The sequence below is a fragment of the Botrytis sinoallii genome (assembly GCF_014898435.1).
Source record: "Botrytis sinoallii strain Bc 23 chromosome Unknown BSIN_003, whole genome shotgun sequence".
Taxonomy (NCBI): Eukaryota; Fungi; Ascomycota; class Leotiomycetes; order Helotiales; family Sclerotiniaceae; genus Botrytis; species Botrytis sinoallii.
Genome location: NW_024066030.1, coordinates 3,177,658 through 3,321,836, shown reverse-complemented (window position 1 = coordinate 3,321,836; position 144,179 = coordinate 3,177,658). Strand labels below are relative to the sequence as shown.

Sequence of the window (144,179 nt, the reverse complement as noted above, 5' to 3'; positions counted from 1 at the left end):
CAAAGGATATCGATTCTTGACCGAAAGGTTATTCAAAACACGGTAATCTATACAAAACCGGAGACCTTCATTAGCCTTCTTGATAAATAGAATAGGGGAAACAGTAGGGAAAGAGTTCAGCCGAATAAACCCTTTTCTAAGATTCTCTTCCAGCTACTCTTTCAGAACTTCTAATTCGAAGTGGGATATAGAGTACAAGGCGCCGAAGAAAGAAACAGCTTCTTTTTTAAAACAAATCTCATAATCGTATAATCGATAAAGAAATAGCTTCTCTACATTCTTTAAGGAAAAGATATCTTTCCAATTTCGGAATTCAAGTAATAGATCTTTGGGATCAAATACCTTCTTCTTCTTATTTAGAATATCATCGATTTGTTCAATCGATATCTAGAACATTTCATATTTCCGGTAGGCATAAACTGAACAGGCTTTTAGGGAGATTGCAGCTATATCCTTATTCTTTAATCTTTCAGGGCGGGTAGACAAATATACAAATCAGGCTTTTGGAGAAACATCTGGTAGAACTTTTATGTAGGACGGGCAGAACAGAGTGTTACAAAATTCATAGCAAAACAAGCTATCGAATTGAAACGAGTTTGTTGCGAAGTCGACACGGGGGTTGTATTTCTTAAACCAAGCTATCCCCAGTACAATAGGATAATAGACTAGCTCGGTTATATACAAAACGATCTTCTTCTCAATATAATCGTTGATTCTGAGTTCTATTCGGATATAGAAGGTAACTCGATTATCGGGTAAAATGTTTCTATCGAATCCTATAACTTCGAATACTGTAGACAATTAATATACTAGTATTTTCTGAAAAGACATCTAGTTTCGATCTGCAAAGGCAATTCCTTCACATCCACTATCGATTATAGCATATATCGGGAGGATGTCTTTTTCTAAAAGCAAAGTAACGGGTAGAATTATCAAATCCGTATGATTGTTTAGTTCATCTTCCAAAGGAAAACTATGAGTAGCAATAGTAGATAAGCGGAGGGTATACGGAGGATTGTTCTGATTGCGGTTTAGGTTAGGTGTATCCCGTTTCCCGAATTGACTGAGCTGGTTGGCGAGCGGGGAGGAAAGCGAGGTGGGGAACGGATAGGGACTCAGCCTCTTGAAGGATTGTTTGATATAGGGCTGGTTCTTGTAGGGCTAGTTGTAGTAGTGGTAACTCGAAATTGAATAAGACAGGTATCGGAGTGTGGGCAGTCTCGTATCAGGTGGCTGGTAGAGCCGCAGCGATAGCATTCGCCGCATTCCCGCTGCGAACCCAGGTTCCTAGCGGTGTATTCCTTTTTCCCTAAGCTCAGATCTATTGGGTCTCCAGGAGTAGACTTCGGGCTAGCGAGTTGTAGAGGTGGAGTAGCGATTATTCTCTGGGATGAAGTTTCGAAAGCAATAGAACGAATATGGTAGATTTGTTGTTAGTATTGACGGAATCGGTTATCGAATTGTTATAGATGGTTAGTATATTAACAAAATTTACAGGTCGGAGTAGGGTTATACAACAACATGTCTTATAGTTCGCAAGAGATTCCTTGAAATAGAAGCAGGATTAGAGTATTATCAGGCATTTCTCCTTCTAAAACGAGTCTCTAGAATTCCACAAAGAAGATACTAAAATCGAGGTGTCTTTGCTTCAATATATATAATTTATTTTATACATTTTGTATTCGATCAGGATTCCCAAAGACGTTTTCGAGATATTCGAGAAGTGCGGTATAGTTGGTGAACTAAGGAATCCTATGGGAGATTTTAGGTAGTATAAGCTCGTATGCCTTTCCAGTAAGTCTTCCAGCAATATAAGTCAAGCGGGCAGAAGTTGTCAGAAATCTATCATTATTCGCATTCAATTTTCCATATATTTGTTAAACAAATCTACACAGATCAGAGCGGGTGCCATCAAACTCTTTCGGATCGGGGATACGCTTACTCAATCGAGTAATTGAAGCAGGTATAATAGGTTCGGGAACAAAGTCAGCAGAAGTTTCGGGAAATACGGTTTCCAAACAAACAGGTATAATAGACATAGATTCAGCAAGGCAATTGAGTAGACAGACGTTTTGAATAGCAATCTGCTTGTGCAGAGTGGCTTGAATACATTCGCAAACTAGGGATTCAGAAATTTCACATTCGAGCGATTTGTTGATCTCCTCCAGCTCGGTATAATACGCAAATGCCAACTAGAGGTATTGATACCAAACCTGGGGGTCCTCCAATACAGAAGTGCCAAATTCTGAGAAGTCCCCAAACCAACCAAACGGGTACAAAACAGTCATCACGAAAGCGATATTTTAATGGGTAGGAGCTACATAATATCACAGAGCAGGCAGGCAGGATAGGGTTCTAATAACTTTACTCTAATCTGACAAAGTTATACTGATTCGGGTAATAGATTCAGATTGAGGATTAAGACATAGCTCAAAGAACTACAATACAGGATCTTCTGAGTTGAAGATATACGGAATTTTCACAGCGAGCTAGCCCGATCGGGCCCTAGCTCGCTTGCGCTCCGGTGCGAGCGCTCCTTTCGGTCCTCTCCGATAGGACCAGCATATCACGTGAGCTCACACCGTGACAATTTATAATGTATTTAAAGAAATGATATAATTCCTTAACATTGCCGCATAAGTAATCCAGTTTGTTGTTTTAATAACTAAATCGCTAATAATAAGTGGCATAATCATTATAGCCTGTTTTCATAGCTATCAGTTAATATAAGACTGCTCTTAATAAAGTTAGTTTCTTTAACTCCTTTATACTATATCTAGGAGACCATTCTTTATAGTCAGCGGAAAGAAAGGAGTTTATCTCTTCTTATCAGATAGATTCTGTATATAAGCATTTCTAACAAACAATTATTCGAACCCCACTGATTGTTAGTAGCTTATCGATTGCCTGGTTTATGGGTCCAATTACATCTACATTTGCTAAGCAATCTGCTTCCTCATTATCTTCGATTTCTATATGTCCAGATAACCACTTTATTCTGATATCGAGTTGTTTTATTGCTTTGTAATACTTATAAAAAACCTATTACATTATAGGCGGTACATTTCCGTATATACCCCAAATAACCGATATACTGTCAATACACATCCAGATCCGACTGTTCAAGGGATTTTCAAGTATAGTAATTAAATACTCCAATCCGCGTTATACTCCTATCACTTCTGTATCGAATACATATGAGTTGCTTTGGATCTACTTAAATCTAAAGGCTATTTGAGTATTATTGTGATATATTGTATATCCATAATTAATATAATATTTACGATCAATAGTTTATTCTGATCTATTAGAGAAAATCGTGTAATCTTCAAAAAAAAGTTATCGCTATTACTCTTTAAAGGCTTAAACTACTTCTTCTTTAGTTAATCCTTTCATTAGATCCGTTTTACAGCTAATCGATTGATTGATTGATTGATTGATTGATTGAATTTACGTCCACCTTCAGTCTAAGACTATATAGGACAACTAGGCCTTAAGGGCCTAATAGATAACTTTTTATTTTACAATAATAGAAATAAACAATTTGGGGAAATACAAACGAACATTGGAAACCTAAGCCTATTTACTATATGTATAATATATAGTAAGATAATAAGGAAATCTATTTTGTAGAGTATTTTTTTTTTCTTTTTTTTTCTTTAATCTCTCTCTCTTTTTCTCTTTCTTCTTCTATTTGAGTCCTTAATAAATGCTAGGCTCTTATAGCAATTTTAATTGTATTGATGAATTTGATAATTAATTCGATTCCTATTTTCATATAAAATAGAAATTATAAAGTAATTTTAGAAAGTAATATATTCTAGAATATCTCTTTTCTTTCTGCTTTGTATACTGAACAATTAATCAAAAGGTATTAAGGTACCTCAATATTACCACATATACATCTATTATTGAAATGATTAAAACAATATAAGTATGATTTAATATAACCATAACCTAATTTCAATTGAAAGAAAGCGCTAGCTGTATTTCACCTTATTTCAATTAATAGCTTGATTTTCAATCCAATTTTTTATAGAAATAGCTTCGAATAGATTAATGCTGTTTGGTTTGATCTGAGTTTATATTGATTGAGAGTCGAGCTTTATTGATCAAAGAAGGATTCTTTGATTATTGTTTCTAATAATCCAAAACTAGTTTTATCCAAAATAAATCATATTGTAATTACTTCCTTTACTAACTTATCTACTAGCTCATTTCCCTTTACTGAAGTATATCCTGATACCCAATTCAAGAATATTTCCGCTCCTTTAGTTATAATAACTTTGGCTACTTTGATTACTCGAATTTGATAGGCTTGATCAGGGTGATCCGAGAGTGTTTTTAGTCGTAGTAGGCCTGCTTGATTGTCTAAATAAACCTTGAATTTCTTTCCACTATTAGTAATTGAGTTAGTATATTCAATAGCTCGAATAACTCTATATAACTCTTTATTATAAACCAGTTGATTACTTCCAATATTCATTTGTTTTTGATATAAAACTTAATTATTCGATTATATTATTACTATCCCTACACCAATGCCTATTCCTTTTTCTATAGAAAAAGCATCTGTATAGATATAGATAATATTTTAATCTTTATATTTGAAAATAATATTATAAAGTATTGCTGTATTTTCTTTTGAAACCTTATTAATATTGATTTTGAAAGGGATTTCCTTTTTCTATAATAGAAAGTAGAAATGAATAATCTTTTCGAAAGAGAACAAATCGAATTTTTTATTAATTGATTCTTTATTTTATCAAGTTGGATTAGTTTATATAGCTTTTTTTGAGAAGTATTGATTGATTTTCGATTAGCGTATTAATATACTAGAATAGCTTTTTCGATGTTGATTGAATATTTGAATAAGAGTTTTGTTAATCGAAAGACATATTGCTTGATATTTGAATTTAATCGAATATTTGCTGGTTTTAATCTTGCTTTGATTTCCATTAGGAGAATTAGAGTGGTTTTGAAAACTCCTAATATCTTTCGAAGAGTTAGGTTTTGAAGAGCTTGCATTTTATTTTTGAAGTGGGTTTATCCTTTTTATCAAATCACTGATTTGTAATCTGCTATATTAATTATATAGGCTATATATAGCTGTTGAAGGGTTTTCGGGCTTAGGTCTTTTTCTGTATTGGCTAGTCGAGTTATTCAATAAAAGGCTCCTTTTGCTTGTGTGATTTGAATATTGATATATTGATTGAATTTGAGATTTGGATCAAACTATATATCTAGTTATCTGATTAGGGATTGGGGTATAATGATATCGGAATTAGGTAGTTTGATTAAGTAATCTTTAGTTAACTTGGAAGCTGAGAAGTATATTAATTCCGTTTTTACTAAATCGAATTGAATAGTGTTTTTTGAGCTAAATTTGTAAATTTGCTTTATAGTTTTCTCAAGAGATATAATATTCTTTTTTCAAAAAGATAAATTTGTAATCAAAGTAATATCATCAATATAAGAAAGGAATTTGATTGATTTTGAAAGGAATAAATCTTTAATATATATTAGAAATAGGATTAAAGAAATAGAGCTGCCTTGTAATATTCCAATCGAAATAGACTTGAAAGATTCGATTTGATTATTGAAGAACAATTTGAGTTATCTTTGTTAAAGGAATAAGGCTATCCAAGCAATCAGATTTATTAATAGTTTTAGCTTTTTACAAATTTCCAATAATCGATTTCTTGAAACATAATCGAAGGCTCTCTTTATATTTATAAATAAAACTGAAGTCTTTTTGTGAATTTGCTTGTTTCTTTCGATTTCCGTAATTAGAAGAAAAGCTGTATCAATTGCTGATTTCTTTTGTTAGCCTTTAATTTGACTTTTGTATAATAGACTAATAGTTTCTACTAAATAGTCTAATCTTTAAACTAATATCCTTTTGCTTATCTTTTTAAGGTAGTTTAGAAATGTAATGACTCTATATGCTTTCAGAACAGAATAATCAGGTTTTGAGGCTTTCTTCAAAATCGCTCCAGTGGCTTGTTTTCAGTATTATGGATAGTATCTGAGATTGATTAGATTGCTGAATAAATTGAAGAAAATCTGTGGAATTGCTTTATATACTTTCGTAATAATCTCCTGAGTGATTTTATCTAGACTAGGGATCTTTTTTTGGATTTTGGTTGAACAGGTATTATTTAATTCGATTTATAAAAGGTTAGGCTATTCCCATTTCTTGGATTGCTTGTATCCTTTTTATTGTGGTTTTAAAATAACTAGAAAGGATAGAAATAAAGTCAATCTGAAAGTAGAGCATTTTCCTTCAAAAGAATTTTTGGTTGAAATATCCGGTATTCTTTAATCTTGATAATCTTTTGTATAGACTATTGCTTTGAATATTATCTATATATCCTCCTTTTCTAGGAATTTATTTCAATAATTCTTCTTTGCTATTTTAATAGCCTGAAAATATTTGTTTCTAGCAATTCAATATTCCTTTTTGAAATTTAAATTCTCCAAATCGAATTCGATTAGTTGTTTTGCTTTTCCTAATACTTTTCAAAGTTCTTTTAGTTCGGGTATTCATTATAATTTTCCCTTTTTTTCCGAATTGACTTTAGGTATAGATTTTTTAATAGCTTTTGAATAATTCTTATAAATTCGCTTGCTACTTGATCCAGATTAAAATAATCATTTCTTTTTTTCAGATTATTAAACAAATCCTCTTTAAATAAAATTGTTAATATTAAAGCATACAAATAAGGGACGATTCATATATACTCCTTATTTATTTCCCTTGCCCCGGTAGGCTTAATCCTATCAAACCTTGTAACCACAGGAGGCTCCTATCACGCTGATAGCAATGTATGCCCTTAGCGCGCCGAGCGGTTTCTCAATCCAGAGGGCGCTTCCCCCCCAAACAGTTATTAATACCTTAGGGGCTGGTATATAGCTCTTACCAATTATAAGATTGCCTACAGATTCTATTCTTAATACAATCAAAAAATGATTCGAAAGGATTGATAAGATAAAGGGGGAAAGACAGAAGGTGATCGAAGTATTCGTAATGCTAACAAATAAGTTTATACAAGGGTTTCAAGGCTAACAATATAAACTCGCCATGAAGTTTAAGAGTACAATCATTTCTGCTCTACTAGGAGTAATAGAGACTACTTTTGATTAAAGAAGAAAGTCCGCAACGGAGTAATTATAGCCAGAAAGCAATATGCAGAAAACCTATATTAATATACTGAAAACTCAGATGAAGCCTGAGACAGTAAGCCCTACTACAGGCTTTATTAATATAATGCGCTTTGCTTTTAGTGGAAGTACAAATATTGATTGCTTGGGAGCATGCAGACTTAAAAGGGAGAATGATCGGATCGAGAAAACAATCCTTATAATAGCTAGTGGGGAAGCTTTGTTTTTAGAGATTAGTTTATTTTTGTTAAAACTTAGAATAAAAGAGGCAATTGCTGGGATCACATTAGTAGAGATTCCTTTTCTTTAGAGGAATAATACAGGCTGAATATTAAGGTATAGTTCTAGTATTAATTGGGAGGAGATTATAAAAACAGAAAATGTCGAGCGAATATTTAAAACCCTTTATATAATAAATATATATAGATTAGAAAAATAGTTTATATATATAGTCCTACAAATACTATACGATTTTTATTATATCGAAGGTGCTTCTACTCTTATATTCATTAAGCTTATCAAAAAGGAAATCATAGCTCAAACCGGCAAGTAGTTAATCAATTATAGATTGATATATAGCAGGGTCAACCCAATCATTAAAAAAGTCATCTAGATCATTGACTTTAATATTACAATACTACGGTTTTGATTATTCAATAACAACTCCTACTCGGTTCTTTTAGATAAATCCTAGGAAATTTAATTTCATAGTATTAACTGTCTAGAGTACTATAACCCCTTTACCTATAATAAAACTTTAAGATACTCGATATATAGTAAACTAAATATTGAGTATGAGAGTGTACTTGTACATCAGCAATATACTAGAATAACTCAATACGCTAATTGTTATGGGCCCTTCTATACTGGCCATTTCAATTACCTAATTGTTCCTAGGGTCTACGCTAAATAATGAATCATTCTGATTGTAAAGGAACTAGCTACAATTAAAGCTGTTAGCAGAAAAGACTATAAAATGCTACACAGAGCAAATACAGATAAAGCGGATTATACTCCTGAACCATCTCTGCCTTCTAGAATAACAATCACAGAAACCCTGATTACTCCAAGAGTGAGGATTATAGTATATAAGAATGAATGCCTCAGCAAATACCTATACAGGTTTAATACAAATCTACCGATTACATTAACTATACTACATATACACCTAGCTTATAGCCAAAGCCAGTAAAATTTTAATATAAAAGCCTTAGCAGAAAAAGCCTTTACTCTAATAAATCTGAAAATAAACAATACAGAAACCTCTATAATAATAGACACTATATCTAGATCCTTTCTATAAATAATATAATTGACAAATACACTCAAAGAAATAAAGATCTTACTATCGCTTAGACAAATATAGATTAGGAATATACAAATTATATTACAATATTATAACTAACAGCTGAAGCTTAGCTGAATATGATTTGTTTATAGGAGCCAAGATTATACTGAAATTCAATTATACAAAATCATAATATATATAATCGATATTAGCCAATCGATAATTAGAATCTTTAGGGAGATTTGAAGGAAAACGAATAAGGCCCTCGGGTTATAATATATATACAAAAAAATATATACTTGAAAATAAAATAAATAGGTTGATTTGAAAATAGAGATTTACTTTGAATATAAGTCAATGGATATTCGATTCTGAATATCTATAGAGCTTTGTATATTTTGGATATTATTAATTATATTATACACTTGATTCCAAATAAATGTACAATTATAGAAGGGGATTTTAATACAAAGTATGAGTTATAGAAACCAGAGGTGATTGTAATTAATTAAGGGGTGTAGTTTGTAATATAGGCAAACGAGTAGAGTATGGAGTTTATAGGTATTCCAGGTATATCTATTTATACAAAAGGGTATATGCTAAACCTAACCTTCTTCAATATACTATTCACTTATACAAAGATACTGAAAAAACTCCACTATAGATCTGATTATACTACTCAGATTACCAATCTAGCAAACTGTGGAACAACAGAATAGGATTAATACTACTACTAAATAAAGGAGACGGATCTGCTGAGATTGAATGAACTAATAATCAATCAGCTAGCCCATTTCAGTAATATAGATATCCAGACTATAATCAAGATCGAGATTTATATTAATGAGCTTGTAAAAGTGTTAGACAAGTCAATTCGAGTGGTTAGCAAGATTGATTGAAAGGTAGGGAAAGTTTTGCTATAATAAACAAATAAGTGTAGAGAAGCTTATCGAGCACATATAGAAGTATGAAGGGGAATAGATTTGGAAAGGAAAATTCATACTATATATTTTTTACAAAAAGTAGTATAATAAGCTAAAAGATTTTATTGGGTTATATATCTAGATAGGGTTAAGGACAATAAAGAACTTTATTGAATTATAGGATAATATAAGTTGATTCCCAAAAGTAATGCGAAATTTCCTTTCCTAATAATCAATAAGCAGGAGATCTGCAATATAAGAGAGAAAGCGGATATTCTATTTATAGTGATTCTGGATTGATTCAAGGTGAACAATAATCTTCCAAATAATCTATTATATAATCAAATATATAAAAAAACTTTTCTTTAGAAAAGAATGATTTTAGCTGAAAAGATAGAAAAGCATATCATAAAAGTCTTATATACTGTACCAAAAATGGATTGAGTTACTGTACATTTCCTTAAGGTATGCTGATTAAATGTTAAGTCACTAATCCGAAAGATATTTATATCATACCTAACTCTAAACTATTATCTAAAAGGATAGAAACTAGCAAAGGTAATAATGATTCTTAAGGTAGATAAGAAAGACAAAACGTTACCGTAATCGTAGCGACTAATAGCCCTGATCTCCTACATCGGAAAGGGTCTCGAATAATATATAGCTAACTAAATATTTTGGATAGCTTTAAAATATAAAATAATCAGTTTATAATACTGCAGAGTACTTCCCAGAAGATTAGGGATAAATCTAGTAGCTGCTTTTATTCACAATATAGAGCTTGTATTAGTAATTGGCAATGTAGTTTCGATTATTATTATAAATATACAAAAAGCTTTTAATATTCTTTTGAAGTATCAACTCTTGAATTGAATAATCAAACAAAAGTAATCAATTTTGCTATTCAAATTGATAAACTTATTCTTTACAAACAGAAAAGTCAGAGTGAGATTTGAAGGTATTACAACTAAGGAATATCTAATAGTATATAGTATCTCTCAAGGGTTCCCATTATTATCTATACTCTATATGCTCTATTTTGCTAAGCTCCTCAATCGAGATACGAAATTCCATTTCAACTATACAAATAACATTGCGATTTACTACTCTTCCAAGTATCTCTCTACAAATACTAAGATTCTGTAACAACAAGTACAGCAGATTATCAGATAAAATAAAGAGAACAGAATCCTATTCGCCCCTAAAAAGTTCGAATTACTTTATATTACCAAATAATATGATATTATTAATCCACTATTGGTAGTGAATCCAGATCTGATAATCATTCTAGTACCGATTACAACAAATGGAAACACTTAGCCTACTCTAAGATGGCTGGGTATCTTTTTCGATCGCTGGCTCTTGTTCTTACAATACATCAAAACACATACAGCAAAAGCTATAAAAGTAACCTTGCATATCAGATCGATCGCTTGCATTATACATAGACCGCCAGTTTCCTTTCTAAGAAAAGCAGTGATCACCTGTATTCTCCCAATAGCACTATTCAGTACAGAAATATAGTACACTAGTAAATATAAGCCTAGCCTAAGCCAAAGCGATTTAAATATAAATATAGATATAAAAGATTATCTTTATTGTATTAATAGAGTGATTAATACTATTATAAGAAAAGCAATTCCAGTATATAAAACTATACCAATCACAGCTTTTATCAAAAAAGCAGGCTTGCTATCGGGGATAGTTGTATTAAAACATGCCAAGCTGCAATTCGCATTTTGGTTAAAAACAATCGACAATCAATACTTGCTAGTAAATTGTTTGAAGTTAGTAATACAAAAACACGGACGAGGAGTAGATACAGCAAGAGGGCCTCTTACAAGAATCCAGCGGTTCAGCCATCTTATCCCAGAGATGCAACACTTGAAGCTACTCTATCTGTATTTTTTGAATAGCTGTAGAACGGATTCAACAAAAGGATTAATTAAAAAAGAAGTAGCTTAAACCTTTAAAGAATAATAGCAACAACTCCTACCCAAAAATTATACAATCTTTTCTAACGGATCAGAATAAATCATTGATTGTAAATATTATATTAACTACAGATATACAATATATCACAATAACACTCAAATAGCTTTTGGATTTAAACAGATCCGAAGCGATTCATATGTATTCGATGTAGAAGCAATAGGAGCATGGTGCGGATTGGAGTATCTAATTATTATGCTTGAAGATCCTTTGAATAGTCGGATCTGGATGTGTATTGATAGTATATTGGTTATTTGAGGTATATACAGAAACGCACTGCTTATAATACAATGGGTCTTCTACAAGTATTACAAAGCAATGAAACAACTCGATGTTAGGATAAAGTGGTTATCTGGACATATGGAGATTGAAGGCAATGAGGAAGCAGATCGCTTAGCAAATGTAGGTGTAATTGGATCTATGGATCAGGCAATCGACAAGTTATTAACAATCAGTGGGATTCGAATGATTGTTTATCAGAAGTGTCTATATACAGAATCTACCTGATAAAAAGAGATAAACTCTTCTTTTTCCATTAACTACAAAGAATAATCTCCTAGATATAGTATAAAGAAATTAAAGGAACTAATTCTATCAAAAACAGTCTTATATCAATTAATAGTTATAAAAACAGGCTATGGCGATTACACTGCTTACTATCAATGATTTGATTATCAAAACAACAAGCTGGATTGCTTATGCAGCAGTGTTAAGGAACTATATTACTTTTTTAAATGTATTATAAACAATCTAAAGCGTTCAGATTGGCCCCTTGCTCTTATAGAAATGTAATTTAACAAGCAGGCGATTATATATATCAAGAAACTCTTATATATATCTAGCAAGCTTACTCAACTAATTACCGATTCAGAATTCTATATTCAGATTTATTCTAATTATTAAAGGACTTTTAGAAAGTAATAATCTTTTTAATAAAGCTTATTGCTTATCTTTTATAAACTTATTACTCAATTGATTACTCAAATACATTATACCTTAAAAACCGCAAACCCAATATATAATATAAGAATCCTACTGCTTGGCTAAACAAATAGCAATTCACTTTTGCTTCTTCTTCTTTATCATAGGGATCGAAGCCTATAACAAATCTATCCACCCGAGAATCAAGCTTTGCCTCAATAACAATCTGGATCAGATATTCTCTTTTAGAAATAGAAGTGGATTGCATCTACAGAAAAGCGAATAGCCTCTAGCATTGAAGTTAAATTGCTAAATTCGGTTATAACAATCATGCCGCTCAAATAGTTCTTTATCTTAGCACGTTTAAATACTCTTAGGGAGGTTCAAAATAGATGTTAATTAATATAAATAAATAAATAAAATAAAATTAATATCAAAGTAGAAAAAGTAGAAGAAAATAAGATTTCTGATTTCAATATCGATTTGAATTTATTTCAATTGGCTAACTTGATATTATATCTAACTAGCGATATTGTATTATAGGGATTTGATTCTTCTTTTCCTTTGAATTCAAATAGTATTTTTATATAATCGGATTCTGTATTTGATAATATTTGCCAATTTTGGATTTGAAAAACAATTTCTTCTAAAGCTAATATGAAATCGATAATACTTAGATTGAAGAGATTATTGCAATAAAAGATACTAAGACCAGGCTTATTTAGAAAAGTGAGATTCTGATCTTTCAGTTATTCGGTTAATTGATTAGTATTTCCATTCTTCTTCGAAAAAGGATCCTATTATAAATGATGGGAGTTGAAGTTGTCTACAAGAATGGTTTTTTGTGTGATTGATAAATTATATAAATATTTTTCAAATGTAAAACCCTTTTCTTTAGTTTAATCAGTTTCATTATAAATATTAACAATTTGAAAGGCTTTATTTTCATTTTGATAATCGAAGATCTGAATATCAGGATTTCTTAAAAAACCAGGAAAAAGGTTGATTGTAAATTGAAGGATTTTTGAGGTGTATAATAATATTCATAATCGATATTTGGAATCGAATCTTAAAAGTATTTGTATAAAATTAAAGTATATAATCAATCTAGCATTTGAATAATCATTTTCGTTTTTGATAATCCAAGGCTCTTAAATAATAATGAAATCGATATTGAATTCTATTGTAATCTATAGAATGTTTTTTATAGCTTGTGAACTCTGATTAAGATTTATTTGAAGAATTCGAATATTGGTATGATTCATTAAAGAGTATTATTCGATTTTTGTTGAATAGCCTGATAGATTTCATATGTTTTCGAATTTGCTATATGATTCCCTTGATAATTCGAGTATTTCACTACTAAATGTTGATAGAATTTTTCTCTAATATTGTATACCATATACAAGTATACTAATATAATATACTTACCTCCACATAAACTACAAGAAGGGTTTCTTTTATAATAAGCATCCTGATATCTAAACCCTTGATACTTCTGGTACTATATAATTGGTTTTGATTTGTAGAACTTTTCTATTCTCATATTACTTCCAGTAATATATAACTACTTTCAAATAGCTAATTTCACTTTTAATTTGATAACAAAAGCAATAACTACAGCTCCCTCTTGTTGATAAGCTCTTTTCGAAGTAGGAATAAGCCAGAAAGGGATTCCTATAGACTTGAAATCAGAATTGAAGATCTTGATTTTATCTAAGATAAAATCCATTCCCTTTGCTTCTAAGAATTCTTTAATAGAGACTCTATAAATAATGACTTTATACCATTCTTGATCCTTTTGAATCTTTTCGAATTTAATAATATTACTCCAAATAGCTTTCTTTTTTATTAAGAATTATAATGTAAAAAGATTGTTTGTTGTAATAATAATATTATTATTGAAAGATAAAGTAGTTACTACAATAACTAATCCTTTAATTCCAGTCTTTTGAAAAGCTTCATTTATTTTGTTTCGAATAGTTAAAGAGGAGAAGAAAATAGGGTTTGAGATTTCTGGTTTGATTAGAATAAGTTGTTTTTGGATTGAATTTATCTTTTCCTTTATAAGAATTGATTTGATGCTTTTTTTGAAGACTAGATTTCATTCTCCTTCTGAAACTTTTACATATATTGATTTTGATATTGGAATAATAATAAATATAGGAGTTGTATTTAGGGCTTTAGCTTGAGATTCGATTTTTCGAGTAACTGATTCGAAATAAGTAATTTGAGAAATAATGATTTTGAAGACTATAGTAAGATTTCCCTTTTCAATATACTCTCTAAAGATTTCTAGAAGATCTAGAAGCTTGGATTGTTTGTTGTGTGATTGAGTAAATGTTGAAGCTAGTACTATGAGATCTCTTACTTTCAGGATAGCTTCTTTTGAAGAAGAGGGATTGTCTTGGACTCTGGGTTATTTGTTTTGATTGCTGAAAGGTATTGTGGGGTTGCGTTTCTTGTTTTGATTAAAGATATAAATAATATTATTTGTATTTTGAATGAAAAAGGGATTACTAGATAAATTGATTTCTTTATTTCTTCTTTCAAAGTTAATTAGTAGAGTTAAGCTGAAGATTTCGAATATAAAGGTTTTAGATGGTAGATGGGGATTTGATACAGGAGTACCTAATATGATTGTAGGATAGATATTAGATATAATAGAGATTTCGGGAGAAGCTTTTATTATATTAATATTCTTCAATATATTTGAGGAATTTATTTTGGGGATTATATTTCTGTTCTGGAGATCAGAATGAAAAGTTTTCTATGCGAATTTTTGTATATATTTTGTGTTTTGGGATATCAATAACAATATTACAACAACTACTGATTCGAATCAATTGGGAGGAATTACAATGGATTTGGTTTAGTAACTATGATCTATAGCGATCGCGAAACGGTCGTATTTCGAAGAAAAAGTTTCCTTCGAAATTTGTTGTATATTGAAGTTTTATTATAAATAAAGGAATTATAGTATTCTAGACAGTTAATACTGTAAAATTGAATTTCTTAGGATTTATCTAAAAAAACCAAATAGGAGCTATTATTGAATAATCGGAATTGCAATACTGCAATATTAAAGTCAATAATCTAGATAACTCTTTTAGTAATCAAATTGATCTTGCTACATACCAATCTATAATTGATTAGCTGTTTGTTGATTTGAACTGTAATCTCCTTCTTGATAAGCTTAATAGGTATAGAAGCAGGAGCATCTTTGATATAATAGAAATCATATGATATTTATAGAACTATATATATAAACTATTTTTCTAATCTATATATACTTATTATATAAAGAGTTTTAAATACTCGCTCAATATTTTCTATTTTCATAATCTCCTCCCAACTAGTATCAAAACTACACCTTAATGTTCAGCCTGTATTATTCCTTTAAAGAAAGGGAATCTCTACTAATATAATCCCAGCAACTACCTCTTTTATTCTAAATCTTAACAAAAAAGAACTAGTCTCTGAGAGCAAAGCTTCCTCGTTAATTATTATAAGAATCGTTTTCTCAATTCGATCATTCTCTCTTTTAAGTCTATATACTCCCGAATATTCAATATTCGTACTTCCACTAAAAGCAGAGTGCATTATATTAGTAAAGTCTGTAATAAGACTTGCTGCCTCAAGCCTTATCTGAGTTTTCAATATATCAATATAGGTTTTCTGTATTTATTTATTTATTTATTTATATTAATTAACGTCTGTTTTGGATCTCCCTAAGGGTATTTAGATATACTAAAATAAGGAACTATTTGAGCAACGTGATCGTTACAACCAAATTTAGCAATTTAATTTTAATGCCAGGGGTTATTTATTTCTTTATAAGTGCAATCCGCTTTTATTTCTAAAAGGGAATATCTGATTTAGATTATTATTGAGATAAAGCTTAATTTTCAAATAGATAGGCTCATTATAAGCTTTAATCCCTATGGTAAAAGAAAAAAAACAAGAGTAGATTATTATTTGTTTAGCCGAATAGCAGGGCTCTTATGTTATATATTGGGTTTGCGGTTTTTAGGGTATAGTATATTTGAGTGATTAATTAAATGATGAGTTTATAAGAAATAAGCAACAAGCTTTATTAAAAAGATTATTGCTTTTTAAAAGTCCTTTAATAATTAGGATAGATCTGAGTGTAGAATTCTGAGTCAGTAATTAGTTGAATGAGCTTACTAGATATGTATAAGAGTTTCTTGATATATATAATTGCCTGTTTATTAGATTACATTTCTACAAAGGCAAAAGGTCAGTCTGAATACTTTAGGTTGTTTATAGTGCATTTAAAGAAATGATATGGTTCCTTAACACTGTTGCATAAGCAATCCAACTTGTTATTTTGATAACCAAATCGCTAATAGTAAGCAGCATAGTTGTTATAACCTGTTTTCATAACTATCAATCAATATAAAACTACTCTTAATAGAATTAGTTCCTTTGGCTCCTTTATACTATATCTAGGAGACCACTCCTTGTAGCCAGCAGAGAGAGAGGAATTCATCTCTTCCCACCAAATAGATTCTGCATATAGGCATTTCTAACAAACAATCATTCAAACCCCACTAATTGTTGATAATTTATCGATTGCCTGGTCCATAGATCTAATTGTGCCTGCATTTGCTAAGCGATCTGCTTCCTCATTACCTTCAATCTCTATATATCCAAATGATCACTTTATCCTAATATCGAATTGTTTCATTACTTTGTAATATTTATAAAAGGCCTATTGTATTGTAAACAATGCATTTCCATATATACCCCAAATAATCAATATACTATCAATACACATCCAGATTCAATTGTTCAAAGAATCTTCAAGCATAATAATTAAATACTCCAATCCACACCATACTCCTATCGCTTTTATATCGAATATATATAAATCGCTTTGGATCTACTTAAATCCGAAGACTATTTGAGTATCATTACGATATATTATATATCCATAGTCAATATAATATTTGTGATTAATAATTTGTTCTAATCCATTAAAGAAAATCATATAATCTTTAAATGGGAGTTGTTACTATTACTTTTTAAAGACTTGAGTTACTTCTTCTTTGATTAATCCTTTTATTGGATTTATTCTACAGCTATTTGAAAAATACAAACAGAATAACTTTAAGTATTGTATTTCTGGGATAAGACGACTGAGCCACTGGATTTTTGTAAAAGGCCTTCTTACTATGCCTATTCCTCGTTCACATTTTCATATTATTAGCTTTAAACGATTTACTAGCAAGTATTGATTATCGATTGTTTTTAATCAAAATGTGAATCACAGCTTGGTATATTCTAACACAATTATCCCCAATGGCAAACCCACTTCTTTGATAAGAACTACAATTGATATAGTCTTATATATTAAAATCACTCTTTTTGCAGCAGTATTGATTATTCTATTGATACAATAGAAATAACCTTTTATATCTATACTTATACTTGAATTGCTTTAGTCTAGGCTAGGCTTATATTTACCAGCGTACCATACTTCCGTACCGAATAGTGCTACTAGGAGAACACAAGTAATTATTACTTTTCTTAAAAAGGAAGCTGGCGGTCCATATATAATGCAAACAATCAATCTAATATACAAAGCTACTTTCATAGCTTTTGCTATACGTATTTTGATATATTATAAGAATGAAAGCTGGCGATTGAAGAAGATGCCCAGTCATCTCAAAGTAGACTGAACGCTTTCACTCATTACAATCAGTACTGAAATGATTATCAGATCTAAATTCACTACCAATAATAAATTAATAATATCATATTATCTGGTAATATAAAATAATTCGAACTTCTCAGGGGTGAATAGGATTTTGTTCTCCTTACCCCATCTAATGATCTGCTATACTTATCGTTACAGGATTTTAGTATTTGTAAAGAGATACTTGAAAGAATAATAGATTACAATATTATTTGTATAGCCGAAATGGAATTTCATATCTCGATTGAGGAGCTTAGCAAGATAAAGCATATAGAGTATAGATAATAGTGGGGATTCCTAAGGGGTATTGTATACTACTAAATACTTCTTAATTGTAATGTTTTCGAGTTTTATTCTGATTTTTCTGTTTGTAAGGAATAAGTCTATCAGCTTGAGCAATGAAGTTGGCCATTCTTGTTTGATTATTCGGCTTAAGAGTCAATGTTTCAAGAAAGTATTAAAAGCTCCCTGTATATCTATAGTAACAATCGAAACTATATTGCTAGTTGCTAATACGAGTTTCGCGTTATAAGTAAAGGTAGCTGCTAGATTTGTTTCTGATTTTCTGGGGAGTGCTTTGTAGTGTTGTGGGTTGATTATTTTATGTCTCAAAGCTGTTTAAGATATTTGACTGGCTATATACTGTTCGAAACCCTTTTCGATATAGGAGATTAGGGTTATTGGTCGCTATGATCATGATAACGTTTTGTTTTTCTTGCCTACCTTGGGAATCATTATTATCTTCGCTAGCTTCTATCCTTTTGGGTAGTAGTTTAAAACTAGGTATAATGCAAATATCTCCCGGATCAGTAACTTAACACTCAGCCAGTATATCTTAAGAAAACATATAGTAACTCAATCCACTCCTGATGCAATATACAAGGCTTTTATAATATACTTTTCTATCTTTTCAGCCAAGATCGTTTTTTTTCAGGGAAAGGTCCCCTTGTATATTTGATTGCATAATGGATTATTTGGAAAATTATTGTCCGCCTTAAATCGATTCAGAACCGCTATAAATAGAGCGTTCGCTTTTTTTTTTGTATTACAGATTTCTCATTCACCAATTATTAGAAAAAGGGATTTCGCATTACTTTCGGGGGTTAACTTATATCATCCCATAATTCGATAGAGTTCTTTATTATCCTTAACTCTATCTAAACACATAGTTTAATAGAATTTTTTGGTTTGTTGCATTACTTTTTGTAAAAAGTATATAATATAAATCTTCCTTTTCAAGTTCGTTTCCCTTTGTATTTCTATATATACTTGATAAACTTCTCTACACTTATCCATTCATTATAACAAAACTTTCCCTACCTTTCGATTGATTTTACCAACCACTCGAATCGATTTGTCTAGCGCTTTTGCAAGCTTACTAATATAAATCTCGATTTTAGTTATAATCTGAATATCTATATTATTGAGATGGGCTAGCTGATTAACCATTAGTCCATCCAATCTCGGCAGATCCGTTTTCTTTATTCGGTAGTGGTATTGATCCTATTCTATTGTTTCGCGGTTTGCTAGGTTAGTAATCTGAATAGTATAATCAGATCTATAGTGGAGTTTTTCCAGTATCTCTATATAAGCGAATGGTATATTAGAAAAGATTAGGTCTAGTATATGCCCTTTTGTGTAAATAGATATGCCTGGAATACCTATAAACTCTATGCCTTGTTTGTTTGCTCATATTACAAGCTGTGTCTCTTGATTAGCTGTGATTATTTCTGGTTCCTATAGTTTGTACTTTATATTAAAATCCCCTTCTATAATCATATGTTTATTTGAGATCAAGTATATAATATAATTAATAATATTCAAAGTGTATAAAGCTTTGTAAATATTCAGGATCGAATATTCATTGATTTATATCCAAAATAGATCTCTATTTTCGAGTTGATCTATTTGCTCTACTTTCAAGTATATATCTTTTCATATATATATTATAATCTGAGGGTCTTATTTGTTTTCTTTCAAGTTTTCCTGAAGGTTCTAATTATTGATCGGTTGATATCGATTGTATATATTGTGATTTTGTATGGTTGAATTCTAGTATAGTCTTGGCTCCTATAAATAGATCATATTCAGCTGAGCTTTAGTTGCTAGCTGTAATAGTATAATATAATTCGCATATCCTTAGCCTATATTTGTTTAAGTAATAATAAGACTTTTATTTCTTTAAGTGTGCTTATCAATTATATTATTTATAAAAAGGATCTAGATATAATATTTACTATTATAAAGATCTCTATATTGTTTATCTCCAGATCTATTAGAATAAAGGCTTTTTTTACTAAGGCTTTTATATTAAGATTCTGTTGGCTTTAATTATAAACTGGGTATATATATAGTATAGTTAATGTGATCGGCAGATTTATATTAAATCTGTACGGGCATTTGCTAAGGTATTTATTTTTATATACTATAATCCTCGCCTCCAGAGTGACCAGGGTTTCTGCGATTGTTATTCTAGAAAGCAGAGGTGGTTTAGGAATATAATCCATTTTGTTTGTATCTGCTCTGTACAACGTTTTATAATCTTTTCTGCTAACAGCTTTAACTGCAATCAGTTTCTTTACAATTAGAACAATCTGTTATTTAGTATAAACCCTAGGAGCAATTAGGCAATTGGAATAATCAGTGCAAAAAGGCTTATAACAATTAGCATATTGAACTGCTCTAATACATTACTGATATACAAATATATTCTTATGCTCAATATTTAATTTACTGTATATCGAGTATCTTAAGGCTTTATTATAGATGAAGGGGTTACAATACTCTAGGTAGCTAATATTATAAAATTGAATTTTCCAGAGTTTATTTAGGAGAACCGAATAGGAGTTATTATTGAATAATCGAAACTGTAGTATTATAATATTGAAGCCAATGATTCAAATAACTCTTTTAGTAATCGGGTTGATCTTACTATATACCAATCTGTAGTTGATTGGCTACTTGCCGATTTGAGTTGTGATTTTCTTCTTGATAAGCTCAGTAGATATAGAAGCAGGAGCACCTTTAATGTAATAGAAATCGTATGGTATTTATGGGACTATATACATAAACTATTTTTCTAATCTATACATACTTATTACATAAAGGGTTTTAAATACCTACTCGACATTTTCTGTTTTCATAATCTTCTTCTAACTAGTATTAAAGCTACACCTTAATATCCAGCCTGTATTGTTCCTCTAAAGAAAAGGGATCTCTACTAATATAATTCTAGCAACTGCCTCTTTTATTCTGAGTCTTAATAGGAATAGACTAGTCTCTGAAAGCAAAGCTTCCCCACCAGTTATTATAAGGATCGTTTTCTTGATCCGATTATTCTCCCTTTTGAGTCTGTATACTCCCAAGCAATCAGTATTTGTATTTTCATTAGGAGTAGAGTGTATTGTATTAATAAAGCCTGTAATGAGGCTTGCTGCTTCAGGCCTCATTTGAGTTTTCAGTATATCAGTATAGGTTTTCTGTGTATTGCTTTCTAACTGTAATTACTTTATTGTGGGCTTTCTCCCTTAATCAAGGATAGTCTCTATTACTTCTAGCAAAGCAAAAATAATTATACTCTTAAACTTCACAGCGAGTTTGTATTGTTAGTCTTGAAACTCTTATACAAGTTTATCTACTAGCACCGCGAATACCTCAATCACTTTCTGTTTCTTTCCCTTTATCTTATCAATTCTTTTGAATTGTTTTTTAATTATACTAAGAACAAAGCCTGTAGGCGATCTTATAATTAGTAAGGGCTATATACCAGCCCCTGAGATATTAGTGACTGCTTGGGGAGGGAGCGCCCTCTAGATTGAGGAACCACTCAGCGCACCAGGGGCGTGTATCGCTATCGATATGATGGGAGCCTCCTATGGTTACAAGGTTTGATAAAATTCAGCCTGCCGGGGCAGGGGAAATAAATAAGGAGTATATGTGAATCGTCCCTTGTTTATTGCCTCCTTGTTCCAGCTGCTTATAGTAATGTAATGTTAGCTAATCAGGAACTTGTTGCCTTTGGTATTCCCCTGCTCAGTACTGCTCATGGCGATCCTGCAGCTGTTCTATCTAAGGGTTTGTGGTTCTATTTCAGAGGGCCTTGTTTTGTATGCTATCCGGGTGTAGGTTTTCTGTATATTGCTTTCTAATTGTAATTACTTCATTACAAACTTTCTCCTTTAATCAAGAATAATCTTCATTATTTCTAACAAAACAAAAATGATTATACTCTTAAACTTTACAGCGAGTTTGCATTATTAGCCTTAAACCCCTTATACAAACTTATCTGCTAACATTACAAATACCTCAATCACCTCCCATCTCTCCCCCTCTATCTTATCGATCCTTTCGAATCGTTCCTTGATTACACTAAGAGTAAAGCCTGTAAGCAATCTTATAATTAATAAAGGCTGTATATCAGCCCCTGAAATATTAGTGACTACTTAAAGGGGGAGCGCCCCCTAGATTGAAAAACCGCTCAACACACCAGAAACGCGCATCGTTATTGACGTAATAGAAGCCTCCTGTAAATACAAGGTTTAATAAGATTAAGCCTGCCGGGGCAGGGGAAATAAATAAGGAGTATATGTTAATATGATATGAGCTCGTGTTAATAACTATACTAATCTCTGAAATGATCTTTAATTTGAGTATATGAGGATTTTTCTTATATACTATTATGAACTATAGTATTAGATCTAAGGATTTGAAAACGAATTGCCTGGTTTTTGTATTTTAATAAATATAAAATAGATGTTTTAGGTAATAATTAATTGTGTCCGAAATAATCCTAATTGGGAAACTAGATTAACTAACCTTCACCAATACTTAGGGTTAATTTGAATCAACCATAACTTCACTTAATATTGGTTTCTGATTTTGAAATTAAGGTCGATAGTACTTCTTTACAGCTAGATATTAGATATCAGGTTTCTATATTTTTAATACATACAGAATAAGTATTATAAGTAATAATTGATTATATCCGAAATAATCCTAATCGGGAAGGTAAGGCAACTAACCTTCACCAATACTTAAGATTAACTTAAATCGACTACAACTTTATTTATTATTAGTTTCTGGTTTTGTAATTAAAAGTATTAATATTTCTATATAATTAGATACTAGATATCAGGTTTTTATATTTTTAATATATACAAAATGGATGTTTTGAATGATAATTGATTGTGTCCGAAATAATCCTAATTAGAAAACTAGGTCAGCTGACCTTCACCAATACTTGAGGTTAATTTGAATTAACTATAACTTCATTTAATATTGATTTCTGATTTTTGTGACGATTGCATCATTTAGAATACTAAGGTGAAGAGCTAGAAGAGCTCTTCGGAAGGAAGTGGTAATATACAGGATTGTGGATCACGTGAGGACCTAGCCGATCCACTAATTTATTTATTTATATATTTTTTTATTTATATTAATTAACATCTGTTTTGAACCTCCCTAAGGGTATTTAGACATACTAAAATAAAGAACTATTTAAGCAACATAATTGTCGCAATCGAATTTAGCAATTTAACTTCAATGCCAGGAGCTATTCGCTCCTCTGCAAATGCAATCCGCTTCTATTTCTAGAAAGAAATATCTGATCCGAATTATTGTTAAGATAAAGCTCGATTCTCAGATAAATAGACTTATTGTAGACTTCGATCCTTATAGTGAAGGAAAAAAAGCAAAAGTAAATTACTATTTGTTTAACCAAGCAGCAGGGCTCTTGTATTATATATTAGGTTTGTAGTTTTTAAAAATATAATATATTCGAATAATTAATTGAATAATAAGTTTATAAAAGATAAGCAATAAGCTTTATTGAAAAGATTATTGCTTTCTAAAGATCCTTTAATAATTAAAACAAATCTAAATATAGAACTTTGAATCAGTGATTAGCTAAATAAGCTTATTAGATATATATAATCACCTACTTGTTAGATTATATTTCTATAAAAACAAGGGGCCAATCTGAATACTTTAAATTATTTATAATATATTTAAAGAAATAATATAATTCCTTAACACTACCGCATAAGCAATCCAGCTTGTTGTTTTGATAACCAAATCGCTAATAGTAAATAACATAATCACTATAATCTGTTTTCATAACTATCAATCGATATAAACTGCTCTTGATAAAGTTAATTCCTTTAGCTCCTTTGTACTATATCTAGAAGACCACTTCTTATAGCTAACAGAAAGAAAGGAGTTCATCTCTTCCCATCAGATATTCTCTGCAAATAGGCATTTTTAATACACAATTGTTTATATTCCACTGATTATTGATAGCTTATCGATTACCTAGTTCATAAGCCCAATTGTATTTGCATTTGCTAAGCGATCTGCTTCCTCATTACCTTCGATCTCCATATATTCAAATAACCACTTTATTCTGATATCGAATTGTTTGATTGCTTTATAACACTTATAAAAGGCCTATTGCATTGTGGATAATATATTTCTGCATATACCCCAGATAACCGATATGCTATCAATATATATCCAGATCTAGCTATTCAGGGGATCTTTAAGTATAATAATTAGGTACTCCAATCTGCGTTATGCTTTTATCGCCTTTATATCGAATATATATAAATCACTACACAGATCTCGACGATTCACATATACTCCTTATCTATTTCCCCTGCCCCGGCAGGCTTAATCCTATCAAACCTTGTAACCACAGGAGGCTTCTATTACGCCGATGGCGATGTGCGCCCCTGGCGCGCCGAGCGGTTCCTCAACCTAGGGGGCGCTCCCCCCCCAAGTAGTCATTAATACTTTAGGGGCTGGTATACAGCCCCCATCAATCATAAGATTGCCTACAGGCTCTGCCCTTGGTGCAATCAAGGAACGATTCGAAAGGATTGATAAGATAGAGGGGGAGAGACAGGAAGTGATCGAGGCATTCGTGGTATTAGCAGATAAGCTTGTATAAGGGTTCCAAGACTAACAATGCAAACTTGCTATGAAGTTTAAGAGCATAATCATCTTTGTTTTGCTAGGAGTAATGGAGACTACTTTTGATTAAGGGAGAAAGCCTGCAACGGAGTAATTATAGTTAGAAAGCAATATGCAGAAAACCTATATTGATACACTGAAAACTCAGATAAAGCCTGAGACAGCAAGCCCCACTACAGGTTCCACTAATACAATGCGCTCTACTCCTAGTAAAAGCACAAACACTGATTGCTCGAAAGTATGCAGACTTAAAAGGGAGAATGATCGGATTGAGAAAACGATCCTTATAATAGCTGGCGGGGAAGTTTTGTTTTCAGAGATTAGCCCATTTCTGTTAAGATTCAGAATAAAAGAGGCAGTTGCTGGGATCACACTAGTAGAGATCCCCTTTCTTCAGAGGAACAATATAGGCTGGACATTAAGGTGTAGCTCTAGTGCTAGTCGAAAGGAGATTATGAAAACAGAAAATGTTGAGCGGGTACTTAAAACCCTTTATGCAACAAGTATGCGTAGATTAGAAAAATGGTTCATGTATATAGTCCTATAAGTACTATACGATTTCTATTACATTGAAGGTGCTTCTGCTCTTATACCTATTGAGCTTATCAAGGAGGAGATCACAGCTCAAACTGGTAAGCAGTTAATCAACTACAGATTGGCACGTAGCGGGGTCAACCCGATCACTAAAAGAACCACCTGGATTATTGGCTTCAATACTGCAGTACCGCGGTTTCGATTATTCAATAACAGCTCCTACTCGGTTCTCCTAGACAAACCCCGGGAAATTCAACTTCACAGTACTGGCTGCCTAGGGTACTGTAATCCTTTCACCTGCAATAGAGCCCCAAGATGCTCGACATGCAATAAACTAAATACTGAGCATGAGGGTGCACTTATATATCAGCAATGTACTAGAGCAGCTCAATACACTAATTGTCATGGGCCCTTCCGCGTTGGCCATTCCAACTGCCCAGCTGCTCCTAGGGTCTACGCTAAACGACGGATCGTTCTGACCGCAAAGGAACTGGCCGCAGTCAGAGCTGTTGGCAGAAAAGATTATAAAACGCTGCACAGAGCAGATGCAGACGAAGCGGATCATACCCCTGAACCACCTCTGCCTCCTAGAGTAACAATCGCAGAAACCCCGGTTACTCTGGGGGCGAGGATTATAGTATATGAGAATGAATGCCTCAGCAAATGCCCGCGCAGGCTTAGTACAAGTCTGCCGATCGCACCAACCATGCTACGCATACGCCCAGCTCGTAGCCAAAGCCAGCGGAATCTCAATATAGAAGCCTTAGCAGAAAAAGCCTTCACTTTAATAGATTTAGAGATGAACGATGCAGAGACCTCTATAACGGTAGATATTGTATCTAGATCCTTTTTATGAGTAGCACAATCGACGAGCACACTCAGAGGAATAAAGGTCTCACTATTGCTTGGGCGAATGTAGGCCGGGGACATGCGAATCATATCACATTATTACAGCTAGCAGTTGAAGCTCAGCTGGATGTGATCTGTTTATAGGAGCCAAGACTATACTGGAATTCAATCATGCAAAATCACAATACATACGATCGATATCAGTCGATCGATAACTGGAACCTCCAGGGAGACTTGGAGGAGAACGAATAAGGCCCTCGGGTTATGACATATATACGAAAAGGTGCGCACTTGAAAGTAGAGCAAATGGGTCGACTCGAAAACAGAGATCTACTCTGGATACAAGTCAATGGATACTCGATCCTGAATATCTACAGAGCTTCGTGCACTTTGGATATTATTAATTATATCACACACTTGATCCCAAATGAGCGTACAATCATAGAAAGGGACTTTAATACAAAGCACAAGCTGTGGGAATCGGGGGTGATCACAGCTAATCAAGGGGCGCAGCTCACAACATAGGCAAACAAGCAGGGCATAGAGTTTATAGGTACTCCAGGCATACCCACCCATGCAAGAGGGCATGTGCTAGACCTAACCTTTTCCAATGTACCATTTGCTTACACAGAGGTGTTGGAAGAACTCCACTGTGGATCTGATCATACTACTCAGGTTACCAACCTAGCGAACCACAAAACAACAGAGTGGGATCAGTATCATTACCGGATAAAGGAGGCGGATCTGCCGAGATTGGATGGACTAATGGCCAATCAGCTAGCCCACCTCAATAATATAGATATCCAGACCATAACCGAAATCGAGATCTACATTAGTAAGCTTGCAAAAACACTAAACAAATCGATCCAAATAATTAGCAAGATCAATCGAAAGGCAGAGAAAGCCTCGCCATGGTGGACGGATGAGTGCAGAGAAGTTTATCGAGCATATATAGAAGCACGGAGGGGAACGGACTTGGAAAGGAAGACTCATGCTATACACTTTTTACAAAAAGTAGTGTGACAAGTTAAGAGATTCTATTGGGTTATGTGTCTAGATGGGATCAAGAACGATAAAGAACTCTATCGAATTATGGGATGGCATAAATTAACCCCCGAAAGTAATACGAAATCCCCCTCCCTAATAATCGGTAAACAAGAGATCTGTGATACAAAAAAGAAAGCGAACGCCCTATTTATAGCGATTCTAAATCGATTCAAGGCGGACAATGATCTTCCAAACAATCCACTATACAATCAAACACACAAAGGGACCCTCCCCTAAAAAAGAACAATCTCGGCTGAAGAGGTAGAAAAGTACGTCATAGAAGCCTCGTATACTGCACCAGGAGTGGATCGAGCCACTATACACTTTCTTAAGGCATGCTAGCCGAGCGTCAAATTACTGATCCGGGAGATATTTGCATTATACCTAGTTCTAAACTACTACCCAAAAGGATGGAAGCTAGTGGAGATAGTAATGATTCCCAAGATAAACAAGAAAAACAAAACGTCACCACGGTCATAGCAACCAATAGCCCTGATCTCCTGCATCGGAAAGGGTCTCAAACAGTATATAGCCAGCCAAATATCTTGAACAGCTCTGAGATATAAAGTAATCAGCCCACAACACTGCGGAACACTCCCCAGAAGATCAGGGACAGATCTAGCAGTTACCTTCACTCACGATGTGGAGTTCACATTAGCAACTAGCAATATAATTTCGATTATTACTATGGATGTATAAAAAGCTTTTAATGCTCTCTTGAAGCATCGACTCTTGAACCGAATAATCAAACAAGAATAACCAACTTCGCTACTTAAGTTAATAGACTCATTCCTTACAAATAGAAAAGTCAAAGTAAGACTTGAAGGTATTACAACTGAGAAGTATCTAATAACATACAATACCCCTCAGAGATCCCCACTATCACCTATACTCTATATACTCTATCTTGCTGAGCTCCTCAATCGAGATACGAAATTCCATTTCGGCTATGCAAATGATATTGCGATCTACCACTCTTCCAAGTATCTCTCTACAAATGCTAGAATCCTGCAATGACAAGTACGGCAGATCATCAAATGGGGTAAGGAGAACAGAATCCTATTCGCTTTTGAGAAGTTCGAACTATTTCATATTACCAAACAACATGATATCACTAATCTATTATTGGTAGTGAATCCAGATCTGATAATCACTTCAGTACCGATTGCAACGAATGGAAGCGCTCAGCCTACTCTGAGATGGCTGGGCATCTTCTTCGATCGCCGGCTTTTGTTTTTATAATACATCAAAACACATACAGCGAAAGCTATAAAAATAGCCTCGCATATCAGATCGATCGCCCGCACTATACATAGGCCGCCAGCTTCCTCTCTAAAAAAAGCAGTGATCACCTGCGTTCTTTCAATAGCACTATTCGGCACGGAAGTATGGTACGCTGGTAAACATAAGCCTAGTCTAGGCCAAAGCAATCCAAGTATAAATACAGGCATAAAAAGTCATCTCCGTTACATCAATAGAGTGATCAATACTGCTACAAAAGGAGCGATCCCAGTATACAAGACTACACCAATCACAGCTTTTATCAAAGAAGCGGGCCTGCTATTGGGGATAGTTGTGCTAGAATATGTCAAGCTGTGATTTGTATTCCATTTAAAAACAATCAATAATCAATACTTACTAGTAAATCGTTTAAAGCCAGTAATACAAAAATACAAACAAGAAGCAAACACAGCAAGAGGGCCTCTTACAAGAATCCAGCAACTCAGCCGTTTCATCCCAGAAATGCAACGCTTGAAGCTACTTCGCCTGTACTTCTCGAATAGCTACAAAACGGATCCAACGAAAAGATTAATCAAAGAAAAAGTAGCTTAAGCCTTTAAAGAATAATAGCGACAATTCCTATCCGAAAACTACACAATCTTCTCTAACAAATCAGAATAAACTATTGATTGTAAATATTATGTTAGCTACGGATATACAATATATCACAATAACACTCAAATAGCCTCTGGATTTAAGCAGATCCGAAGCGACTTATATATATTCGATACAGAAGCGATAGGAGTATGACACGGATTGGAGTATCTAATCACTATGCTTGAAGATCCCTTGAACAGCCGGATCTGGATGTGTATTGACAGTATATCGGTTATCTGAAGTATATGCAAAAACGCACTGCCCATAATACAATGGGCTTTTTACAAGTATTATAAAGCAATAAAACAACTCGACATCAGAATAAAGTGGTCACCTGGATATATGGAGATTGAAAGCAATGAGGAAGCAGATCGCTTAGTAAACGCAGGTGCAATTGGGCCTATGGACCAGGTAATCGATAAGCTACCAACAATCAGTGGGGTCCGAACGATCGTTTGTCAGAAACGCCTACACGCAGAATCTACCTGGTGGGAAGAAATGAACTCCTTTCTCTCCGCTGGCTACAAAGAATGATCTCCTAGATACAATACAAAGAAGCCAAAGGAACTAATTCTATCAAGAGTAGTCTTACATCGATTGATAGCTATGAAAACAGACCATGGCGACTACGCCACTTACCATCAGTGATTTGGTTATTAAAATAATAAGTTGGATTGCTTATACAACAGCGCTAAGGAATTATATCATTTTTTTAAATGCACTATAAACAATCTAAAGCGTTCAGACTGGCCCCTTGCCCCTATAGAAATGCAATCTAACAAGCAGGCGATCATATATATCAAGAAACTCTTATACACACCTAACAAGCTTATTTAGCTGATTACCAACTCAGAGTTCTACATTCAGATCTATCCTAACTACTAAAGGACCCTTAGAAAGCAATAATCTTTTCAATAAAGCTTGCTGTTTATTCCTTATAAACTTATCACTCAACTGATCATTCGAATATACTATACCCTAAAAACCGCAAACCCAATATATAATACAAGAGCCCTGCTGCTTGGCTAAACAAATAGCAACCCACTCTCGTTTCTTTTCCTTTACTATAGGAATCGAAGCCCACAACAAGTCTATCCATCCGGGAATTAAGCTCTGCCTTAACAACAATCCGGATTAAATATTTCCTTCTGGAAACAGAAGCGAATCGCATTTGTAGAGGAGCGAATAGCCTCTGGCATTGAAGTTAAATTGCTAAATTCGGTTGCGACGATCACGCTGCTCAAATAGTTCCTTATCTTAGTACGTCTAAATACCCTTAGGGAGGTCCAAAACAGATGTTAATTAATATAAATAAATAAATAAATAAAATATATAAATCACTTCGAATCTGTTTGGATCTAGAGGCTATTTGAGTGTTATTGTGATATATTGTATATTTGTAACTAATACAATATTTACAATCAATGATTTGTTCTGATTCATTGGAGAAGATCGTGTAGTCCTTGAGTAGGAGTTGCTGTTATTACTCTTTGAAAGCTTGAGCTGCTTCTTCTTTTGTTAAGCCTTCTATTGAATTCATTCTACAGCCTATCGAGAAATACAAGCAAAATAGTTTTGGCCATTAGGTCTCTGAAATGAGAAAGCCGAACCACTGGATTCTTGTAAAAGGTTCTCTAGCTGTGCCTGCTCCATACCCACATTTTTGTATTACCAGCTTCAAACAGCTCACTAGCAAATACTAATTATCAATCGTTTTTAAACAAAATGCAAATCGCAGCTTAGCATATTCTAATGCAACTATCCCCAATAGCAAACCAGCTTTCTTGATAAGAGCTGCGATCAATATAATTTTATATACCAGGATCGCTCCTCTTACAGCAGCATTAATCACTCTATCGATACAATAAAGATAACCTTTGATACCTATACTTGTGATTGTTTGAGTCAATTCAGGTTTATATTTGTTAGTATACCATACTTCAGTACCAAATAGTACTACTGGGAGGACACAGGTAATCACTACTTTCCTGAGATAAAAAGCTGGTAGTCTATGCAAAATGCAGGCGATCGATTTAATATGCAAGGCTACTTTCATAGCTTTCGCTGTGCGCGTTTTAATGTATTATAGAAACGAGAGCTGGCGATCGAAGAAGACTCCCAGCCATCTCAGAGTTGGTTAAGCACTCCTGTTTATTACAATTGGTACTGGTATAATAATCAGATCCGGGTTTACTACTAATAGTGGATTGGTGGTATTATGTTGCCTAGTTATATATAATAATTCAAACTTCTCAGGAGCAAATAGAATTTTATTCTCCTTGCCCCATCTAATAATCTGTTATACTTATTATTACAGAATTCTAGCATTTGTGGAGAGATGCTTGAAGAAGTAATAGATCACGATATTGTTTGTATAGTTAAAGCGGTATTTGGTATTTCGATTGAGAAGCTCAGCAAGATAGAGTATGTAGAAGATGGGTGATAATAGGGATCCCTGAGGAGTGCTGCACGCCACTAAGTATTCCTTTATTATAACGCCTTCAAGCCTTACCTTGACTTTTCTATTCATAAGGAATGAGTCTATCAGTCTGAGCAGCGGAATCGGCCATCCTTATTTGATCATTCGGCTCAAGCAGAAATGAATTATATTATAACTACTTTCTAGAATATATTATAATACAAAGTAGATTCACTATACCTACAAACACTTTCCCGGCTCATTTGTGATAAAATCACTAGTACTAAACTTCTATAGAATCTTCTAACTACATTAAACTATTTATTATATGATTACCTTCAGAAGTTCTGGCTAGAACTAAAACCATTCCTTTATGTTTTTATTTCTATTTGCTTCTTAAGCCTATCTAATATTTCCATTATGCTCTCTACCCTATAATATCCGATTATAGATCAACATATATATCCGTTCTCTTAACCTATATAGATAGTATTACTATTGCTATTATTATATACTACGCCTTGCGGCTAATAGTCATTTCGTATTATCTTATTGGATCTCTTTTATATAACAAAACCGATTATATCTCATAAGCTTGTTATTTCAGATTTTTAATCAGATAGTCTTTTTATAGTGTTTTCAATCCACTAATCAAAGCTCTGTTTGTAAAATCTATTCCCCTAATGTATAGTTTATAATCGAAAGTAGAGTGCTAAGAATATATTGTATATGTATATTGTAGGATTGGCCTTTGCCTGAGATTCTTTATCATTATAATATCAATCGAGTATTATCGAGTGTGACTTACTAAAAGTATATTTTCTATATTGGAGCTTCTCTGCTATTATATTGCTTCTGCATATTCGAAAATAAAATGCTAAAAACATCCCTTCTCCTATTTTATATATACTTCTGCTGGCCCTAGTAGACATTGTTCTAGCCTTTATATACTTCCTATTACTTCTCTTACTATTTATAAATATCCGATTTAGTATACCTGCAGATTATATATATTATTGGATTATAAAAACTCTACACGCTAGCACCCCAAAAATATTCTGTCGATTTTCGTTCAAGTTAAGAATATCAGTCCTGCTTTTAATATAAACTTCAATCAGACTCAGCTATATTATAGAAGCTTCATTATTTACTATTTCAAGAACTAATTCCGCTTCACAAATGCTCTATTACAATATACTCTGGTTCTGCTTCTCACACAGATTCGTAAAGGCACGATTCCACATCAATCCCACTCTCATCTCCCTTCCACCATCGAATAATTTTCATTTTCGTTTTACTAGTAGTCCTTTATTCCAAGTATTTTCGTAATTACTCTCTAGTAATCAACTATATATACCTTCACTCCCAATATAGCCTCCGATTAGTATACAACCACCACCCAGCTCCAATTAACTCTATTTAGCTCTCCGATCGCACGATCGAAGGTTCGTAGGATACACCACATATAGGTGAGAGTCATCGTATCCCAGCCGATCCACTAATATGGCAGGATCGTCACAATTTTGTAATTAAGGATAGTAGTTGTTCTATATAATTAGATACTAGATATCAGGTTTCTATATTTTTAATATATATAAAATAAGTATTTTGAGTGATGTGATATTGAGAACGAAAATAATCCTAATCGGGAAAGGCGATATATCAATCGGCAATATCTGACTTTTTACCGAATCGGGATTACAATACTACGAATCCTACCTTTGATCAAGTATAACTTTTACTACAACATTCTGACGAAAGAATAATTACTATCATTGTAATCCTCAAGTCAAGACAAATCGAATGGTATCAAAAAAATCAAAACAATTTTCCCACCTTAGGCTAACCTTTACCCTATATTCAGTCTTCATAACGTCGGCGCGCTGTATTTGGTGACATAGTGGTGTTCATCCAAAAAGACACGTTACAGTCTCGATGATCTAGCCGTTTGAGATGGGTTTGGTATCAACCTTTAGATGTCACCTGCATATGATTGGTTTGGCATATGGAGGTGACAAGAATCATTGTGGCTTCTAAAGCGCTTGCAGATCTAGCGGCATGAATATCAATATTATTACTATATTCTAGAACTAACCTCCAAGAATTATAAATCATTCTGATAAGAAACATAATTATATAATATAATAATATAATGAAATTATAACGTGGTTTAACAGTGGCTCGGCCATATCAGTAAGTCGGCCACCATTTTTACATACAAAATACGTCTGTGCACAACCGTGCACTTTCTTTATTTATTGATATAATTTTCTAAAAATCTAATATTAAATATTTGATTATATATAGATTATAAAAATCTAATTAGTTTCAATAAATTAGAATTTTTAAAATAGTTATTATAAAAAAAAGCTTTTTTGTAACGAAAATCATGACAATTTTGATTTTTTTTGAAATCGAAAAGAATTATTTGAAAAAAAAATTATTACTTTGAATAACTGATTTTTATTATTATTTAATATTCTTTTCTTTTTCAAAAATAATGATTGATAATTAAAATATGAATATTGAAAAAGGCTGATTTTATATGTATTTTAAAGTGGCCGACCCACTGATATGGCCGAGCCACTGTTAAACCACGTTATTAACCGATTTCCCTACTACGTGCACGTCCCTGCTATATGCACGATCTCGATCACCCTTTTTGAATAACTTTAAAAATTAATAACAATTCCAATTTATAAGATAAAGAGCTAGCAATTTAATTGATAAATGATAAGATACAATACTATCTAAAAACATAATAAAATCTTCAGATTTTGAATTTCGATGGAACTCGTAGTGCTCGCCCTCTACTAGATCGCAATATGACCTCCTCCTCCTTCCCCTTCGAATTATTAGCCTCTACAGCATCAGAGAGCTCTATAGTCTTTGTCGATGTTAGATCTATAGTAGAAGAAGCTTTGGGGAACTTTTTATCTCTTTTGATTGGAGATTTTGTTGATTTTAGAGTCTTTTTAACCTCCTCTTTCGCATCACGTGCAATCTGACGATCAACCTCCCTCTGCAATACCCTCTCTTTCGTCTCAATCTCCTTCCATTCCTTTTCAGCTTTCTTTTCAGCTTTTATCTGAAGCTTAGCTTCCTTCTCTTGCTCCTCTTTAAGTGCTTTATCTTCTTGATACGCTCTAGTTTTAATAATAGCAGAAGGTAACCATAAAAACACACCATTCCCCTCCTCTCCAATGAGATTTAAACGCTTTGAACGAGCTCTTTTCCTTTTTTCAAGCTTTAGAGCCTCTTCTAAACCTTTAGATCTATGCCCCTGTATAGAAGCTTCAGCTCCTAATGTAGTTGCAGCCTTAAAAAGCTTTAAAGTGATCTCATGGGTGGGAGCGCGACGAAATTCTAATTTCATTCTACACATCGCTTTTGACGTATACGGTGTAGCAAGAGCATCCCTGCGAGTTTTAAATGATGTAGGTGGCGTAAGAGGAGCTTCCGGAGCAATACAGTCGATCGTAAGACTCCTATTCATAGGATATATGCCCGTTTTTTCGAAGGATCGTAAGATATTATGCCTCGTACAAGTGAGCTCCCAAGCCTTTTTAAATATGCCCCAAAACATGCGCTTTGTTATACCAACAATCCCCCTGCTATTGTGCATCAAATCATTCAATAATGTACTGTAATTCGTCGAAAGGGCACCGAAGGTTCCAATGTCGAGAGGCTGTAGTCGATATGTAGAATGAGGGGGGAGAATTAAAACAATAATCTTTAATTCATCGCATTTTGAAAGGAATTCCATATTGACATAACTAGAATGACCATCGACAATAAGTAGACGATATCTTCCACCTGCTTTTCGACGTGTAGCAGGGTCGAATACGTTTATAAACCAATATAGGCCAAAAGCATTCGACGACCACCCATTGCTTGAGGCTCCAAAATAGGCTTTATCCTTCTCCCCTACATCCTGAACCCATATATCTTATAGATCCCCTGAGTCTCCTTTATAAATAAGAGCAGAAGGGAGAGCTATCCCATCAGCACATATAGCTGCCAATAGGATGATAAACTCTCTTGATCCATCTTGCCTAGCTTTTGTCACTCTGCCTCTATTATAGGCGCTAGCACTCATTATCCTCTTCATAGTCCTCCCCATACCGATCATAAAGCCCTTCTCGTCCCAATTGTATATATCTCTCGGCCGTATATCGTATTTTATGGTCACTTTTATCAACTAAATTAAAAAAAGAGGGGCATTAGCAAGAGCGTTTTAGGTAATAAAGATCAACAACAATAGAAAATAGCTCAAACCAGATCATAAAAGTAATCAAATATAGCAACATTATCGGCTTTCACACGCAAATTATCAATGCAACGGAGATACCGACTTTTAAGACGTGTTGAATGCCTTTTGACAAAATTGCTAGTCTAGTTCTTTCCCACCTCTCTGCCTAGGATCTCTTCTGCAAGGTTTCTGACTATGCGGCTTGTAGGAGGGATAGATCTCTGTGTCAGCTTGTTGATTTGATCAACTAAAACCTCCTCCTGATTGCTAGAAAGCGCTTGTTTCGTATTGGAGAGGAACTGTTTTCTCGAGGTGGTTTTACCTCTATGCTGCCGGGAGAGCGTGGATCGATCAATTTTAAAGAAATTAGCTGTCTGGGTGTATTTAGGAGCTTGAACCCCTTTCAAATGATCTAATGCAAGCTCTATACGAGCCTCTAAAGGCATATCATCGATGTTTGAAGCCATAATGTTGATATTTTCAAAGTCGTGCACGTAGTAGGGACGTGCACATAGTGGGGAAATCGGTTATTTATATATTATATAATTATAATAGAGCTTGTTAATAAGATATTAGTAATTGATTTACTATACCTATTATAGAATTTCACACCCTCAAACCCTCAAGTGAGATGATTTCTTCCCGCAAAGTTTCGAGGGAAGTTTTGGTGACTGGGGTCAAGCTCCAGATGGTTCTCATGAAGTCGAAATTCAAGATGGGAAAGTGAAGGAACAGGATCCAGCCGGGGGTTTCGCCCTTGCCTTGTCCGTCCTGGGAATATAATCGCTGGCGCCATGATAGGCTTCCTTCCCGCAAACATATCCCAATTTCCCCATACTCCGTCAGTCTGCTTTTGCAAGCGCGATACAACTAAACATCAAATCTCCGCCACCGGCTTCTTCTTCCATCCTCATCACTCTGCCTATACCCTTTGCTATCGCAATCTCGCTCAACACATCCTCGTCGTCGGCCAACAAGCCTCGATCGAGCGGCCCTTTTCTGCTGCCTTCCAACTCCCACAAATGACCATCGTCCCCTTTCACAAATGCCACAAAATGCTGTCCTAATCTGTCCCCCTCTGAAGCACTGGGTGCCGCTGTGTCGCCCATTTCTGCAACACTCTGATGCGCATCCTCGAACTCCTTATCATCGTACAGTATCCTCGCCCGTTCTTCCAGCTTTAGTGGAAGAGCCTGCTCCCTTAGTCGAAACAAAGTTGTATCTGGTAGAATGAATTCTTTCGTAGGCCCGTTAACAAGACAGTGAAGAAGCCCGATAGAACCGCATGCGTGTCCAATCGTTTGCTTGAACCAGATTACGGCCTCGTCGCGGCCAGACCCCTCGTAGACAGATAGTGGGGTGTCTTCAGCTAGACGAGATGTTTTCCAGGAATGAGTGAGCGGGAGGATGACTAGGAGGGCATGGACTGGACGGGGGATTATGGACAAAAGACTTGGGTCGCTGAGAGAGTAGACATCGTAGAATGCGAGATCGGGGGAAAGACCAAGCTTCTTAGCTAGCGCATTCATGACTTCGGGATTATTTTCTACAATGGACGAATAAGCAAGTGAGTTTTGTGGTTCGTAAGATGCGATTCAGTCTTACCTAGAACCGTGAACGTCTTCTTGCCATTATGGAAGGTGGCAGGTATAGGCATGATGGTAGTGACAAGGCGGAATTAAGATTTGATGGATCGAAAGTGGATGTTTTATTCAAATTAGATTTTTGAATCATCTTCGTCTTAACCTTCATACTATGAAACAGACATACTTTCTTTGCAAAGAATCGTCATCTTGATGCCTAATGGCAGTTTACTAAGATATGCACGGGCACTGTTTCGCTCCGTTGCAGGGATTACTAAGCAGCTCAGAAAGCAGGAACCCCGCGAACCCCGCACTTCAGTAGTTTCACTCCGCCATCGCATTAAAGTTGTAAGTTTACACAAGTGTTACTCTAGTATACGAGAGCTTGACATAACATACGGGTGCGTTTTGCTGATACACACAACACAGGCCTCCTGCAAAGGAAATAAAGGCGGAATTTTTGGAATTGCTGATCAAGTAAAAAGTCATCGAAAGAAGGCCAATAATTTTCCAGTGAAAAGTGAGACACACACTTTACCTCCGCCTAAAAGCCCTTTCATACTTCTCAAAACACCTCTCCTCATACCTCGGAAGAGGCAAAAAAACAACGATTTGAATGCTTGATAACAAAAATATGTAAATCTGCTGTTCTTCTCGTTGAGAATGGTCTGTGAAGAGGTTACCACATTTCTGCACAAATGTTAACGCCGCCGTCAGTAGTACCCCGTTTGTTCATTGAAGGGGCTAGTTTTTGGTGTTGATAATTAGATAGGTAATCCTAAAGTTCATGAGATATTGTTTAAATCGTCTATTCTTAAATCTTCGGATTCTTTCGTCAAAACTTGCATCGCTACAGATCATCCAGGAATTATGATCGACGACTGTGATCTACAGCGTGAGAGCACTAACATCGATGCCTGTTGAAATTCGTAGAGCCATCTACGCTTCTGTCATCGACGACCGCGATCGCAATTCGGAAAATATCTCATGGACTGAATGGGCCCGTCTTCAGCGATCTTCATGGGGGCCACACTGCGAATTGTAATCAACTTTACCACCTTCTTTTCCTGGACAATTGTAGTCAATCTATTGATATAGCAGATCTACCAACTAATCACGTTATGCTATATCAATATTGATATAAGTCTCGATCTAAATGAATCTTTATGTTCTGTCTATAATTGAATAACTACACGATGATTTTATTGTTAATGACATCAGAACCGATGTAAAATATCAAGAAGCATATCCATAGATATCTGCGGACTTTCGGAGGGTCGGCTCGGCTACCGAAAGACAGAAGACATAATGCACAAACGTTTCCGGAGAGTAACGAGGGATGAAAGAGGTGACACAAGTGGAAAAGAAAAAGGGTATGGATGTGACTACCTAGAGAGATAAATTGTAATATTTATGTTACGATAGACTGAGACAATCTTTTGAATTGTCACCATTAAAACTGTTCATTCTGTGAATATTGCCCAACTTACAAAGTATGATACCTGCTTAATTACTACATTGTCGCTAAAATATCTATCACATCCATATAAAAGCTCAAATCTCACATCATGGTCAGAGTGGCAGTCGCAGGCGGAACTGGTGGAGTTGGTTACGCTATCGTTGACGCTCTCAAAGCACAAACAGAACACGAATTCATTGTTTTGAGTAGAACAGTAATTTATCCCAAATTCTCTCCGGAATATTGATTGAATGAACAAAAAATAACGTTTGAGCATAGGAATCACCCGAATATGCAGCAAAAAACAACGTAAAGGTTGTTTCGATTGATTATTCCGATGTCTCACAAATCTCAAAGATATTCGATGAACATAATATTCATACGGTTATTTCGGCTTTGTGTATTGTTTCAAAAGAGCACAGCGACTCACAGTTGAACCTTGTACGAGGTGCTGCTGGTTCCCAGTCTGTGAAGCGATTTGTGCCTAGTGAGTATGGAAGTGCTTATGAAGAAAAGTGAGTGAGATCCGATGTATCCCATTCAGTTCCATGTCTGGATCTTCGTCCTTACGGACTTGACAAATCGACGCATCTAACCATTTCATTAGACATGCGCTCGCTCGCCCAAGCACTGGCCTCAAAGCAGTTGCCGTGAAAGAGCTTGCCAAAACTCACCTCGAATATACTTCATTCGTCAATGGTCTCTTCTTAGATTATTTGTGCATGCCCGCGGTGCCAAGTCATCTTGCAGCTGGAATAAGATTCTTCGACATTCCCAGCAGAACCTCGGTAGGTATTGGATCAGGGACAGTACCTTTGGTTATGACCCATACAAGAGACGTGGGCCGCTTTGTCGTTGCTAGTCTTTCCTTACCGAAGTGGGAGAATAGAAGTTTTATTGTTGGGGATCGACAGTCCTGGCATGATGTGATAGATATAGCAGGGAAAATTACTGGTATGATTACGATTTTACATGCCTTCGAACCTTCCCAACATCTAATGTTGAACTGAAGCATTGCTAACTTGAGTCTGCATGTACAGGTGATAAATGGACAATCACTGATGAACCCTCTAAAATTCTTAGTGGGCAGGTCATCGAAGCACCGGCTCATAGGGCTGCATACTCGGCCTCGCTGAAAGAGCATGGAGACTGGTTTGAATCAGGAACATTTAGTTTCGACCCTAAAGCTCCGGATTCCGTGTATCTTAACGAATTGTTCCCAGAAATAATCCCTCTTACGGTAGAAGATGGCCTCAAGACTTTGATTAGTGCTTCCTCTAGCTAGAGCTAATGTCAAGACGGGAACTTAGAGTCAGAATTATGGAGCTAGCCAAGAAATATTCTCTCTTACGGTTAATCTACAATAATCCGCTCCGCGAGTTCTCCCCAAGGAACATTACCCGCCGCGGGTATCGATTGTGCAGTCTAGACATAGTAGTCAGGTAGTTTTTGAATCAAAATGACAAGGGTATGATCATGTGATGATCCCAGCTTTCGGTCTCGTAATCGTTCCCACGGAATATATTCTCGGCATCCGAAGTACACGGACCGTGTGAAGACCCCAGTCTGATACTACAGGAAACTCGATATGTATATGCTAAAGCAAATATGGGTTTGTGTTATCATTTATTCTATTCAAAGTCGAAATGTCAAACGAAAAAATGCCAATCGAGACTGTACAAGCAGATGAACATCGATTTGCCATTATTCTTGGAGCAGGTGCTGCAGGAATTATTCAAGGTTGTACATTCATACGTGAAAAAACGCTTCCTCTTGAAGAATTTCAGATATTAGAAAGACAAAGTGCGTTTGGGGGAGTCTGGTGGAAGAACACTTATCCCGGAGCTGCGTGTGATATTCCAAGTCACGAGTATCAAATAAGTTTTGCTCTTAATCCTTGTCAGTATTTTCACACATGTGACTTTATCTCTAACAGAAGAAGACAATGATAGATTAAGTCTTTTTATCGGTCTATTCTAAAAAATCTCAGAACTAACTCTAAATAGACTGGAGTAGAACTTTTGCACCCCAGCCCGAGATCCAAAAATACTTTGAGGACGTAGCATTACAATATGAATTACATAAGTCCACAACTTTCAACACAGAGATTGTAGAGGCCAAGTGGGATGATTCGCGTTTGTTGTGGCTTGTCGAGACTACCGATCTTACCACGGGAGATACAAAACTCTGGAGCTGCCATGTAGTACGTAGTGAGCCCCTCATATTGTTTTGTATATCTTCTAATTTAGAAATCAGCTTATCGGCGCTTTAGGAGCATTTACAGTGCCCAAGAAGGCACCTGTGAAAAATGTCGATGCTTTCAAAGGGGAGGAGTGGCATAGTGTGGACTGGCCAAAAAATGCCAATCTCAAGGGAAAGACCGTTGCTGTAATTGGAACAGGACCATCTGCCTGTCAATTTATTCCAAACATTTACCCTGAGGTAAAGTCTTTGATAGTTTATCAAAGAAGTCCGGGACATGTCTTGCCTCGTAACGATGTTGTTGTCGGGTCGTTAACAAAATGGATGTTTGCTCACATACCATTTCTGATGCGGTTTAATCGGTGGTTCTGGATGAAAAAGGTATGCTACTTGATCAAATTTGCAAACTTTGGTGTCCTGTATTAAACTCACCAACAGGATGAAATATTACGTCCGCGTCTATTTACTGTAGGATCATGGCTCCAAAGAATAGTCATCTCGATGACGAGGAACCACCTATACAAACAGATAAAGGATGACACTTTAAGACGGAAACTTGAGTCTAAAGATGTTTTTGGATGCAAACGTCCATTGATGCTCAGTGACTATTATCCGATATTTAACAACGATAACGTAGAGCTTGTGACTGACAGTGTGACTGAACTCACCGAGAATGGCATTAAATCAAGGAATACTGATACAGGCGAGGAGATGGAACGAGAAACTGATGTATTGATTTGGGGTACTGGTAAGAGATAGGAATATTGCGATCGGAAGAGACGAAATTAATTGACAAATAACTAGGTTACAATCCCGTCGATTTTGGACTTCCTGTCCCAACAAAAGGACGATCAGGACAACTACTATGCGACAAATACCAACCAGAACTGTTTTCCTTATATGGTAAGAAATTTTGACCAATATATTCTCATCCGATTGCTAACTTTCACGAGGCGTCGCCGTTGATGATTTTCCAAATTACTTCAACTTTCTTGGTCCGAATAGCTCATCTTTCGAAACCAGCGTCATGGAGCTTTTTGAACTTCAAGCGCATCACAATTCTATCGCAACAAAATATCTCTTTCAGAAGAATGTTGGCACTTTCCGTTATGCTATTATGCCAAAGGAAGAACGCGTAAGATCTTGGACATTATCATTGAGACCAGGGCAAGCAAAATTGCCTCCTGCGAATCCAAATTGCAAAAGTTATTATAGGGTGAGAACATCCTTGGTCTGACGTGTGTATCTTAGTGGCTAATATAAGTTTTTTAAAGTCAAAAATAGGACACGTCTATCGATATCCATACCCATATTGGCAGTACAAGGCGTTAATTGCCAAGCTTGACTTCAAGCGTGATTGGGTACTTCTTCAGCAGAGGATAGGACAGAAAGAGGTCAAAGTTCTAGAATTTTAATCACAAAGATCTATGTATAGTCAGCACTGGAGACAGAGGAACAGATCTGTGTAGGTTTTGTTCAGGAAATGGGAGTATTGCGTTCAAAGGAGTACTGTCGGTTGCTTGATTTTTTTAGACAAGAGGATATACTTCTCATTTTTCAATGCAAAAGATCATAGAAATTCCTCAAGATTACTTGTGACAATCAAATTCTCATCTGAATTCACTCAGACGAGTGTTGAGTTCAGAGATCACAGTCTACAATATCTGGACCTGGAGATAGCATTACGCTTGCCAGTCGGCTAGCCATGCAACAGGCAATCACATGTCCTGTGGCCTCTGAAATTTCCATGTCAATTAGTGCGCAGTCCTGCTAGCTGAGCTCTGTGACTTAAAAAGTTGCAAATAGACAGATTTTTTGCAGCTTCGCCGATGCTCGATGCTTTTTGAACAGAGAGTTGGAAATTGCCTTGGAATGTATTGTTACCGAAACTCGAGATTGCAAACCGTAACATTTTCTGGTGATTAGTGTTTGAAACACCTGTACTATTGCTCATTTCGGTTATATTCACAAGAGTCTCGCTCAGCGAAGACCATTTGATATGTACATGTTGGCTCTCAAGATCAAGGAACAAGTGGCCATGAACTTGATATAATTTTTGATTACAGCTAACTGGCTATCTATCATAAAAGGGTTTGTCTTCATGGTTTACGCATATCCTATCTAGGAATCATCGAAGCGCTACATTTCACAACAGTCCATCGACATTGTAAACAAGAGTTTTGGTTTAACGGTGATGACTTCAACTCTCAAATTCGATCGATCATTGTTTCTACATTCCGCTTCACGCACATCTATCAATGAAGACTGGTGAACTTTACTCTCGTCTCAACTTTCTTCCAGAATTGAAAGAAATCCAATTCCGTATTCCAATCGACCGGTTTACTAAGCAACTCCATATCGAATTCAAACAATAGCCTCGCGAGTGTCATCCTTAGCTCAATATATGCCAAATTAACACCCAAGCAAACACGAGGTCCAGTACTAAATGGTTTGCTTGCCTCTTTATTATCTTGATCGAATACGGGATTATGAAGAGGATGGTCAGAAGGGAGCCATCGCTCGGGATGCCATCCCTCAGGATCATGCCAATACCTTACATCGTGAGATGCTGTATATGGAGAGACGGAAACGATGGTCCCTTCTGGAACCACATGGCCGTCAATGACTGCTCCAGGGCACGTACGAGGAAGGCCAAATGGCACTGGAGGGAGAATGCGTAGTGTTTCCTCGATCACGGCGAAGAGGTATTCTAGGGGTAGAGTTCCTTCAACATTAATTTGAGATTTGTCAGTAAATGCGCCACGCACTTCGTCAATGAGAATCTTCATTTTGTCCGGATAACGAAGTAAGAATGATACCATAGCTGTCAGCGTGACAGCTGTAGTCTCAGATCCAGCGATAATGAGAGTGTGGGCCTGCGCAGTCAAGAACATTTCCGAAGTATCCGCTCCCTCTTTACCAAGTAAGAAGCTGAAAAAATCCTTTTGAACAATGTCATCACGATTGGCCCGTTTCATGGCTTTAGAGTTCGTATGGGCAATGTGTTCCCGTCGCTGCTGACGGATCTCATCCATGTTTGGAATAATCCATTTCATGAAGAGTCTGCTGATCGGGATCTTCTGGAAGATTGGATAGAGACTTCGAATGAAATTACCGTTGATGATCAAGTGAATCCAAAAATGTGTTCGGGCTAGGGAGATATTAGCATAATGAATTCATGGAAGAGGGGCATGTGTGATAGCTTACCATTTTCGACTGCACCAAAAGATTCATGAAAAGTAAGATCCCCGATCTATGAATAGTTTCATTAACATCGACACTACATCGCCATCACTTTACATAAATGCTTACAATATCGAATGTCAGCCAGTTGAACCATTCTTCGACTGGAATACCATTTGGATTGTCATGTTTCTTGATCTGACTGACGAACATGTCCAAATATTTATTGATGACATCTGCCTGGCCCTTGAGAACAGAATTGCTAAATGCGTTGGCTAATACTCTGCGCATGTTACTGTGCTTTTGCGGATCTGGCTCTGTTGAGATGGAGTTTGGTAGATCACCAACACCTGCGTACCAGTCGGTCTTTCTGAAGTACTTCTTGCCCTTCACTGAATGTCCATAAATATCTCTCCAAGACTGAGCTGAGCTGAATGCAAGCTCATCAGGGGCTATTCGAACAACTTGACCTGAGGCTTGTGAGTTATGAATCTCATGTTGTGATTGTGGAAATGTGAACTAACCATACTTCTCATGAAGATCAGATAATGCATGAGGCCATCTTCCTCCAATCCTGCATTTGTTTGATTAGATGATTTCATTGTGATTCTGAGACTTGCAAGTGTTATATGGCTTACCAATTCTTGGCGTACCAGATGTATGATGATCTGGCTATAAGTGGCCCTGGAAACTTTCTCAATGGGTGAAAGTATAGGTTGTAAATTGCAAAATATGTAGGGTATGCTAGAAGCTAAAGGCGAAGTTGTTAGCATTGAATTTACAGAGGATATATCTGGGATTCTTACGACTACCAAAACAAATCCAATCCAAAGATAGATAGTTGGCAAACCGAGTCGCTCGAGCAATTCAACTGCAAACATCTTGAAATGTTTAGCACGATTTACCGCAAGTTTGAATTGGGTGTCTGCTCATGGATGATGTGGTAAAGGTTAAACGATTCAATTTAGTGATCTGGATATGTTCGTTAACGGCCTCCGAAAAGAAATACGATACATATTATTGGACGATGAAATTATGGGGCTGATCACGAACCACATCCGGGTGCCGACACATTCCGCCAGAACTTCGGTATGTGTGACCGCAAACCGCGAAAGGCGGCATAGCCCAGATCTTTCTTCTTCTATGGCTTGAGCTTGCTTTGAAATCCAGATGTATACACTTGTAGCCAATGTGCAATTGACTTGACTGACAATTCTTTTTGTTGTACGATTTTCCATCTTCTGAACTTGACAAAAGAGTCTGTTCAAAATGATACACTTTGCAGATCTGGGGGCAATATCATTGGCAAATTCCAATACTGTGATTGCGGGTTGCATTGTCTTCGCATTGTATTACCTATTCCAATTCCTCAATTCAAAGAAATTGAATTTCGATGCTCCAGTTATAGGCGATGCGAGTGATCTTCGCTCTGCTCTGATCAACGGGTACAACCAGGTATGAACTGTTCGTGAAAATTAGCGAAGACAGAAAATTACTGACGTAAATAGTGCCCAAACACGCCATTTTTACTGCCAACAGCGGCTCATCCTACAATCATCTTACCCATCAAGTACATTGATGAGATCAAATCTTTACCCCCAGACAAGATCTCATTTCTCGAAGAATTCAGAGATAGATACTTTGGGCATTATACGGCGTTTGCAAACAATACCGAAGGAGATGCAGTCACAACAAGTGTCAAGGTTGACCTCACACAGAGCATCGCGCGTGCATTGGAGAACATGCAAGCTGAGACAGAGCTCGCTTTTGCAACTGAATTGCCGAAGCCCAAGGACTGGATGTCAGTGACATTATATCCCATCATATTAAGAATGGTGGCAAAGGTCAGTGGACGAGTGATGGTAGGCGAGCCGTTATGCAGGAATGAAAAATGGATTCAAATATCGACTACATATACTCGTGACACCTTCTTGGGGGGTCGAGCGGTCTGGGCACGACACCCACTTTTTAGACCAATATATGCTCTTTATTCGCCAGAATTAAAGAAAGTTCGCCAACACTATACCGATGCGGCAGAATTCCTGCGGCCAATCTTCAATCAAAGATTCAAGGAGATGGAGCGGGATGATTTTGAGAAACCACAAGATATGATTCAATGGATGATCGATAACTCGGGAAACAATGCTAAAGATGCGACTTTCCAAGGTCGATGCCAACTCGTGAGTTGATCGTTACAAAACTTTGAAAATGACGTACTGACCGCACTCCAGTTGATATGTGGGTATTCTCTACAACTCTCCCGCAATTTATGATGCAAGACTCACCATTTTGGAACAGCATTTGCAGCCTTGCATACTACGTCTGGACTGGTGAGTAAATACTTTCGCAAATCTAGACGGCTGACATGAGTCTGAACTAAACTCTCGAACAGTTAGGTAATGCGATTCTTGACCTTGCAGCACGACCAAAATACATTGAAGCTCTCCGCGAAGAGATAGCCGCTAATCTTCCCGAAAATACTCAAATCACCAAACAAATACTCACCAAACTGCGAAAAATGGATTCGTTCTTGAAGGAAAGTCAGAGAATGAACCCATTGAATCTAGGTATGAAGCTCAATCTCAATTTTCTCTCAGATGAATCACTAAAACTTTAAATGGTAGTCACCATGAACAGAAAGATGATGGACACAGTACAGCTATCAGATGGTACAATCTTACCAAAAGGATCTTTCGTTGGTATGGCAGCCGGCTCCATCGGTTTTGATCCCAGAATCTTCGAAAATCCCGACGAATTCGACGGTTTTCGATTCGAGAAGCTCAGACAGCAACAAGGCGCGGAAAACAAATTCCAACTAGTGACCACAGGAAAGGATAGTCTGGCTTTTGGACACGGAACTCACAGTTGTCCAGGCCGCTTTTTTGCCAGCAATGAGATTAAGACGATGCTGATCGAACTTCTGCGGAATTATGATTTTCAGCTACTCCCTGGAACTGAAAGGCCAAAGAATTTAAAGAGTGATATGAGTCTCGTTGTAGACCCAACGGCACAGATTCAAATTAAAGAGCGTTGTAGATAGTATTCTGAGTAGTCTAATAGAACAACTGTGATTGAATTTAATTGGTTCCGTGAATTTTATAATGAAGCGAAAATCAATTGAAGTCTTGCTTTAATATGTTTGGACGAAAAGTACTAGCTCACGGAACAGTAAAGGGCAGTTTGACGTGGTTGGAGTGGAAATCTTGTGGTCAAGTCTGAAATAGCTCTGGCATTCTCCCGCGAAATCGAGTAGGATCTATTCCTTTCGAGGTGTATCGGCATCTTTAGGTTTCAAAAATCAAACGGGAAAATATCAACACGAGATCCCTGAATGGCACGCGCAGCTCTGGGCTAGAAAACTTTCCAATGGTAGACTCTATGAAAAATTGAGCCTAACTTCAAAACATTTCAATTACCAACAACATCAAACACTAATTTGCTCCCAGATACTTTTCCTTTCCTCAAGAGATCTATTGAACCCGCAATTCCACCCAAGCCCCCCGATTTTAGCATCGTAGGATGGGCCTTCAACCTTCCCTTCTCGATCAACTTTTCAGCAATTTTTACAAATTTTTCCGCCAGCTTCCTATCTTCAGGTTTTGCATCTCGAGCAAATTCTCCACTGAGTTCAATAGGTAAACCAAATATTGTTAGCGCGTAGCAAAAAAATGGTTTGACATCCGCACGTGACCGTTGTACCCTTGCATTGAATGGATCTAACGATACGTACTTTCCACCAGTAGCACCTATCGCCTCGTAGCAAAGACGCATTGAAGATGCCGTGGTAATACAATCAAGTGCGTATTCCAATCTATTATGGGTATACTGTTTAATCATAGCCCCGCATCCCTGCGAATGATAATCAAAGCATTTCGATGCTCCTCTCGATTGTACAAGTCCGAAATTATGAGGCGAACATACAGCAATCGGTTCATACCCAGACAGTTGTAATAATTGAATAGCCAAAGTCCCGGTGGAAGTTGACGCCCCGTAGACAAGTACCGGAATGCGCGGTGTTTCGTTATCGTTATCTGTGAGCGCGTCTCCACCACTCCACCCTCGGGGTCCGACGCGAGTTTTCTGAGGCGCTGCACTGCCTGTCCCATCTGTATTTGGCCAATTCAATGCCAAACACTCGTTTCCGTATAATGCCAAACCAGTTGTGACTATTCCCACACCGTAGCTTGCTGCATGTTGAAAATCCATGTTTTCGGGGATTTTGACTAGCAGGTCTCCGTCTGTAACGACGTACTCCGCAAATGCGCCTCCGTGAATGCTCGTGACGCCTAGTACTCGATCTCCAGCAACTAGATCCGAGTTCATGGAATCGTCGATAGCTTCCAGAACACCAGCCATGTCGTATCCGCTGATAGCTCCAGGTTTGGCCGAGAAATCAACCATTTTCCAGTCACTATGATTGAGAGCTACAGCATGTACCTTCACCAAGACTTTTCTCGATCCTGGCTCTACTGATGGCTTGGGTACGTTCTCAGTCAGCTGGAGCGTTCCAGGTCCGGTTTGAATTACTGCTTGCATGACTGAGATTGTAAAACGAGTACACTTAAAATTCTCTCTGTAGTAAACAAATCAAAAAAGTCTCAATGTTGTCGATATACATCGATTCTCTCAGTGAAAGAGATGAAATGGTGCAGCAGCTGCTTTTGAATTTGCTTGAGCTGTAAGTCGGTAGTGATTTCATGGGAGCCGCAGTGACCTACTCGGATCCCGTGAGTGGAGTAGTCAAGTCAGAACACATGACAATGTACCCCCGAACCCACGTGTTATGCATTGTAAAGCTTCATCAATGAAGCATATCATATCAACTACTGATACACCACATTTTCAAGATATTACATCTTTCATCTGGAATCGTTCCAACTGCAATCGTATCAACTACATCCACTACAACCGTTTCCATTTACCAATACCCAGACTGCCCTTTTTCCCCTTCAGAGTTGTGTTTAATCGTTGCATCATGGTCGTCCCAAACGAACCTATAGCCGTCATAGGCACAGGCTGTCGTTTCCCAGGTGGCGCCTCTTCACCCTCTAAACTATGGAACCTTCTCCATCATCCATACGATTTGACTCAAAAGGTTCTATCCTCACGATTCAACATCAAGGCCTTCTATCATCCCAATGGTGAACACCATGGAACCACCAACGCCACCAAATCATATTTTCTTAATGAAGACCCAACGACATTTGATGCTCCGTTTTTTAATATCAATCCAAGAGAAGCAGAAGCCCTTGATCCACAACAACGACTACTTTTGGAGACCGTCTATGAGGCTCTAGAAGCTGCAGGATTGTCGATCGAAGAAATGCAAGGCACTTCTACTGCAGTATACGTAGGACTCATGTGCGCCGACTATTTTGATGTTCTAATGCGAGACATTGAAGATATTCCGCAATATTTAGCAACAGGAACAGCACGCAGTATCATGTCGAACAGGATTTCTTATTTCTTCGATTGGAAAGGACCCTCGATGACAATTGACACTGCATGCTCATCAAGTTTGGTTGCCGTTCATAATGCCATTTCGACACTTAGAAGTGGACAAAGTCGAACTGCTATAGCCGCTGGTGCAAACTTAATCTTTGGTCCAGAAATGTATATTGGAGAGTCAAATCTCCATATGCTTTCGCCGACGGGGAGATCTCAGATGTGGGACTCAAGAGCTGATGGATATGCACGTGGTGAGGGGACCGCGGCAATTGTTTTGAAGACTTTGAAGAATGCTTTGGAAGATGGAGATGACATTGAATATATAATTCGCGAGGTACATAATTTTGTTTCCGTTTTTAATGTCTCGATGGCTAATTCGTTATGACTAGACTGGTGTAAATTCGGATGGTAAGTCGAAAGGTATCACCATGCCACTTGCTGCATCTCAAGCCGATTTAATTCGTCAAACATATGCTCGAGCTGGACTCGACTGTACAAAGCCTTCAGAAAGATGTCAGTACTTCGAAGCTCACGGCACCGGAACACCAGCAGGAGATCCAGTTGAAGCGGAAGCAATTAGCAGTGCTTTCTTTCCACAAAGATCAGACATCCCCAATTCAGAGCCCCTTCACGTTGGCTCCATCAAAACAGTGATTGGCCATCTAGAAGGTGCAGCAGGACTAGCAGGTATCATAAAAGCCGGATTGGCAATGAAAGAGAAAACTATCCCACCCAATCTGCATTTTCAAAGTCTCAACTCGGCAATCGAACCTTTCTATGGGAATTTGAATGTTCCCACGGCTCCATTACCATGGCCAGCGGTTGAGGGACCTCTCCGTGCCAGCGTTAATTCATTTGGTTTCGGTGGTACCAATGCACATGCTATTCTCGAAAGCTACGAGGTTTGTACACCTACACCAGGCTTGGAATCAACAGCACTCATCCCATTCACGATATCTGCTATTTCCGAGGACTGTTTAATTCAGAACATCACGAACTTTAGCGATTATATTGAAGAGCATGAAGGAGTCAATCTAATAGACTTGGGGTATTCTCTACTGGGCCGAAGTAACTTCCCAACCAAAGCTACATTTGTAGCATCGAACACCGAAGATTTGTTAGATCAGCTTGAGAAAGTCATAATAGCAAAAGAAGAGAACCCTAATCTAGCTATTGGCATTCGGTCGACGAATGTAAATGACAAATCATCAAGGAAGATTCTTGGTGTCTTCACGGGTCAAGGTGCACAATGGCCGGCAATGGGAAAAATGCTGATCGCCAATATACCCACATTCTCTCAGACAATTGATTCCCTTGAGAAATCACTTCGTGAGCTTCCAGATGCTCCGAAATGGTCATTGAAAGAAGAAATTGTCGCGTCAGTCGGAAAATCCTCAATTGAAAAAGCTGAGTTTTCGCAACCTCTTTGCACAGCCCTACAGATTGCTCTTGTAGATTTGTTGAAGCTGATTGGGGTCACATTCTCTGCTGTAGTCGGGCATTCATCTGGAGAAATTGGTGCTGCTTATGCTGCAGGTAGGTTGACGGCTGGTGATGCCATTCGTATCGCTTACTATCGTGGCCTTCATGCGCACCTTGCAAAAGGTAAGGGTGGAGAAGAAGGGTCGATGATGGCGGCAGGATTGAGCTTTGACGAGGCTCTTGAGTTCTGCGCTGGTGAAGAATACCAAGGCAAAATTTCCATTGCGGCTAGTAATGCTCCAAAGACAGTCACTCTCAGTGGCAACAAAGATGCTATCGAAAAAGCAAAGTCGACACTTGACGATAGAGGCGTTTTTGCCCGGGTTCTCAAAGTTGATACTGCGTATCATTCCGATCACATGTTACCCTGCTCAGAACCATACACAAGATCTCTTGCTGCCTGCAAAATATCTCCCAAGCCCAGCTTACCAGATTGTACGTGGATTTCAAGTGTACACTTAAAAAATATGTCCAGTGAATCTTCCGAACTTGAGACACAATACTGGCTAGACAATCTCGTCTCACCCGTCAGATTTTTCGAGGCCGTCAGCATAGCTGCAAAAGAATTTGGTTCATTCGATGCTGCAGTTGAAGTGGGGCCACATCCCGCACTTAAAGGACCAGTGGCACAGACATTTAAGCATGCCGTCAATGCGGTTGTGCCATATACTGGGATGCTATCTCGTGGAGAGAATGATTCGATTGCATTTGCCAACGCACTGGGGTTCCTGCTGAATCACATCAATGGAAAAAGAATAAGTTTCAAGAAATACCTTGATGCTATTTCAGGTGGTGTGGTGACAACCCCTAAACTTTTGAAGGGATTACCAACCTATTCATGGGATCATAGCCGTACTTTCTGGTTCGAGTCTCGAATTTCTCGCAATTATCGTAACAGAGTCGACCCACCCCACGAACTCTTGGGCGTCAGGTGCGCTGATGACACAGATATGGAGTATCGCTGGCGAAACATATTTAAGCTCGACGAGCTGCCATGGGTTTCTGGGCACAAATTCCAACGCCAAACCTTGGTCCCCGCCGCATTCTACTGCTCAATGGCGTTAGAATCTTCAAAGGTGCTTGCTAATGGCAAACCAATCCGTCTGGTAGAGCTGCATCAAGTTGACATTGAGAGAGCCATCAATCTCGAGGAAAACAATGCAGCAGTCGAGGTTATGTTTGCACTCAAACCTAGATCTTCAAGTGCTAGTGGTAGTGATGAGATTGTTTGCGCAGATTTCTGGTGTACTGCTGCGCCAAGTGGCAAACCAATGTCAATGATTTTCTCGGGTCGTATTGAAATGACACTCGGAACTCCATCTCCTGACGCGATGTCTATTCGCTCGCCCGTACGACCAGTGCTTGGCCCACTTAACGTGGATCGATTCTATGACAGCCTGGCTAATGTTGGTCTTGAGTTCACTGGAATCTTCCGAGGCATTGAAAAAGGTCAACGCCGAATGCATATCTCTTCGCTCGAAGGTAGAAGATGTTTATCTGATACAGGATTATTGGTACATCCGGCGTTTTTGGATATGACATTACATGCAACATTAGCAGCATTTGCCAGTCCTGGTGATGAGCGCTTCTGGACACCATATTTGCCAAGAAGAATCGCCAAGATGAGCTTCAACATTGCGCTTTGCGAAGCAGCATTCGAGAAGGAGACAGCCCTGGCTGGAATGGATGGATATATTACCGAAGTTACCCCCACTACTGCTAATGATGCAGCCACTTATGTTGGCGACGTTGATGTTTTTGATCCACTGACCAACGAAATCGAGATTCAAATCGAAGGATTGCAAATGCAATCGTTTACGGCAGCAAGACCGTCTCAAGATCGACAATTATACCTTGAAACGCTGTGGGCGGCTGATATCTCGGGAGGCATCATTTCCGAAGTCGATATTGAAGATGATGATCCAAAAGCACTTCACTTGATCGATTTGGGCGAAAGACTTTCTTACGCTTACATGCGTCACTTGATGTCTGAGATTAAGCCTGAGAATATCCCAGACCATCACCGTCCTTTGTTTAACTGGATCAACCACGTCACGGATCTTGTTTCCAAAGGAACACATCCTTCGATCAAGCCGGAGTGGAACAACGATGATCTCCAAGAATTGATTACTATGGCTTCCAAATATCCAGAATGTGTCGATCTCGAATTGATGCAAGCTGTAGGTAATAATCTCCCTGATGTTGTGAGAGGTACAACGACGATGTTGGAACATATGTTACCAAATGGACTGCTTGACAGATTATACACCGAAGGTATTGGGATGGCCACGTCAAACAAATTTGTCACAGCGGCAATGAAGAAGATCGGGCATCGCTACCCAAAAATGCGTGTCTTGGAAATTGGTGCAGGGACTGGAGGGGCTACCAAAGGTATCTTTACAGGAATCGGGGATGCATTTGCTCATTATACTTTCACGGATATATCGACTGGCTTTTTTATGAAAGCTAGGGAAGTTTTCAGTGACTATGCCAACCGCATGACATTCAGTCTCCTCAACTGCGAAAAAGATCCCTTGGAGCAGGGGTACGAAGCTCACTCTTTCGATGTCATCGTTGCATCAAATGTTCTTCATGCGACCGAGTTTCTTGAGAAGACCATGAGAAACGTCCGTACACTCCTGAAGCCTGGCGGATATCTCTGCCTTTTAGAATGCACTGGCCATCTCGAACGGACTGGATTCCTCATGGCTGGTTTACCTGGTTGGTGGCTCGGAGGTGCAGATGGGCGACCATATCGTCCCACTATCTCACCACCAGAATGGGATTCAGTTCTGAAAAAGACTGGATTCTCAGGTGTTGATGCCATTGTCAATGATTTCAAAGATAAATCGCGTTACACGGTTTCTGTGATTCTTAGTCAGGCCCTTGATGATGATGTCCAAAAGCTTCGAGAACCGCTTCAATATCATCCGGAATCTACAGGAAAGGACCTCATTGTTATCGGAGGATCAAGTATTGCCACCCAATCACTTGTTGAGACGATAAAACAAGACATTCCATCCTGGGAGACCCGTAAGACAATTGTCCTTGCCACCTGGGAAGAGGCATCAAAGCTCACAATTCCATTTGGAACCACAATTCTGAGTGTTGCAGATCTCGACGAACCCATCTTCAAATCAATGAATGCAGAACGTTTGAAGGGTATCCAGACGGTGATCAACTCCGCCGAATCCGTTCTCTGGGTAACCACAGGATGTAAAGCTGATGAACCATACGCCAACATGGCAATAGGATTAGGTCGATCTATCATCTCTGAAATGCCTCACTTGAACTTGCAATTTTTGGATGTCGACTTGAAGGGAAATGCTGCTAAGATAATTGGGGAGACACTAGTTCGGCTTGAGGTTGCAACCGGCCTATTAGATTCACGCAAAGAGAACTTGTTGTGGTCAATTGAGCCAGAGATGATCTATGAAAACGGGCAATTGTATCTTCCGAGAGTGAAGCCGATTAAGAAATTGAACGACGTATTGAACTCTACACGTCGTGTCATCACAGAAGAGGTTCTTTTGGCATCAAAAAAAGTGACAATTACCCCTCCTACTGTCGGCAATCGCTTTAACCTTGAAGTCCAAGAGGTAGTCATGGATCATCTTGATAGCGAAAACGAGTTGGAAATTTCTGTCTCCTTCTCGTCTTTGTATACCGTGAACATTGACGGTAATTTCCTTTACATCATCCTAGGAAAGACAAAATCCGGATCATCGATCCTCGCCCTCTCCGCGTCGAACCAGTCACTCATCACTGTTCCCAAAGACTGGTCCATTCCAGCCAGTCAAGCTACTCCTGAGTACCTCGAATGTGCTATGGCTTACCTCTTAGCAAAGCAGATATTGAACAAAGGTTCCTCAAGCGTTCTGCTTCACGAACCAAGCTTTGCATTAAGTCAAGCCGTGGAGTCAATAGCCAAAGCGGATGGAAAGTCCATCTCAAATATTGCAAGCACCAAGTCTACCACGTCAATTCAAAATTGTATCAAGGTTCACCCCACTTTGTCTAAACGTGCCATCCGAGACTTACTACCAGCTTCAATTCAATCATTCGTCGACATTAGTGGTACCGGCAAACATGTCAAAGACGCGTTAACAAAACTCACCAGCATAATCGAAATTGATGGTTTCCTAGGTGTCACGCCAGCAAAGTCTTCATCTTCTGTTGACCCATCAACAGTTCTTGCTGATGTTGTATCTTATGCAGATTCAACTAAAACCAAGGATATTGAAGGAAGATTTTTACTTAATGCCGGAAGCTTGAAACATGGTCATGTTTCTTCGTTCTCTCCACTTTCCGTCGTAGATTGGACGAGTAACACAACTCTGACCGTCGATGTCAAGCCATTCTCCCAAAACCAGATATTTGACAAGAACAAGAGCTACTTATTAGCAGGCTTGACTGGAGACTTGGGACAATCAATCTGTAGGTGGATGGTTGAGGCCGGGGCTAGATATATCATTATTGGTAGTCGGTAAGTTTGAGGCTCTTATAAACTCCTTGGGATATACTGCTTCAACAATCATTACTAACGCTTGGCAGATCTGTCAAATCTGGCACTCCATGGCAACAAGAATTGCAAAGAATGGGCGCGGCTGTTCTCGTCTACACCATTGATTTTACCGACAAGGAAGCAGTCACCAGATTGCGTGAAGAGGCAATCAAGACAATGCCACCAATCGCAGGAGTGATGAACGGATGTATGGTCTTGGATGACAAACCATTCTCAGATATGCCTTTTGAAACACTCGAGAGGGTTATTCGTCCTAAAGTACTCAGTACCATCAATATTGATGCCGTATTCGGATTGGAACTCGACTTCTTCGTGTTGTTCTCCAGTTTGGCTGCCGTCAACGGAATTCCTGGACAATCGAATTACGCCGCCGCCAATATGGTATGTGGTCATCCTTCTTCTCATCTTGTACAACGTTCTCCGACTAACAATCTGTAGTATATGGCCTCACTCGCAGAGCAACGTCGCAAGCGCGGGGGTGTCGCATCGGTCATTCATATTGGTATGATTCTCGGAGTTGGATATGTTGAACGCTCAGGTCGATTCACTGAGTCTGCTTTACGCAGTTATAATTATCTCACAATTCCCGAACATGAATTCCTTCAAGTATTATCCGAAGCAGTGCAATCAGGACACCCAGCCAGCAATCATTGTCCTGAAATCATCATTGGTATGGTCGCGCCCTTAACGGGTGAAGAACGCGATAAACCTCGATGGCATGCTAATCCTCGATTCGCATTCGTCATGAATGATTTCACCAATGAGGAGAGCGATTCTCAAGGTGAGGTTGAAGTGCCGACCAAGGAGCAACTTGCAAAAGCGCAAACAAAGGATGAGGTATTCGGTGTTATGCAAAAATGCTTCGCGAAGCAGTTGGAGCTTATCCTGCAGGCAGATTCGGGGTCAATCGATGAGAGTGCACCTTTGACGCAGTTGGGTATTGATTCTTTGATTGCAGTCGAGATTCGAAGTTGGTTCTTGAAGGAGGTGGGCGTATCTCTTCCTGTTTTGAAGATATTGGGTGGTGCTGCGGCTAAAGATTTGTGCGAACTGGCTTGTGAGGAGTTTAAGGTTACTGAATAGATTGGTAGGCATACTTCGTACATAGATCGATCCTTTATTAATACTAGTACTTGTTTGATCCTTTTGTTGAAAATCTACGAGTAATGACATTGTGAGATTTGTTGCTTGTCGAGTTCTTATTGGAAATTTTGAAATTCAATTACGAACTCTAAATAATCATCAAATAATGTCAAGCCAAAGTTACTCAAGACTCTTCAATAGCGTAACATGCCACTTGCGGATTTTTGGAGGTAAGAAACGGACAGCACGGAATTATGATGGGCCCACTTCGGAATTTCTCTGTGAAACATTTAATATCTAACATTACGGTATAATCTCTTTATAAGGATAATCTCTTTATAAGGATAATCTCTTTATAAGAATAATCTCTTTATAAGAATAATCGCTTTATAAGAATAATCGCTTTATAAGAATATTCTCATGATTCCCGGTTTACAGTTACGTATATTCTTACTAAAGCAATAAAATCCTCAATATTCAACTATCATATGATGAATATATCAGCATTTTAGTTGAAATGGAAAATAATGAAACTAACGCGAGAATATGACCCGATCAAGACTAGTCAAATTTCAGCTGCTAGTGGGTCGGGATTAGTCGGATACCTCTTTACAAGTTTGTATATCCTTACAAATACTACAAGAACCGGCATCCTTATAGAGAGGTTTTACTGTACAACAGAACACAACACATTACAACATAATTGAGTAGATCATGATTTTCTAGCAAGCGCACGTTAACCTCTGCTTGACAAGGAAACGTCATTCAATTAATTCTTATTCATTGATTCTCAAATTAACTCTCTTCTTCTCATCTGCACCTCTCCTTTCATGTTCGGCATCACGTTTGTGTCAGTGTACAAATTCGCTGGCCTTCCTTCTCCCGGTTTGAGTCTCACGTCCCATTTCAACAACACCTCTGCAAAAGCAATCTTGATTTCGTTGCTTGCAAAGAAGCGCCCAGGGCACGCATGAGTTCCTAATTCGTTGATCGATAAGCATAAATCAAAGAGCGTGTCGAGATTAATGAAGAACGTACCATGCCCAAAGTTCAAACTCTCTGTACTGGACGTAACGAATTGATATCGATTCTCATTTCCTGGCACAGATCGCAGTTTACTGAAGCGGAATCCATCAAATGTGTCGAACGGTGTTTGCTGGTGCGTTATTGGAGAAGCCTCATAGTATGGAACTGTGCGATTTGTCATTTGTGCATCTACTCCACAAAATGTTCCTGATGGAAGGATATGACCCGAGGGTAAAGCCAGTGGTGAGGTGAGATATCGACGCATCTGGACTGTTAATCGGGACAATCATGAATTAGTCTCAACATGTCTCTCATGGGGTGGATTCTTTACCAAGAATTGGTGGGTTAAGTCTCTGCGACTCTTTGATAAAACTATCCATCTTCCACAATTTGGTCAATTCTACCTTACTCAATTTTCCATTTCCCCCAGCTGTTTTGTGGTCGGCAATGACGGATTCCAATTCTGTTCGGAGCGGAGCTACATGTTCGGGATAGGTTGCCAGGTCATATAAGAGATGGGATATCGTAATGCTGGTGGTGTGAATAGCAGCTAAGCTCACTGTCAATTGATCATGGGCCAATTGCTTCACATCTATCTTTCCACCCTTCTGCGGGGTATGTGATAGTAACCATCTGATAAGTTGTCCATCATTTTGTTCTTCGGCTTTCTTTTCCCACTCTGAGGGATCGAGTGCGGCTTCGCGTTCTAGGAGTGGTTTCAACAGTTCTTCGGCTTTCTTGTGCACACCAACTAAAGTTCGGAAATATAGGGGTGCCAGAATTTTACGTTGCCACCAAGGGCGTTTCCAGAGCATTCCAACTGTTACCCCGAGGATTATCGTGTATGCAATCGTCGCTTTGATCCACTCTTCGTCACGGCACAACGGCGCACCAACAAATACTCTTCCAGATAACAATGCAACCACATTTAGTACCTTTCCATACACTGACACGTTCTTCCATCCTTCGTCGTCATCCGGCAAAGTTCCGATGTTCTTTTCGAATGCGTAGTCTACCTCATCCCATAACGTATCAAGGGTTTTCGAAATGTTCCGAGTAAGGTCCTGCTTGATTGAATTAAGAATCGGTTCGGAGAAAATTTTCTGGTCTTTTTTGAGCAAGAGGTGAGCCAGATGTCGAGCGTACACTTCTTTTTCAAATGATATCTTTGCTTCTGGGAGAGACTTTATGATGTTGATGGCTGAGTTTGGCAGAATGACAATGGGAACACGATCGGCCGGTACAACGTATGGCGAATTTGGGTACTTTGTAGGATTAGTATTAACCGCATGTTATTCTGGAGTTTCAAAGCTTACAGTTTGAGTGCCGATTTCTAGCGACTCACTAACATTGACATTTGGTTCCACTCCTACAATCGGTAAATCGAGATCTTTTAACCTCTCGAGCAGCAACTCTTCATCGGGCCTCTGAGTCCATGCAATTAAGATGGGAGCTAGAACAAAGAATCCTAAGATCAAAAAGATACTGTTCCATTCTAACTCCAGAGGGTTTCGAAAATTGATTTCCTTCAATCTTTGATACATTTTTCCAGATTGGTTTGGAAATGGAGAATTCTGTGACGCATTATTTGGGATTCATCGATACATATGTGTGGAGCCCGTTCCGCTGCACCTTTCGTCGGTTGCCTTCGGTGTTCATTGTAGATCTCCGAAGCAGGTGGGGATTGACTTTGGGGAAATTTTTCACGGATGTTGGGTCTCAACCAACGAACGTCACCGAGCCTCAGAATTGGAAAGTGAAGTTTCTTGAGCTCTAATTCGATGAGCTGGTGAATAATCATTGTCCAAATTGGCACTCCTATAATCAAGGGTCATCCAATCCTTCACCAACAACACAGATATCGATTCAATCAATCAACTATCCGTCCACTCTCTCCATATCACCAATCATTTTTATACGTGGTATCATTCAAGCAAGGTTATAGTTGTCGCTGACACGATTGTTGTTCTATTTGCCACGCTTACCACCCAACATCCAATTTACTCGGGGACTACATGTTTTTTTGCCATTATTTCCTCTCTCCACGCCCACATTACTATCAAGCCTACACCTGGTCCCGCCAAAAAGGTAGAAGAGAGAAATATCGTCAAAATCAAAAGCCAGCTTTGCTTTAATTTTCCGACGAATTTTAAATCGGCGAAATGAAGAAATGTCCAATAAAATGCGGCACCGTATAAAGAGGTCTGTTTCGCCGCCCAAAGCTCCGAAAAAGCACCCAGAATCGCCTGAATCGGCTGAATTGGAGGTTGCAGCTCTTGAGTGAGGAAAGCTATCGATGTTGAACTACTGAGGCTTCCGTACAGATAAAACGCTGCACAAATAAGAATGGAAATGCTGTATGAAATCCGTAGATACGTCAAATCTGCTGTAGGCTTGTATATCCTGTTTAGTCGAGTAGTGTCCTTCACGATAAATTTCAGAATTCTCAAAAAAATGGTCAAGTAGACTGGATACCAATACCAAGCATTGTCGTATATCCATTGCGCAGACTCAAGCTCGATAGAGCTCCATATGCAATAGGAGGGACCCAAGAAAATCGAAAGTATTGCCAGAGGCAATATTTTTGCGAAAGCTATATTTGTCAGTCGATTATCAAGGGCCGCAAAATTTTCCTGCGGTGATTGAACGTAGTGAAAAAAGAAATAGATTGGAGCAACGAGTTCAATTCCAAGCTTTTGAGCCAGCAAAAGGAATGCGGTAGGGCTGTTTTAATTCTCTTAGTAGGTTTAAAAAAAATGCCAGGAAGCGAAGGTGACTTACAAGATATTCGCTACGGTGAGAGCGTTTCCGCGACGGTAACTTTCAATTGTCCAGATGGTTGCAAATGGTATGGCATTGGCAATAGAGCTCAGCATGTCCAATTTCACCTCTGAGAAGGTTTTCGTCACTGGAAATCCCTTTGGTTCTGGTGTTTTCTTCCAGAAGAACCAAAGAGCGATGAGAATTAATGGCAATGCAAGCTGGGCTCTTCGCTTTCGATTCTCCTCCTTTCCAATACCAGAGTTCGTACTCCAAGGCATTGTCCCTTCCAATGCTCTTTTTGGCATCGGCAGACAGTCCAATTTCGTAGCTCCAACCTGAACCTTTGCACCTCGGTCGGCAAGAATATCTCCTAAGCGTGGAATTATAAACATAGATGCGACCCAATCACCCGTCGTAGCAAGTGCTTCTACACGAGTAAATTTGTTTGCTGCTTTCACGATCAAATTTGCTCTTACGTTACGTTTCTGATAATAGAGCGATAAAGCGCTGTTGATATCTTCAATAGCAGGTTTACTGCCGTCGTCTCTCAGCGCTTTCGCTAGACTATTAGCCATTTCTGCTGCACTTTCAATTGCACAATTTGCTCCTTGGCCAAGATTTGGTGTCATCTAACGAATCTGTATTAGCACAGAAAGCAATTCTCGTCTTGAAGATTTGGGCACAAACCTTGTGTATGGAATCTCCAAGACATGCAACGCGATTCCAATTCCAGTGTTCATTCTCCATTTCCTCGATGGTGACAAAATTTGCCACGATACGATTTTTCCACACTTCGGAAAGGAGAATGTTGCCCGATACGTGATGATGCATGTATTTTGCTACATGATTAGTTTCATCGCCTTTTTTATAGCGCGGAATGCCATCACCAAATGTTCTTTCTTCATTCTTGGTGAACAGAAACCAATATAATTTTCCATCCACGCCACCAAACAATAGAGTCGAAGCGCCCTTTCCTGAACTGCGATGCGTATGTCCGATTTCCAATCCTGGAATTGGTTTAGAGATTCCGAATAAACAACTGTATTCTGCCGAAAGAGCAATTTCATCTCTTTTCAACGCTTCAAGATCTTTTGTCGTTCCCTCCTTTGCGATCTGTCTTCGCATTTCTGATCTTATAGTGCTATGGATGCCATCTGCACCTGCAATCACATCTCCAGAATACCTTGATCCATCTTCGCAGATTACAACCGCTTCTTTACTATCTTGTTCAATTGACCTGACATATTTGCCAGTCAGAACTTTCGATTTATCGGGAAGGTGTCGATACAAAATTTCCAAAAGTGTCTCCCTTTCCAAGAACGTTATCGTGTAACCCAATCTATCCCAAATCAGTCCTTCTATCTAATCTCACTGCAATCTACCTTCTCAAATTGAAAATCACATACCTCTTTCCCGTCAAAATCGGCGCATCAGTTTCAGAAAGCAACCTCCCGTTCTCATCCCATGTCTGCATAAAAACACAAGGTTCAATGTTTTCCGAGACCGCATCAAACATTCCCAATTGATCTAAAATTCGTGATCCATTAGGCATCAAACTTACTGAAGCACCTACTTGTGGCGCTATATCGTGGCGGCGCTCGAGAATGATGTAGTCGATTCCATAGCGTGATAGACAGTGTGCGAGGGTTAGGCCTGCGATCGATCCGCCTACTATTACAACTTTCATTTGGGAAGTTTGAGTCATGATAGCAATGTTGATTGAAGGATTGGGTCTGGATATTGTTTTTTTCTTGTCATTTATGCTATGGTCTACGAAGGATATGTTCATTACATACGTGCGTGAGAAATGATGACTACTATTCGCACCTCCTTCCTCTGCCGGTACTTACTTAAACCACGAGATCCCCGCCATCAATTAAAAGTAACTCAAGATCGAGTCTTACAGATAGACCGGCTTTGCTTGCGTTGATTCATACGCTCTCGAACTCTGAGATGTGGGTCAATATCCATGGTAGAATTGAACATGGAATCCGAAGATTAACCATGGAAACTCATTCGGAGACCGAAGGTTTGTCTTTGGGATACGGTCACCGAGCCGGAGACGTTTAAGATGCTTGAGGATGGCTGATACGAGACATTAAGCATAAGGTATTTAAAAGTATATTTTTCATGATTCTGGCTACACCAGCCTACACCGGCATTCAAGGTGACCTGGTGTTTTTTGTCACGTGATTGCGAAAGTACAAAATGATGGTCATGATGGCAGGCGGTGGATATCCCATAGCGATTGCTTGCTTGATTTTCTCATTTCTGCCAATTCCCTGCCAGCTACGTTAGTCATGTGACAACTACAAACGCATTTCTTGTCTGGAAAACTATCCCTGCACCTCCTGGATATTGATGTGGAGTTTTGGTGTCTATATATGTAGCATCAAAAATCAAAGGATTCAAGCAAAGTTGGCTACTGTGAGAAAAGTAAAAATTTTAAATAGATACATGATCAACCTCCCCACACTACTACAACGAGACCAATGTGATATCCGGGAAGAAAGATAGTATCATGCTTTCATTACTTATTCTTGGCAAGTCAAAGAGCCTTACTTTCAGGCTCATCTACATTTGTTTACCTAATTCAACATATTGAATAAACCACACGGACCCATTTATTCAAGTGAACTGAATATCTATGGAAGTGAATACAAGATGAGTTGGGTCAACAAGATAAACTACATAACATTAACCAAGTATTAAAACAACAAGGATTTCAATCAATATCTGAGCCGCGTTACTTCCTCTATCACCCCTTTCTTATATCATAAATCTTCTTCGCCAATGAATCCGCCGTCAAATTTAAGCTCATGAACTCTGATGCTGCAATATCAGCCCCCAGAGTCTTATAACACCACGTTCTTAAGCTCGTTCCAATCATACTATCCATACCAAACCTGACTACTTCAGTTCCGGGGTCAATATCTTCAACAGCCACATTGAATGTCTGGGAAAATTTCTCTGTTATCATCTCCAAGATATCGGGTAACAAAAGTCTGCGTTTATTTTGCCCAGGACCAGTTTCGTTTCCTGATTTCTTGGCCAGAACCGCGTTAAAAACAGGTCCAATACGTGGCTGTCTCCAAAATGGTATGCTATCAATGTCGAGATTTGCACTCAATTGGAGGGGCTCAACGCCGGTTACGATGAAGCTGTTGGCCAATGGATCCAGGTTCCAGGATGATGAGGGGGCTTTCATCATGGCAGTATCGATGAGATCAATGACACCAGCTTCGTTGATGGTATGAACTCCTGTTCTAGCTAGACCATCTTCGATTCTCTCATTTTGACTCACAAATCCAACTTCGGTGACGACGGTAAGTGAGATGGTGGTTGCTGGTAGACCTTTACTTTGACGGTATCTCGCAAAGAATTCGAGGAAAGAATTTCCTGCGCAATAATTACTTTGTGTTGGGAAACCAGATAAAGCAGATGATGATCCGAGCATGACAAAGAAGTCTAGAGAGTGGCTTGCAACGGCATTGTGAAGATTCCAAGTTCCTGTGACCTTAGGACGAACGGCGTATTCCCAGCTATTCAGGTCATGGCTTGTAAAAAGTCGATCCTGTTTCATAATTTTAGTATTTCACTCATAAAACCCCACATTTCAGTCAACTTACATCTAAAGCCATTACACCTTGCACAACACCGAATAACGGACCGGCAGCCAAGTCAACTGCTTTTTGGACGTCGGAAATTCTCGTAACATCTCCTTTCACTACATCCACAGTGATTCCATCATTTCTAAAATCTTTAATCATGGATGCAGCTTCAGGTCTGTCTTCACCAGAGCGCCCAAGGAAAATCAAGTGACGAGCGCCCTTTTCAACCATGTGACGAGCCAAACATCGACCAAGGCCTCCAAGACACCCAACAAGTAGGTATGAACCATTTGACTTGAAAGCAATTGACTTCTTCTTCTTCGCAAACTGAGACGCGTCTGATTAGCACAATCTTGAATGAATTATGGAATAACTTACATTGATCGTCTCAGTGTCAAAGCTGACAACAACCCTTCCAATTCTACTGTTTTTGCCAAACTCTTCAAAAGCCTGGCCAATTGCAGAGACAGGGAAAACCGATAGATTTGGGAGGGGTTGGATCTTACAATCTCGATAGTATTGCATAATTTCGCCCAAGATCCTATTGATGTCAGTGTGAATAGATCCCGTCGGGAATGTGTTAACTTACTGAGAAATAAGATCCGGCTTGTGTTCGAAAACAAGAACCAAGTCCATGGCAATAAAAGAAGCGCCTCTCTTGAAAGGACTCATGTCCAGTATACCTTGATCTAGGATATCGGTCTGTCCGAGCTCAATATGACGACCGTGGTGTCCTATACAGTTCCAGGTGGCTCTCAATTGCTCACGAACAAGCGAGTTGAGGGATACATCAACTCCACGGCCACCTGTAGTCTGCATGATTTCAGCTGCAAAGCTTGCATCTTTCGATGATAAAACATGATCATCCTGAAGACCATATTCTTGCATCAAGAATTTCTTCTTTTCTGGAGTTCCAACAGTAGCAAAAATTTCAGCACCAATCATTTTTGCGATCTGAATTGCCGCAAGTCCTACACCTCCAGTAGCAGAGTTAATGAGTACCGATTCTCCTGGTTGAAGCTTGGCAAGATATATTAATCCATATATAGCAGTTAAGAATGGCATCATAATACTTGATATCTGATCGAAGGTCTCCTCAGGTTTAAGTTTCTGGAGGAATCTGGAGTCATATCTTTCGATGTTACGGAAGTTTCCAAAACCAGCCCAACTTACTCGGTCGCCAATGGCAACATTTGTGACCCCAGTACCGATGCTTCTGACTATACCAGCACCTTCAAGACCCAGTATTTCCGAATTATAAGTTCCTTGCAGCGTTGCGAAATCCTATAATAGTTTAGCTTTGAGAAACCAGAAAAGTCTTAGTCTTTTACCTTCATGTTCAAACCGACTGCTTTCACATCTACCTCGACTTCTCCAGGTTTAAGTGAAGCTTCCAACTCATCGTCCTTAAAGTGTATCGTATCAAAAATACCGACGCGCTCGATCCCCAACCTGATACATTTTTCTGGCTCATATGGGATCATTTTCGGCTCCGACTCAACCCCAGCAACAAACTGTTGATCCAGTAGAGGGTCTTGAGAAAGTCTGCTGACATAGAAAATACCATTTTTGACCATAAACTCTTTATCTTCGTCTCCACTGTCAGCTGCATCCAGAATGGTTGTTATGTTGGAGATAGTCTGTATAGGATCTCGATGATCCAAGTCCAAAGTTTTAAAAGTAAGAGTTGGATGCTCTGTCTGAAGACAGCGGCCTAGTCCAATGACTATTCCAGCATTAGGATCGCCTCCCTCCAGAAGATTGCCATGAGTAACCCATAGCATATTTGTCGCTCCACTTGCGATTGACTGTATTGTTGCTAGCTCTTGGCTCGTCAAAGATTCATGAAATATACTAGACTCGGACTCCACAATAAAAACGTAGGTTGCTTTTGTATGAGCGTGGGATTTGAAGTCTTGTAGGGAAATTGAGGTGATTAACCTTCCACTCTTTGACAATCCAGAATAGATATGAGAGTCGAATACCGTTGGAGAAGTTCTTGTGACGAGTACAATCTCTCCTGCTGGCAGATCAGAACTGGTCCTTTGATGGGGACTAACTAGCAAAGACTCTTTGTCTTCAAGAAGTGTGTAAAGTCCAGCCAATTGAAGATCTGTTTTGATTGTATTGCCATTCTTGAACTCTGAACTATAAAGCAGCATGTTTCCACCTGGTGTTAATAGACCTTTGAGTTTTGTTAAATCAATCTCGTCGCTAGGAAATTGAGGCACAATGAGCAAATCAAAGAATGTCTCCGGGACATCGTCTAAAACCAACTTCTGCACTACAACACCAGGGAAAGCTTCATACTTGACTTTTATTGGCTCTATATCAACGTCGCCGAGAGCCATAACAGTATAAGTCTTGTACCGACGAAGGGATGAACCGCTTTCAAGAACTCTGTGAAGGTTGTCGGAAATCATTGATTCTGTATTTAAAATCTCACAGATGTTAAATCCAGGACGTTTGTGGACAATAAGATCGAGTAGAGAATTATCAGTCAAGTTGGAGACCATCTTATCGACATCTGGCTTCCATACAGTGCGAAGGTATGGGTGACGATCTATCGTTCCAAGGTCATCAAGGGCTTCCGAATACTGAGTACATGACAGCTCTTCAATCTCAAACAATGGCTTGCCTTCAGGTGAGAAAAGCTGACACCACCCATTCATGGCACGTAGACTGAAAAACTCTGCATGTGCAAGGACCTTGCCTTTTCCAGGGGTCAATTGAGTGATGTGATCATCATCGGCCCAGGACCATAAGGAGACATTAGCCATTGACGTTGGAACAAATGATCTTTTAAGCCGGCTAAGGAGCCTTTGTGTGCTCCAATCAGTGCAACTTGAATGCAGGTGTCCATCGCTGCGGGGTGTACGATATATGCGGAATCATGCTCAGAGACACCATCAGGACAGAGCTCAGTGTCCGCAACGGCTTCTTCCAGAGCTGGATTGGTACGGATATTACTTAACCCATTAAAAGCTGGTCCGTAATTCAGCGAAACTTTTTGGAAACCACGGTACCAAGTTCGAGCAGCCTTTGGTTCTTGTAACTTACTTTCATCGAATCTTGGAGCCATGGTAACAGCTTTCTTCTTTGTGACAGTTCCGACACAATGATTCGTCCAATTGCCAGCTTGAATAGACGATATTGTGAACTCCGCAATCGTTTTGGACGTAATTGAAGCAGTTATGGTGGCGAATTTCATTGTGGTAACAATCTCCACTTGGGATCCAGAGGGTGGGATGTTTAATGCAGATGTGATGCTAATGTTGGGAAAGAAATATCGGAACGCCCCATTGACCGTCAGTTTGTCGTGGAAAAATTGACGAGCAGCCTCGGTTGCAATTGCTAAGTAGCCAGTTCCGGGCAGCACAGGTTGCGGTCCAAGTTTATGCTCCTCTAACCACGGGAAATTCTTAGAGTCAAGCATATTCCTCCATTGTCTTTGTTCCACTGAGGACCCTGGAAGAATGGCACCCAGTAGGTCGTGGTATTTGAATTTCCGTAAGCGATGTTCTTCACTTGGTCTATTTTTGTTCCTTATCTCACCGGCAGAGTAGTTCCATGAGAACCTAGGAAGATCAACAATCGGCAAGCCAGTTTTTGTAATTATAGCGCCACCCTCTCGTTTTTCAATGGCGTTGACGCGCTCGACATTCACCGAAAATCCTCTCATAGTAAGAGTTCCAGCAAGATCCAGAAGACGAGTCACAGAGCTCTGTCCACGTACTAAGGTGGAAGCATAATCCAAGTCTTTGGGTGTTATCCCGAGGTTGTCTCTTATCTGTCTCAAAGGACCAGCTAGAGCAGAGTGAGGGCCAATTTCGACAAATTGTGAAATTCCAAGATCTGCTGCCAATGCAGCTTCAACCGCTTCAGTGAATCGTACTGGAGACTCCAAATTCTGACGCCAATAGCTAGGTCCTGGTTTGAAATTGGATGGCATTTGTTGAGCAGTTACGGAAGAGAAAAATACTGGATTCTGCACTTGAGCTTGATTCGTGGTTTGAGATGCGCCAAATCTAGAAAGTGCTTCTGACAAGCGACTTTCGTAGTCATTGCCGATATTCAGCATGTGATGTGAGTGATAAGCTCTACCGCCAGTCTTCAGCTCACGAACGAATACTCTGTCAGATTCTAACTTTTTCTGAACTATGGTAGCAGGCTCAATATCACCACTCAATGTAACACTGTTAGGCGAGTTATAGCATGCAATACGCAGTCCGTCGGTGAGATAAGGTTGTATTTCTTCAGGGCCGGCGCCAACAGCCAACATAGTACCTTTCACTTTGAGAGTGCCAACCCCTCGTCCTCGGTAAAATGCGGAGATAATAGCTTCCTCGGCTGTTATGAGGTTTGCAGCATATGAAGATGCAATTTCACCAGACGAATGACCGATACATGCAACTGGCGTTACATTCCAAAGTCGAAGAAGCTCAACAAGAGCTATTTGAACGGCTGTGCAAACAGGTTGTGAAATCTCGACATCGTTGATCTTACTGGTTACTGCAGGCTCCATCAGGACATCTTCAATAGTCCAATCGGGAGAATCATCCCCTAGAGACTGCAATGAACGGTCAAGCTTCCTTATCGTGTCGATATATGATGGGAATGTCAACATCAGTTCTCGACCCATCTGTGCGTTCTGAGCTCCTTGCCCTGTAAAGATGAAACCAATGTTTCCACCCTTTCCCCTCTTTCCGAACGTAATCTCGTGTTCCATGAGATCCTCCTCTACATCATCTTCTCGTGCTACCGTGTATGCGCAATTGAAGAAATTCGATCTTCGACAGCCAAGAGTGTACGCAAGGTCTAGTATGTTATAATCTTCTGCCACGTTACGACACCTTTCAATGTTACTTTTCAACGTAGAGATATCATGAGCAGAAAAAAGAAGAAGAAATTCTGAACGGGATACAGCTCGCGCCTGCGAGGCAGATTTCGTTCCCACCATTTCGACTGACTCAGATTCTTCACTGCTAGCTTCCAGATCCCTCTCATCCTGACCCCGTCGGGTGTAAGTCAATTTCCCAGGTAGGACCGAGTCGGCGGCTTCGACAATTGCATGGGCATTAGCTCCTCCATAACCGAATGAGTTTATACTTGCGCGACAAGTAGAAAAGCCTTTTGGCCAAGGTGTCATTTTTTGAACGACCTCTATCCTTCCACCCTTGAAATCGACTATTGAACAGTCAGTGCATGATCTTAGTAGCTGCACTGTACAACTTACTTTTGGGATTCAATTTTTTTATACCAATTGTTGCTGGTATCGTGCGTTTTTCCATAGCTAAGCATACTTTTATTATACTTGCCAAGGCACTGGCTGCTTCGCTGTGTCCAACATTGGTTTTCACCTAGAAGATTAATTATTATAAATTATACACTCAGACAATATAACATACCGATCCAACAAGAAGTTTCTGTCTGTCCGTGCCGTTAACGAAAACATTTCCAACACCCTTAATCTCTATTGGATCTCCAACTTGAGTACCAGTGCCATGTGTCTCGAAATATGAGGTATCTCTTGGGTCCAGACCGGCGAATTCATAGGCTGTACGCATTACAGTCTCATGTCCCTTCGCACTTGGCTGGGTGATGCCACTGGTTTTTCCATTCGCATTCGTAGCTGTGCCTCTAATTACACCACGTATAGGATCATTATCCCGAATGGCATCAGACAAACGCTTCAAAAAAATTGCACCAACACCTTCAGCACGGCCATATCCATCAGCTGACTCGTCGAAAGTATGACAAGTAGATGTAGCTGATAGAACACCAACTTTCTCTGTACTCATCTGGGTTTCTACGGCGAGCATCAGATTTGTACCACCAACTACCGCAGCATCAATTTCTTTCGTCTGTAGCGCTCTGCAGGCAATATGTAGAGAGTAAAGAGAGGAAGAGCAAGCCGTGTCAATTGTGAGACTATTGGCACACTCTCAGTTGTGCACCTAGAAATGAGTTGACAGGAAACTTACCTCGGACCACAAAGATCAAAAAGATAACTAACTCGGTTGCTAATTATACTGTAACCAGAACCTAATAAACTATAAGGCCTCGGATTGTTGTGATCTCGATGACCTTGAAGGTAGTAGTCGGAAGTGAAATTTCCAATATAACAACCTGTATTGGAGCCCGACAATTGGCTCAGCGTAATCCCACCGGACTCAAAAGACTCGTAAACACACTCCAGCAACTTTCTTTGTTGAGGATCCATTGCCTTCGCCTCCTCTTGTACAATACCGAAAAACGCCGGGTCAAATTTCCAAATATCCTCATTAATGAAATAACCACCTTCTGGAGTTATAGAACCAGGTCGAGCCTTGTTTGCATGAAAGCCATCAATGTTCCAGCGTGATAATGGCGGCCTCGAAAGTCCAGAACGTTCCTCGGCAAGCATCTTCCAGAACTCATCTGGGGTATCTGAGTCGCCTGGGAAGCGACATCCTGAACGTCTATTAGCTACTTCGTTTCTTTCAAAAAACACATATAATAACTTACCCATGCCAATGATGGCAACAGGCTCTGGAAAAGACATGGTTATGATAATTGTAAGAGTAATGTACGTAAAAAATCAACAAATGAACATAACGATTGATAGAAAGTAGAGAATACTGGAAATCAATTTGTGATAAGATATCTGAATTCGATGAAATCTAGAAATCGTATTAGGTAGATGCAGATCTGTGGCAGGAACCATGAGCTCCTTGTGGGGAAGCATCGTCTCTACATAAAGCTTATTCACCTTTCTCCATGTTTGCGGTTTCGTGTGGCCTTCCAACGGTGATGTGGGTCCTCGGTCTCCGTTCTTCCAGGTGTAATGTTACATCGGATTCCGATTGTTCGAGAGCACGGGCAGCTTTGAGGAAACAAAGCAACTGAACTCAAATTGAAGCGTTAGAATCGAACAAAGTATTCAATCTTGGCTTCACTTTTGTAGTCTCATGCAATATTCTTAAACTTAGATTTTTGTAATCTATAGGCAATATAATATATAATAAAAATACAAGTATTCGCGTCTGCATATGAATATCCCTCCACGCTTCCAGCTACTCTCATGTCATGACTAATCGCCAAGCCTCCTCAAGGTTGAAATTCAAAACTGTGCCAACTTCGACGTCAAGAACATTTATCCTGGTGTTTTGATTGTGTCTATTCATAAAGCCGAAATTACTATGCTGCTATTCAGCTTGGAATCCAGTAATATGCCAGTCTCTGGTTTGGAATCTAGCAGCTTTAGAGCTTCCCTCAATTTCGTACTCAACTCCGGTAGCTACAAAAATTCACGTCAGTCAATCAGAAACTGGAGGCTCTAGAGGTAGCAACTCACATATGAAGGAGTGAAGATGCTAAAATGATCACCATCAACTCGAAGCTCTTCAACTATAAAGTTGTACGGATACTTTTGCCAACCTAAAGCATATTCTTCACGAAACCAGTCGACCTCTACAACCTTCTCTGTCGGTACTACCTTGAGCGCCCTTATAAAAACAGCGGGTGGCGGTCGTCTGAATCTCGATCTATCGTCAACATGCATGTACCTTTTAAAGTGAAAGAATGAAGAGACTGTACCTTCCGTTTTCCCAAGTTGGCAACTCCCAGACTGAGAGCGCATGGATAATATCATTCACAGCTTGCTGCTGTGCCAATCTACTCTTTGCTGTTTGATCCGGTACGACTGGAATATGAAACTGAACTGGTGGTGAATCCTTTGGTCGCCAGTCCGGAAAATCAGGATATGGCGTATCTAACAAGATTATTCCAGCGACACAAAGTTCTGGAATATTCTCCAAGCACTTTGCAACTTGAATCGCTATTGACCCGCCCGCAGACCAACCTGTAGCAAACTTGAGTGATGTTATGTAGGTAAGAAAGTGGGAAACTCACCACCAAGTAGGACTTTGCCTCTGGAGACTTTTCCCCGGATGTATCCAGCATACAATTCGCCCATTCCTTTGATACCATGTTCAAAAGTACCGCCATCATTGAGGTGTGGATATAATACTCCCCATACGTTGCGGTTTAAGCTTTCAAGGAAGTAATAGGGTAAAACCGTTCCACCACCATCATGAAATAGGAATAATGGAATTGCAGATTTGTATCGCCGAGGGGCTTTCTGGATTAAAACTGGATTCTCCATAATTTATAATAGACTATATTTAGGAAGAAGTTGAATGCATTGTAAGAAAACTCCAAGAACTCTTGATGATTTCGATTCGGGGACGAAACAAGACAAAATACCAACTAGAAAGAAGATGGGAAATTTTTGATCACCAGCAAGGTGAATATTCGGGTTTAATGACCGGTGGCCGGAAACCCAGACAGGTTGTGGATATCCCGCGGACCTTGGAAAGTGGCTCCCAGTTCATTTACATCACAGAATACAGAGAGCACAGCCCCATCAGACATTGCACAGTTCAAAAGCTCTGCGGTCTTTGACGTTCAATGAAAATCAATTTTCTACCCATTTTCTCGAAAAATGTCTAGCAGCACTCCCCCCAATCAGGCAATGCCTTCCGCGACCGAAACTTTAATCACTGAGTTGACGCCACTAGATCACCTCATGCCTCGAACATATGTAATCAGTATGAATTGCAGTTGGCCAATCTCTCGCCGCAGTAACATTGAAGATATCCATAAACACTTGAAGCGAGGTTTGGAGCAGACTATAAAGGAAATCCCTTTTCTTGGCGGGTCTGTCGTCCCTACGGGTTCTCCTGGAAAGTTTTGCATCGAAACTTTACCTGGAGATTTCGAAGGAAATCAATTGATATTCAATGATCTCCGTACCGGAAGTAGGAATTCATGGCCACATTCATACAAAAATTTAAGAAAGACAAGGTTTCCGAGTACTCTCTTCACAGACGACTGCCTCAGTCCAGTGAAAGAGTATATGACTCGGGAAAGACTGCCGGTTATAGCTGCTCAGGCAAACTTCATTGATGGAGGATTGATTCTTCATCTGAGTGTCCTTCATACAGCATGTGATGTACTTGCCTGGAATAACATCCTCTCCATTCTATCGAAGAACGTGAAAGCTTCTTGGCCCACCGAAGCCGAAGTGTCCCTCAATGACGACTTGCAAGACTACAAGGTCTTACCTAGCTTTCTTGATAGAACCCCACTCATGGGCGGAAATCTCAATGTTGAGCGAATGGATGTTCGAGAATACAAGCTACAACTTGCCAATTCAAAGCTCGAAGATCCTAGAAATCACCTTATCAACCCTCCCCCAAAGTCAATTACTGAGATGGAAAATGCCCTCTTTTGCATTTCCAACTCAAAATTGGGAGAGCTCAGAGATTCTATCTTAGCAGAAGGTTCAGCGGCATCCTGGTTAACAGTGAACGATGCACTGGCTGCGTTAATGTGGTGTTGCGTCAACCGTGCCAGAATATCGAACGGGAGTCAAAAACTTTTACGGGGAAATTTATCTATTGCATATGATGGTCGTACAGTTCTTGATCCACCACTGCCCAAGAGATTCATGGGAAATTCCTCTCTGGGGTTTCCCATCACCCTTGATATTCATCCGAAGTCCGTTTTTGAAGCAGCACTTGCTATCTCCGAGTCACGAAACGATTTTAATGATAAGCATATAAGAGACATTATCGGGTTCCTAGATGGCTTGGGCGATATTACACAGGAACGTGTATCATATGCCAAGACTCTAAATCCTATTTTGGTCATTAGTAATTTGAAAGATATGGGGTTTTATGAGCAGGACTGGGGTGGAAGTTTGGGATTTCAGGATGCTTTGAGGATGGCCAATCCTTTCTTAGACTGCATTCCTAGAGTAGTACCGATGCCGGCACAGCGGAATGGAATTGTAGATTTGATTGTTTGGATCGAGAAATCAGCAGCCAAGAGATTGAGGGAAGACGAAACTTGGAACAAATGGATTACGCCTGTATTCGAGTAAGTAATAGAAACCAAAAATCGTCATTGGACATTTCGAAGGGTTGTGGACATTGAGAGCGTGGGAATTGTTGTAATTATCTGGCGTATTCAAGTTTATGTTTAGATTTACACAAATATATTTCTCTACAAATACTGTAGATATTTCAATATCCAGGGGTTTGCGATGTATAAGTGTTGGCTTAAAAGCTGGTCGACTTCTCTGGTCGTAAGTGTAACGAGAATCTGCTGGGCACGAAAACTGAACTTGATAAGATTTAGTATATCTTTGTAGAGTCTCAAAATATAGCTGCATATCACTGCAAAGTCTTGTTCTATCACGACTCCCCGATTTCACACAGTTATATCTGAATCGATATGCATTCTTTTTGAGTCCTTGGGTTGGTAGCCTAGCAAAAATGGTACTATCCCACTCTATAGATTAGTACAACGCATTGTACAAAAGCATGTGCACCAAACGATTGTGATCCAGATAGCTTATGACTGCCAGGCATTTTACAGAAAGAGACATTTCACTTAAACAGTGGCATGACGATAATATTGAGTGAAACCGAGAGATAAGTTGTACCATTGACTCAAAGCTCGGATTGAAAACTCCAAGTATATGCAAACCGAGGCATAAGAGGATACGTGCGAGTATAGCAGCGGTGGCCGATGGCATACTGAGAACACCGGCCATAAGATAAAAGCTGAGGTGCACTCGACCTCCAAATTATCTCGAACATCTCACAACTCAATTTCTCAAATTTACATACATCTCACTCCAAGGCATCTGTATTCGACCGAGTATACAATGACAAGCCACAGATCCGAATCGAAAGCAACGATCAAAGTCCGACCACCTCCATCATTCATCGGCGGGGTGCAAGACAAATCATGGACTCCTACTCCAGAGAACTGGCTCTATGGAGCGTGGTACATGACCCATACGTCTCAACAATATTACTGGGAGCGTACGAAGAACTTTGTCATTCAATATGAACCGGTCATGAATGGAGTCTGGCCCTGTACAAACCAAGAGCTGGTATCTCTTACTCCCCTCAACCAGCCAGAACGTATTTACACCGCCTTTGGAATTGACTCCCCCATTGCTGGCCTCGATGATGCTTGGCTGTGCCAATGTACAGGACATCTGAGCCATATATCAGACCACGTTGCATTTCTGGCCTGGGGTGCCGACTCGCAAAATGTGGACTGGGTCGTGCTGTATTCAACTCCACTGCCAGGAGCTACAGTGGGTCTTCCTGCACAAGTTGCGATTATGAGTCGCGAACGTTTCGGTCCGGACAATACGATGGTGGAAGCAATCAAAGAAGCTCTTTGCGCTGCGGGGAATTCGGAGTTGACCAAGCTGGTGGATAATTTGCGGCCTTTGTTGCAAGAAGATCTCGAAAGTGAGCGGCCGACCTGTGAATACCATGTGGTACAAAATGTAGATTCTTTGACTAGATTCTGATATATCTATAACATAGATAACAGAAAAACATAAAATGAAATTGCTAATCAAGTTTATTAGCCATTCACAGAACGTCAGAATGACATTTCGTGGATGTGGTTATGAAGGCGATCTGCGCGACTCCTTCGTCTTGCGCCACTTACATATTGTAGCACTCAAATAAAGTTTAGGGCTAACTCCGGGAAACCAAAATGCCACCTTTACTACTAATCAGCAGCATTGATTATCAAGGGAGAAGGAAATCTGCAATGTGTAACAATGAAGTAGAGTTTGACTTGAAAATATAAAGTGGAAAACAATCTGCGTGAAAACGGGGGGCTTCCTGTGAATGCAATGATTACCGCTCGTTTTAAGATTGGGAGGATAATGTTTGCTTGTTTGAGATCAGTTGGGGGAGACTCCGACATGCATGTATTTTTGAAGGGAAAGATCCAAAGACGGAAACAATTCATCCCAATGACATTCTAGTGTGAAGTTTAAACAAGATGAATCCTGACAGTGTCAAATTGTGTCACAGTTTTTATAGCTAAATTTCTGAGGACTGATTAAGGTTGTCGACTACCGGTAGCTACCGGGAGCGATTGGAATGGCGACACACTAATTGGGTTTAAACCTTATGTGAAATCACGGAAAACCAAAACACCGATCCAGGCACTTACAACAGATAACCACCCCAATTCCTTAAATAACGGTCAGCCCGGAAATGCTTGGCTGTCTGTATCTAATTTAGTTCGACATATATGTAATTGTCAGGGTCTGGATACGCACGAAATACGAGATTAGCGCCTGTTTGACGATCAGATTTCAAGACATCTGAACCAAATTTTTGAATCATAGCGATTATTTTACAGACGTGATTTCGAATTCGTGCTGAACTGTCATTTTCGTGAATTGTTATACAGACGAGGATTTCAGGAAATGTGATTGTCAAATGGGGTCTAAGTTTCAGATCTGTCTGTTATTCCTTAAATAGAATATGTGACTGCGTCTATAACTGAGGAGCATTAAGAAGGTAAATAAATGAATTGAGTTATGTTATACCGCCTTCGTTAGCCAGCCAGGATCACATTGTTCAGGTAGAATGACTCTCTTAGTTGCAGAAGAAAAGCGGTGTAGTAAAGTTATTCCATATACCTCCGTGGAGGCTTTCTTTTAAGGCTACATAGGTATTTATCACTGGTGAAAACCTTATTGATTGTAATCAGCAGGTGAGTGACATGCTCATTATTAATGCCAGTCGCGAAAAGTAGATCCAAATACCATCTAAAACCCTTGACTCTACTTTTAGGGTTTTGGTCGGGCGTCCGTTATTGTTCTAGATAGCATACGCGTTGTTTTGAAGACCGAATTATCCATGTGCGTGTCATCATGCCGGTATGAGCTCGGTAACCCTAAATTCTGGGGAAATATGACTATGCTTGACAGGTATGATTGAAACCACAGATTTGCAAGGGGGCCATGCTTCAAGCGAGTTACCATGATATGCCCAGGACTTTTTTTTGTTCAACGCCAATATCACTGCCTGTGTTAGCTAGTAAAGCGTGAATAGGGTATCCCCTGTTTAAACTAACTACATTAGAATAAATATAGACTATACACATCAGTAATCAACATTGTGAAGGCAATAAGATCTACGGTTCAGATGGTAGAAAGGCTCTTTCATATCATCTTGTGGACCGCCCACCAGGTTGTAAATGGCTACAGTAGATGCGAAAGTTAATCAATTTGACCATGACGTCCCGCAGGCGTGGAGATTCAACATGCAAGTGGGTTATGCGGGTGAGCCACTTAAGACATTTGCAAAGAGAAATCGAAAAAGATAACGATAGCTTCGATACGGATATCAACTTGATTATATTCTCCGATGACCGATTGTCAAGAAAGCACTCAAGCATACTTTGGTTCATACATCAATTCTACTTCTTCTGCCTCTAAATCAGTCAAACCACTCAAACCACCCCTCATGTCACCGTAGGTCACTTTCTTTCTTTCTATCTCCAACTTTTTGCTGAAAATTATGTTAATTATGGCTTCAAACAACAGACCACAAAAACCTCCAAAGCTACGACATGCTTGTAATGAATGTCATGCATCTAAGGTCAGAAACTATTAATACCCTCCCAGAACCGTTTAAAATATTCATTTGGAGTAGGTCAGATGCAGTGGAGAACGTACAGGATGTCGACGGTGTGTATATAATCAACAAAAATGCACCTATAGTGTCTCCATGGTGGGAAAAGTGCAAGGCCATCGGAGGCGAGCTTCAGTCCTTAAAAATACAACAGTGACAGGAACAGCTCCTAGGCATGTTAATCCAGATAATCATTACCCATTCGAGAGCGAAAACAAATGGCTAACAAGTTCTGTATTAGATCTGGTAACCAGTCATTAAATATCAACACTTCAACAGAGATAATATCTGTGGCAAGCGCGGATGTCATACATAATGAGGCCAACGGCAATAATTTGAACAGCAAGCCGAACGATGTACCTGTGGAAAGTAGTGAGGCCATAACTTCTTCACCTACGCATTGCAGCATTCTTCCTGGGGAAAACAACGACAAAGTTACCACAAGCTCAGCACCAGAGAATTTCTCGACGAGCTTGGAAAGCATAGATACATCATCCTTAGAGACTCCAATAATTGAACACGAATTCTCATGGGATTTTAGTTCTGACGAAAGAGCTGATGTCCTCAACTCGCTTGCGCTCGAGAACCCCTCGAATGTAGATAGCATGAAGAATCCGGAATATGGAGACTTCGAATATGACTTTTCAATTCATGAAGTTCCTGCGACTACCAGCTCCCAAGATGATAGCAGGAGTCCCAAGAGGCAAATTGCTGGTCCAATACCGATTTCACCAATTCCTACATCCCATCCTTCTCGGAAAAGGACTCATTCAGACTCGTCAGAAAAACAATCTCAACACGCCCAAAATGATTTGCGATGGAGATCCCAATCCCAATCATATACGCATCCAACAATTTCAACACAGCATCATAATCATGGCTTCTCTCGTGAGATGTATGAGTATCCGGAGAGTAATGCTTCCTTCGATGCAGATTGTGGTTTTGATCGAGGTTTCACCTGCCACTCTACCACGAGTCAAACGAATGTGAACCACCAAAGTATGAATCGAATGCCACAGACTACACATAATAACAAAATCTCATTTCCAGCCCAATCTCATTATATAGCCTCTCCTATACTTTCCTCGGTCACACAATATGAAGCTTCTTGGCGCTTCACATCAAAGTGCTTCATAATAATTAGCAAACTCCAAAAATTACTTCGAGATCCATCATCTCTATCTCTCGATGTGATTCTTGCTACCAACAAAAGTGCAGTATCTGAGCTGGCTCAAATATTTGACAGTACACTATCTTCAAACACAGCAAGAAGTGTAAGCCCGGAAGACTTTTTCTCTACTCACTCTGAACTTCAATCAGCTAATAGCTGTAATTCTTCACAATTGATGGATTTTACTCTTTTAATGATCTATATGATCACGCTAAAGCATATTCACGATCTCTACTCGCAAGCCTGCTTCATATTTACTCAAGACAACCATCGAAGGCACTCACCCTCTATTCCATCACCCCGAAACACACCCTCCAGCTCTAGTTCGCCATCCTCAAATCCTTTCGGACTTCCACAACTCGATTTTGGCACATTCAAAATCGACATTGCTGATCAAAGGAGACTATTTTCGGAGATCATAGCCATGGAGCTTGGAAATTGTCTGAGTGCTTGCACAAGACTAAGGAGTTGTTTCTTGATGCAGCCCGGTGATATAAGTGCTCCGACAGGGTTGATGGAAGAGACGTTTTTGGGTATCGAAGAGGGGTTGCAGATGATGATAAAGCAAGTCAAGATATGATTCACGAGAATTGGCCAAGGGAGTCAAGGTAGTGACATGATTTTAATGTGGCGTTTTAAGTTTCAGTTTTGCTTTTTAAATCTCGATCTGGGTGCGGAATGATTAGAATCAAGTTCAGACACTTCTTTTTTTTGTATCCATAGAAAGTCTACACAATATTTTATGATATACTATTACATATTGGACTATGGAATGAGTATTGGGTGTCGTGAATTAGCCTAATCAGTCATATCTGTCTTTGCATATTAATAGAAGTGTCTATGATATTTCATGATTACAAGACAAATCTTTAAATACTATTAAATCATCTATCTTTCATATTTTCCTCGATGTTACAAATTTTGGCTCTTGATTGGTTTTACTAGCCTCGTTCCATACACGATCAGAGTTGGCAAACGATTTTCAAGCTACAATGGCCCAGATTATCAACAATTCTAGGTGGTAATTTGACATCAACAACTTACTAGTCAGAGCATAGTACAAACCCTTAATTGTAATAGTTCCCGATCACAAAAGTATAGAAGCTGTATCATTCGTGAAATTATCTATAACTAGTGATGCACTGTTTAAAGATGAGAACCAGTGCTCACTACTCGAGGCTTAATGTTTATGCAATGCTATTTCCAATATTCTTGTTCTAAAATTGGCTATTATAAGCTTTGCCTTAAGAACAACCCCTCGAGATGCAGATAGAAAACGCAGTGAGGCATACTTCTGATTAGTTTATTTTATCTGCTCTATTCGAAAAGAAAGAAAGAGCGCTGAGCCATGTAATACTACATACATCCAACTCTCATAAAGACAGAGGTCTTTCTACAAGAAATGTTTCGTTAGTTATATGGAACTTTTGCATAAGGAAGCTGAGTGAAATAGATTCTATATGTCTTTTATATATACTTATCTCTCGAGACTTTGACATATACTTAATTAGTAGAATAGAAAGCCTCTTTCAAGAAGTATACTTTCCTCAACTGAATAATTAATAAGATATTGAAAAAGTTTTTTTTTTTTTACTACAGAGTATCATACTTTGATTTAAAATAGAATGAGTGGTATCTAGTAAAATAGTAGGTTACACAAAGTGTGTGTATCAAGAGGAGCCCTGTATCTAGATTCGATTCATCAGAATCTTCAGGAATTGAAATACGAGACGACACACAACAAATTTCGAAGGAAACTTTTTCTTCGAAATACGACCCTTTCGCGATCGATTTAGATTATAATTATTAAACCAAATTGATTGCAATTGCCCCTAAGTGATTCTGATCAGTAACTATTATAATACTATTATCAGCATTCCAAATACAAAATGTATACAAAAATTCGTATAAAATTTTCATTTCAAATTATCAAAATAAAAATAAAATCCTCAATATGAATTGTTTCAATAATCTATCAATACTTAGGGATATAGTTATAATAAAGGCTTTTTCTAAAGCCTTTATTATACTAAACACTTATTCTATTATTGTTTTAGATATCTCAATATCTTCAAGCTCTTTTTTGCTTTCTAAAAACCCTTAATTCGAAATCTCTAGTCCTATTTTATTAACTAATCAGTCAACTAGTTCTGAAAAAAGAGTTGAAGAGTTTAATCTATTTAATAACCTTTTCATTACTCAAAATATAATCAATACTATTTATATATTTAATTAGAATAAGAAATAGTATTTTATAATACCTTTTAGTAATCAGAATAAATAATTTAGAATATAAAACAAGGCAATTACACTAAAAAAAACGATCCTAAAAGTAAGAGATCTTATAATACTAGCTTTAATTTTTTCTTAATTATATAATAAGCAATCGAAACTATTAGATCTCCTAGAAATCTTTAAAGAATATATTGAAAAAGGAAAGCTCATTATAGCCTTTAATATTATTGTATTTTAAATCACTTATTTTGAATCAGCTATACGGAAAATCGAATCCCAAGCTAAAACATTAGCCAAAAATCCAATCCCAATTACTATAATACCAATTAAATCAACTTTTGCAATTATAGCAAAAGAAAAAGAATAGAACCTAATTAATAAAGGAAAAACTATTAAGCCTATTCCAATAAACAAAAAGATTGAAATCACTCAAAAATGCCTAATCCTAATCAAACTAGAAATCCCAAACCCTACTTCCTTCTCCCTCTTAACTATTCGAAACAAAATAAACAAAACCTTTCAAAAAAATGGAATTAAAGAGCCAGTTATTGTAGCAGCTACTCTATCCTTTAATAAAAATATCATTATTATAACAAACAATCCCTTTACATTACAATTCCTTTTAGAAAAAAAAACTATTTAGAATAATATTATTAAATTCGAGAGGATTCAAAGGATCAAGAATAATATAAAGTTATTATCCACAAAATCCTAATAAGAGAATTCTCAGAATCGAAAGGAATAAATCTTATTTTAAAGGAAATCAAAATCTTTAACTCAGATTTCAAATTAATCGGAATTCCCTTTTAGTTTATACCAGTTTTCAAAAGAGCTTATCAACAAGAGAAAGCTATAATTATTACTTTTACTATAAAATCAAAAGCAGAATTAGCTATTCAAAAGCAACTATATATTACTAAAAATAATACAAAAATAGAAAACTTTTATAAATCGAAATCAATTATACAATACTAAAAGTATTAAGAATTTGGATATCAAAATGCTTATTATAAAAGAAACCCTTCTTATAGTTTATATAAAAACAAGTATATCATATCAATATATTTGTATATGAATCTTTTCAACAAAGCTTGCTGCCCATCCCTTATAAACTCATCACTCAACTGATCACTCGAATACACTACACCCTAAAAACCGCAAACCCAATATATAACACAAGAGCCCTGCTGCTCGGCTAAACAAATAGCAACCCACTCTCGCTTCTTCTCCTCTACCATAGGGACCGAAGCCCACAACGAGCCTATCCACCCGGGAACCAAGCTCTGCCTCAACAACAACCCGGATCAGACGTTCCCTTCTGGAAACAGAAGCGGATCGCACCCGCAGAGGAGCGAATAGCCCCTGGCATTGAAGTTAAATTGCTAAATTCGGTCGCGACGATCACGCCGCTCAAATAGTTCCTTATCTTAGCACGTCTAAATACCCTTAGGGAGGTCCAAAACAGACGTTAATTAATATAAATAAATAAAAAAATAAAATAAATAAAAATATTTGTATATGATATATAACATCAAAGGAAAGTTCTGTTAATACTTAGTAGCGAAATACTCGAACTACTAAGAGAACCATACAGCAAATTCAAGAATATATGAAATCTATTAGGCTATTTAATAAAAATCGAATAATACTTATTAATGAATTATACTAATATTCGAATCATTCAAATAAATCTTAATCAGAGTTTATAAGCTATAAAGAATATTCTATAGCTTGTAATAGAACTCAATATCAATCTTATTATTATTCAAGAATCTTAGATTATCAAAAATGGAAATAATTATTCAAATATAAGATTGATTATACACTTTAATTTCATATAAATACTTCCGAGATTCGATTTCAAATACTAATTACGAATATTATTATATATCTCAAAAACCCTTCAATTTACAATCAAACTTTCTCCCGATTCTTTAAGAAATCCTAATATTCAGATCTTCGATTATCGAAATAGAAATAAAATCTTTCAAATAGTTAATATTTATAATGAAGTTGATTAAGCTAAAGAAAAGGGTTTTATAATTGAAAGATGCTTATATAATTCAATGATTATACAAAAAACTATTTTCCTAGGCGACTTCAATTCTCATTATCTATAATGGGATTCTTTTTCAGAGAAAAATAGAAACGCTGATTAATTAATCGAATGGTTTGAAGATCAGAATCTTATTCTTCTTAACAAGCCTGATTTTAGTATCTTTTATTATATTAATCTCTTTAATCCAAATATTATTGATCTTATATTAGTTTTAGAAGGAATCGCTTCTCAAATTTAAAACTAGTAAACACTTTTAGATACAGGATCTGTCACGGTCAATCCGCGTAAGGGCTGGCGAGGACACGTGAGTAGCCCTGCGGGCCTACCCCGGGCCGACGCCAATCCGCGCACAATTATAAATTGTAGAATTTTCATAGTTTAGAGAAATTAATGAAAAGTCTTTGTGCTATATTATACCTAATTGATTTATTATTATTATTTACTTTAATAATTCTTTTTATTCTACATATAAAGCAATTTTTTAACTATTTCTTAATCGAATAACTATCAATACCACTATAATTTCAATAAAAAGAATACCTATCCCAAAAGAAAAGCGGGATGCTTGTAATATAATTCAAAACTAATCTAATGAAATTGTTGATTAATTTCTGTAGGGTATCGGCAGCAATACCCATTCGATTCCATTATGCCCTTCTAATAACAGCAAGGATATATCATTGATTTAACAACTTCAAGAAATAAAAAAAGAAATAGTAATTATAAAAGAAATTCACAGAGTAACTATAAACCGCATCTTATATACAACCACCCCGATCGAGTATAACCGATCTACAATTATACCGAATATAATCTACCAGATTGCTAACCTCAATTCAGGAAAACCACTGAAGTTGCAGAGATTAAAACAATATAAAGGAAAAAATATCGAGGAAGCTAAAAACTTCTTTTTTCAGACAGAAATTATATTTCGAAGCAATAATAGATACTATTTCCCTATCAATATAAAGAAGATAGAATATATTATCCAATACTTCGAAAGATAATCTCTAGCGATTTGATATTGATATATAAGCAAATCGAGTTACAAAGAAATGAACTGAAAAAACTTCAGGGAATATATGTATAACGTTATTATAGATAAAGGAACTAGATAGCAATAAGCAATTCAAAAGATCATATATGTAAGATAAAGGGAAGGAAAAACTATAAATGTATTTGTAATCTATCTAGAAGGTCTTGAAGAAGATATCGAGCAGAAAGCGGAGAGTGTTTGGGTTAAAAGGCTTTTAGCGGATCTATTATTCAATATAACCAGAAAAATCTCGAAATCCCTATAACAATTTGAATTGTGTAATGAGCTTATAAGATAAGCTTGTAGATTAAAAAGTATAAAGAAATTGTTCCAAGAAAAGATATAGGGAAGCTATAGTAACCCTGCAAATACAACTAATTACTCTTTTGATATCGAAACCCTTTTAAATATTCTTATCTAGAAAACAATCTAACCCTAACTGCTAAACTAGAGACTTAAGAATCCAATTAACCTTTTCGAGGGGAACCCCCTAAGGCTCTGAAATATCCTGTTGAGATATCATATACGAATCGCGTTCGGAACGCTATATACTATAAATGCCAACAAAAGGGATACTACACTACAACCTGTCAGAACAATATTGTATACAGACATTATAAAGGGAAGTATAGAGAACCCGACTGTCAAAGTAACCCATCTGAGACTACCCACATAGGAAACACCTAGACCCAGCAATTATAATAAATATCCCATTAACACTAGATCCATACAAAAAAGAACAAATAATTTTTATAATTATAACAATCTTTAATAATAATAGCAAACTGATAACACTTTGATACCTCATCGACTCGGGAATGCAAGCCAATATTATACAGTAAAGCAAGTATATTAAATAGAACTGAATCCTTACCAAAAAAAGCACTTCCCTTATATTAGCGAATAATACTGTAATTACATTATATAGGGACCACAAATTCCCTATCGAAATAAAAGATAAAAAAGGGAAAAGGAGAATCTATACCTATAGTTTTATATTAGTAATATTAGATCTACTATGAATAAATACCATCCTAAATCTTTTGTGATTATAAATAGTTAATCCCAACATTAATTGGAAATCGATATTATTTCAATACTATTGTACCTTAAACAAGCTTAAGATTATTCCTATAAAAGAATTTTATTAGAAAATAAAAGAAAGCAAAGCAGTCTTTGTAATCTTTCCAAACAAAATAACATTATACTTAAAAATAAAAAAGGCCGTTTGATACTTGCATTAATCTTATATAAAATATTAAAAGAATTCCAAGAATATAAAAAAGCTTTTTCTAAAAAAGAAAGTAGTCTTTTACCCAAATATTACTCTATAAAGCATTACATTAATCTCGAGCCTAATTCAACCCCTCTGTAAGGCCCAATCTATTCCTTATTAAAGAAAGAGTTAGTAATACTATAAGACTATTTAAATAAATATTAAAAGAAAAAGTGAATAAAAAGATCCATTAGTTTAACAAAAGCTCTTATTATATTTGTTTCAAAGAAAGGGGGAGGTTATTAATTATGTATCGATTATTAAAAGCTTAATCAGATTATAAAAAAGAATCGAACTCCCTTATCTCTTATTAGTGAATCCCTAGACCGATTCTGACAAGATGTTATATTCATTAAATTAGATTTAAGAGATATATACCATCACATCCATATAAAAGCAGGCAACGAGTGAAAGATGGCGTTTCGCATATAATACAGCCAATATGAATATAAGATAATGCCTTTCGGTCTTACTAATACTTCTATAATATTTCAGATATATATTAATTAAGCATTAATAGGGTTAATGAATAATATATATGTAGTGTACCTCGACAATATCCTAATCTATTCCAAAGATAGAATTACATATACAGCGGATATCCAATAGATACTCGCATATCTTATTGAGTATAAGCTCTTCGCAAAATTAAAGAAATATATCTTCTATATCAACAAAATCGAATTCCTAGAATTCATTATCTCAGCTAAAGGGGTTACTATAGAACCCGGGTATATTCAAACTATTATGAAATGGCCAACACCTAATAGCCTAAGGGATGTACAAGTGTTCTTTGGCTTCGCGAACTTTTATCAACAATTCATCAGGGCCTATTTGGCGATAGTCTATGGTATGACTGCATTAATGAAAGAAACACAGAAAGGGAAAACGGTGGTCGAGTTCAAATGGATTGACGAAGTATAAAAGGTGTTCGAAATATTGAAAAGAGCTTTTATATTGGTATCTATTCTCTGGCATTTCGATCCCTTATTTTGTATAATGATCGAATCGATGCTTCGATCTTTGCATTGGGTTATATATTGTTACAGCTTTTCTTGGAAGGGATTAAAGATGCACCAATCCAATAATGGCACTTTATCACATTCTATTCAAGAAAACTAAACCTAGTGGAGTAGTGATATTTCATTTATAATCAAGAATTATTAGCGATATATATTGCTTTTGTATAGTAACGCTATTATGCAATAGGAAGTAGATATATTATTATAGTTAAGTCGGATTATAACAATCTCTAGCACTTTATAATAAAAAAAAGCCTAAATGATCGATAAGTAAGGTGGGTGGAGGTTTTGGTTGTATATGATTTCGAGATAGTATATAGAATAAGAAAATTGAATCCTATAAATAGGTCGTTACACCACCCCGATTACACTATCGATATAAAGGGTATTAATGATATACTTCCAATCCTTCAGAATAAATTGAGGAATAGATTAATAATTATAAAATTGTTTCAAAGTTTTTTTATCAAGAAAATGAAGTCCCTGTGTAATGTTATAGATCTTTTACAAAGAGAAGGGTGTAACCTACCGTTTTGTGGATAATCGAGTTTATTAATTGAAGCTGGTTATAAACAATCAATATTATATCAGATAGCTTGTATTTTAATAGAAGACAAAACAGTATTTGAATCAGTATCGAAGATGATAAGAAATACTTTATTGTAATTTTAAATAAATAACGATTTTATAAAGAATAAAGAGTATCTAAATCAAAGACTATGCTTTGCTGGAGTTGTTTTACTTTGGTAGATGAGTATCGATAGGCTTTTTAGATATAATGGGAATACCTATATATCATCAGATTCTGCTTTGAGAGTAAAAATCCTGGAAGCCCATTATAATAATCCTATAGGTAGATATTAGAATGTTTTTAAAACTCTAGAAATCTTGAGATCTAAATACTTTTGGTCTTTAATAAGGAAAGATATAAAAACGTATATTAAAATATACGCGATATACTAGTGGATTATTGTTAAAAGACATAAACCCTATAGCAAGTTGTAAACCCTTCTTATACCCCATGAACCTTGGAAAAAGATAACTATAGATTTTATTACAAATCTATCCTTATCGAAATTAGACAAAAACATTTATAATGCGGTTTTAGTAATTGTCGATAGATTCACGAAAATTGCTCGATATATACCCGTCAATAAAGCAATCACTTCGCCGAAGCTTGTACAAACACTAATGTAAAGTGTATTCAAAGACTTCAGAGTACCAAAAAATATTGTTTTAGATAGGGGACTGTAATTCGCGAGCAAGTTTTGGAGTAGCTTTCTATTTTACCTCAAAATACAATGCAAGCTCTCTATCGCATTTTACTCTCAGACCGATAGGCAAACGGAATAGCAAAACCAGAATCTGATTCACTATATCAATTGTTATTCTAATTACCGACAGAACAATTAAGCTTCATTATTATTATTTGTAGAGTTTATTTATAATACTATATGATATAATATAATAAATACAAGTTCATTCCAAGCGATATACAAATTCCTACCAATATTCCACTATATCGGCAAAAACGCTGATACTACAGGGAAGGCATTAGCTACACATAAGCAAATCGCCTTTCTTAATGAAGAAAGGGATAAATTGAGAGAATTGTGGTAAGTAGCTATAAACCGAAAATCGAAGAATATAGAGAGCACGGTATCCCAGCGATATAACATAAGGAATAAAGTAATACTAAGCACCTAAAATATCAAGCAACTTTAATCCAAAAAGAAGTTTTCGGATAGATTTATAGACCTCTTTCGAGTAATAAATATAAAAATCAATAGTCAAGTATATAAACTCAAGCTATTATTTATCTATAAAATTCACAATATTTTCCACATTTCCTTACTAGAATTATAATATAAACAACAAGGTACCACTAACCCACTACCATCAGAGAAAATAGATGATCATTTAGAATACAAAGTAGAGAAAATCATAGTATATAGAAAGAAGAATAGAGATATTCAGTACCTAATTCAATAAAAGGATTACTAACTAGTGGAAGATACATGGGAAGCCTTCTGCAATCTGAATAATATGAAAAAAGTATTAGAGAAATACAATAAAAAAAGGGAACTATTAATATAGAATTCAAAAGAAAAAAGGAAAAAAGCTACAAAACAATAGGGTTACACTATATACCTACAAACAAACCACCAGCAAATCAAAGCTGTTTACAATATTCCTCCCTCCACTGTTTTTTACCCTAATAAGAATAAGAATGCAACCCTTTACTTGCTAGTATATCGTATACTATTACTAAGTGTATCAATTTATCCTAACATTTTTTGAATACTTCAGACTTTAATTTGTGGGTATCAGAATCAATATTAACTAAATCCTTATTGATATTCAGCATATAGAATTATTGTTATTTCTTTTATAAAGCCTTGTTCCTTGTAAGGGTATACCTTTAATTAGTATGGGGATGTTGTTGTGAAGGTATTGTCATATTAGTATATTGAAAGGGTTTTATAGCAAGAATTAACCTTTTTATTCTATATATCGAAAGGATTTGGTACAAAAAGAAGAATACTAAAGATAGTATTACCTATATCGTTATTGTTGTGCTCACCCTCCTTTGCTGAAGGTATATTAACTTCATTCTTGTTCTCACTTTCCTTCTTCTCTATTTCTACAAAGGCTTCGCTAGGCAATTAACTCTCCATCAACTAGTCATCAACAACCCGCTAGTACTTATAGAATCGAATACTTTCAGAAAAACCCGTATGGGTGTTAGACTTTCCAATATAGATATTATAATTTATAAGGGGAACCTTAGATTTTTGTGGAATGCTATAGTTTTGATATTGAAAATCAAATGGAGAATCGGTAATAGCCGATATTGCTTTTTGCTTTAAAAACTATTTGGAAAGCTTTATGAGAAGGGAGGATAACTTGAAGGGTTGATTTTCTAATTGCAGATTGATAGGTGAAAGCTGTTGAATCCCCAGAAATACATTTCTTTATTTGAGGGGTGGTAATATTGATATTGCCTTAGGAAATACAGGGAACATCGGAGTATCAAGGGGTATTAATGATCTGATAAAGAAAAACAGCACCACTACCATTATTAACATTATCCTCATTGTCCTCACTAAAACTGGAAAGAGAATCCTTGGGGTATTTAATTTAATCTTTTTTGTATATCGAGAAACGAATATAGAAATGGGGATAAAATAATGATTTAATATCAATACAAGAAGATCAACAGCCTTTCAAACTAATTATTATATTCACAGCACCCGAAATCTTACCCCCCACAAAAACAGGGGGCGGGGTAGGAACAATAAAAGTATAGGGATGAATAATCAAGGCAAGAAACTTGCCCTCATCATCCGAATCTATTACGAATATCAATTTCAGAATGGAATCCGGAATAGCAATATCTAATGTAGGCAAATTATTCTAAAGTCCAGGATATTAGCAAAAAACAATTCTATAAAAGAATAAGGGATAATTGATAATAGTTTGATAAAAGTCTACAAAATGCTTTATAAAATCACCTATTCAATCTAGCTTTTTTATGATAAGTAGAGATAGTATTTCTATTGACTCTGGCTTTTTAATATTATTTTGTTTATCTTTTTTCCACAAAAAGACCTTTATACTCTTAATATAGCGTTTATTTCAGCATCTCAGTACATTTTCAGCATTCTATTCCTCTTGATTATTGGCAGAAGTAGTTAATCAAAAAGCTTGAGTCTGATATATGAGATTGACATCAGAAATATATCGCAAAGGTATTAGCTAGCAGACTTTCTTTTGAACACAGCAATAACTATAAAGGGAATTAGAACCCTTATTGTAGTGATAGAAATCTTTAGGGGTAGAGGTTGTAATACACTTAGAGCAATAAAGATATATAGGAATAATTAAACCAACAGGGTCTACTGCAAACCAAACTGTAATCGCCTAAGGACCAATAAGTTGAAGAGCGGCTATAATGAAACAAGGATCGAAAAGATAATGGATAAAGAATAATCTATTAAAAGGGAAAATGCACTTAGAAAAGTAAAGGGAACTTATAGGGCCTTTAGTAATTTATTAACAAAAGCAATAAACATATTGAAATATTATTTATTAATTATTTGTAACTTTATAACATTCTTATTTTCTTTTAAAATACATTCCGAACACAATTACACGGCGCCTCATTTTCTTGTATTACACAAACCAATTTCGGGAAATAAATATACACATCTTGAAACACGATATACAAAATGGGGGGCTCTGTCATGGTCAATCCGTATAAGGGCTAGTGAGGACACATGAGTAGCCCTGTGGGCCTACCCCGGGCCGACGCCAACCCGCGCACAATTATAAATTATAGAATTTTCATAGTTTAGAGAAATTAATGAAAAGTCTTTGTGCTACATTACACCTAGTTGATTCATTGCTATTATCTACTCTAACAGGATCCGATTATATAGGAATATTATTCAAGCTAAAGGGAAAAGAAGCAAGCCTTTTTAATACAATATCACTAGCTAGATACAATACAAAGCTAACTAATTGGGATAAATTCAAATCGATATTGAAATCAGAATTATTATATTCCCCTATTCTCTCTACTCTAATATCAACAATCTTATCTAAAAAGGATTTGCTAAATGGTTTGAAAAAAAGAATAATTATTTTAATTTGAATCAAGTAGTAAGCGAACTTATAAGGATTATTCAAAAAGCTATTGAAAATTCTATACCTAAAGCTTTATCAACTAGAAGAGCAAAGCCATAATGAATCCCCGAATTAATAAATCTTCGAAAAGAGTTAGAAAAAGTAAAACAATTAATTGAATTGGATCTAAAGAATTTAAACCTCAAAGAAGAATATCGAATTACTAAAAATAAGTATTTTCAGGCTATTAAAACAACTAAAAAGAATTATTGAAATAAATTCCTAGAAAAAGAGGATATACAAATAATATTCAAAGCAATAATTTATACAAAGGATTATCAAGATTAAAGGATATTGGATATTTCAATAGAAAGCTCTTTTAAAGGAAAATGCTCTGTTTTTAAATCAACTCTATTCCCACCTCCTTTTATCACTCCAAACCATAATAGAAAGAATACAAGCAATCCAAGAAATAAGAATAATCTAATTTTTTTATAAATCGAATTAAGTAATACTTGCTCAGTCAAAATCCAAGGAAAAACTTTTAGTTCAGATAAAATCATTCAGAAAATCATTATAAAAGCATATAAAGTAATTCCATAAATCTTTTTCAATCTATTCAACAACCTAATCAATTTAGAATACCACCTACAATATTGAAAACAAGTTATTAAAGCGATTCTAAAGAAACCCTCAAAATCTGATTACTCAATCCTAAAAGTATATAGAGTTATTATATTTCTAAACTGTTTTAAAAAGATTAGCAAAAGGATTTTAGTTTAAAGATTAGATTATTTAATAAAAACTATTAATCTAACGTAACTTGACTAGAAGTGGGTCATATCATGATATGGGTCACAAAAATCATATTTTTCTATTTGACCTTGTCCTACATGCTACAGGGTGATCTACAACTATCACTGATCCAACTGAACTATCACTATCCTCTTCCTCTTCCATCTTTCTTTCTATCTAATCAATTTGATGCTTGGATAGTTTACCACGTTGTTGTTTTGGTAAGGGTGTTTGTTCAGCCTTTTGATAATTTTCAATACTTTTTCAGTACTAAATACAAATTCACTTTTTAATTTTATTCTCTTTCCACTTTTTCGTTTCTTTTGTGTTTCAAGTAACTCTTTATGTTCTTGAAGTTCCTTTTGAAGAATAGCATTTTCAGTATTTAAGCTTTCAATCTGATGAGTTATTCGTTTTGCATATCTCTGTACTGGAGAAGTAGGCAGATTATTAGTGGATAAAGCTGAATTGAATACCTTATTTGCTTGTTGCAGCTCAATATCATTCGGGGGAGAGTTATTAAGCAAAGAGAGATCTAGATCTTCTGGGTTTGCTGGTGTATTTGGAGTGGAAGGTGGTGGTAAAAGCAGGGTTGGAAGATTATTTAGAACTTGACGAGGACTAAATGGATTCAAACCTGCTCCTTTCCATCTGCTTTTGATATTTTGACAATTAAGACCTTTTTCTCTTATCTTTTGAAAAAGCTGTACCCAATCAGATCGTTGTATTCGTTGTATTCCTGCTCGAGAGTATCGATCAACCTCTTGGGCATGATATCGCTTCATCGGTCCATACATTCCAACATTTAATGGCTGAAGTAGATGCGAGCAATGAGGTGGTAGAATAAGAAGATCAATCTCCTTCTCAATGTAGAAAGCAATCAAACTTCCTATAATATGACTAGAATACCATCCATAATCAATAATCGAGACTGATCTTCTAATATTTTTCGAGATTCTGGCTCAAAAATCTTACATATCCATTCAAAGCCATGACTATTAGAAGTCCACCCACTATTGCTTGTTGAGAAATACCAGTTTGGAGGAGTGTTAGTTGGAATCCATGCAGTGTTGGTATTCTGAGCCTTGAAAATGATCATAGGGGACAAAGAGCCTCCATCTACATTCACACATTCTAATATAATTATTCACTCTTGTCTTCCTGCTGTAACCTTCTAATTCGATTTGAGAGTAGAATCCACGATTATATGTGTTGATTCTGTTTCTCCAATTGTATATCCTATCTCATCCATGTTATATATATTCTTGAGTTCATAATGTCGTTCTTCGATTTGTACTTGAAATATTGAAAACCACGCTGAAATTGTTTCAAATGTGGCTTCTTTATGCCTTGCAGATTCCAATTTACAAGAATAGGTTCCTTTAAGTTTGGGATATCGATCTAAGAACCTATAGATCCATCGTTGACCTATATGATTTGACTGAAAGGATGGAGGGGTAGATGGTGACGCGAAAATGACGCGTTGATTTAGAATTTCTTGGGCCATTTCTTTCAACAACCCAGGAGTTGCAGGGTATCCAGTAGCTGTCAATCGTGAGATCCATCGTACTAGAGTCTTCTCTTCCGCGTTGGAAAGTTTTTGAAAGGATTCGTGAGATTGAGAGCGTGATTGTCGTCCAGCCATTCGATTTATCAAGGTTGACTTCGGAATCTTAAAATGAATAGCAGCACTTCGAATTGAAGTAAATTCTTTATTTTTTAGACTTTCTATAGCCTTTTGAATATTATCTTCCGATTCACTACGATTTAATGACTTTCGATCCATTGTGTGTTGAATAAACGCGTAAAATAAAGAAATGAGGGGGTGATTTTGACCCATATCATGACATGACCCACTTCTAGTCAAGTTACGTTATTATACAAAAATCAAATTAAAGGTTAATAAAAGAAATCAGTAATTGATATAGCTCTTTTTCTAATTATCGAAATTGAAAGAAACAAGTAAATCTATAAAAAGATTTCAATTCTATTTATGGATATAAAGAAAGCCTTTAATCATATTTCAAGAAATCAATTATTAGATATTTATAAGAAATTAAAACTATTAATAAATTTTATTTCCTGAATAACCTTTTTTCTATAATAAAGATAGCTAAAATTTTCTTTCAATAATCAAATCGAATTCTTTAAATCTATTTCGATCAGAATACCACAAGACAATCCAATTTCTCCAATCCTTTTCCTAATATATATTAAAGAATTATTCTTTTCAAAATCAATTAAATTTCTTTTCTATATTAACAACATTATTTTAATTATAAACTCATTTTCATAAAAAAAGAATATTAGATTTTTTAAGAAAGTTATAAAGCAAATCTACAAACTCAGCTTGAAAAGTATAATTCAATTCGATTTAGTAAAGACAGAATTAATGTATTTCTTAATATTCAAGCTAACCAAAAACTTCCCAATTATATTATCCAATTCGGATATTATTAAACCTCAATCTTTAATTAGATAATTAGATATATAATTCAATCCAAATTTCAAATTCAATTAATATATCAATATCTAAATCATATAAGCAAAAGGAGCCTTTTATCGAATAATTTGACTAACAAATATTGAAAAAGACCTGAGTCCTAAAGCTCTTCAATAATTATATATAGTTTGTATAACTAGTATAATTGATTACAGATTAGTGATTTGATAAAAAGGATAAGTCTACTTCAAGAATAAAATATAAGCTCTTTAAAATCTAGCTTTTCAAAAAATACTAGAAGTTTTCAAAACCATTCCAATTCTTTCAATAAAAATCAAATCAGAATTAAAATCAGTAAATATCCAATTAGACTCAAACATCAAGTAATATACTTTTCGATTAACAAAACTCTTATCCAAACATCCAATCAACATCGAAAAAACTATTTTAGCATATCAATACACTAATCAAGAAGCAATCAACACTCCTCAAAGAAAGCTATATAAATCAATTCAACTTAATAGAATTAGAGAATCAATTGATAAAAAATTTGATTCATTCTTTCTTGAAAAGATTATTCATTTTGATTTCCCTTTATGAAAAAAGGAAATCCTTTTCAAAGTTAATATTAATTAGGTTTTAAAAGAAAATACAGTAATACTCTATAATATTATTCTTAAACATAAAGATTAAAATACTATTTACATTTATATAGATATCTCTTCTACTAAAAAGGGAATAGATATTGGTATAGGAATAGTATTAATATAATTGAATGATCAGATTTCATATCAAGAATAAGTTAATATTGGAAGTAATCAATTAGTCTATAATAGAAAGCTATATGGAGTTATCTGAACTATCAAATATACTAATTTAATTATTAATAATGAAAAGAAGTTTAAGGTTTATTTAGATAATCAAGTAGGCCTTCTTTAATTGAAAATACCCTTAGATTATTTAGGGTAAGTATATTAAATTCGAGTAATCAAGGTAGCCGAAGCTATTATAACTAAAGGATCTGAAATATCCTTAAATTGAATATCAGGGCATATATCAGTTAAAGGGAATGAGCTAGTAGATAAGCTAGTAAAAGAGGCTATTATAATACAATCCATCTTAAATGAAACTAGTTTCGGATTATTAGAAATAATAATCAAAGAATCCTCTCTCGATTAATGGAGTTTAATTCTTAATTAATATAAACTCAGATCCAATCAATCGATATTAACCTATTCAAAGCTATTTTCATAGAAAATCGGATCGAAAATTAAGCTATCAATTGGAACCAGTTGAAATACTGCTAGTGCACTCTTCCAATTAAAATTAGGTTATGGATATATCAAATCATATCTATATTGATTCAATCACTCCAATAATAGATATATATACAGTAATATTGAGATATTACAATATCTTCTGATTAGCTGTCCTATATACAAAACAGAAAGAAAAGAGATATTCCAGAATATATTATTATCGAAAATCATTATACAATTTCTATTATATATCAAAATAGATATCGAATTAGTTATCAAATTTATCAATATCACCAAAATCGCTATAAGAATATAGCATCTAGCAAGGATTCTTGAATAAAAAGTAATAGAGAAAGGAGTAATAATAAAAGAGAAAAAAAAAGAAAAAAAAGAAAAAGAAATAGTTAAGGAAAAAAAAAAGGATTTGATTTTCTTATAATTTCTTGATTTTCAAAATTTTCTTATTATATGCAATGCATATAATGAGCGGACAGCTATATCTCACAACCAGTATTTAGTATAGAAGCAATACACGAGCTCATAACAACCATATCTACGGATATCCCGAAATCATATTATACAATACATATCAGTACGATCGCTATAGCGCTCCGAGCTGCTTGACTCGAGAATGCTATCGCAACAGAATCAGAGAGGGCTGGAGAGCCAGTCATCATCTACAGAGACAACAAGCTCCCCGATCAATCTCAATAATTGCTTTTCAACTATTACTCTAAAGAAAGTGCAAACTAGTAATGAAAGCACTGATCTTTTTTCAAGCTTGTTCAAAAATAGCCAGAATATTATTAAAATAATTATAAAAATAATTATTCAGAAGAAGATCAATACACAACAGAAACACACTGTAGATAAGGCTTTAGTACTTATTAGCTTTGAGATAATCCTTGTACAGTTCACAGCGCAATTTGCGGAACAGAATCTAAGCCAACTAATAGAAAAACTAGTACACAGAGTACTAATAGCTATTATAAATAATACAAAAGGGATCTACAACTCAAAGTCAGTAATAAAAAGTGTAAAGCCAACTATACAGATATATACAGGGATACTTCGAATCCCCAAAACCGCAATCACTACTCTCTCCAGTTCAACTATAAAAATAGGAGCTGTAAATAGGCCCAAACAGGTAATCAATAAAGCACTGAGATTAGAATATATAGATAAAAAACTTTTCCTCTAATTCAACAAATTTTTATTTATTTATTTATTTATATTAATTAACATCTGTTTTGGATCTCCCTAAGGGTATTTAGATATACTAAGATAAGGAACTATTTGAGCGGCGTGATCGTTGCGACCGAATTTAGCAATTTAACTTCAATACCAGGAGCTATTCGCTTTTTTGCGAATACAATCCACTTTTGTTTCCAGAAGGGAACATCTGATCCGGGTTATTGTTGAGACAGAGTTTGATTCCCGGGTGGATAGGTTTGTTGTAGGCTTCGATCCCTATAGTAGAAAAGAAAAAGTGAGAGTGGGTTACTATTTGTTTAGCTGAACAGCAGGACTTTTGTGTTATATATTGGGTTTGCAGTTTTTAGAAGTGTAATATATTCAAATAATCAGTTGAGTAATGAGTTTATAAGGAATAAGCAATAAGCTTTATTAAAAAGATTGTTGCTTTTTAAGAGTCCTTTAATAGTTAGAATAGATTTAAGTATAGAATTCTGAGTCGATGATCAGCTAAATGAGCTTGCTAGGTATATATAAGAGTTTCTTGATATATATAATTGCCTATTTGTTAGATTGCATTTCTATAAGGATAAGGGATTAGTCTGAACACTTTAGATTGTTTATAATGTATTTAAAGAAATGATATAAATCCTTAATACTACTATATAAGCAATTCAACTTATTATTTTGATAACCAAATCGCTAATAATAAACAGTATAATCGCTATAGTCTGTTTTCATAATTATTAGTTGATATAAGACTGCTTTTAATAAAATTAGTTCTTTTGATTCCTTTATATTGTATTTAGGAGACTATTCTTTATAGTTAGTAGAGAGAAAGGAGTTCATCTTTTTCTATTAGATAGATTCTATGTATAAATACTTTTAATAAACAATTGTTTGGATCTCATTAATTATTGATAGTTTATCGATTACTTAGTTTATAAATCTAATTGTATTTATATTTGTTAAGCGATTTGCTTTCTTATTGCCTTCGATCTTCATATATCCAAATAACCATTTTATTCTAACATTAAATTGTTTTATTACTTTGTAATACTTATAAAAAGCCTATTATATTATAAGCAATACATTTCTATATATACCCCAAATAACCAATATACTATCAATACATATCTAGATCCAGTTATTCAAGGAATCTTTAAGCATAATAATTAGATACTTCAATTCATATTATATTTTTATTATTTCTATATTGAATATATATAAATCGCTTCGAATCTGCTTAAATCCAAAGATTATTTGAATATTATTATAATATATTATATATCTATAGCCAATATAATATTTGCAATCAATAATTTATTCTGATTTGTCAGAAAAGATTGTATAGTTTTCAGATAAAAGTTATTACTACTACTCTTTAAAGACTTGAGCTATTTCTTTTTTAATTAATTCTTTTGTTGGATTTGTTCTGTAATCATTCAAAAAATGCAGACAAAATAGCTTCAAGTATTGTATTTCTGGGATAAGACAGCTAAGCTACTGAATTCTTATAAGAAACCCTCTTGCTATATCTACTCCTCATTCGCGTTTTCATATTATTAGTTTCAAACGATTTATTAATAAGTATTAATTATCAATTGTTTTTAACCAAAATGCGAATTGTAGTTTGATATATTTTAATACAACTATCCCTAATAGTAAGCCTACTTTTTTGATAAAAACTGTAATCAATATAATCTTATATATTAGGATTACTTCTTTTATAGTAATATTGATTACTCTATTGATATAACAAAAATAACCTTTTATATCTACACTTATACTTGAATTGCTTTAGCCTAAACCAGACTTATATTTACTAGTATACTATACTTCTGTACTGAATAATACTACTAGAAGAATACAGATGATCACTACTTTTCTTAGAGAAAAAGCTAGCGGTCTATGTATAGTGTAAACGATCGATTTGATATACAAGGCTACTTTCATAGCTTTCGCTATATATATTTTGATATATTATAAAAACGAAAGCTGGCGATCGAAAAAGACACCCAGTTATCTCAAAGTAGGTTGAACACTTCTACTCATTGTAATCGATACTAAAATAATTATCAGATCTGAATTCATTATCAATAATAGATGAATAATATTATATTATCTAATAATATAAAATAATTCGAACTTCTTAAAAGCAAATAGGATTTTATTCTCCTTACCCTATCTGATGATCTGCCATACTTATCATTACAGAATCCTAGTATTCATAAAGAAATGCTTAAAAGAATAATAGATTGCAATATCATCTATATAACCAAAATGGAATTTCATATTTCGATTAAGAAGCTCAGTAAAATAAAACATATAAAATATAGGTGATAATAGGGATCCCTAAGGAATACTATATATCACTAGATACTCCTCAATTGTAATGTTTTCGAATCTTATTTTGACTTTTTTATTTGTAAGGAATAAATCTATTAGTTTGAGTAACAAAATTGACTATTTTTATTTGATTATTCAATTCAAGAGTCGATACTTCAAAAGAATATCAAAAGCTCCCTGTATATTTATAATAATAATCAAAATTACATTACTAGTTATTAATACAAACTCCACATTATAAATAAAAGTAGTTATTAGATTTATTCCTGATTTTCTGGAAAGCATTCTATAGTATTATAGATTGATTACTTTATATCTCAAAACTATTCAAAATATTTAGCTAACTATATACTATTCGAAATTCTTTTCAATATAAAAGATCAGAGCTATTGATTGTTATAATCGCAATAACGTTTTGTCTTTCTTGTCTATCTTAGGAATCATTATTATTTCCACTAGTTTTTATTCTTTTGGGTAGTAGTTTAGAGCTAAATATAATGCAAATATCTTCTGGATTAGTAATTTGATATTCGGCTAGTATACCTTAAGGAAACATACAATAGCTCGATCCACTCCTGGTACAATACACAAAGCTCCTATAATATACTTTTCTATTTTTTCAACCGAAATTGTTCTTTTCTAGGAGAGAATCCCCTTATATATTTGATTACATAGTGAATCGTTTAAAAGATTATTGTCCACCTTGAATCGATTCAGAACTACTATAAATAGAACATCCACTTTCTTTCTTATATCACAAATCTCCTGCTCACCAATTATTAGGAAAAGGGATTTCGCATTATTTTCAGAGGTCAACTTATGCCATCCTATTATTCAATAGAATTCTTTATCGTCCTTAACCCCATCTAAACACATAGCCTAATAAGATCTCTTAGCTTGTCGCACTACTTTTTGTAAAAAGTGTATAATATGAGTCTTCCTTTTCAAATCCATTCCCCTTCATACTTCTATATATACTCGATAAGCTTCTTTACACTCATTTATTTATTATGGCGAGGCTTTCCCTACCTTTCAATCGATCTTGCCAACCATTCAGATCAATTTATCTAATACTTTTGCAAGCTTACTAATGTAGATCTCGATTTTGATTGTAATCTGAATATCTATATTACTAAAATAGACTAACTGATTAGCCATTAGTTTATTCAATCTCAGCAGATCCGCCTCCTTTATCCGATAATAATACTGATCCTATTCTATTATTCCGCGGTTCGCTAAATTGGTAATCTGAGTAATATAATCAAATCCATAATAGAGTTTTTTCAGTACCTTTATATAAGCAAATAGTATATTGAAGAAGGTTAGGTCTAGCATATGCCCTTTTATATAGATGAATATGCCTAAAATACCTATAAACTCTATATCCTGCTTGTTTGCCCATATTACAAACTGCACCCCTTGATTAGTTATAATTATCCCTAATTCCTATAGCTTGTGCTTTGCATTAAAGTCTTTTTCTATAATCATACATTTATTTGGGATTAAATATATAATATAATTAATAATATTCAAAATACACAGAGCTCTATAGATATTCAGAATCGAGTATCCATTAACTTATATTTAGAATAGATTTCTGTTTTTGAATTGATCTATTTGCTCTACTTTCAAATACATATCTTTTCATATATATATTATAACCCGAGAGCCTTATTTGTTCTTCTTCAAGTCTCCCTAGAGATTCTAATTATTGATTAACTGATATTAATCGTATACATTATGATTTTGCATAATTGAATTCTAATATAATCTTGGCTTCTATAAACAAATCACATTTAGCTGAGTTTCAACTACTAACTGTAATAATATGATATGATTTGTATATTCCTAGTCTATATTTGCCTAAACAATAATAAAACCTTTGTTCCTTTGAATGTATTTATTGATTATATTATTTATAGAAAGGATTTAGATACAATGTTTATTGTTATAGAGATCTCTATATTGTTTATTTCCAGATTTATTAAAGTAAAGGCTTTTTCTGCTAAGACTTTTATATTGAAATTCCGTTAGCTTTGATTATGAGCTGGATATGTATATAATATAATTAGTGTGATTAGCAGATTTGTATTAAACCTACGCAGATATTTGCTGAGGTGTTCATTCTCATATACTATAATCCTTGCCCCCGGAGTGACTGAGGTTTTTGCGATTATTATTCTAAAAGATAGAAGTAGTTCAGGGGTATAATCTGTTTTATCTATATTTGCTCTGTATAGTATCTTATAGTCTTTTCTACTAATAATTCTAATTATAGTTAATTCCTTTGTGGTTAGAACGATTTATTGTTTAGTATAGATTCTAGAAATAGTTGGGTAATTGGAATAGCCAGTATAAAAGGACTTATGATAATTAGTATATTAAACTGTTTTAGTGTATTATTGATATACAAATGTATCTTTATACTTAGTGTTTAGTTTATTATATATCGAGTATCTTAAGACTTTATTGCAGATAAAGGGGTTACAATACTCTAGGCAACTAATACTATAAAGTTGAATTTCCCGAAATTTGTTTAGGAGAATTGAATAAAAGTTGTTATTAAATAATCAAAACTGTAATATTGTAGTATTGAAACTAATAATTCAGATAATTCTTTTAGTGATCGAATTGATTTTGTTATATACCAATCTGTAATTGATTGGCTACTTACTGGTTTGAATTGTAATCTCCTTTTTAATAAGCTTAGTGGGTATAGGAATAGGAGCATCTTCAATATAATAGAAATTGTGTGGTATTTGTAGGATTGTATATATAAATCATTTTTCTAATTTATATATATTTATTATATAAAAAGTTTTAAGTATTTACTTGATATTTTCTATTTTTATAATTTCCTCCTAATTAATATTAGAGCTATACCTTAATATCCAGTTTGTATTGTTTTTCTAAAAAAAGGGGATCTCTATTAATATAATTCCAGCAATTACTTTTTTTATTTTGAGTTTTAATAAAAATAGACTAGTCTTTGAAAATAGAGCTTCCCCATTAGCTATTATAAGAATTGTTTTCTCGATTCAATTATTCTTTTTTTTGAGTTTATATACTTCCGAGTATTTAATATTCGTGTTTTTATTAAAAGCAAAGTACATTATATTAGTAAAGCCTATAATGAGGCTTGTTATCTCAAGTCTTATTTGAATTTTCAGTATATCAGTATAGGTTTTCTATATATTGCTTTTTAATTATAATTGCTTTATTACAGACTTTCTCTTTTGATTAAGGATAATTTCCATTATTTCTAATAAAACAAAATAATCGTGCTCTTAAACTTTATGGTGAGTTTGTATTATTGGTTTTGGAATCCTTATACAAGCTTATCTATTAGCACCGCGAATACTTTGATTACCTTTCGTTTCTCCTTTTCTATCTTATCGATCCTTTCGAATTGTTTTTTGATTATATCAAGAACAAAGCCTATAAATGATTTTATAATTGATAGGGGTTGTATACCAACCCTTGAGGTATTAGTAATTGCTTGAAGAAAGAGCACCCCTTAGATTGAGGAACCGCTCGGTGTGCTAGGGGTACGTATTGCTATCAGCATGATGGGAGCCTCCTATAGTTACAAGGTTTAATAGGATTAAGCCTATTGGGGTAGAGGAAGTAAATAAAGAGTATATATGAATCATCCCTTGTGTTTGTCTAATTCAACAAACAAATCAAAATAAAGTTATTCTTATAAGGAATCAGATAAGTACTAGTAAAAGTAGTCCCAAAAATTATTACTCTAGGGGCTAAAGCTATTGCAGCAATAATATCTATTTGAACTGAGTAAGCAATTACAGTTTTCCTAGAAGTCTATATAATCCTTCTTGCAAACAAACAATAGGCTATGGTAGTTACTAAAACTATAGATTTTGTAATTAATAAGTCATAATATATATATATAGCACCAGAGGTTCCGATAATCATTACCAATCTTCTGGGAATGTTTACAGAGATTGGGAAAAAACAAATGAGGGAAGAAATCTGATATCAGACAGAACTATATCCAGTATGAATAATAAGATTCAAGTTCGGAATAGATAAGCAGAATCGGATTACCTGAATATTATCCTTTTAGAAACAGCCACTTCATTATAACCTATTCAACAAGATCCGAATATTTCCAATAAATAAAAAACGAGCTTTGGAAAGATATGACCCAGAGTGTCAGCAATACTGTGAAAGCTGGAAATGCAAAAGAAAAGTGGTATGTAAAAAATACACACACCCATTATCTACTCATAAGCCAACCGGGAATTGTAATTACTCAATACAATACACAGAATGCCACAAGCCCTTCCCAGCAAACTATAATAACTACTCTATCAAGTCTTAGTGGGTAAACAGTAAGACAGTATACCCAAATCGAAAGCAGATCCAAATCATTTAATAAGTAGGAGAAATCAATATTACTATTGTCTCAGTATTAGTAGTAATAGTTCAAATATTAATAATAATGTAAGGAAGGAAAAGAAAATTTAGGATGGATGTAATCTTTTAACACAAAGATAACAGCAATTCGGAAAGTAATATTGAAAAAGAGTAAGCAAATAATATTTCTAAAAGCTTAACAGATAAAAAGCAAAATGTACAAGGTTAACAAATCACTTATAATAGGGCAGTAAAAATCAATAAGAATCTCAATCTTAAAGCTCTGAATAATCAGGCTATAACTGGGGGATATAATATAACAATGGAAGATTTATATAAATAGATCGAATCCACTATCTATTGCCTGAATAAATATATGAAAAAGCCTCGCATTGTATGTAGCAGTATTGCAATAAGTATTTAAGAAAAAGATCGATGTAATATGTATACAAGAGCTCTGGGTATCCAATATATATACTCAAATATATAACAAATACTAATACCTATCCCCAATAACCTTCTGGAGGGTGAGCAGAATGTACGAGGAAGGGCAGGGATGCTTACAAGTAATGATATATATTAAAACTAAGACTAGATTACAAGTATTATAATTAGTAGAAAAGAAGTATAGAAACTATATATAACTTTCTATAAACAGAATTAAACTATTAAATCTATATAGGAAACCGAATACCTTGGGAGTCCTGAAGATGATCCTTGATCTGATATCAACTGGGGATATAATCATTGGGGGAGACTTCAATGCTCACCACATACTATTCGAGTCAAATATGAATACAGTGTATAGTAGTAATCGGCTCATAGAATGATCCAGTGATAGAGGCCTCAAGTTCACGAACATTTTGGGTCAAGCGATATACAAAGCAGGATATGTGATCGATCTAGTCTTTTCCAATATCCTAGGAATATATATAGAAGTAAGGGCTGATATATATTACAAATCTGATTATAATATTCTCCTCATTATTATATAAAAAACAAGCTTAGCATTAAGATCCTAATATATATATTGTATTAGAGAGAAAGATCTATCTTTATTTCAAAAAATAATATTAGTTAATATAATAGGAATCAAATGGGAGGTATAAACAGTAATCACAAGTATAGCCCTAAATCGAGCCATCGAAAATATGCAGAAGGTATTACAATAAATAATCAAAACAACAGAAAAACCGAATCGAAAGATAGGAAAATCAGTCCTTTAGTGAATATCTGATTGTATGATTATTCGAGATATATATCTTCGAAGCCGTATAACCAATAGCAATTACTTTATAGAATATAGGGCATTCTTATTGTGTATATGATAGGCCAAAAGAGGGTATTAAAGGAAATTCCTTAATAAGATAAAATCAAATCGAGATCTGTATAAAGTGATTGGATAGTATAATCTGAGTCCTATATACTATTCTTTACTGATTATAGTAAGCGAATGTATTATTACAATAAATAAAGAAAAGGCCGAGCTGCTATATTCGGAGATTCTACAGCGCTTCAAAGCTATCAACGATTTCCCGGACTCTGGATATAATCAAAAAGGGAAAAAACTATTCTAAGAAGAGCTTATCTCTATAAAGAAAGTGGAATATAATATTATAGAGATCTCGAATATATCCCTGAGGACAGATTGGATCATAGTGAAACTACTAAAGGCTATCTAAACAGAAATAAGCCCAATTCTATATACCATTTTCAATAAGTATTTACAGTTCAATTATTTTCCTATAGTATAGAAGCAAACAGAAATAGTTATACTATCAAAAGTAGGGAAGATAGACTGAACATCCCCATAATTATAACAACCTATCACTCTCCTCTCCTATATTGGGAAGGGCCTTAAAAGGATTATAGCAAGATATCTAGTATGAATAGCCCTAACACAAGAAATACTCAGTCTATAATATTACAGATTTATTTATTTATTTATTTATTTTAATTTACATCCAGGGGGCAAGCTGCAGGGGCTTGCCACGACCTCCCAGAGGGTATTAGGGATGGACTATGCTAGCGGGGGTGCCGGCATAGCCACGCATTCCGTTTTTCTATGGTTGTGATGTAGGTTAGAGAAGAAGCGGTTAGAAGTGCTGTATATGCTTCTGTTATTTATCTTTCACTTATAATGTCGATACTGTTCAATTCATTTTATATTGAATAATTCAGATTTACAACTAACCAGAGGGTTCTATATTGTCAGTTTTATTTGATATAATTTGTATATAACGGTAAAGAAAGAAAAGTGGTTTTAGAGGAAGTGCAACCTCAATTAGTAATATAAAAGTAAGAGATCAAAGAATCTCCGGAAAAACTAAGCATAATTGCTTGAAGTGATTGGTGATCGCTAAAAAGATTACGAAATCTGTTGAGGTTTTTAGAAAAAAAAAGAGATAATCGATTGTATTCTTTATATCTCGTGGGATTAAACTGGGTTTGTTTAGTTAGTTGTCGAATTGAATATGAGAGTGTTGGTAGAGTATTAGGTACTTAGGCTTTTTGTTATATCTGTAGGAGTATTCTGAGATAGCGTTGTTGTACTGAAAATATCAGTAATAGAATGCAAAGTCCTTATATCCAATTCTGAGTGCTATTAGTTACTGAAGAATAGAGCAGGGAAGGGCAAGTTCCTTAGATTCCTTAACTTGATAGCTGAAGTGCTAGCAACAGTATCAGCCGGTAAGGGTAACCTCATTTCGCTTCTATCATTTTTATTCTGCCCCTCGTCTGAGGGTTCTAGCTATTGAGCTTATCCCATTGATAGTAGAGAGCAATAAATTATCGTTTTCGATACGATTGTTGTGAGCACCCAAATCGGCAAGCCGATCGGTCTTCTTGTTTCCAAGAATTCCAGTATATCCAGGCAACTATCGGATTGCTACTTGCCTGTTTTCTATAATCTTATGACAGTGCAAAAACACCCATTGGGATAAGTTAAAGGCATTGCCCTTAATACACTAAATGACTGAGGTGCTGTCGATGTATATAATAATCTACCCGGCTGGCTTTAGTCGGACAGTGTACTCCAAACCTTTTAGAGTACCTATTATCTTGGTATTGAAGATATGTGAGAGCAGGTTGATCGCCTTATAACTGGATGCTACTGGAAATTGTCCCCGATAGATTGCATAGCTGTAGCCGATTATCTTTTATTCTTGGTAGTACTGTTCAATGCCATCCGAGAAGACTGTAATATGACTATCAGGCAAACGGTTCTACCATTGTGTGAATTCAAGTGCAGCTGTTTTTTTCTTTATACCTCCTATAGGATCGTTACAACTCCTTGCAGAGAAGTATAGCAGGGAGAGTATTAGTCTTGGTGCTTTCGGGATTAATCCGACTAATCTGTGGAGGTTGATATTATTCATCTTGTATTGAAATACTTGCACTAAACAAATCACCAGTAAATGGTTTTCATCCACTTTACAGAATTGAAGCACGAATCTTATTCGTATCTGTTCGAGTATTAGCTTGCTGGGCGGTAGTCCAGAGTCTCTCAGGATTGCAATAATTGGAGTCGTGCGTCAAGCGGGTAGAACTCCTTTTGCTATTAGAACGATTACTCGATCAACCTTAGTGATGTGATTGCTCAGCCTTATACTTATCATTATGCTACGAGCAGCTCCCCCCGCCCGGTTTGGCTTTGTTCGGCCTATGTATCATACCTCGGATCCATAGAGGGCAGTGGTAGAAATGAATTATATTATAACTACTTTCTAGATTATATTATAATATAAAGTAGATTCGCTATACCTACAAACGTTTTCCCGGCTCACTTATGATAAAGCTATTAGTACTAAGTTTCTATAGAATCTTCTAACTATATTAAATTATCTATTGCATAATTATCTTTGAAAGTTCCGATCAGGACCAAAACCATTTTTTTACATCTTTATTCCTGTTTGCTCCTTAAGCTTATCTGATATTTTCATTATGCCCTTTACCCTATAGTATCCGATTATAGATCAATATATATATCTATTCTCTTGAGCTATATAAACAGTATCGCTATCGCTGTTATTATATACTATGCCTTACGGCTAATAATCGTTTCACATTACCTTGCTGGATCTTTTTTATATAATAAGATCGATTATATCTTGCAGGCTTGTTATTTCAGACTTCTAATTAAACAACCCTTTTATAGTATTTCCAACCTATTAATCAAAGCTTTGCTTATAAAATCCACTTCCCTAATGTATAATTTGTAGTTGAAAGTAGAGTGTTAGGAGTGCATTACATATATATATTATAGAATTAGTCTCTGCCTGAGATCCTCTATTGTCATAATACCGATCGAGTATTATTGAGTGTAGCTTACTAAAAGCGTTCTTCTTATATCGGAGCTCCTCCGCCATTATACTGTTTTCATGTATTCAGAGATAAAGTACTAAAAACATCCCTCCTCTTACTCTATATATACTTCTGCCAGCCTTAGTAGATATTATTCTAATTTTTATATATTTCCTATTACTCTTTTTACTATTTATAAATATCCGATTTTGTATATTCACAGATTGTATATATTATTGGATTATAAAAACTCTACACGCTAGCGCTCTAGAGGTGTTCTATCGATTTTCATTCATCAAATTAAAAATATCGGCTCTATTTCTAATACAGGCTTTAATCAGATTTAGCTATATTATAGAAACTTCATTATTTGTTATTTCAAGGGCTAGTTTTGTTTTGCAAACATTCTATTACAATATACTTTGGTTCTACTCTCTATACAGATTTATAAAAACATAGTTCCACATCAATCCCACTCTCATCTCCTTTTTACTATCAAATAATTTTCATTTCCGTTTTACTGGTAGTTCTTTATTTCAAGCATCTTTGCGATCATTCTTTGGTGATCAGCTGCGTGTACCTTCGTTTTCAGTATGGTTTCCGATTAATATACAACCACCACCCAGCTCCAGCTAACTCTACTTAGCTCTCCGATCGCACGATCGAAGGTTTGTAGGATACACCACGTACAGGTGAGAGTCATCGTATCCCTATAATATTACAGAGCCCTTCTGAAACGATCAGCTATAGACTTGATAGTATTATTTGTTCACAATATAGAAATAGTGTTCAACAAAGATTACAAAATCATAATAATTATACTGAATATACAAAAAGTATTCAATACTCTACTTAAAAAACAGATTTCTGAAACAAATAAGGGATAGGGATTCCTATAGAACCTGATCACTCTAATCAACTTCTTTCTAATTTAAAGGCAACTTAGGATTAGATTTAATAAAACAATAATTAGCTACAATATAATAGAATACAATACTTTACAAGGCTTATCCCTTTCGTCAATTCTGTATATACTTTATCTTGTAAAGTTATTCTAACAAGATTCTAAACTTCGATTTGAGTATACAAATAATATCTATCTATACCAATTATCGATAAGTATTCAACAAAACATTACAATACTAGCAAGAGATATGAAAAGTATATTCTATTAAAAAGCTAGGAACAAAATAATCTTTGTATCTAAAAAGATGGAGATAATCTATATAATACAGTATAAGCATTCCATCAATCCGATATACGAAATAAATTGCAGCTATACTATCACTTTGATTGCATTAGGATTGACTTTATGATAATTAGGTATATGATTTGATTGCAAGCTTATATTCAAATAGTATATCAAAATACAAATAGTCAAAGACCGGAAATTAGCTTATTATATCAAAAGGCTAACTTGGATTACAATAGACCTATAGCAATATTTCTATAGAAAGCAGTGATTATTTGCTTATACCTAGCTCTATTCTATAGGACAAAGATATGGTATATAGAATAAACAAAAACCACTAAATAGTATTGAGACAGGATATCAGTAGTAATAAATATCTAATTAGGAGGAGCGATTCTAGTTATCAATAAGGTTCTACGAATAGCGATTAGAGGAGTCCTCCTAGTTTGGTGAACAATCCTGAATATAGTGATGATAAGGGATAGCGCTCTCCTATTAATAGAAGTAGTATTAAAACAGATAAAATAGAAAGCAGCTCTTTATATTTAAACTATTAATCCAAAATACCCTCTTTATCACCGAGGATAAGAGTTATCTACTTCTCTAACAACAGGGAAGGCTAATTGCAGCCAGTTAGAACAAAGGTTTAGATAATCAGTTAGTGTTTTTCTCGAATCAAGGAGACAACTTTAGTAGGGTCTCATTATATATTAGAATATCAAATAGATTTTATTAGAGGTCTTACGAAAAAGGTAATAGTAGAGCAATTTCAAGAATGGTAGAACAAATGTACATATAATTAGATTACTATATTCTTTAATGAATTGAAACAGATTGATAAGGATAATAGACAAGTAGGATATGGATATATTATATATAGAGGATAGACAATAATATATAAAGGAAACAATAAATTGTATCACAACTCTCATGTATTCGATGCGGAAGCGATTGGGGTATACCGAGGCCTCCAAGTAGCGATCAGAAATATTATTGGTATAAAACGGATGGAAATCTGTATGTACATCGATAATACATTGGTGATATGGGGAATGAAAGGCATAGCCTTTACCATATTGTAATGAGCTTTCCTTAAATACTACAAACTAATACAAATACACCTAATCCAGATCAAATGGTCGCCAGGCTATACAGGGATTGAGGGGAATGAGCGAGTAGATATACTTGCTGATAAAGGGATAAGAAAATCAGTCTCAGGATATACAAACTGATCTATAACAAGTAATATCCGCTTTATAGTAAAAACCGTTATGGAATTGATAATACAAGTATAATAAATCAAATAGATATTAATGCTCTCCAAATAATATCAAAAATAGAATTCAAAAAGCATAAACAAATACTTTAAGGAATTAGAACTCTTACAAGCAATTCTCTATTGTATACTAGCAATCTGCTTAGTATATAGCGATTTCGAAAGTTATTATTGATGATTTAAATATAAAAAAGCAACAATCCATTGCTTATATAGAGTATTCAAATCCCTTGAGCATATTGTGTATTGCTATAAAATCCTTGCAACCTATAAAACCTGGCCTCCAGATATCAAATCTAAATATTCATTCTATAATCAAGCAGCTCAAAAACGATTATTGAAACAGCTAATATATACATCAGCCAAATTCGCTAAATTTATTATTATAATAAACTTTTATAAAAGTATATGCTCTAAAATATTATCAGAAGAATAAAAGGAGAAAAGGAAAGGGATTGATTGATCCAGGCGAATATAAGTAGAGAGTAGAAGGGGATAAATCTAGAAAAGTTATATAGAAAAAAATTGAAGTATGTGGTATATTATATTGTAATAGAATGTATACAAAAGCTATCCTTATAGGATAAAGCAGCTTTCAAACAAATACTATATAGGAGATCGGAAAGCATGTATGGAAGTGTTCAGAGGATCGGAGATAAAGGTGTAAGTGTGCTAGCTATTGTTTAGGAGGCTACTAAGGGTATTGAGACCCCATCCCTAGGAAAGGGGGATCATGTAAATTAGAAGATCATCCCGCAATTAGCCCAACCGTAATGCCCCCTGGGAGGCTCGCCTATACGGCCCGGTTGAAAATTACTAATAATAATAATAATAATAATATAATGAGCGGATATTGTTTCCCAGTATTTGTTTTTACTTTTTTAATAAGATTATAATCAATATTGTAAATCAAAAAGTTATTTGTTAAGCTTATTAGGCCTAGCCATCCTATATAGTCTTAGACTGAAGGTAGACATAAATTCAATCAATTAATCAATTAATCAGTCTTATCTAAAGAGGATTGTGTCACGGCGCCAACTACATGATCTGTAGTTGCCTTCGTGCCTCAGGCACAGCATACTAGCGCGCCCTACTTCCTATAAGTAGGGCTTCACTCTTCCATAGCTCTTCTACCCTTATGGTACAATATAAGTCTTTACCCGTACCTTGACAGATTGATTGATTGATTGATTTTATTAATTTCCATCTTCAATCCAAGACTATATAAGATAGCTAGGCCTTAAGGGTCTAACAGATAACTTTTTAATTTATAATATTGAATATAATCTAATTGGAGAAGTGAAAACAAATACTAGGGAATAATGTTTGTTTATTATATATATTGTATATAATAAAAAAAATTTGAAAATCAAGAAATTGTAAGGAGGTCAAATTCCTTTTTTATTTCCTTAATTGCTTTTTCTTTATTTTCTTTTTCTCTCTTCTTTTCACTATTATTCCTTCCTTTATTACTTCTTGTTCAAGAGTTCTTACTAAATACTATGCCCTTATAGCGATTTTAGTAATATTAATAAATTTAATAATTAATCCAATATCTATTTTTATATGTAATAGGAATTATATAGTGTTTTTGAATAATAATATCTTTTTAAAGATCTCTTTTCTTTTTGTTTTATATATCGAACAGTTAATAAGAAGATATTGAGATATCTCGATATTATTATATCTGTATTTATTATTAGTAAGTTTGAAGTGATATAAATAAGATTTGATATATCTATAATCTAATTTGAATTAAAAGAATATACTAATAATATTTCAAGTAGTTTTGCTTGATAGCTTGATTTTCGAGCCAATTTTTCATGGAAATAGTTTTGAGTAAGTTGATAGGGATTAATTTGATTTGAATTTATATTGGTTGAAAGTGTTAAGTTATTGATCTAAAGCATATTCTTTGATAATTATATCTAGTAATTTAAAGCTTATTTTGTTTGAGATGGGTTATATTGTAGTTGCTTTTTTTGCTAGTTTATTTGCTAATTCATTTTCTTTAACTAAGATATATCCTGGGATCTAATTTAAAGATATTTCAGTTCTTTTAGCTTTGATAACTTCTATTACTTTGATTACTCTTATTTGATATGCTTGTTTTGAGTGATTTAAAGGTGTCTTTAAATAGTATAAACCTATTTGATTGTTTAAGTAGATTTTGAATTTTTGATTAGTATAAGCAATTGAGCTAGTATATTTGATAGCTCTTGTAATTCCACAAAGCTCTTTATTATATACTAATTGATTAATATTAATATTGCTTCGCTTTTGATATAAAATTCGATTATTTGACTGTATAGCTATTATATCTACCCCAATATCTACTTCCTTTCGATGGAGGAGGTATCAGTGTAAATATAAGTGGTATTCTTATCCCTGTAATTGAAAACAATATTGTGAAGAGTAACAACATTTTCTTTTAACGAATTGCTGATGTTAACTCTAAAAGGAATTTCTCTTTCCCATAGGGGGAAATTAAAATGAATGATCTTTTCGAGTAAGAAAAGGTTGAAATCCTTATTTATCGATTCTCTGATTCTATTCAATTAAGTGGGCTTATATTGTTTTCTTAGAAGAAATAGAGATCGCTTCCAAATTAGTTTGATGTTGAGCTAGTATACCTTTTTCGATATTGATTGGGTGGTTTGGTGCTAGTTTGGCTAGACGGAATGCGTATTGTCTAATATTTGAATCTAATCGAATTTTTGCAGGCTTTATACCTGCTTCTACTTCCATTGGAAGGATTGAAGCAGTTTTGAATACTCCTAATATCTTTCGAAAAGCTAGGTTTTGAAGTGATTATATTATATTCTTAAAATGAGTTTGACCTCTTTATCAAATCATTAATCCGTAATCGGTTATACTAATCACATATGCTATATATAGCTATCTGAGAGCTTTAGGACTAAGACCCTTTTCGATATTAGCTAATCGAGCCATTCGGTAGAAGGCTCCTTTCACTTGTGTGATCCGAATATTAATATATTGATTGAATTTGAGGCTTGAATCGAACCATATTCCTAATCATCTAATTAGAGATTGAAGTATAATTATTTCCGAATTAGATAATGTGATTGGATAGTTTTTTGTTAATCTGGATGATGAAAAATATATTAGTTTTGTTTTGCTAAATCGAATTGAATAGTATTCCTTGAACTGAGTTTGTAGATTTGTTTTATAGTTCTTTTTAGCAATTTGATATTCTTTTTTTATATAAATGAATTTGTCACGGGATCACTTCTGGGAGTATTCAGAAGCTTTACCGCTGAGCTAAACGCTTAAAAGACTAGGAGGTAGAACTGGAAGTTCTACCTTACTCTCACATATATAGCAGGACAGGACAGGACAGAAAGGGCTTAGTGTCACCCCGTGACATTACCCCCCTCCTTAAGGTATGGTCTTTATATCATTATCTACTAGGAGGTTTCAGGATTCTGGATTTTAATACCTTAGGCATTCAGACAGGCAGACAGGATCTATATATGCTAGCCCCCAAACCAATGAAGGCTTATAAGCTATAAATGGGCCCCTCACATAGTTCCATTTATAATCAAGGATAGTTCTACCTAATATTACAGGATCACTTCTAGAAGTATTCAAAAGCTTTACCGCTAAGCTAAATGCTCAAAAAACTAGGAGGTAGAACTGGAAGTTCTACCTTACTCTCACATATATAGCAGGATAGGACAGGACAGAAAGGGCTTAGTGTCACCCCGTGACAGAATTAATAATTAGGGCAATATCATTAATATAGGAAAGAAATTTGATCGAATTGGATAGAAAGAGGTTCCTAATGTATATAAGGAAGAGAATTGGAGAAATTGGACTACCTTGTGGTATTCCGGTCGAAATTGATTTGAAAGATTCGATTTGATTATTAAAAGATAATTTTAATTATTTTTATTAAAGAAATAAAGCTATCCAGATTATAAAGTTTATAGACAGTTTTAGTTTCTTACAAATCTCTAATAATCGATTTTTCAAAATATAATCAAAGGCTCTCTTTATATCTATAAATAATATTGAGATCTTCTTATTAGCCTATTTGTTTCTTTCGATTTCCATAATCAATAAAAGTGCAGTATTGATTACTGATTTCTTTGGTAGCCTTCTATTTGACTCTTGTATAGAAAATAAATAGTTTCTACTAAATATCCTAATCGTTAAGCTAAAATCCTTTCACTTATTTTTCTAAAGCAATTTAGTAATACAATAATTTCATATACTTTTAAAGCTGAATAATCTGGTTTTGAGGCTTTCTTTAAAATAGTCTTAATGGCTTGTTTTCAGTATTAAGAATAATATTCTAGATTAATAAGTTTATTAAAAAAAACAAAAAAGATTTATAGGATTGCTTTATAAACCTTTATATAATCTTTTGAATAATTCTATCTAAACTAGAGATCTTTTCTTATATCTTTGCTGAACAGGTATTGCTTAGTTCGATTTGAAAAAGGTTAGGCCATTCCTATTTTTTGGATTATTTATACCCTTCCTATTATGGTTTTGAAGTAATAGAAAAGGATGGAAATAGAGTTAATCTAAAAGCAAAGCATTTTTCTTCAAAAGAGCTTTCTATTATAATATCCAGTATCCTTTGATTTTGGAAATCTTTAGTATAGGTCATTGCTTTGAAAATTGTCTATATATTCTTCTTTTCTAGAAATTTATTTCAATGATTCTTTTTTGCTGTTTTAATAATTTGAAAATATTTGTTTTTGATGATTCGATATTCTTCCTTAAAATTAGGGTTCTCTCGATTTGATTCAATTGATTGTTTTGCTTTTCCTAACTCTTTCGAAAAATCTTTCAATTCGGATATTTATTATAGTTTAGTCTTTTTGATTGAAATAACTTTGAGTATATATTTTTCTATTGCTTTTTGAATAATCTTAATAAGTTCGCTTACTACTTGATCTAAAATTGAATAGCAATTATCTTTATCTTTTAGAAAGTTTAATAAGTCCTCTTCCATAAAAGTTATTGAATCTAAAATTAAAAAAATAGGGGAATACAGGGATTCCAATTTTAATATTAATTCAAATTTTTTCTAGTTGGCCAGCTTTGTATTGAATCTGATTGCTGATTCTGAATTAAAGATGTTTAAATCTTCTTTTCCTTTCAATTCGAATAGTATTCCTGTATAATCGGATTCTGTATCTGAAAGAGTTTGTTAGTTGTAAATTTAGAAGAGATTCTTTCTGACACTAATATTAAATCAAGAATACTTGGATTAAGGAGATTAATTCGATAAAAAATGCTAATTCCAGGTTTATTCAGAAAATGAGATTCTGATCTTCAAACCATTTGGTTAATCAATCAGCATTTTCGCTTTTCTTCGAAAAGGAATCCTATCAGAAATAATAAACATTGAAATCGTTTAATAGAATAGTTTTTTATAAAATAAATAAATTATATAGATATCTTTCAATTATAAAACCTTTCTCTTTAATTTGATTAGTTTCGTTATATATATTAATGATTTAAAAGATTTTATTTTCATTTTGGTAATTAAAGATCTGTATATCAGGATCTATTGGAGAATTAGAAGTTAGATTGATTATAGCCTGAAGTATTTTTGAAGTGTAAAATAGTATATAGGATTGAAAATTAGAATCGAATCTTGATAATATTGTATGAAATTGGAGTGTATAATAGATCTTGAAGTTGAATAATCGATTTCATTTTTAATAATCCAAGGTTTTTGAATCATAATAAGGTTGATATTAAGCTTTATTGCAAGCTATAGAATGTTCTCTATAGCTTGTGAGTTTCTATTAAGATTTATTTAAAGGATTCAAATATTAATATAGCTCATATATTAGTGTTATTTGCTTTTTGTTAAATTGCTTAATAGATTTCACAGATTTTTGAATTTGCTGTGTGATTTCCTTAACAGTTCGAGTATTGAGCAGTGAGATATTGATAGAATTTTCCTTTGATATTATATATTATATATAAATATACTAATATTATATATTGGGTACAACTGGACCACTTGATCCTGGCCCATCGTGCCTCCCCACCGTCAGCAACTCTCGCTCTGTTCTACGTGCCAAATGTCGGCACTCAGAGAGTAAGTAATAGAATACGAAAAGAGACCTGATCTCCGAAACATACAATGCATAGAAGCCGGCATATAACATCTCGAAGCCGAGAAGCCTCAAACTTTCCCGCGGAGTATTATACAGACTTATAGCGATGCGGACTGGATACGGTGATTTTACAGCCTATCACACCAAATTCAACCACAAAAATAGTAAAAATATTTGTATATATGGGATTGAGAAAAGCCTATTACACTTCTTTCGATGTCCAATCAATAATCAGATGCATGGCAACTGGCCACTTACATCAAACCGATTATGATCCGAATGGGACGCGATAGCATATATCAACCGCATCCTGCAATCACAATACAGCTTTACTGACTTTTTTATTAGATCTAGATTTTATACTAGAATATGCCCAAACCACATATAATCACACAGATATCAACCTGCTCCAGTACCCCAAGGACGAGCTCTCTACCCCAATCAATCTAAAACCCGCACCGACCAGCTATAAACGCCCTGAGCACTCTTCCGATCGATAACAATCAACCCGATCATCTGCCGACACCTGGACGACATACAAAACAAGGCCTTCTAGAACAGAACCACAAACCCTTAGACAGAACAGCCACAGGATTGCCATGAGCAGTACTGAGCGGGGAAACACCAGAGGCAACAAGCCCCTGATTAGCTAACATTATACTACTATGAGCGGCTGGAATATTAGCGGCCCATAGGCCCGCTCCTTAGTACATCTAGAATACCCCTTGGGAGGTCAGATATTAGATGTTAATCACTATAAATAAATAAAATAAATAATATTATATATTTGTTTCCATAGAGTTTACAGAAGGGATCCTTTTTATAATGTATATCCTGATATTCAAATCCTTAGTATTTTAGATATTATATAATTGGTTTGGATTTGTAGAACTTTTCTATTCTTATACTAATACCAGCAATATATAATCATTTTCGAATAGCTAGTTTTGCTTTTGATTTTATTACAAAAGCAATTACTATAACTCCTTTCTATTAATAAGCTCTTTTTGATAATAGTATAAGCCAAAAAGAGGTTTCTATAGACTTGAAATCTAGATTGAAGGTTTTGATTTCCTTTAAAATGAAATCCATTCTTTTTGATCCTGAAAATTCTTTTATTAAGATTTTGTGAATAATAACTTTATGCCATTCTTAATCCTTTTGAATTCTTTTGAATTTGATAAGATTATTCCAGATTGTCTTCTTTTCTATTAGAAGTTGCATGCTAGCGATCCGCTCAGCACACGGCGATTTCGAAAGCTATTACCGACGATTTAAACACAAGGAAGCAACGATCCATGGAAAACTACTAAGGGTATTGAGACCCCACTCTTAGAAGAGGGGGATCATGTAAATTAGAGAGTATCCCGCAGTTAGCCCAACTGTAATGCCCCCTGGGAGGTTCGCCTATACGGCCCGGTTGAAAATTACTAATAATAATAATAATAATAATTCTATTAGAAGTTATAATATAAAAAGAATGTTTATAATAATTATTATATTACTATTCAGAAATAGAATTACTATTATTACAATCAGATCTTTGATTCCAGTTTTCTAAAATACTTTGTTTATTTGGTTTTATATTGATATAGATAAAAAGGAGATAATATTCGTAATTTCTAGTTTGATTAGAATTAGGCGTTTTTGAGTAATTTCAATCTTTTTGTTTATTGAAATAGGCTTAATAGCTTTTCCTTTACTAATTAAATTCTATTCTTTTTCTTTTACTATAATTGCAAAAGTTGATTTAGTTGGTATTATAATAATTAGGATTGGGTTTTTGGTTAATGTTTTAGCTTGAGATTCGATTTTCTGTATAGTTGATTCGAAATGAGTAATTTGGAATGTAATAATATTGGAGGCTATAATGAACTTTCCTTTTTCGGTATATTCTCTAAAGATCTCTAAAAGATCTAATAGCTTCGATTACTTATTATATGATTAAAAAAGAGTTAAAGCTAGTATTATAAAATCTCTTATTTTTAGAATCACTTTTTTTGATATAATTATCTTATTTTGTATTCTAGATTGTTTATTCTAATTGCTAAGGGGTATTGTAGGATATCATTTCTTATTCTAATTGAATATATAGATAGTATTGGTTGTATCTTGAGTAATAAAGGGGTTACTAAGTAGATTGAATTCTTCAACTCTTCTTCCAAAACTGATTGGCTGATTGATTGGTAGAATAGAGCTAGAGATTTCGAATTAAGGATTTTCAAAAAGCAAAGAAAGGCTTGAAGGTATTAAAGTATCTAGAACAATAATAGAATAAGTATTTGATATAATAAAGGCTTCAGAAGAAGCCTTTATTATAGCTATATTCCTAAGTATTAATAGATTATTGAGATAATTCATATTGAGGATCTTATTCTTATTTTGATAATTTGAGATAAAAATTTTATACGAATTTTCATATATATTTTGTGTTTGGAATACCGACAACAGTATCACAACAACTACTAATCAGAATTACTTAGAGACAATTGTAATCAATTTGGTTTAATAACTATAATCTAAATCGATTGCGAAAGGGTCGTATTTCGAAGAAAAAGTTTCCTTCGAAATTTGTTGTATGGTATAAACGCTTCAATTATCTCAGCCCTGACAAAATTAGAAATCTATACAAAATTATTATATTCCAAAGACCTATCAAGGTTTCTTCAATTCTTGATATCTATAAAGTGTGTGCTCTTACAAAGACGACTAATAGAATCCCAAGTCAATTAAATGCACAAAAATCCAAAAGATTGGAATTGATTCATTTTGATATTGCTGGTCCTTTCTCAAAGTTTATTTGAGGATATAGATACTTTCTCCTCATTATCGATAGCGTTATAAGGGTAAATTGGATTATTCTATTGAAATAGAAAAGCGATGTAATATCCTTGTTAAAAGCCTAAAAGCAAGAAATTAAATTTGCTATAGGTATAGCTGTAATTACTGCCAGAATCGATAATGTATCAGAACTTCTTCAAGCTATACAGGAATGGAAGATTGGTGTGTGATTAGAGGTTATAATGGTTGTATTGTCTTACTAAAATAGTTTAGCCGAATATAATATACACATTATAGAAATTGATATAAAAACAATATTGAAAGAAGCTTATTTATTATTAAAGTTTTGGAATAAAGCTGTAAAGTATAATATATATATTCGAAATTGCATTAACATTGGCCTAGATATAAATAAAATCAATCGAAGCTTATTCGAAGTATTTATAGATATATTACTAGATATTAATATATATAAGGTTTAGGGGAGTTGATATTATGCTTATATCAATCCCAAAATTATCCCAAAAGAACAAAGGCATAATAAACTTCGCAATACAACAAGGATTGGAATATTTCTGGAATATTCAAAAGATACTATCAAGCATATAAAGGTTTATTCATCAGAGCTGGATTATACTTACTGCTCTTATTGTATTATAATTAATGAAAGCTATAAAGGAGAGGATCTGGATCTCAAACTTAGAAACTGTACAGTCGGATCACAAGGTACCAAGAATATAGAACCTGATCGCAGGTCTTACGGCAGACCTAAGAATGCTCCTGAATCATTATTTATTCTAGTTGATTTATTAATATCACCAAATGCAATAATCACAGACTCGATAGAGGTGCACTTGCCAATACCAAAACGAATAAAGATCGAAATACTATGCTTTGATGAAGATGAATATGGAAATATTCAATAAGTAACTGATGATTTAACAAGATTGGAGATGGAAAACAATAAAGAAAGTAATATTATTTCATCTGATGTAACTTCATTATTTGATTATACATTACCAAATTCAAGGACATCATCTAAGAATGTAACTTTACTACTTGATTATATACTACCGGTATTTAATACTATACTACCTAATGAAACTTTACCATCTACCACACCTACATTTGCATTCACTTCTACACCACCAAGTTTGAGGTACAATCTTAGGAAGAGAAAGAGAAATGATAACAACAATATGGAAGGTCAAAAAAATTCCAAAATCATTCGGGTTTTGCTTACTTCTTTAAATAAGCCAGCATCAGAATCAATTGAACATGCTATGATTGCTATTCCAAACATTCATCAATTCGAAAAGGAGATGAATAATGAAATTGCTTTAAAGATCTTGACTCTTTTAGCAGATATACCTGCAGAAGCTGATATCGCTTTGCCAGCGATAGAAATACTTGGAATTAAGATATCAAATATATATAAAGAAACAATGGCAAATAAAAAGCATGCGAAAGACTAGCAAGCTGTAATTTAAGAAGAAATAGACTTATTGGTTAAGAATAGTACTTGGGAAAAGTTTATTTTATTATAGGGAAGTAATCTAGTTTCAACGAAATGGGTATTTATTGTTAAGACAAAAGATAATAAAATAGAATGATTCAAGGCTAGATTGATAATTAGAGGATTTAGCTAAGTTTTAGGTAAAGATTATAACGAAATCTTTGCTTCTACAATTCGACTCGATACTCTTTATCTTTTCCTTATAATTATTATAAGAAAGAACCTCAAGTGTTCCCATTTCGATATCAAAAATATATTTATCGAATTATATTTGAAAAAAGAAATCTATTTAGTATTCCCTCAAGATATCTATATTTGTTATGACTATATTTTATATGTATTTTGGAATCTTTATAAACTAAAGTAAGTTGGTAGAGATTAGAGTTTTCTTTTAAAAGGAGAGTTAATTAAGATAGGTTTTGTATAAAGCCTTACAGATTCGTATTTATATACCAATCATTTGCAACAGTTAATTCTTTTAATATATGTAGATAATATTGTTATTATTACTATATAAAAACAAAATATTCAATAATTTTATTACAATCTTTCTACTCGATTCAACACCAAAAACCTGGGGGAGATTAGTAAGATCTTAAAAATACATATCATTTATACCAGATTAGAGAGAATATTAATTATGGATTAAGAAAAGTACCTGGATGCAATACTTATCTGATTCGGAATCTCCTATAATTAATATACTCCCAAAAAGATATCAATCTTGGATTATAATCAATTACAATCGATACTTCCGGATAATAAGCTTACTGATATAAATAAATACCAATAAGCAATTGGCAATATAATTTACCTTATGGTTTATACAAGACTGGACATTGCATTTGATCTTGGGAGATTAGTACAGACTATATCTAATCCTATCAAGCACTACAATATTGTATTCAAAAACCTTATAAGATATTTGAGGTCAATTATCAAATAGAAGCTATGTTTTGGGTCTAGGAGAGTTTAATCAGATATTTGCAAAGAATATAATCTCCCATAATGTATTATCAAAGTATATACCAATGTTACAACGGATTAGTAACAGGCTGTAGAAACACTGACTTATAGGCTATAATGGTATTATAGGCCTCAGTGATTCAGCTACAGTATACCGGGGGACACTAGGCACCCAAGGAAAGCCTCAGGCATGTATATAGTATTAGTTATAGGATAATAGGAATCACGGGACAAGTGTCATGTGATCAAAAGCCGATCGACTTATCGATCGACTTGCCGGTCGACTTGTCGGTCGACTTCAGAACGAAGGTCTATATAAGGAATGGGTTTCATTATAATGTAGAGCTTCGTGCTCAAGAACAATCATTAGTTTCATCACTATAGTTACGAGAATTGCAACCAGTTACAACCTTATTGAATTCCTACTTGAAGTTTAGTCTAAACCACCTCGAGAGATCTCTAGCCACTTCCACGTGACCCTAGAGGCAGCTCCCGTAACAACCAACACAAACTGAACAAGCGATAAAACCAATCGAAAAAGTATTTCTAATAGAATAATAATATTTTATAGTGGACCAATTTTATGAGTAAGCAAGAAGCAGATATTTGTAGCTATATCCAGTACAAAAGCCGAATACATTTCCATAGCGATATTCACCAAATAAGAATAATGGGTAGCTCAACTTTTGAGAAACTTAGAACGATTATAATACATCAAAAACAATAGCGGAGTTCAAATGCTTGGAGATAATTAAGGAGTGCTAGTATTAATCAAAAACCTATATCTATACAAGCAATCAAAGTATATTGATATATATCATTACTTTATTCGGAATCTCACAGAAAAACACCTAGTCAATACCAGCTATGTTAATATAAGTGATATGGCTGTAGATGGATTAATAAAATTATATACAAGAATGGTATTCGAGAGATTCAAGAATATACTGGGGCTTCAAAGCTAATTATTGAAGCTAAGAGAGTAAGCTCTTTGGGGGAGTATTGGAAGTTGTGGTATGTGCACTTAAGCTACTGTTTATATATCACTTCCACTTAGTAGTTAGTTTTTACCTTAGTACAATCAATCTATATAGTCAATAATACATGCATTCCACTGGCCTGCTCCTTTATTGTGAACATATATACTTAATATTTAACTTACTTTCAAGGAGATTATATCTTTATATAATATTATAACAATTTAATCGAAATTATCATACTTTAGAATATTCAAGTAAAAGATTAACTTTCTTAGCAAAGTCATTTATAATATAAATATTAAAGTTATATTCCTTACTAATAGTATATTAGTAGAAAAAGAGATTTCTAACAAGTCTATTAATATTATAATAGATAACTTGAACAACGATGATGTCGAGGCTACATTTCCTACTTAAGAAGGAATTTAAGTATAACTACTTTGTAATTTGAACTTACGGCTCCACCCCCTGCACTATACATTGCCCTTGCACGTTTAGAACCTAACGGTTACTAGGTGCTCCAGCTGCACAGGTCGTCTTCAACATTCCAATCTTACGGAGCAGAATACCGACGGTGGCAGCTGCCTATTATCAACACGTTTGCTCTCACGATCCACAAAGTGCAGGGTCTTTCCTTGCCGTCCATTACCCTCGTACTGAACAAGAGTATCTTTTCTGAAGGGCAAGCATTTGTAGGATTGAGTCGAGCAACAACGTTAGAAGGAGTCTTTTTGACGCAGCTGGACTTCGATGCGATCAAGGCCGACCCTGAGGCTATTGCAGAATATAATAGATTGAGAACGGTAGCCTCGCAATTACAAACATAGCTGTATCTCATGGCTTCCCAATGTAGCTTCTCGAGCCGTGATTGAATACATTCACTTGCTGCATTCACCTCTGAAAACAGGGCCTAATTGAGTGATTCACGCATCTTCTGAATGATTCACAACACTTGAGGGGTCAAATTCTACAGGTGCTGAGTGCTATAGCTTCCATTTTTTACGGCTGGTGGATTATTTTTTTCTGGTGGGTCACGAGATCTCGCCTTATGCGGCTAACCTCCAGGCCCAAATTTGCACTGCAACTCCCAGGTCATTGTCGCCGGCTCGTTATTCTATGAAATCAGCTGAAATAACTCGGTACCACCACCTTATTCATTCGCAATGCTTCTAAGTCGATGTTCCAAATTGTTCCTAATAATATTGACATGGTCCTCCCTTATAACGCCCCTTTCAGAGCCGAGACAAAGAGTCATATCTCCTCCTTTTACTGTCGCCATAGCAAGCAAAAGAGGTCCATCATACATTGACGGCATGTTCGCGAAGAACAGCTTGCTAAGGGTTGCCTTGGCAGTGAGATCGCGATCACCACTAGTGCCCTCAACAACCCCCAAATTCGTAAGCAAAAAAGCACTCTGCCTCTTTCCACCAAGTAAGCCAGTGAAATACTTCTGGAAATCGCGGACCAACTTCAGTGCCCCAATATCCTGATCTGCGGGAGAATTTGTAGCCGTTGCTATGTATTGTCTGGTTTCACGCGCGGAATCCCATAGTTGTTCGTCACTTCCTTCTAACCCAGGCGATGAGGGAGAGCAACAAGAAATATACCCCCTTGGCGTTGGGTTCTCGCAAGAAAATATGGGTTTTGCGGCCGAGACATATACGCCAATAGTATCATCAGTGACACCGCTATGCGCTACAGCAAACCTTCTCATTGAAATAGCGATTGGAACCTCAAACCTGCTAGACTTCTCAGTTGCAAAGATTTGCGCCGATTCTCTCGCCAGTAGCACAGTCGTAAGTGCGGTAATGGTCGTTTTCTCTTTTCGACATCTCGTGACTAGCTTCTCTGTTACTTCAGAATCCAGAGAGAATGATTTTATGCGGGCCAGTCGCCGAGGCGGGATGTTCTGCGGGATGAGCGGACCTGTCCATTTTAGACGGTCTGTAGGATACAGAACGGCCAAGAAGAGCCGTCGAAGAAGGAAGGAGATGGATGTAGTTAGGTTGATGGCTTCTTCCATATTTGGCGGTAGGAGCTGCCTAGGCACCTCCAATAGTGTTTCTATAGTTGTAGGATTCACGCATTTCGAGCCAAAGTCTGATAGAGTGGCACTCGCGAGGAGAGAGTTGAGATGTGATTGGAAAGTTTTATGAAAACTGGCGCCTGATAGTCCGTCGCAGATTGCGTGGTGGAAGAAGAAGCCAACTGCCAAATTGATTATGTCTTGGTCTCCCGGTGCAGTAGCTCTGTTGGTTTCATCAGTGAACCCTGGAGAAGCCATGAAGACCCTCCAGAGAGGACCTTTGCCTTCCGCTTCATTCTCAAACCCTCTCTGAAGACCTTCTTCAATGAATGTTTCAATCCCATTCTCTGGATTCACATGGACGAATTGAACGACCTTGCTGAGATTGATTCTTGAGAGATGGATCCATCGAGGGTTTGCTGAAGATTCCCCCTCTATGCTGACAGAGAGGAAAGGATGAGCAAGGATAGTTGAGGCGACGGATTTGTAGATGAGCGCTTTGAAATATGGGAGATTAAGAAGTGATTGTTTAGATAGAGAGGCAGGGAGCTGGTAGATGGCAGTGACAGTGCTGGAGTTGAAAAATTTGAGATTATTGCGAGCAATATAGAAGCGTTCCAAAGTACCTGAGGTTAAAGTAAGCTACAATAAAATACTGCCTTACAGCCGCTTAAAATCAAAAGTGGTTGTCTCTTACCAAGTTCACGAAAGGGGATATCCATCTCAAGTCCTGCGCCAGTGTCCCATGAAGTCATAAATCTCAAAGCGTCTATCTAGACACAAACAGCAAAAATGTCAAGAATCCAGGAATGATCACGTTGACGCAGAAATCCTTTCTTACTTTGTTTTCCCGCTGCGAGTACACCCAACATTCTTATTTTCCTCGTTTCATGACATCAATGAGTGATCGACTCTCCATTCACCGCCGGTTTCCATATTTCATGGTAGCTACGGCGAGTTCCAATTAAGCGAGGGCTCGCCCAGCTAGATAGGCATTAAAATAAACTACACCAAAAGCCCGAAACCTCGTTCGTGCCTGACTAATACTCACTACCTTTGCCCATCGGGTTAGCATCAAGTCTCCGCTAGAAGTTTATTGGATACGATTCTGTAAACTCCTGCAGTTCCAACCATTTCGTCAAGTGGGGTCCCTTGGCACTTCACAGCCCGGTGACCGAGTCATCGACGACAATGATAGGAAGGATCAAACCCAAAGTCACCGAACACTGACTGCAACGACTTTATTGACAATAATTGTTTGGTAGAAGAAATTGTATTCGTTCGTCAAAAGTGGCGTTGTGATGTTTTAGTCGCTGGCAGTATTGTTTCTGATGCCCATGAGGAAGTTATGTTGCGACAGTATTTTACGGTGAAGGGGAAAATAGCAGCAGTATTCGGTATATGACTACTGTGCCGTGGATGCACATCCAGCAGTGATTTTCAGCTTCAACAATGATCTGTTTCACTACTGATGCTGTTACTCGGCGCCGAGGGTAACGCTCCGCAGTCTTCAGCCGGCCGGAAGCCGAACAACCTGGAACGGACTGCCGGAAATGATTTGATTTAGCGATGGCCGCCAAGTCTCCGGCGTAAACAAAGCTTACCAACATACAGGCTGATAGATAGATCCTGAGAGGACAATGAAGGTGATATCCGCAATCAATTGCCCTATCAGCGAATTTGATCACTTTTATAACGAAAATCTACTCCTCTGCACCCAAACCACTTCTCTACCCAAATAGACAGTAAAACAGACGTCAGTACGATGCAAGCAGACGAACGGCGTTTTGCGATCATTCTCGGCGCTGGTGCGGCTGGCATAATACAAGGATACGCATTTCTGCGCGAAGATGTCCTTCCACTTGAAGAATTTCACATTTTGGACAGGAATGAGTCGTTTGGTGGAGTGTGGTGGAGCAATACATATCCGGGGGCTGCATGCGACATTCCCAGTAATGAGTATTGCATCAGTTCGTTTGATTTTCTATTTTCGGTCCAGCCAACATTTCCATATATCACATTTAGTTCAAGTCTAGCCTTAGGCATGAATCCCTAGATGGCTAACAAACGATACTCTAAAAAGACTCAGGACATACGCTCCACAAGCAGAGATCCAACAATATTTCGAAGGGTTTGCGCTGAAATACCAGCTCGACAAGTCAACGACTTTCAACACAGAGATTGTCAGTGCCACATGGGACGACTCACGCCTATTGTGGTTTGTTCAAACTCAAGACTCTAAGAGCAGTTCTCAGAAAATATGGTGCTATAATGTGGTAGGTGAAATTTCTCTTCTTGCGGGACCTGCCTCCAGTCTACTATCGTTCCCAAATCGCTGTAATGCAGATCGGATGGCTTCATTGTCCAGGCTACTTGAGCTTTTTGAAATTATTATATATGCAGAGATTAACGTGTGTCAGCTTGTCAGTGCTGCGGGAGCATTTGGCATGCCTAAGAAGGCCGATATCGCAGGACTCAAAACATTCAAAGGCGAACAATGGCATCTTGGAAGTTGGCCAAAAGACGATGATTTAAAAAACAAATCTGTAGCAGTCATTGGAACCGGGCAATCCGCCGGACAAGCCATTCCGAGTATTTATCCTGAGGTGAAGCAGTTGACGGTGTACCAGCGAAGTCCAGGACATTGTCTGCCTCGTAACGATGTTTCCATAAGCGGGTCCAGGAAGTGAGTGTTCTCTCACATTCCATTGGTACAACGTAGCTACCGATGGTTTGGTATGGCACAGGTAAAGTCATCCCATACAATCTACTGGTGTCTGTTGAACTCTCTAATCACTCCTCTCAGTTTGGTTTCGTGGCCAAGCGCATATTCCACATCGGATCGTGGTGGCAGAAGTTTGTCGTCGGCATGGCCAAAAATCATCTGTACAATCAGATTAGCGATGACAATTTGCGACGCAAGCTGGAATCGAAGAGTCACTTCGGATGCAAACGTCCATTGAAGCTTGACACCTGGTACCCTATCTTCACCAATAACAATGTTGATCTTGTGACGGATCCTGTGACGGGACTGACGGAAGATGGCATTCTTTCTAGAGAAGCAGAAGGAGGGCGTGAAATAGAGCGGAAAATGGATGTGTTGATTTGGGACACTGGTAAGTTGTCGGTCTTGTGCTTTGAACGACAGGTATTTATGGGACTAACTAATTCGCAACAAGGATACAACTCAAACAAATTCGGCACCCCTGTCCCGACTAGAGGTAGAACAGGGCCACCCCACCCGCGGGGCCCAGTGAAGCAGCGCAGCCTATTCCATCCAAAAGTAATCTACCTCCTTCTGAATTCCACTTCCGCTCTCGGATTCGGCATACAGACCATTGCATTCATGATATTCTCGGGCCGTTCCCCCCCCTTCAATCGAAACTCCCACTTCGTCAACAACTCGATCAACACGATCTTAATCTCATTTGCGGCTAAAAAACGTCCTGGACAAGCGTGATTTCCATGCCCAAAGTTCATAGACTCCGGCGAAGTGGTGACAAATTGGTGCCTGTCCTCATTCCCAGGAATCTGACGAAGCTTGTAGTATCGAAGACCATCGAATGGTAAGTGCGGTGTGTGAATTGCCCAGGCGGCGAATCCGAATCGGCTTCCAGCCGGTAGGGTTCCCGTGGAAAGATTGAGAGGAGAGGTTACGAGTCGGACATTGGTTACTTGAAAATTTAGAACATTTAGCTACTAGGACGAGGATTAACATACCTAGCGATGAGGGAGTCAATCTCTGACTCTCTTTCAAGAAGCTATCGAGTTTCCAGAGCTTGGCCAAGTTCGTTTTCGTGACACCATCAATCTGCTGAATCTCCTCCCGCAATATCTCAATGTATTCTGGATATGCGCACAGATCATAGATCGCTGCTGTAATTGCCATGGATGTCGTATGAACAGCGGCGAACGAGAGGCTCATCTGGTAATTTGCAATCTTTTCAGGATCTTTCTTTTTAATGCGATTTTGAATCCATGTGATCATATTCTCTTGCCCAGCGGCGAGTAGCGGCTTCACCAGTTCCACTCCCCGGTTCCTGACGTATTTCAGAATTTGCACTTCCTTGAGAAAAGGAGCCACAATAGTTCGAATGAATTCTGGATATGCATTAATAGCATCTCGGGCTCCCATGCACAACAATGCATACTCAATCGAAGACTTCAGCCATTCCTCATTCCGACTCAGAGGTAGCCCAACAAAAACACGACCGCTTAACAACCCAACCAAACGAGTCACCTTGGGATACATGGGAATCGATGTCCAGTCCTTGCATGATCCGAGTTCTTTATCCAATCCATAGCCGATCTCATCTTGCATATCATCGATTGTGCTGGCAAGGTGTTTGGTGAGATCTAGCTTGAGTGCTTGTATGAGCTCTGGTCCTGCCTCTTTTCCTATGCCTGTGTGCTTGGCTGTGAAAGACCGCTGAATATCCTGTATGAACGAAGTTTTGTTCTCTGGTAAGTTTCGGACTTCGTCGATCACTGAAATAGGGAGTATAACCAGGGGTGGTACGATAGGGACTAAGAACGGGCGGTCCGGGTACTGCTTTAACATCAGTACTAGCTAGTGATGAACATACTTCCTACTTACCTTCCGTGTTCCTTCGACCAATGCTTGTCTCTGATCTGCGCGGAATGATCCAACGATTGGCAAGTCCAGTTTCTTTGGACGGGTAAGTACAAAGCCAGTGAATAGGATGATAACGAGAAGTATCGCGCCATTGACCAATGGCGAGCCAGAGGTTAACATTTTTAGGTCGCCAGAGGCCATTTTTGACCCAGACGCTAATGTCAGTGTGTTTTGGAAACAGAATTTCAAGGACGTGTGAATATTCAACAGTCACGCGCAAATTCATATAAGTGGTGGAGCTATCTACTAATGAATTAATGACGGCGACCGAAGAATAAACTATAAAAGACAGGTACAACATTTTATTCGGGGACCATAGCTCCCTTTCGGGGTTGCCCGTTGTGAACGAACGGATACCGAACGTTGCCCGGTCGAAACTTTAAAGGGGAGCGCCCGGTGTGTATCATGCTCAGGACAATGTTAATGTGTTACAAGGGTGTTGAAGATAATATTTATCCTGGTAGAGGCTCAAGGTGTCTTATTCGGTCTTAGCATGCTTCGCTGTGCAGCAAGCTTACGTAACCTACTTTATATAAAATATATTAAAACCTAATGATATAATTATTTAAAAAATCAATATTTTAATAAACTATATAAAAATAAATAAAAGTTTCTTTAATATAATAAAGATTCTTATAACGTAACGTATGGGGAACTCGGACAGGTACCTTTACACCAAATTTTGTATGTAAAGGTACTTAGAGCGACTTTTTATATCTCTATGGATATTAAAGATAATTTAATTTTTTTTGATAATTAGGCTTAATATCTAATAAAAATATAGTGTTAAAGTTACAAAACACTTTTTAATAATATTGCTCTTGAATTAATACGATTTTAAAAATTCCCATAGTAATTTTTGTTAGATAAAAACGACAATTTGAAAGAAACTTTAATATCTTTATTAAAAAAAATTACATCTCTATAATATTTTGTCATATTAAATATTTATATTGAATATATCATACCTCAAAATATCAAAACTATATCTCTAGTATTTCTAGAGATATAAAAATTCGCTCTAAGTACCTTTACATACAAAATTTAGTGTAAAGGTACCTGTCCGAGTTCCCCATACGTTACGTTATATAAAAATAAAAGTTTTAAGAATATTCTTATATGGGGGAACATTTGACTTTTAATAACTCCACCAAGTGTCCAGGTGATAGCCTGCATGTAACCTAATCCTGAATCGGTAATCCTGGTTATAATTTAAACTAATAGCTGTGACTTGTTTAATTGCAGGGTCGAAGCTCAATCCCATCAAATTGTCGAGAACCAGCCCCTCAGCCTTGCACATAGGATGGTGGCAAATAAACATTCCACTTACTGCTTGATCGCGCAAAGGAACATACTCCTTCCGATCCGACGCCCGAGCTACCCCGCCTTCCGAGTTCATAAATCATAAAATAGTCGCCATAGAAGAAAAGTAGTACTGTAACAATAATTACAACTCAGTCTATTCAAATCATCAATGTAAAACTCAAATTCCATCTCAGTCATCTGTCGAGATGTCTTCCAATGTACACACAATCGCAAAAAGCTTTTTGAACTATACTAATTCCATTATTTAGACTCCAAGTGCGCCAAATTGTGAAGGAGGAAGAGGGAATTCAGCTTCCACCAATGGAGGCTCGCAGATGGTTCAGGACAACTGTAAGTACACTTTGTATAGCGAGGTGTTTGAGAGGCTTTTAGCTAATTCCATTTTATAAGCAGCTCCGAATAAAACTCACGAAGGACCGTGTTTGCTGTGTATGCGCGCTGCAGTTCAAGGCGATCATCTGGACCTCTGCAACTACCAGGCCAGTATTGGAGAGGCTTGTAGCAGATGTGTAGAAAGAGATCTTCCATGTTGTTTGGTTCCGGATTGGATCAAGAAGTTGTGGGATAATTATACGTTGTGGAAGTTGAGCGAGAGGACCAGTACAGGGTTGAGCATGAAGGATGAGGAATGGACATTGACCGAGAAGACAGGTGAGAGGCTGAAACATAACGATCATCATCGAGTCGGCCATGCCAGGCTCGCGAGATCCCGAAAGAACCGTACAGTGGGCTTCGATTGCGGTGTCCTATTTCCATACTATCCTCAAATTTATGTGAGCCACACTCTCTTGAGCACTGAACTTAACACACTTAGTCCAGATATTTGTCATCAATATGGCTTAAGGCTTTAACTCGCTGCTTTTGGCATATGGTGATTTGAGGCTCTACGCTGACCTTTGTCGCCTTCAACAACTCTTCCTGTTGGTTCGAGAGAGATACGGAAGACGTGGTTCCCACTATCAGTAGGCCCCTAAATGTCTATTTGTATTCAATCTAAAGAGCTAGCTAATGAGGGGAAATAGTAGGCCTTATATAGGCACTACTGAAAGAGCTAGTCTCCTTCGCATTCGCCTAAATATCTTTGATACAGTAGCTATTGTATTGAAATCATTTCTTTGAAGTGAATACCTTTGTTCACATACTCGGGACTCTCTTTTATAGCTTCAAATATAATGGCTGAAAAGAAATTCGTAAAATCATTAAAATCCTTCATCTGCTGGCTAAAGTCCCTAACCTTTTATTAGTAGAATCAATCCCTTCCTTTAATCCCATTTTATCTATTTTATTGCCTTGATATCAATCTTATTTGTATTGATCAGATTAGCAAGAGCTTGATATAGCTTTCCTTTTGTCATTGTATTGGCCGGATTAGTCAGATTATCAAGCCAGATGACTTCAACAATCTCCCTCCGCTTGTAGGATTGATGTAGTGTTATAATATTGATTATTAATCTCTTTTCACTAGTCATTCCTAACTTCATAAGTAAATTATATAATAACTTGAAATCAGTATACAAAACTAATAGAATCTCCTTGTCAAGAATGGCGTTAACTGTAGAAGTAATTGCTATACCGATATCGAATCCCTAAACTAATTTATATAGCTCAAATACCAAAACACTGTGTATAACTCTCTTGTATTTAATAAATAATCAATGAATAATATTAGTATTATTGTATTTATTTATTATAACGATTATATAGCCTATTTGGAATGAATAGTCCTTATTGTTTGTAAAAAGATATTAGTAAAAATAACAATCTTAAATGAATCTAAGTCAAATGGTACATATTTGAATTCTCTAGCAAAATTTTCTTTTTGTTACTTGATATACTTGTTTAACACTATAATATCATTCTTGCTAGATTGGATCGTTTATACTATTATAAATAGATCGAAAGATACCTTGGGTTGATATATGATTGTAATATATATTCTGCAGGTGTCATGGTACGGGTAAAGACTTATATTGTACCATAAGGGTAGAAGAGCTATGGAAAAGTGAAGCCCTACTTATAGGAAATAGGGCATACTAGTATTCTATACCTGAAACACGAAGGCAACTACAGATCATATAGTTGACACTGTAACAGTACCCCTTGCTCAAAGCGATCGGTTTACAATCACAATATCAATTAACCTTTTAAAATACAAAATAATATTAAAATACTTTAATTTCTATTATTAAATTAAAATGAACTTTTTAGAAGTAATAATTAATTGATAGAGCTTTTTAAATCTACCTCAACCTCGATTCAGGGGTACACTTGATATAAATACTAGCAGGGGATTAGGAGTAATAGGTTTTTTGAAACTTACCCAAGTGAGTGGTTCTAACTTATCTGGATTTACTAAATGGAAAGCGATAATCGTATCTTCCTAACCACAAAGGTCTTCAGTAGATTATCAGAATACTGGGTAATGTTTCTATTTGATCTGGTAATGAAATCCGTCCTTATTATGATAGTTGAGTAATTTATCGAATTTCTATTGCTTGGTTTCTTTGTTTGTTTCGTTGTCTTTTTCTAGAATACATTCTTGATTCCAATAGGATTCAGTATTGTTAATTGTTTCTTGACTGGCTAATCCAGATAAGTAATAAAATAATCAGAATAATGAATTGTGAAATACTGAAAAAAATCTTGAAATTAATAGAAAACTGAAATAAATAGACTTGTTTGTAAACTTTGATGATCTTATAGAAATTATTCTATTTGTTATTATCTTTTTTCATTAATCGATTAATCTTTATATTTTTAGTATTAATCTATACTCTATTACTCTCTTTATATAGAGAAATATTGATATAAGTTTTATTAATGTAATCTTTATATTTCTGAATAGACTAAGCAGCTAAGGCTTTCAATTTTGTTAGAATAATATCAAATCGATTTGTGATCTTATTAGTTTTTAAGAACTCATACTTATATTGATATAACAAATTCAGAGGAATAGATAAGAAGGGTTTAATACTAAATATAAATGAAAATCGTAATTGGTGAAAAATGGGGATATACTAGTAATTTCCGAGGTTATATTATTGAGTACAAACTCTGTGAGTAGAAGTTAATTATATTAATTATTTTGATAAAAGTTTATAAAAGCTTGAAGGTATTGTTTTATTATAGTATTTATTCTCTTTATTTGTTTATCAAATTCAGAATAGAACGAGAAGAATTGTTTCAAAGTAATCGATAGATGTTCAGATAGATGTTTCCAAAATTCTGATATAAATTATAAACCTCTATTGAATATAATATTATTAAATAAGCTATATAAATAATAGACTTTTTCAATAAACCAATCAACAAGCTCCTTTGCAGAGAGTTCTATAATCAGAATAAAATAACATATTTTCATTAAGCAGCAAATAATTGTAATAATATGTTGATACTTCTTATTATAATATTCACTAATTGATAACGATGTGATATAATTAATAGAGATATCGAACCAGGAGCAAAATGGTATAGGCAGAGGTTTTAGGAATCTGAGTATAATAAGGTAGAAGGCTTTGGTTTGGAAATAGAGTTGATAGGCTTGTATATAAGTTTCGATTTCTCTCGATATATTGGATTACTAATATATGCAAGAGACAAGATTAATAGTCTTAATTCGGCCAGGGTATCCGGCAGATTCAGTAGAGTGTATTCGATATATAATCTGGATATAGAGTTCAATAGAGGAAAGGATGAAAAAGCAATTATGATAGAAGATTTTACTATTAATCAATCTATAATCTTAAAAGGCAATTCAAAGGTCTTTTCGAATAGATAATAATTAATAGTGAATAGCTAAATTCCAAAGGGTTTTATATATAATAGTAATCAATTCAGATAGTTTGTATACTATATCAATAAGATCATCAATCGGCTTCTCAATATCGGGAATGATTATATCCATGAGGATTACAATAAGGTCGATATCATTATTAACTTGTTGAATAAGATCTTTAAATACAACATTATCGAATACTTTTTCTGGAAAAACTGTTTATAAGCGATTTTTGATTTAATTGTTATTAGAATCGGTATAAGCAGAATGGTTTTTTGTCTTTCGGCTCAGTGTATCAGGGTGAACTATCTTATAGCTAGAATGGTATATAATACGAAAATTAAAGTTAGATAGGAATTCAGTCTATTTAGCTTATCTTTGATTCAGTATTTTTATTAATATAAAGTACTCTAGATTCTTATAATCAATAATGATTTCGAATAACTTTTGGATTCTATATAATTCGGATCTCCATTTTTCTAAAGACTTAATAATAGTTAGTAATTCCTTATTATAAATCTTATAATTACATTTAACTACACTATATTTCGAGGAGAAATATATAATCGAATATAATCGGCCCTTATCATTATATTAAAAGAATATTCTATCCACAGTCTAGTCTAAAATATTTATTTCAATAACTATACAATAATAATAATCAAACATTACAAGAACTGAAACAGAAATAAAGATATACTTCAGATTTTCAAAGATATTTTTTTAATCAATAATTCAATTCTATATATTCTTTTTTTTCAATAAATAATTTAAAGATTCCATGATTTTAGAAAAGTTGTAAATAAAATATTAATAAAAGTTGGCAAACTTTAAAAAGCATTAGAAATCTTTTAGCTTAATTAATAACTTTTATTTGAGGATAATCTTAACCTTATCAAAATTTATCTCAATATTATTAAAAATAATAATCAGATCGAGATACTTTGTTCTCCTTATTTCGAACTTGTATTTATTAATATCAATTTGTAATTTAGTATTAATAAATCTCTAAACAACTTTGCGAACTTGCTTTCAATAATCTATAATATTTTCAAAGTAAATCAAGATATCATTTAGATATACTATATAATTCTTATCTAGAAGATCAAAAAGAATATGATTGATATAGTTCTGAAATGAGACAAAAGTATTATAAAGGCTGAAAGATATTATTAAGGATTCGAATAAGCCGAAACGAGTTATAAAAGTAATCTTCCATTTGTGATCTTTCGTGATCTGTAATTTATTGAATATAGTGATGATATTCAATTTGATATAAACTTTAATATAGTATAAAATATTAAGAGTTTTTTTGATTAATAATAGTAGATAATGATTCTTAATAGTAACATTGTTTAGTTTATAATAATCCTGGTAAATTCGAATACCCCTTCTGGGTTTTACAGTTAGAAGGAATGGGATGGCCGATCGAAAACAGGATTTGTGAATAAATCTTTTATTTAAATTATCATCGAGTTATTTGTAAATGACTTAGAGTTTGATTGGGGATATTGGATAATCTTTGTTGTATAGAGACTCTTTGTTTAACATAATCTCGATTTTGTAATTCCAAAAGTATTATAATAGGAGCTTGTTGATAAGGGAGAATAAGAATTTAGTAAACAGATTATAAAGCCAAAGTAATAATTTGCTTTGAATCTTTATTATAGATAGTATAGATTGATTAGTCTTTTTTATAAACTTCTTAATGTTGTTTTTTGTAATATTATAATATAATTGAATAAAATCGTTTGTTATTATATAGTATAACTCACAAGCTCTATCTAATTCATTTCAGGTTACTTTTGTAATATAAACTTTCTGATCTTTATAGAATTGAATAAAGCTATTAGTTGTAAGGAACTTTATATTATTCATTTTCTATTGGATATTTTGTAAGGTATTAGTTGATTCCCTTAAAAGACTTTTATAGTGATAGGGGGTTTAATAGGGATAAAACGTTTTGGTTTTGTAGTGGTCTTTTATATATCCTAAAGTCTGTAATGATTTGCATTGGAGTTGGTTTCAGGATTAGCTGGTTTGGTATTATCTTGGTATGGGTTTCTGTTTTTCTGTTGATTTGGTAAGTATAATAGTGGTTTGAGTTGGATAGTATTGGATTAGTAGGATTTATGTTATAGAGATTTCTATCAGTATTCTTTTTTACAATTAAAGTTGGAGGATTATATTTCAAAAGTATTGATTAGTTTTGGGATGAGAAGGAAAGAGTCTGAAGATTTTTGTTAATAACTTCTTTGATAAAGGTATAATATAGGATTGAAATAGATTTCTTTAAAATAAACTTCAAAATAGATTTTCTAATAAATATATATAGTATTGAATTAAGTGCTATATCTATTAGGATTAATATATTATTATGATTGAGAATGATAGTTATAATAGAGTTAATTGGATAGTAATATCTAGAATAATATATGGATGTAAACTTAAGAGTTATTATTATTTAATTAATGATAGTGTTGGGATAGGGATCATGTGACTGACCGCGCTAGCGCGTGCGCTAGCGCCCCCGCACTATAGCATATATGTTCATAGCCTTTAGCTTTTAGAACCTCAAGTAATATTATAAACAATGGAAATCATTAGTACTATATTACTTCACTATTCCTATAATGATATCAACACTGATTAGTGATATTACAGATCAGAAAGCCTGGCACCTTAATTTCAAATACAATATAGGTTTGTAACTAAGGTTAATATTTCTTTGAAAAGATATAAGCTCTCGTATCAAAGCAATATGATTTGATATTTGCTCTTGTATAAATAAGGACTGTCGGCAATGTGGTGGTAGTTCTTATATTTAATATTAATTCAATATAATTTAATATTAACAAAACCAAATTTAATTAACAATGTGGCGATAACCCTTATATTCAACCTTAATCTATATTTTATTCTTTAAGGCAATGTATGTTAAAAAGTACAAACCAATAGCTACCAGCTCGAGCTAAGCACTATCTTCTACAACTAAATACAACTTTACTAGATTTTGGCAAAATTATATTTATATATCTTACCTTATTACCTACCTATTATCCATTAATATAACAGGATTATATAGAGATAACTCTACAAAACACAAGCCTAAGCCTGATGATAATATCAGGAGTATGGTAGAGTTGATTGTACCATCAGTTATTTTGAATGATGATTTTAATATAATGATTAAAAGATAGTAAAACAATCTGATTGATTTTATAAAGAAAGTAGGTGTAAGAGAGGTTAGAGATTTTTATAAGTATAAACTTTACAAATATTAATAATCGAGTTATTATAATAATAAGCTATGATCGGATACTTTTATATATTCAAATATTTCAATTCGGAAGCTTTTCAAATAATCGGTATAAATCTTTTATACAAGTTCAGATACGAATTATGTTTGTGCAATATATTTGTTATGAAATACGAGATATGTATAATATGATTTGTTTATAATGCTTTAATTAATATAATCTGATTACTGTACAGGGAGTAATCTGATAAAAAAATTGAGAATGCTTTCGCAAATAAGGGATTTATATTTCAATTGAAAAGTATACAGAAGAAATAAATAAAAAAGATATGTGAATATATAAATCACTAAAAGAACTCGAGGTATTTCAAGTAAGCGGTCAGCCCGGACTGTCTGATTTTAATCGATATCAACTATTGCAGATACCGATTACTTTATTACAAATCGAAACTGTTTCAGGATTCAAGTTTTTATGTATTAAGGGAAAGGGTATTGATATTGAACAAAAAGCATTATCAGCATTAAAGAATATATACCGAATCTACTTCAACGAGAAAGCAATAAACCCGATAAATCAACTGCACGCCAATACTACAATCGGAATAAATCATCATTACTGAAAACAGTTCAGAATACTTTTGGACTTTTTCGATTGGAAGAATCTTTTCGGCAAATCCAATCCACTATCATTATAACCAATATTATTATCAACGAAAAAAGTGATCAACTATTCAGTAATCTGTTTAGTAATAATAATAGATTAAGTAAAAGCAAAGGAGATAATAAAGGTAAAGGAAACAGTTTCCTATAAAATGGATATGGTAGAAATGGAAATAGTGGTGGATATGGTGGGAATGGAAACAGTAGTGGATGAGGCGGTATGGGAAAAGGAGGCAAAGGTAATCCAGGATATAGTTATAGTATTCAGAAGAACTTTCCAAATCCATTATTAAGAGTTATAAATATCGGTTAACTTCTCAGAAATCTTACAAAACTTTATAACAAGGATAACAAATACAATAAACAAAACAATAATTTCATATACAAATTCAACATATTCCTCAACAATTACCAACATATTGATCTACCTAACAATCTATTTCCAAAAGCATTTCCTACTATACTTGTTAATACAGTACTTGATTTCTATTATATGAATTTAAAAACTATACCGATATTGATATAGGAGATTCGCAAGTTGTTTGTGGATATATTCGAAGGCCCCGAATACAAGAGGAATATCATACAGCAATGGGAAGCTGTTACACTAAAGAGTATAATAGTACAACCAGAGAATAAAGGGAAATCAATCATTTACTGTCTACAACAGATAGTGATGAGATTATATTACTTACACAAAGGATTCAGTAATATAATTAGAACAAAGGATTTGCTTTATCAAAAGATTGTCAATACATATACACCAATACTAGTATACTCTCTAGCTTGTTTTCGCCCAACTGATAATATACCAAGTCTCCTTAAAGAACTTTGTTCAGCTATTATAACATAGGAGCTGGCTTATTCGAATAAAAACATAATATTCTACACCAACCGGAAATATCAATACAAAGAAGGATATAATCAGAATAGAGGATTGGATGAGGTAATCGATAACCATTCAAATCACGAATTAAAAAGAAATATTTTGTTTACAAAAAGAATAATTGTTGATTAATCAGATACAGTAAGAAAAAGCGTAACGAGTTACAATACAAATACAAAGAGCAGTTTAAAGATACTAATAATAATTTTGACAAAGGTTTTAAGTAGTTTCTTATTGAATATAAAGGTTCTAATTAAGATAATATTAAGGAATCTGATACTGATATTGATAAAAAGGTTGAAGCTTATTTCACTTAATATAAACTTCAAGATTTACTAGAATAAGAACTACATTCAAGCTTTGTATTTAAAATGGATTTATTAATAATAAAGAGATTATAATAAGATTGGCTAATAAAATACTTATTCATGCCCTGACGTATTGAACTCGGAAGGAAAACTATATTCATAAATGGATACAACTCCAAAGAGTTTAAGGGCATTATCGTTGATATAGCTGTAGCAAAATAGTTTACAATAGGATTCAATCAATATATGGCATACAAGATAATCATCAAGAATGTTATTTTAGACAAAAGCAGAGCAGGAATCACAAACGTAATATTCGGAATTGGAAAAACTGAATCTTTCGAATCAGTCAAACTCCACCTACCCCTAGGAACTATCGAATTTCATATTATGGATACAGAAACACCATTCCTACTATCACTTAATGACATAGATCGTCTTGGTATATACTACAATAACATCATCGACGCTGTTGTTACAAGAACAGGAGAAAGTTACCCTTGCATTCAACGCAATAAGTATATAGTTCTACTATGGCAAATAAATATATAACAGTTTATACAACAAATCATTAAGAATAATAAGTGTTACCTTACCGATACAAAACTACAACGCCTACACCATCACTTTGGTCATCCATCAGCATATAGACTTTTACAAGTACTATAGCGAGCTGGCTACAATAACATCTCAAAAGCCGAGATTGATAAACTCAATAAATTCTATCAACATTATTAAAAATACAGAAAATCACTAGATCGATTTAAATTCAATCTATAAGATGATATTGACTTCAATTATTCAATAATAGTTGATATTATATATATTGATATTCATCTTATTCTATACATTATTAATGAAGATATACAATTCCAAGCTATATAATAGCTGAACAACATCATTATGAAATATACTTTCGATACACTTCGAAAATACTGAATGAATACTTATACTAATCCATTAGATTTTATTATATATAATGCTGGGAAGAACTTTGTAAGCAAGGAATTCGTTCAATATACTGTAACCACATCGATAAGAACAAAGAGTGTATTAATTGAGGCACACTAATCAGTTGGCGTAATTGAATGCTATTATACAATCATCAAGAGAGTATACACTATTATCTCCGACAAGCTCAATAGCTCTATTATAAAGAGATAATGCTACAAATAGCTGTAAAGCAGTAAACAATATTGCAAAACCAGATGAATTAGTTCCAATACTTCTAGTCTTTGGAGCATATCCACGGATATCTGAATCTGATCTACTCGCACCTACAGTTCTACAGCGATAGTCAGCAATCAAGAAGACAATAAATGAGATTTATAAGCTACAAGCTATACAACAAGTATCTAATGCTTTGAGTCAGCAAAATAGACTATCTACAATGACTTTATACAATTTACCTATCAATTCAAAGGTTTGAGTATGGAGAGAATATAAGGGATAAACAGGACCATATCATTTATTGGGTATAAAAGATGAAACATACACAATACAACTGCCAAGCGAACCAACGGAATTCCGCACTACTCAGATTAAACCTCATGCAGAGGATATATAGAATCGGCCTCAGGATTAACCCCAACCATCTACCGAATCAGTACAAATATTATCTATACAAACTGGATTAACACAGTAAGGGCAATTTGCTATATCTAATACAAACAAAACAACTTTACCAAAATCTGGCAAAGTTATATCTACCCCCTCACCAGCTATCACCAGGAGTAGGAATCCAGAGGAGACCCTTTTGGATATATCCAAGAATCCCCGATCTTAATAGCAATGGATCCCTCAAATAGTAATCCCGATATAATCAACATTTTTCACAAAAAGAGAAGATACTGAATCCACAGAATATCCACCGGATTTGTTAATCTTTATATTAGATGAAAACAAGCCTAACAATATATAATATGTTGAATGCTATACAGTGATTACTAATATTATACCATCGATAATTTTCGTGAAATCAAAACAAAAGAAGATCGACGAACTTATGAAAAACAGTATTTTCTAATTTATAAAGATTACGGATATTCCTGCAAGTATAAGGATTTTTAATTCTCGTTTTATCAACGAGATTAAGAATAAAAAAACTGATAAAGCATTTCCCAAGTTCCGATTAGTTATATAAGTATAGAAAAATCAAGGAAAAAGTACTGTTTTAATACAATCACCCACAATACAACATATTAGCCAGCGTATTATACTAGTAGTAATAGCTATACTACCCAAAAACAAGGTAATCATAAATATTCGCGATATCACACAAGTATATATACAATCAATATCGAATTTAGTTCAAAAGTTTTATACTCAACTACTATTGGAAATAAATATTCCAGAGGGCTTTATTCTATAAGTTATATAATCATTATATGGTGTTCTGGAAGCAGATAATCATTAGTTTAATATCTATCACAAGTATTATACTAATACTCTCAAGATAATATAATCGATTTACAATCTATATTTATTATATATAACTAAAGATAATATAGTATTCAGTATTGTTGGATTATAAATGGATAATATACTCATTATAACTAATAAAGTATTTGTAGATTGTAAATAAGCTGAACTCAGAAATATTAAATTTATAGCAAAAGAGTGTGAGATATTTATATTAGATATATTATTCAAGTTTAATGATGATTTGATCATTTAGCAAAATAATGATACAATCTATTTTAACCAGAAAAAATAATACAAAAACCTTTATCTAGTCAAATCAGAACCATTTGATATACAAGGTACGTGTGGCAAGCTTAGAAAGTCGGTGACAGTAAAAGATTAGTATATTGTATAACGTGTTTGAGGAGTATATATAGTAATTATATATCAATTAAAGGTAGTCTTTGATTTGTTATATATGGTATAAACAGTTAACCCAAAAGAAGAAAATACTAATATTCTCAATAAATATATTTAATGGCAAATTGATAACTCAGAGAGAGGACTACAATTTGTTCCACTTAATATGGACTTTTTCAAATTAGTTATATTTATAGATGCGTCCTTTGCTAATAATAAAGATTTGTCCTTTTAGATTGGATATATTATTGTTCTAATGGACAAATTCGATAGGGCTAATATCATTTATTGGTTATTAATCAAGTGTAAAAGAATTACTAGAAGTGTACTAGTATTAGAGCTTTATAATATGATTTTGAGCTTTGATATTAATATAGCAATCAAAAGCATACTTAATAAGATCTTCCCAAATCGCAAGATATTATTGGTTATATGTATCGACTCGAGATTATTATACAATTATTTTACAAAGTTTGGTATAATTATTAAAAAGAAACTAATAATCAATGTAATAGCAATTCGAGAGGTATATAAGAAACAGGAGATTGTAGAGATCAAGTAGATTAATAAAGAATCTAATTTAGTAGATGCAATGACTAAATCTAAACCATATCAAGCCCTAAAGGATTTGATTAATAATAATATTATAAAGATTAAGGTTATAGAATAGATTAAAAGAGATTAATAGTATAGATGGTTATACTGAGAAAGGGATATTAATTAGAAAAGATATGATATAACGATTTTAGAGAGTTATTAGTATGGAATAGGGATTATATAACTAATCGCACTAGTATATACGCTAGCGTTCCCGCACTATAGCATATACGTTCATAGCCTTTAGCTTTTAAAATCTCAAGCAATATTATAACAGTGTGAATTATTAGTACTATATTACTTCACCATCCCCATGGTGATACCAACAGATAGGGTTATAGTATTGAAGTTATGGAAGATTGAGGATTATAAGGTTTGTATCGGAAAGATTGGTAATATATTTATTTATTTTATTTATAGTGATTAACATCTAATATCTGACCTCCCAAGGGGTATTCTAGACATACTAAGAAGTGGGCCTATGAGCTGCTAGTATTTCAGTTACTCATAGTAATGTAATATTAGCTAATTAGGGACTTATTGTTTTTAATATTCCCCTGTTTAGTATTGCTTATAGCAATCCTGTAACTGTTTTGTCTAAAGATTTGTGGTTCTGTTCTAGAAGGCTTTATTTTGTATATCGTTTAAATATTGGCAGATAATCGAATTGATTATTATCGATCAAAAAAGTGTTTAAAGCACTTATAGCTAATCGATATAGGTTTTAGATTGATTGGAATAAAAAGCTTATCCTTAGGGTACTGGAGCAGGTTGATATTTATGTGATTATATATAGTTTGAATATATTTTAGTATAAAATCTGGATTTGGTGAGAAGGTTAGTAAAGCTATATTGTGATTGTAGGATACAATTGATATATACTATTATATCCTATTCGGATTGTAATCGGTTTGGTGTAAGCGGTTAGTTGCTGCGCATCTGATTATTAATTGGATATCGAAAAAAGTATAATAGGCTTTTCTCAATCCTATATATACAAATGTTTTTACTATTTTTGTGGTTGAATTTAGTGTAATAGGCTGCAAAGTTACTATATCCGGTTTGTATCGCTATAAGT

At 35.3% G+C, this 144,179-nt stretch overlaps 18 protein-coding genes across 18 annotated transcripts; 9 read left to right on the top strand and 9 right to left on the bottom strand.

Annotated features, from left to right (window-relative positions):
- Positions 1–36,474: 36,474 nt before the first annotated feature.
- Positions 36,475–37,750, bottom strand: EAF02_002554 (uncharacterized protein). Its single transcript, XM_038898602.1, has 2 exons — positions 37,564–37,750; positions 36,475–37,504 (listed from the first exon to the last, which is right to left on the bottom strand). Exons 1-2 carry the CDS (start codon positions 37,613–37,615, stop codon positions 36,801–36,803), a joined length of 756 nt encoding a protein of 251 aa, XP_038762294.1. The 5' UTR covers positions 37,616–37,750; the 3' UTR covers positions 36,475–36,800.
- Positions 37,751–39,109: 1,359 nt separating this feature from the next.
- EAF02_002553 (uncharacterized protein) lies at positions 39,110–40,285 on the top strand (the record flags this gene model as incomplete). The annotated part of the gene is made up of 4 exons (XM_038898601.1): positions 39,110–39,214; positions 39,280–39,515; positions 39,608–39,954; positions 40,041–40,285. The coding sequence occupies 4 exons, from the start codon at positions 39,110–39,112 to the stop codon at positions 40,283–40,285; spliced, it is 933 nt and encodes a 310-aa protein (XP_038762293.1).
- A 361-nt stretch (positions 40,286–40,646) lies between these two features.
- EAF02_002552 (uncharacterized protein) lies at positions 40,647–42,617 on the top strand (the record flags this gene model as incomplete). Its single annotated transcript, XM_038898600.1, has 7 exons — positions 40,647–40,899; positions 41,007–41,203; positions 41,257–41,583; positions 41,641–41,950; positions 42,007–42,105; positions 42,156–42,418; positions 42,477–42,617. The coding sequence occupies 7 exons, from the start codon at positions 40,647–40,649 to the stop codon at positions 42,615–42,617; spliced, it is 1,590 nt and encodes a 529-aa protein (XP_038762292.1).
- Positions 42,618–43,457: 840 nt separating this feature from the next.
- Positions 43,458–45,266, bottom strand: EAF02_002551 (uncharacterized protein; the record flags this gene model as incomplete). The annotated part of the gene is made up of 6 exons (XM_038898599.1): positions 43,458–44,353; positions 44,410–44,455; positions 44,515–44,855; positions 44,910–44,959; positions 45,024–45,136; positions 45,192–45,266. 6 exons carry the CDS (start codon positions 45,264–45,266, stop codon positions 43,458–43,460), a joined length of 1,521 nt encoding a protein of 506 aa, XP_038762291.1.
- Positions 45,267–45,654: 388 nt separating this feature from the next.
- On the top strand, positions 45,655–47,425 carry EAF02_002550 (uncharacterized protein; the record flags this gene model as incomplete). Its single annotated transcript, XM_038898598.1, has 6 exons — positions 45,655–45,840; positions 45,894–46,565; positions 46,617–46,623; positions 46,684–46,715; positions 46,778–46,952; positions 47,010–47,425. The coding sequence occupies 6 exons, from the start codon at positions 45,655–45,657 to the stop codon at positions 47,423–47,425; spliced, it is 1,488 nt and encodes a 495-aa protein (XP_038762290.1).
- A 368-nt stretch (positions 47,426–47,793) lies between these two features.
- EAF02_002549 (uncharacterized protein) lies at positions 47,794–48,921 on the bottom strand (the record flags this gene model as incomplete). Its single annotated transcript, XM_038898597.1, has 1 exon — positions 47,794–48,921. The coding sequence occupies one exon, from the start codon at positions 48,919–48,921 to the stop codon at positions 47,794–47,796; it is 1,128 nt and encodes a 375-aa protein (XP_038762289.1).
- Positions 48,922–49,360: 439 nt separating this feature from the next.
- EAF02_002548 (uncharacterized protein) lies at positions 49,361–56,923 on the top strand (the record flags this gene model as incomplete). The annotated part of the gene is made up of 4 exons (XM_038898596.1): positions 49,361–50,167; positions 50,223–55,801; positions 55,870–56,221; positions 56,279–56,923. 4 exons carry the CDS (start codon positions 49,361–49,363, stop codon positions 56,921–56,923), a joined length of 7,383 nt encoding a protein of 2,460 aa, XP_038762288.1.
- A 692-nt stretch (positions 56,924–57,615) lies between these two features.
- EAF02_002547 (uncharacterized protein) lies at positions 57,616–59,493 on the bottom strand (the record flags this gene model as incomplete). The annotated part of the gene is made up of 4 exons (XM_038898595.1): positions 57,616–57,901; positions 57,962–58,219; positions 58,281–59,214; positions 59,266–59,493. The coding sequence occupies 4 exons, from the start codon at positions 59,491–59,493 to the stop codon at positions 57,714–57,716; spliced, it is 1,608 nt and encodes a 535-aa protein (XP_038762287.1). The 3' UTR covers positions 57,616–57,713.
- Positions 59,494–59,949: 456 nt separating this feature from the next.
- On the bottom strand, positions 59,950–62,501 carry EAF02_002546 (uncharacterized protein; the record flags this gene model as incomplete). Its single annotated transcript, XM_038898594.1, has 4 exons — positions 59,950–60,673; positions 60,731–61,341; positions 61,400–62,051; positions 62,119–62,501. The coding sequence occupies 4 exons, from the start codon at positions 62,499–62,501 to the stop codon at positions 59,950–59,952; spliced, it is 2,370 nt and encodes a 789-aa protein (XP_038762286.1).
- A 969-nt stretch (positions 62,502–63,470) lies between these two features.
- Positions 63,471–70,867, bottom strand: EAF02_002545 (uncharacterized protein; the record flags this gene model as incomplete). Its single annotated transcript, XM_038898593.1, has 10 exons — positions 63,471–64,286; positions 64,342–64,650; positions 64,702–64,864; positions 64,913–65,607; positions 65,655–67,036; positions 67,084–69,510; positions 69,560–69,683; positions 69,732–70,254; positions 70,308–70,776; positions 70,831–70,867. The coding sequence occupies 10 exons, from the start codon at positions 70,865–70,867 to the stop codon at positions 63,471–63,473; spliced, it is 6,945 nt and encodes a 2,314-aa protein (XP_038762285.1).
- A 618-nt stretch (positions 70,868–71,485) lies between these two features.
- On the bottom strand, positions 71,486–72,469 carry EAF02_002544 (uncharacterized protein; the record flags this gene model as incomplete). The annotated part of the gene is made up of 4 exons (XM_038898592.1): positions 71,486–71,602; positions 71,660–71,837; positions 71,902–72,166; positions 72,217–72,469. 4 exons carry the CDS (start codon positions 72,467–72,469, stop codon positions 71,486–71,488), a joined length of 813 nt encoding a protein of 270 aa, XP_038762284.1.
- Positions 72,470–72,808: 339 nt separating this feature from the next.
- EAF02_002543 (uncharacterized protein) lies at positions 72,809–74,251 on the top strand (the record flags this gene model as incomplete). Its single annotated transcript, XM_038898591.1, has 1 exon — positions 72,809–74,251. One exon carries the CDS (start codon positions 72,809–72,811, stop codon positions 74,249–74,251), a length of 1,443 nt encoding a protein of 480 aa, XP_038762283.1.
- A 789-nt stretch (positions 74,252–75,040) lies between these two features.
- On the top strand, positions 75,041–75,703 carry EAF02_002542 (uncharacterized protein; the record flags this gene model as incomplete). The annotated part of the gene is made up of 1 exon (XM_038898590.1): positions 75,041–75,703. One exon carries the CDS (start codon positions 75,041–75,043, stop codon positions 75,701–75,703), a length of 663 nt encoding a protein of 220 aa, XP_038762282.1.
- A 1,864-nt stretch (positions 75,704–77,567) lies between these two features.
- EAF02_002541 (uncharacterized protein) lies at positions 77,568–79,585 on the top strand (the record flags this gene model as incomplete). Its single annotated transcript, XM_038898589.1, has 4 exons — positions 77,568–77,674; positions 77,747–77,801; positions 77,856–78,007; positions 78,076–79,585. The coding sequence occupies 4 exons, from the start codon at positions 77,568–77,570 to the stop codon at positions 79,583–79,585; spliced, it is 1,824 nt and encodes a 607-aa protein (XP_038762281.1).
- A 44,370-nt stretch (positions 79,586–123,955) lies between these two features.
- On the bottom strand, positions 123,956–125,586 carry EAF02_002540 (uncharacterized protein; the record flags this gene model as incomplete). Its single annotated transcript, XM_038898588.1, has 2 exons — positions 123,956–125,457; positions 125,529–125,586. The coding sequence occupies 2 exons, from the start codon at positions 125,584–125,586 to the stop codon at positions 123,956–123,958; spliced, it is 1,560 nt and encodes a 519-aa protein (XP_038762280.1).
- Positions 125,587–126,596: 1,010 nt separating this feature from the next.
- Positions 126,597–128,118, top strand: EAF02_002539 (uncharacterized protein; the record flags this gene model as incomplete). Its single annotated transcript, XM_038898587.1, has 7 exons — positions 126,597–126,801; positions 126,938–127,107; positions 127,252–127,517; positions 127,554–127,578; positions 127,638–127,947; positions 128,011–128,052; positions 128,099–128,118. The coding sequence occupies 7 exons, from the start codon at positions 126,597–126,599 to the stop codon at positions 128,116–128,118; spliced, it is 1,038 nt and encodes a 345-aa protein (XP_038762279.1).
- A 1-nt stretch (position 128,119) lies between these two features.
- On the bottom strand, positions 128,120–129,608 carry EAF02_002538 (uncharacterized protein; the record flags this gene model as incomplete). The annotated part of the gene is made up of 3 exons (XM_038898586.1): positions 128,120–128,505; positions 128,552–129,380; positions 129,429–129,608. 3 exons carry the CDS (start codon positions 129,606–129,608, stop codon positions 128,120–128,122), a joined length of 1,395 nt encoding a protein of 464 aa, XP_038762278.1.
- Positions 129,609–130,978: 1,370 nt separating this feature from the next.
- EAF02_002537 (uncharacterized protein) lies at positions 130,979–131,636 on the top strand (the record flags this gene model as incomplete). The annotated part of the gene is made up of 4 exons (XM_038898585.1): positions 130,979–130,990; positions 131,042–131,123; positions 131,184–131,444; positions 131,608–131,636. The coding sequence occupies 4 exons, from the start codon at positions 130,979–130,981 to the stop codon at positions 131,634–131,636; spliced, it is 384 nt and encodes a 127-aa protein (XP_038762277.1).
- Between the last annotated feature and the right edge of the window lie 12,543 nt (positions 131,637–144,179).

Excerpts from the sequence above, each read along its gene's own strand:
- EAF02_002554 (XM_038898602.1), bottom strand. The coding sequence starts at position 37,615 with ATGCCTATACCTGCCACCTTCCATAATGGCAAGAAGACGTTCACGGTT. Across the intron at positions 37,505-37,563 it reads GAAGACGTTCACGGTTCTAG|AAAATAATCCCGAAGTCATG; the intron begins GTAAGACTGAAT and ends CGTCCATTGTAG.